A 144,179-nucleotide genomic window follows, 5' to 3' on the forward strand; every position below is an offset into this window, starting at 1 on the left:
TTTTAAGTCTCTGGGATTTTTTTTGTATTCTGAATATAAATACCTTTCTAAATATGTATTGTGACTATCTTTCCAGACTGAAGATCATTTAGTTTCTTAATGACGTATATAGATGAGTTTTATAGGACATTTTTACAAGGCTCCTTCTTTCTTAGTTTGTTTTGATTTCTCTTGACTTTCCTGAGAAAGTTTTTCCAAGTGCATAGGTACAAGTAACAAAGCCTATATATGAAGGACACACCCTTCTGCACCCAAGAGCTCATTGTAGTTTAAAAGCTCTCTACTGCCTGGACACATAACAGTGGCACTGCTGATGGTTTTTTCTCAAGTATGTCTTAGCACACTATTTCCTGTTTTTTTATTCCAGGTCTTTATCAAGGGCTCATTTGACTGTATGAAAGACACTTTTCATAATTAGAAATATTTTTATTTTTTTTAGGACATGGTTTCTTTGAAAAGAATTGTTGTGTACATGGAAAGTAAGAGCAATGATATATCTGAAGTTCCATCATAACATGGTGAAATATTAAAAAAAATAAGGTTGCATTTGGATATCACATTCCAAGATCTAGGAAGTCTGAAAGGTAAGAACTTGACAAATCTAAGCAACCATACTTGTTATCACCCTACTGTCAGTGGGACATATTTCAGCTTCTATTGCCTTTGCTGGGTCCTAAGGCCTCCCTCAGGGGAGGGACTGAGAAGGCATGGAGTGTAACATTAGGTTGGGTGCCATTCTGTAACATGAGGGCCTGCTTGTTGGGGTTTCTGTCCTGCCCAGTACTCCACAGCTGGCAAGCCCCAGAGAAAAATCATACAGAGATCTCCATAAGTTATAAAACTGATTGTCCCATTAGCTCAGGCTTCTTATTAGCTCTTGTACCTTCTATTAACCCATTATTCTGATCTATGTTAGCCATGTGGCTCAGTACCTTTCACAGCAGAGCAGATCACATTTTGCTTCTTCGGAGTCTGGGCAGGAGAGGGGAGGGAGCTTCCTGCTTTCCAGAATACTCCTGTTCTCATCGCCCTACCTCTACTTCCTGTCTGGTTGACCCAACTATACTTCCTGCCTGGCAATCAGCATTTATTTAAAACTTGATTGAGAGAATACAGACAATTCTTCCGCACCAATGGAGTCAAAGGCATAGACTCCAGGAATCAAGCAGACTCCTGTGTTCTGATCTGTTGACATTGCATGGTCACGTTTCCTTATTGGCTAGGCATGATCAGGACCTCTAACAGTGTCTGTTGCTAGTCCCACAGACAGACTCTAGGTTGGTTCATCTCTCGGTTTTGTAGGTCTTGTCTTTTTACATGTTGGAAGTCATTGAGGAAGCCTGATGCATGCTACTTCTCTAGGTATTCAAACTCATTCTAACCCTGTACTCCCCTTTTTATCTTGAATTCAAATCCACCTTCCTCTCTCCATATAAAAAGATGATCATCTTACTTGACAAATGGTTATTGAATGTTTGCTAAATGTCAGCTATTGTCAAAACCATGGTTCATGTCCAACAAGGAACTAACACTGCAGAATTCTTATATGCAGTGTTTAATATGTGTCCACAGTTCTCTAATCTGTCCTTGAGCTTAAGAAAGTGTGTGTTTCATTTTGTGTCAAGCTGGTTTCTCAACTTTCTTGTGTGTCTACCCTACAAATCTTTGGGTGACTTTTTCTCATTAGTTATCCCCTCTTTCCTACCACATTTGTTGAGACTGAGATGCCTGTTACTCTTAATTCTGAGTCTTTTAAGAAATTTCATTAAGTGTAATTGTTTATGATATTTATCAAAGAAGTAAAGTTTCTAGAAAAAGTATATTATTCTCAGGCAAATTTTAATTTCAGATAAACAGTATATTTTGGAGTTACCAACCATATATAATACTGGGGATACACTTATGTAGTTAAAAGGCATCCTACACGGTGAGCCTTTTTTGTTTCTCTTCTTTATATAATGTGAAGCTGTTATACTCTTCACCCTATTTTTAATGTTGTCAAGACTGGAGATGATGTCATGGGTCAGCAGCTCCAGGCATCTCATTTCTTTGGAAAGTCTGAGGAAGGAATAAAGTTGAGATGCATTCATTCACAGTTTTCTTTTATGAGCATATGCTAAAGCTAACTAAAAAAATTTCTTCAATTTTGTGTCTTCTAGTATGTCTGTGCCTCAGCTTAACTTGATTTCTAACCTCTGAAGAAGGGTGTGCACCCAGTCCATGTCCTTTCACAGCACATTACCAAAGAGACTACTGTAAAGTTCCATTGTTCCTGCTGTTTCCCTGGGAGCTCTTTCTGGAAGTTTCTCTGACAAGACTATTGGTTACAAGTAGTACAAGCAGTTTCTGATCCAAAACAAGGGTTGTTCTGGAAAAAAAATTAGAGAAAGACTAAAAATTCAGACACAAAGATAGCAAAATAGCATTACAGGTAATTATTATATAGATTGAAAGTCAAATGTTAGGCACTTGCCATAGAATCATATGGTATGAACTAGTTACTGTGACTGTGGTCATCTCAGTATGGGGTTCCATCCTGAGGAAGCTAAGAGTAAGAGGGAAGGATAAGAAGGTTCACTTCCTGTGGTACTTGGTTCCCTGTGAAAGGAGGATAACTCCTTTCTAAAAACCACAAAGAGACTGTGTTGCACACCTTTGTTGGACACTTCAGGTTTTGTCATCCCATGCATTAATGCAGCTGTGAAAGAGGCTATGAGTATTGTACAGGCCATAAGCATCTTTGCTCATCACATCTTGACAACACCTCTCCTCATGCTTTGGTTTGAACTCAGACACTTGTCATGCACACATGGCAATGCCCTGTAGCACTTTGGACCAATGGGATTCAAGGCAATAGATGAACGAGTCTTTTGTTTTCTTCTTCTGTGTAGATAGTCCTTGTTGTAAGGTTTCCCTGAAGGTTGGAGGCATTGTCAACTCAATAGCAAGCAACACAAATGATTTACTTCTTCTTGCTCATTGTGATCACTTCACAAATAAGATACATGCGTATGTGTTTTCTTTGGTTCCACTTTCAGACTCCAGATTAAGATCTTGGGACAGAAGATACAAATAATTGGTTACAAGGGGAAAGGGTGTTAGGTTTATGGGAATGCTTCCACACACAAGAAAAGACTCAAAATACTCATTTACTTTCTAATAGGGAAAATAATAGAGCTACACAGTCAGGATGAGTAATATAAAGACTTTTCTTTGCTGAAGCTAATTCTTAGACATCAAGAAAAGTTAAAACTTCCATCATTTTCTTATGGATCTTAAGAGAGATTGAGACAAAATCAGGAGGTAGAGGATCAGCCATAACAGTGGCATAAACTTTCTGAATTATCAAGGACATTGGAGGACAGGGGAACACTTTTGGTTATATGGTTAATTGTATAAAACTATTTTTATGAGAATATTGAATGGGATTAGGACCATATTTTTATAGTCAAATTATCTTGCTTTTATATCTTATAGAATTATTTAATTTCAATTAAGGAAAGGCGTATTTCATGATGAGAATATGGAGAAAATTGTGGCCATAAACAACTTTCTTCTACCATAAATATAGATGAATCTGTATTTATAGCTTCAGACAGGTATTGTTACCACCTTCAGGAAGCTGGACTGTGTATTGCAGGCATAATATTTATGATTCTAGCTACCACTCCCCCTAAGCATCCATCATCAGTTTCCATCCCTATCTCTGATCTATAGTTTTTATCCTCCACTTCTGGATTGTGTCTCAGTGATGCATCACAGCATCACTGGTGGCTTTGCTGTCAGAAGGTCTGTGTGGCTGGTTGGGAGTAGTCATTGTAATGGAATCCACAGGAAAACTCCTACTTGAGCATATTCTTGTCTTTTTATAAGGTAGCGTTTACTTGCTAGTATACTTGTAAAATACACGATCCCTGAGAAAAAGCTCAAAGGACCTTGAAATAAATGGGCCTCCAGTCAGGAAGCATCTATCACCACCAGAGTCTTTCTGATTAAATGACTTTACGTTGTGTATAATGACACTGGCAACCTCTGGAACCCTGTGGATCCTGTTAATGGGATGTGGTCATGGTATTTTCTTCAGAATGATACCTAGTTTTCCTTCAGTGGAGCTAGACTTATACAACAGAATGAGAGCACTTAATGTGCTCCAGAAAGCACAGATCATCTGTAAGCCTTTCAAAGTCACTGCATGGCCTGCAGAAGGACTTCCTTCTTGGGGTTGTACTTCCTGCCCAGCAGGTGAGGAGCTGAATCATAACACAGTGGAAAGGGAGGAGCAAAAAGTGAAGGCTTAAATTTCCTTTAAGGACACATTCCAGTCCAACCTGCCAAACTGTTCCCATCACCATCGGGAAGCAACAAAGGTAAAGAGAAATATTTCTGTACTTTATGGGTAGAATTGTTATCAGAGGGCAAAAAATAAGAGTAAACTGTGACACTTGGCAGGTTTGTAATGAGTAAGATGAAGATATAGCTTATTATTTAACTGAATTTAACTGGCCTTTGAATAAGGCTATTAGCATATCTGAATATCACTGAAAACGAACATCATAAAATCAGCTTACTAATCTCATAAACCTAAATGATTTTGTACAGAAATTATGCTTATGTCTTCTTAATATTAACCCTAAGCCTTTAAATAAGTATTACACTTTTCTCTGCGATACATGTGGTATATGCGGACGGAAAAGTGTGTGCGTGCACATGCGTGTGTGTGTGAGAGAGAGCTTCCCTGTATGTGTCTTTGTCTGTGAGTCTTTGTGGATGTATCTGTGAGTTTTTCAGTGTCTGTACTTTTCACAGACAGTGCCTTCTGTTGTAAGAAGCTGAGGTCTTTGCCACGTATGTGTTCTGAAAGAGCTGACTCTGTCTCCCCCCACAGGCCTACTTCTGCTACACGCCCCCTCTTGACATTTCCTGAATCCATCTTTTTAAACTGAGAAAAGACAAGAGGCTCAGGAATCTTTATTTGCTTCCTTCTTTCTCATAGCTCACTTGACATGACACATTCCACTTTCCTGGCAAATGTTTCTTGTCCTAAAATGTAGGCAGACATGTGCAGAGATGTTCAAGAAAGCTTTCTATAATTCTCTTCTTCTTTTCAAATTACACATGATTGCCTTCCATGGGACTCCCAGCTTTCCCACCCGAGCTTTCTTGAACATCTTTGTGAGGTCAGGCAAGTAGTATTGTTTATTAACTCTTTTCTGTTGAACCTAGCTGCCGATGTTCTTGATGTTATTTCAATTCTAACCATGTGTGATTTTTCAAGCTCCAAATGCATCCACTGCAGAATTGTAGAAGTGTAACACATCCTTCAAAACTAAAGGTTCTGAACCCTGCACATACAGTACTTTGTGTGTGCAAGGATCTTGTGATCTAATAGTTTACTTCTCAAGAGTGTCCTAGTGCAGGTGTATAAACAGGGCATATGGAAATGTTCCTCATAGCACTGCCTGCGGTGGTGTGATGCAGAAGGCCATTCATGTGTCAGTCTCTGAGGAGGAAATAGGCTGACATTTCATGAGAATACAAAATTCGCCAGGTAGGAGTGATGTATCTGGAGCAACATGGATGCATCTTAAGCATATAGTACTAAATGAAGAACAAATGACTTAACCAAAACTCATTTATGAAAGCCAAAAAGTATATGACACAACAAAATCATTATTTTACTAGAACAGAAGCAAAAAGGGATAATCTCTGAAGAGATTAAATTGTGTTCTGAGAGTGGAGGGGAAAGAGAAGGAATTAAGCTTCAGGTGGGGAGTGAGGAAGAGGGTGGCCTGTGCAGACAAGAACAACTCGCTCCAAGAAGCTGGAGGTATAACTCTTTGAGCTTTTCTACTTACGATTATAAAGAAAGAAACAGAATTTTCAAAAGTACAGAACCTAGTAAGTGACTCTGCTGTGTATTCTAAAGTCTTTCAAAGGAGCCTCGGTAATTGTAGGTTTCAATGCCGGCTTTATAATAAAAACATGACCTACATTTAAAAAATTACATTTACTTGTAAATCTGAAATTATATCCCAGCAACTGTCTTAGCTCACTAACTCCACCCTCTTCAACACAGAATATAGTGTGAAGAAAGGTCAGCTTGGATTTACCTCATTACTGGGTGGACTTTTATTATTAAGATTACCAAATAATTGTTTTCTATGGACACTAATTATTACAGATGCTATAGAGCACTGTACAAAGTTTTAGTTGAAGGACAGCATCCTAGTGAAGACATATGTTTGCAGGTTTAGTGGAATGAGATGAAAAAAGCCCGTGTGAATTTTTTTTTAATAAAAAGCTAAGACTTGTCCAGCTCAGGTTTGATTCTAGTGATTGTTCTGGATGGTCTAAGAGCTAACATGCATAGCACCCAGGCACATGAATAAGTTTAGAGCCATCAGTTTTAATTGCAGGAAGGTGTGATCATCACTGGCACTGGTAAATGCCTTGGCTCATTGTTTTGAAAGTCCCAACTGACACATTTCCTTTTGCTTCTTTGTTGACTGACAATGGTTGAGCCACATGCTCTCCTCCCTCTTTCAGGTCTGAGGACCATTGCTCTTAGTCTTTATGATAGTCGAAACACAAAGTATGAAGTTTTGAAGGGGAGCATGACATACATTCCTAAATCAGTGACACACAGGTCACACCCCAGAGAATCCACCTCCAGTGAGCTCAGGTTGAATGGGCATGGCTGAAAACATACATTAGTAACTACAGTAAATTCACAGAAATAGGGAGGAATATAGCTGATTTAGTATTGTCTTGGGGACCACGTGCTTAGACTAGGATCCTAAAAACATGTGAAACCATCCATACTCAGAAGATTTGTGGTAAAAAGAATGAAGTATTTTCAGATCTGTGAGAGTCTAACTAAAATGTGTAGCTGCTTTAGAAAAGTATGAGGGGACCTCTGCATCTGCGTCCATCAGTTGTTGGATGCAGGTTCTATGACGACAATTAACATAGTCATCAATATGATTACAGAGGAAGGCCAGTTTGGGCTTCCTCTCCACTATTGCTTAGGTTCTTAGCTGGCGTCATCCTTGTAGATTCCTGGGAATTTCCCTAGTGCCAGGTTTCTTGCTATCTCCATAACGGCTCTCTCAATCAAGATATCTCTTTCTTTGTTCTTCCTCTCTGTCCTTCTCCCATTTTGACTATCCCATTCCATCTTGTTCTCCTCCTCTCTCCCCTTCTTCCCCCTTTCTCCCTTCCTTCTTTTCCCACCTCCCTACTCCCAATTTTTCCGGGTAATCTTGTCTATTTCCCCTTCCCAGGGAGATCCATATATGTCTCTCTTAGGGTTCTCCTTGTTAGTTAGTTTCTCTGCTTTACATCTAATAATCAACGGACTGAGCTCCCAATGCCCAGTTGAAGAGAGGGAGGAGCGATAAGATGAATAAAGGATCAAGATCGTGATAGGGAAACTCCCTGAAAAAGCTTAACTGAGCTAACTGGAGCCCACTGGCTCTGACTGACAGCAGGGCAACCAGCACAGGACAAAACTAGATCCTCTGAATGTGGGTGACATTCTCTATGACTGGGGCAGTCTGTGGGGCCACGGACAGTGGGACCAGGAAACACTGGTCCCTACTGCTTGAACTGGCTTTTTTGGATCCCATTCTCTTTAGAGGGATACCTTGTTCAGCCTAGATATAGTGGGGAGGGCCTTGATCCTGCCACAAAGCCATATGTTAGATTTTGTTGACTCCTCTTTGGAAGCCTTATCTGATCTGAGGAGTGGATGGGGATGCGGTGGGGGGAAGATGAAGGAGTGGGAGGAGAGGAGGGAGTGGGAACTGGGATTGGTATGTAAAATGAGAAAAGACTTTGAAAAATAAATCAAAAAAATGAATAGAAAAAAAGGAACATGTGAGTGTTAGCATGTGTCCTTGTTGGTGTTAGGGGACAAGGGGTAATAAAAGTTTCTAAAGTAAGTGGTGATGCTTTTAGCTGCAAGAAACAGAAACTTCAACTGAAACTTTTCCTTGAAATAGCAATAAAAAAACTTTCATATGACGTGGCAAGAAATCCCAAAGCAGGGTAGATCCAAGGCTGCAGCGGTGAGTCATCGAGGACTTAGGTTTCCCCATCTTTCTCCTCTTACGTCCTGGGCTTCCTCTCTGAGTATTTACCTTGTGACCATGAATACCTACTTCATTGGCAACCACATGTAGAGCGCACAATTCTGAAAGGAAGTAGGTTCTTCTATGGGTGTCTTCTTTACCTTCTTCAATGAAAAGTTTTCCTTAGCAAGGATTCCAGAAGTTTCTGAGTCTTAAGCCACTCACTGTTGTGGAATGTAGAATTGTCTTAATTGGTTTGGCAATTAGGAATTGTTTCTGGGAACCAGGAAGCAGAAAGCCTCCACTTAAGCACACATGGAGTCTGCTTGCAGCCAGTCCTCTTGCTGATGTTAGGTAATCAACATCTACAAACATGCTCTCTGGGGAGCAGGAGGGAAAACATTCAGAAGACGTTAGAAAGATGCATAAGAAGGTCACAGAGATGGTAAACACTAAGTGGATGACCCGGCAGCTCCACTCCATGGTGAGCCATCTCAGCAGGCCATGTATGCTCCAAAGACACACCCTTGTTGTCTCCATCCCTACTCCCATGGCTTTTGTCTTTCTATTTCATTTCCTTGATATATAAACTTCTCTTTCAAGCAAGTTAGTGTCTTTTCATTCTGTTGCTTTTCTTAGGAATATTCTTTTTACTTGCACTGTCCTGGAAGACTTTCCTTCTATTTTTCAAGAAACAGGAGGGGGCTGTTCCTCTCTGGGTAGATTCTGTGCATACCTGCATATTGTTATACTTACCAGATTAAAATCCCCCCTTCACTTCTTTCACAGATATTTATTAAGGGACTTCTATATGTCCATTAGTGAAAACAAAAGAAAATCCATGATCTAATGAGCCAGTATGCTAAGGAGTAGGTCAGATTAAAATTTTTCATATATAGTGAGTCAGGTGGTATGTTCTAGAAAGAAAAGCAAATTGGAGAGATCTGATGTGGGTGTGTGGACTGAGTTTTCAAAGAGGATCACCAGGAAAAGACTTAATAATAGGGTGCCTTCCTGAAGAGAGAGGGAAATGAGCTGCCATAGTGAGCCATCTGAGCACTGGCAGAAAGGCTACCTCAGAGGAGAGATCAACAATGTAGAGACCCGTGGAGAACATACTTGGTGTATTCGATGGATGGAAATGGTAGAGTCAGTGCAGTGTAGTGATGGTGAGGTCTGAGAAGGCCAGGGTCAGGCCAGAGAGCCTTGCTTGTTTTGGCAAGATTTGGCTTCTTTGTGAGGATGGGAAGGTTCTGATAATTTTGAGTACAGAGCACCACGAGCATCTCACATTGAAGTGACATCACTCTTACTTCTCAAGAAAACACCACAGAGGACAGAAAGAAAGAGAAGGCAGTCAGGAGAGGAAAACATTTCACTATTGCAGGGGAGGGACAATGCAAGCTTTGACCAAAGTGGTAAAACCAGAGAAGGTGACTTTGAGCATTTTTGAAAGTGTAGGAAAGAAAATATTTCAGATTGAAGGCAAATAAGGAGAAAGTAGTAAAGAAGATCCTATAAGTAATTAGCATGAAAAATAGGAAAGTGGAATCAAGGGTTACAGAAATGAAGAAAGCTGTGAGGGAGAAGGTGAGGTAGAAGAGTGAGGGACCAATGGTTTGCTTTATGTCCTACATGTTTGAAGGACCATTGGGCATCTAAGTGGACATGTTGCGTGTGTAGTCAGATATATGAGTCTAGAATTGAGGGGCAGCCTAAATTCGAGAGTCAGCTTTGTTTTTTGTTGTAACCATGTCTGGGGAAGCAAACATACAGAAAGAGTTTCATTTGCCTCAGAGTTTCAGAAAACTTAGTCTAACATGATGAAAGAAAGGTAGAATAGGTCAAAGTATAGAAGGAAGAAGGGAGGGAAGGAAGGAAGAGGTTCAGAGAGATGGGGAGGGAGAGGAAGAGGGAAAGAAAATGAATAGCTCCAAGTCCATACATTTAGTGACCTAGTTCCTCAAGATAGGTCCTAACCTAACATTTCCAGAATCTCCCATGGGAATTCTACCAGCTTGAGACTGTTTGTTCAGTTCATGAGTCCGTGGGGGCACATTTTATATTCAATCTCTAACAAAGACCTTACAGTGTATTGGCAATGTCTGAGCATGGCCTGGCATGAGGTCACCCAGAGTGTGAGTGTAAAGGCAAGGAAGATTCAGATCTGAATCCTGGAGACGTATGATGAACTGAGGCTAGCAATGCTGAAAGATCCTGAGTGGGAGACAGAGGGGTTCCCCAGGTGGCAGGCAGTGGATTAAAAGAGAGTGACCACAAGGAAGACAAAGCAAAAGAGTGTTTGTGGGCAATGAGCCCTATGAAGAATACAGTCTCCCAGTGGCTGCGAGCTACTCTTGCTGATTGCTCTTTCTGCAGTTCAGTACTCTTGGTGCTCTAGTGATATTTCTAGGACTGAACTTTCTGTCCCAACACGCCTTTTCCCTAAAGTATCCCATTCTCCAGCATAATCTTTTCTTCTCTCAGATGTTTCTTTTTGGTTCCTTCATTTTTGCTGATGCCATGGCTCTGACTAGGTGGGGAGCTTTGGTCACCTTCCTAGATTTACTTCACATTCTTGGAAGATTGTGCCAAACTGGGGATAAACCTGTGGCAAGTGTCAGGTTGCCTGTACAGAACTGAGTGGAAAGGTGACACTCTGTCTTGTGGGCAGTCTGGTGGGAAAACAATTGTTCGAGTTTGTGGAGCATAAGCATTTGGTACACAGACTACAGGAAACGGATGTCTGAAAGCATAGATGCAAGCACAGAAGGACTGAATCACTTCTCTATTCTTAGGCATCGCTTGGCAAAACATGAATCCTATCACCACAGCAAATGCTGAATTTTGTCTTGATGTATTCAAAGAGCTAAGCCGTAATAATGCGGGAGAAAATATCTTCTTTTCTCCACTCACTGTGTTCTATGCTCTGAGCATGCTCCTGCTGGGTGCCAGAGGCAAGAGTGCTGAACAAATGGAAAAGGTAAGGGTTGGAGGAGAACATCCCCAGTACCCAGATATTTTCATGTTCCCACCTCTTGTTTACCAAGTTTTATTTATAAAAATACCATCTTGTGAAATGAAAAGGCATACTTAGATAAGTCATATTTCTGAGAAAGACAAAAAGTTTTAAGTAATAGGGTTTATTTAATGCAAGTCAGTACAACACATAACTTCCTTTATATCTAAGGCATTCTGTAGTAACTTTTATTTTGGTGCTTTTAATATAATAGAGAATACATGTTTGGTGCTATTCTTTCCTTCTAAAAATTTTAAACTCTAAATCCTCACATTTTAAATAAAATTTAAAAAAGAATTTATTACTAAGATTCTTCAGGACTATCCTGTTAGCAGACAGAGATTGTCAACTCCATTTTACAACCAGGAGAACAAAGGAAAGGCGATCTGTCACATGACACCAGCCACTAGGGTCTTTCAAATCTATGCATTTTTATTACTAAAAATGTCCAGAAAAATCTCTCTTGAAAACTCTTAGGGTAGCTGCATATTTTAACTTTACTAGGAAGCTATTTGTCCAAGGCTCCCTATAGGCAATGCTCTACATGGAGGCTTGAAGGGTAGAAAAAGGGCAGAGTGGCTGCAGCAATGGAGTTCAGCTCCTAGAACCTGCCCAACCACAGTACGGGGCAAGGGTGCTTGTCCCTTTTGATCTCAGTCTCCCTAACATAAAATAGAGATAAAATTAATTATCAATGAAGTTATTGGGAGGGTTAAATGAGATGCCCAAAGAATTAACTCAGGACTCGAAACAAACATTATTGCATGTTATCTATCACTAGTGATCTTGATCGGAAATGGAAGAGCGATCACAGCTCTCAGGCGTTACAGCTTGCACATTACTTTTGTGACCAGTTGACTTCTTTTCTTTTCTTAGGTGCTCCACTATGACAACTTTTCAGAATTCTTAAAACCAAAGATGAAAGACTTTTATGAGGTATGAGGATATCATTACTGAGATACCACGTACTCTAAGAAATCAAGAAATCATAGTTCATGGCTTTTGGGAATCTATTCTCCATGCCGGGATGCCTCACCCAGCCTTCATACAGCGGGAGGAGCTTGATCCTGACTCAACTTGATAGACAGTGTTTTGTTGACTCCCATGGAAGGCTTGCCTTTTTTAAATGGAGGAGGAGTGGGTGTGGGGGTAGATGGAAGGTGGAAGGAACAGGAGGAGAGGAGGAAGGGGAAACTTTGGTTGGAATGTCAAATAAATGAAAAAAATTAATAAAAAAAGAAATCATAGTTCAGGGGTAGAGCAGTGGAACCCTCTCTTGGGTCTGTGAGAAAGACAGCTCTGTCTGTAGTCTGCAATCATCTTCCCAATAACCACTGCAGGGTACTGAGCTTAGCACCCAGTAGTAATGACAGCAGCAATGCCTTCCCATCCAAATTGTTAAACTAATCATTGTCATCTTCATGCAAACGTTTCTGTTCTGTGCTTTTGCCTGCTGTTGAGTCTGTCAGACTCACCCATGGATGTAGCTTTGTTAGTCTACTAAGAGCTCCTGACAAAGGGCTGCCTGATGTAGCACCATTCATCTTCTTTGAGACAATGGTTCCTACTATTCTCAAAGAAGCAATTCACTCATTTACTTAGATGTTCACCTTCCTAGACCTGGATGGAGGGGGGAGGACCTTGGACTTTCCACAGGGCAGGGAACCCTGACTGCTCTTAGGAATGGAGAGGGAGGAGAAGAGGAGTGGGGGGACTGGGAGAGGGGCAGGAGGAGGGGGAGGGAAATGGGAGGCGGGGAGGAAGCGGAAATTTTTTTTTTCAATAAGAAAAAACAGATAAAAATTTTTCTAGAAAACGCACAAAACAAAATTAGGAAATATATTACATAATCACCAGATCATATCTTTGTTCTGTTTACTTGTACATAAACAAAATGCTATGCATCTGTACATAAACAAATGGAATACATTCCATTATTTCAAAAAAAAAATTCTCACATGGTAGCATTTGTAATAGTCCTTGGGTATATGGATAAATGTTCTCTCTCTCTCTCTCTCTCTCTCTCTCTCTTTCTCTCTCTTTCTCTCTTTCACACACACACACACACATTCACACACATACCAAGATCTTTCTTTTAGGCCTACCAACCAGTCCCCAAATTGGGACACGGGGACTTAATTAACATTAGTTATGAATGTTCAGCCTAGATTGGGCTCATTTCTTGCTAGCTCTTATAACTTAACCTGTTTCTCTTTTTCTACCTTTTGTCTCAGGGCTTTTTAACCTTTCTTTCTGCATGTTCTACTCTGTGTCTGCTGACTAGCAGCTGTCTAGCTGACCCCAGACGCCTCCCATTCTTTCTTCCTCCTTCTCTCCCCTTCTATTGCTCTTCTTGAGCCTAGAGTTCTCATCCTACTTATTCTCTCTGTTTGCCAGTCCCACCTATGTCTCTCCTGACCTAGCTATTGGCAATTCATTGTTTCTATTAGATGTGCTTATTAAATGGTCATTTATTAGACCATTCAGGTGCTTTAGGCAGGCAAGGTGAAACAAGTGCAACACATCTTTACATATAAACAAATAAAGCATAAATGAATGTATACATCCTTACATCATTAGACAAATACAATATACCTTTGCACAATTAAAGTAATATTCCATAGCATAAACAAATGTACCATATCTTTACATAGTTAAATATTCTACAATACACATACAATCGAAACCTTCTCAGAAACCCTATTTATTAGAAACCATTGATTAGGAAATGTAGTCATCACCTCTTTGGTTGGCATCAATGAATTCTTAATCATAAGTCATATGTATCACATTTGTAAACTTTGCAGCATTGCTACTGTATAAAACAAGTGAATATATTAGAACTTATTAGTGAAGGTTGAAGAGTTTGTTTAAATAGTCATTTAGAAAACTGAGACATTGGTTGGGTATGTTGGTTCATATTTATAATCTCAGCACTTAGGAGGCAGAGGCAGGAGGAGATTTGGCAAGTTCAATGCCAGACTGGTACACATAATGAATTCAAGTCAAGGCTACTTAGTAAGACCATGCCCACTAATTGGGAAGAAGGGGTCAATAAGAATCTAAACAAATACAGCATGAAAGAATGTAACACATATTTACATCAGTAAGCAAATGCAACATACCTTTACACAGTTAAAGAAATATTCCACAGCCTAAACACATGTAACACATTTTTCATGTCATTCAAGAGATGACAGTGGAATATGATCACACAATGCATAAAATATAAGTAACAAACAGTTAAATATATATGTATTTCATATATTTATATATATGAAAGAATAAAAAGACCGAGCATTGAACGTAGAAATATAAATACAGAGGCAGCCACAGAATTTGCATTAGAATCTCTTTGTTCATGAAAGCTTAAGTTTCTGATTTAAACTCTTAGGAGCAGCAAGTAATACTGTTGAGTCTGTACACAATCTGCTGAGATCATTTTGCTAAAAGAAATCAAGTAAAATGCTTGAGCAGTTTATCTCTTTGTGTTCACTGCTTTTTATTGAAAGGCAAAAATCTTGATCTGCAGATATTTTCCTTTCATTATTTATAATTCTTCAGTGGCAAGGAACCAATCACTTTTCTTTGTTCACCGCTGCCAGTGCAGCCAAGGTGGAAGGATGTATTCTGAATTTGGAACTCTGCTATCCCAAATCAACCAACTGAATTCCCTCAGCATTGCCAACAGACTCTATGGGACAAGGACGATCACATTCCACAAGGTAAGCATGCCTGGGGCCTCTGAATTTCATAGTGTAAAGACAAGGGAGACTGAGAAGAACTTATGGTGGGTGCTTTTTACAATGTTGACTTTGAGCTTAGGGTTTCTGCGAAATGGCTTTATCAAAATTTAGAGTTCTGCAGTATCACACGAAAACCCCTTCTCTGCAAAATCCATAAAGCTGTGCAAAAACTAGGGTCAGAGATTTAACACAAAATGAAGTCATTTGTAAGAATTGCCCTTTATAGATGGGAGGAAAAGTGAGAGCCATTTCTCATCTTTACAAAGGCACTTGATGGTAGACTATCAAGAGGTAGTTACAAGTGTATTCAACTAGGAGCCAAGAGATGTGAGTTTTCTTTCCATTTATACATATGACTTCTGTCTTTAAAATAAGAGAATTGGGTTTTTTTTTCTAGTTCCACAACTGGAGGTGGGTTTCAGCCCTTACCCATGAACATTTTAAAGCGTGTAGCTTCATTGAGTGTTTACTTAATAATCCCCAGGGAAAGTCACTCTTGAACTCATCACAGGTTTTGTTTCATACAATCATTTCTTCGTGCTATGACAAAGATACGAATCTTCCAATAATTCTAGAGACTACAAAGCAGATTCTGAAAATTTCAGTTGGCAAATGTTAGAGATAATAAGATTTAGATTTGATCCTTATCTAAACTCAAGCCTTCTTCCTGCTATGACCAACATGAAATACTGGTGTCCTTGTTTCATCTCCATCTGACCAAGATTACTGAAGCACTGAGAGGAAGCTTCAAATATTTGTTTGTCTTTCCAGTTTGGTTTCTTAAGCTGTCTTAGGTGTCACACAGCTCTAATAGAATCTTTGCATCTGAGCGATTTGACATGATGGAGTCTTCCTTCTACTGTCACAGAAGCTCACAAAAATGTGTTATGTTGAGTCTCTGAGACAATGGAAGTCAAGGGCTATCGCCTTTGAGCTGGTAACTTTCTTCCTCTTTGCCTCTCCCAAACAGTGACAGAGACACAATATAGATAAATGTTAGTATCTCATTATGGTTTTCAGTTGTTCTGGGGTTAAGAAGTCATTTAGTCGCTATATAATTCACCTTCTAACCTTGAGCAGGAAAGCATAGGGACAGGCAAAAGAGCTATTTATATGTAATTCATCATTTTGACTTGAATGCATTTGCATAAAAAAGTCCATGACATAATGAGAAAACATTCAAATGTTTCTGGTATTTTTCTTTTTTTTTGGAAATCTTTGGATTTAAAGACAAGTGCTCATGGGCATATGGACATCCTTCCTTTTTTTTTTTAGCAGATGCTTTTTTAATATTTATTTATTTATTATGTATACAATATTCTGTCTATGTGCATACCTGCAGACCAGAAGAGGGCACCAGACCCTATTACAGATGGTTGTGAGCCACCATGTGGTTGCTGGGAATTGAACTTAGGACCTTTGGAAGAGCAGGCAATGCCCTTAACCTCTGAGTCATCTCTCCAGCCCCGGACATCCTTCCTTTTAAGTGTATTAGATCAGCAGATTTTTGTCTCTGTGTTAGGACTTTAGAACATTCTGAGCGACAAAGTTCTTTCTTATGTGTGTGTACTCATGTGTATGTATTGCTGTATGTAACTGTAGGGGTGAGTACCTGAACCGGGTGAGTACCTGAGCCACTTGTGTATGTGGAAGTCAGAGGACGGCTTTGGGTATCTGTTCTCTCTTGTCATCTTTTCTAAAAGAGGGTCTCTTCCTGTTCAGCACCACTTACGTTGAATATCCCAGTCACTAGCTCCTGGGGATTTCCCTTTTCTCTGCTCTTTTTCTCATTGTAGGAGAACTGGAGTCATGTGCATGGCACCTGGCTCTTGCACAGGTCTGGGGATGCCAACTCTGCTCCTCACACTTGCACAGCAAGTGCTTCACTGATGTGAGATGTCCCTCTATATACATGTTGCTTTTGTTGGCTAGTTAATGAAGCTGTTTCAGCCAATAGTTTAGTAGAATAAAGCCAGGCAGGAAATTCGAGTCGAGATACAGAGAAAAGTAAGGCAGAGTGAAGCAGATGCCAGCCAGCTGCCAAGGAAACATGACATGTAGAAGATGAGGTAAAGCCATGGCTACGTGGCAATACATAAAATAATAGAAATTGGTTAATTTCAGATGCCAGAGCTAGCTAGGAATATGCCTGAGCCATTGGTCAAACAATGATGTAATTGGTATAGTTTCTGTGTGATTATTCGGGGTGGACAGTCTGGAAATGCAAGTGTAGTCTCCGTCTACATTTCACTCAATGGCCTTCTTTCCAGACCTCTCTGCACTATTTCTGTGCTGTCATTCAATTGCCCTTTCTTTTACAGCAATATTTAAGATGTTCTGAGAGACTGTTCCAAGCCAAGTTGCAAACTGTTGATTTTGAACTGTCTACAGAAGAGACAAGGAGAAGTATTAATACTTGGGTTGAGAATAAAACTAATGGTAAGGACGATTGTGTGTGAACATTTATACATATCTGTATGTGCACAAAACTTTAATGTCTATCTTATGTGTACAAACTTTATCTGTGCTCCTTTGATAAAAGTCTTACCTTTCTATGCAAACAAGGAAGCAGAAATTAACTAGTGTGAATTCTAAAGGCAGGTAGATAGATAACAATGAAAAAACTAGAAACATACTTTGGAATACATTTTGTGACCATTCCTCCTAAGCAATATATGGCAGAAGACTCTGAGAAAGTGAACATCATTTCTGCTTTAAGGGGATGTCATAAATTCAGCAGATTTTATTAAAATTAATTCACTCTTCATTCAGAAACATATTTTAAGCATCTGTGCATGTTCATTGTTTTCACATGCTAGTTATGGGGTAGACTCAGGATTATAATGAAAATTAAAACCTTCTTTAGGATTAGAGTTGGGTGCTGTGCCTACCTGTGCTTCATGTCAGATGGCAGGGTACATTCCAAAAAGAGTTTCTAGGTTTCATCACACTGAAAGGCACCAAAGCAGACAACTTCTGGAACCTTCCAAACAAATTCCTGATTTCAAATATGCCTTTGCTTTAAGTGGTCTTTATATTTGTAATGCACTACTTCTCATACACTGCAAGGGTAAGAGGCCCAGAATGGAGGTGCACACCTATAACCCTGGCATATTGCTGAAAAGGCAGGGCAACCAACAATGCAAGTCTGTGATAGCCTTGTCTGCAAAGCAAGTCCAACACAGCCTGATAGATGGCGAATTACAGACCAGCCTGGACTACACAGAGTTCTAGAACAGCCTGCTCCATACACTGAGTTCTAGGACAGCCTGGTCTGAACAGTAAGCTCCACCACAGCCTGGGCTACAGAGACTATTATGCAAACAACCCTGTTTAAATTCAGTGGTTCACTTACACAAAGTCTAAAAATATAGAGACTTACGGGGCACAAAAGTTGTTTCAGTGAGAGAGGGAAAAGCTGAAGAAGGATAATAAGGTGAGAAAGACAAAAATTCATTGTATATATTCATGAAACTGTCAAATAAAAATCCCCCATGATCATAAACACAACAAAATGAGCAAACAAGTAAATAGTAAGAAGGGCTGGGAGATAACCTATCAATAAAGAACTGCTTAGCATGAGGACCTGAGTCTGATGCCTAGAAACCTGTGTAGAAAAAGCTGTGTATGGTGCTGCCTACTGTGACCTTTTTGCTGGCGAGCTGAGACAGGCAGAATAACTGAGAGCTCCAGGCTAATAGGAGACCAACTAAGGAGTGACAGTCAGTGATCTCTGATATCTATGTGTATACACACAGGCATACTCACACATGTACACACACTTTCCCACACCCATGGATAATTTAATTTAATTAAAAAGTCTGTGTGTGTGGGGTGTGCATGCATGATGAATGTGCCAAGGTTCTCTTGTGGAGATCAGAGAATGACTGGGAGTCAACTTTTTCACGTCTACCACGAGTTCTCTTGATGGAGTGGGAGACTTGAGTAGTAAGTGCTTCCACCTGCTAAGGCAGTTCTCACCTTCCTAATGCTGAGATCCTTTAACACAGTTCCTCATATGTGTGATCCCCAACTATACAATTATTTTGTTACTACTTTATAACTTCAATTTTGCTAATGTTATGAATTGAAATGTAAATATCTGACATCCAGGATATCTGATTTGCAAGTCTCAAAGGGATCGTGACCCCTAGGTTGAGACCTACTGTGCTAAGCCATCTTGTTCACCTGGGGTGGGGTGTGATCTTTTAAATACAAACTATGAAAGTTACTGTCTGAGAAAACAACTTTTGCAAATACCTATTATCAGCAAGTTACTCCAAATAAAATCACCTCTTCTTTTGTTTGTTTTATTACAAGGAAAAGTCACAAACTTATTTGGAAAGGGTACAATTGATCCCTCCTCTGTCATGGTCCTAGTGAGTGCCATATATTTCAAGGGACAATGGAAAAATAAATTCGAGAAAAGAGATACAGTGAAAGCTCCCTTTCACATAAGTGTGGTAAGTATTTCATTTTTCAAACTGATGACAAGTCTTGGAAAATTGCAATAATTTAAGCACAATTCAGAAAAATTTCATGGAAACATTGCTGTAGTTAGCTGAAGGCTTTTACTTTTCAAAATGTGAGTAACTTTTTTCACTAGACATGAGGCTGGAAAGACTTCCTGAAAACTGGAAACCTTGTCTCTTCCTAGTGTTCTACCCCTGAAGCCTTGAGGTTCACATAATAGTTGCTTCCTGTGACAGCTGATACAACTAAGCTGTTGTCCCAGGCAGTATCCACATGGCTTAGAAGAGATAATGAGCTTCCCATTTAATTCCCAACATAAGTCATTTTAGCTAGACTCTCAGTTTTTAATTAATGATCCCAATCATCCCTATATTATTATGCTTCTATAGTCTCTAATTTTGACTTATTTTAAGATTACAAAATTGATAACCTGTGCAAAGGAAAGTAATGAAAGAGTGCAGTTAACAGTAACACTTGAGTGCTAACACAAAAATTCCTATTGTAAAAATAAAGTAGACATACATATCCACTGCTTAAACACAATCTTTTTAAAAATAGGGTAAAAGCGCAGTTGTGGACATGATGTACCAGACTGGAACGTTTAAGCTGGCCTTCATAAAGGAGCCACAGATGCAAGTCCTTGAGCTGCCCTATGCCAACAACAATCTAAGAATGATCATCTTGCTTCCAGTCGGCACGGCGAATGTAAACCAGGTAGAGGCCCAGCAGTGCCACCTGCACCTAGCATATGTGTGAGTGAATGCATGTGGCTGTTTGTGTGTGCATGTATGTGTGTACACACACTGTCACACACATACTCTGTGTGTACTGTGATATCTGTATGATCAGTAATGGGTTCATGACTAGGCTTAGTAGACTTTCCCCAGGAGTTGTAGATTAAGGATGATTCCTGCCCTTTAGGACTAATTTCAGGCAAGACAAGCACTTCATTTATTGAAAAAGTCGCATAAGTTCACCATGTTATACAATATAAATGTATGTACATATCCCTCATGAGACACTTAGTGGACCTCTTTCTGCAATAATGATATGCCATGCTGATGAGACTCCTGGGCCCCAGAGAGTTATTAAAGCCTTGCTAAGGGGAAGTTTTCTGATCTAACCAAAGGATACACTCACAGGCTAACCGTTTTTGTTGTTGTTGTTGTTGTTTTTTTGTTTTTTTGTTTTCCAACCTGTTTTGGTAAGGAAATAACACCACAGCCAGGAAGGAAAGATAGCAGTGGCAGAAATTTGGATTCAGTCTCCTTTCCCTGGTTGTAGTCAAAGGTTCTTAGCACAGAGAGACCTAGAAGTGATGATGGCATCTTACCCCAACCTAGCCACGACCTACCCAGTACTGCAGAACAGTGCATAAAATGAGGTTTCTTAGGAGAACAGCTACGGCTCTGGGACTGGGGAAGCTGATTCATACAGTAGGGTGGCCACAGTCATTTCCTAAGTCAGCCAGTGACTAACAGTTGGCACGGTTGTTTCCTGAAAGAGCCTGCTTGGGCTATATGCATTTGGATTGGGGAGTGAGATGGATGCCAGTTCAGAGGGAGCTGGAATGAGAGAAGCATAGCTGTACTGTAGGAATATATATGCTTACAAGTGTGGCCAGTTCAGAGGGGATTAAGAACCAGGGAACTTGCAGTTAGCTGGGGTAGAGGACGCTAAAGTCAGCAATTTGGAAGCAGTTTAGACTTCTCTTAAAGTCATGAGCAAACTATGGAAGCTATGAATGAGAATGAGGAAGCTGGGGGTGGTGTTCCTAGAGAACTCTCTCCATGTGAGTTTCATTAGATGTATAGAAGATGGGCAGATAAAGTGAGAAGACCCTGATCCAGGAAGAATATGAGCACACGTCAGTGTGTTAATTGTGAGGCAGTTGAGTTCTGCTTGCTTTTTATTATAACTCGAATTAGACCGCAAATGAAAATAATGAAAAGATATTTTGACAGAAAATCTACCTTTATCTTATTTTGTATTATGAGAATGGGAAGGTAATAAAATGTATTGAACTTTGAAACAAGATAACAATAAAAATGATACAGTATATAATGCTATAGAGGATTTTTCTGTAGGGGATTAAATACCCAATGTTATTATTTAAATGACAGACAAAAATGATGAAGCTTGATTTTATTATGAGAAGTCAGTTGCTGGGACCATATGTGGGTGTTGAAATGCCAGTCGGAAAGAATTACAAAGTCATTAAGGCGAGCATGTACCATGTTGAACTTGGAGAAACATAACAGAAAGAGGAAAGTGCACCAGGGGCATTGAAACTATTAGAAGTGGGACAAAGTGATCTGGCATCTTAGAAGCCAAATGAGAACAAAGTTCATAAAGAAGTGACTCCAAATTTCAGATGTGAGGGCCAAGAAGATGTGGTGGATTGATTCAGGAAGCAGGCACAGAAGGATGCCAGAGCAATAAGCAGGGAGACTTAGGTAAAGGTTAAATGTTGAGGGAAATCAAAAATGTACATTGAGAAAGTCAGTGAGGGAACATAGAGGAGACATAGGCAACAGGAAGGCAAGGTCTGACTAACGCATAGATAGGTAGCGCGTGAGCGTTATAGGCTGAAAAGCCAGCAAAAAGCTGGACCATTCTCAACGTGAATTACAGAAACATCTACTTAGAAGCTATATTTTGGCTCATGTGTGAACATCTGTATTTTGATTCTTAGATAGAAAAACACCTGAACGTGAAGATGCTTCAAGAGTGGACCAACTCTTCAAACATGGTGGAGAGAGAAGTGGATGTTCACATTCCCAAATTCAATCTTGCTGTAAAATATGACCTAAACTCCCTATTGAAATCCCTAGGGATGCGGGACATCTTCAGTGTGGCCACAGCTGATCTCTCTGGAATGTCACCTGACAAAGGCCTATATTTATCCAAGGTTGTTCACAAGTCCTATGTGGATGTCAATGAGGAAGGCACTGAGGCAGCGGCGGCCACTGGAGAGAGTATCGCTGTGAAGCGACTCCCGGTCACAGTTCAGTTCACAGCGAATTCTCCCTTCCTGTTCACTATTCAGGATAAGTCTGGCAATATTTTATTTACTGGCAAGTTGGTCTCTCCGTAGACAGACGGCCTTGTGGCGGCCTCAGAGATAGGTAAAATGGACAGGATCCAAGGGGCCGACAGTTTGCATCTTAGCGTTTGTATGTCTGCAAAGCAGGTCTATCAGATGGTAGATCTTCAGTCCGACTCTGTGAGCTAGTGAACCTCAGACTAAAGCAGTCACTGGAGGAGATAGATTTACACCAGCACTTTTCTGGATTTCTTATTTTTGAGACCTCATTTGAGTACTGAGTAACATGATTGAATTAGAGAAGGGCTGGATATTTTGAGTTTTCTGTATTAGTGAGGTTGTGAATGAGTGACTACTGCAAATAGATAAAGGGTTTCTACGTTAGATTGACATTTAAATATAAATTTCCTGCATGCATAAATATAGTAGTGTGAATTTTTGCTCAAACTTCTACATTGATTGTAATAAATGGACACAGTGCTTTAAACTCTGAGGACAGAATATGCTGTGTCAGTTAGTTAACTGAGGGGCTGAGCTTTCTCATTCAGCAAATATTTTTCCCTTTTCCTAAAAAGATTCCTTGACAATTTACATGTACATAATGAATTTTGGTCATTTTAACCCCCCCCCCCATTTTTGTCTCTCTTATCCCTCTCTTTTCCTTGGAAACCTTTCTTCTTTCCCATAATTCCTCCTCCTCCACTGATCTCTCCTTTGTGAGCCACTGAGTTTAAATGAGGGTTACTGGCATAAGAAGTGTGGGTGAGAGACTGTTTCCTGGAGCACAGGGAGGGAGAAGAAGGTGGCCCCCAGTGCCCTGCTTACTGCTTCTGCTACAGTTCCTTGGGAAGGCAGTCTTCTCAGCTTCTTCTCCACTTGTGATGAAATGATTATATGTTGATGGACCCCACTTTGTGCAGTAGCCATGATTGCAGCGACTTCCTGAGGGCGTGAATCCAGGAGACATGCTTCACAGCACCCCTGCTCGGGCTCCTGCTTTAACCCTTTCTGTCCCTCTTCTGCAGTGCTTCCTGACCCTTGCAAGGCTATGGTGCAGATGTCGTGTTTGGGCTGAACACTCACAGTCAGCTATTCTAAACACTACCTCTTCGGGCCAAACCCTACTGGTTAAACTACATGATGCATTTATTATGCGTTAAAAGACAGCAATTCCGTAAATATAATTCTCAGAAGAACAAAAGATATCAGTTGGATGTTTTTATCTTAGAAAGAGCTTTTGTATTTTCTACCAAAGACACCACAGAACAATAACCAGATGATAGGCATCACAATGCAATAGTATGTTACATGAAGGTCTAAACTATTGAGATGGATGTGTGTTATGTGGTTTTTCCTCAGGAGACTGGGACAAATATCTATCTATTCACACCACAAAAGGCACTGATGACAAAGCGAGGGAATAGTTCTACCCATGCCTAGCTTATCTGGTAGGGGCTTACCAGAAGAATGCCAGGTCAGTGACAGCGTGACCTCAAAGACGTGGTTCTCTCCAATAGTTTAAAAACATCAAAGTAGGATTTCTTGAAGGTGTGGGAAAAAAGTTAAAAGTCATCATCATGAATCAAAGCTGAAGATAATTATTGTGGGTAAGTTTCAAAAATATTGATGTAGACACCAGGCAATGATGTGGGACTTAGAAGAACTGTGATTAAGCCTATCCTGGAAATTGAGGTGAGAGGGATATGGAATGGAGAGTGGCATATCAGACACTGGACTCCTTTTGTAGACTTTCCTTGTAGTATGGGATCAGAGCTTGTGTATTAAATGGTTAGTCCGGATGACCTAGACTAATACACAAAACCACTAGGGTGTGCTCTACAGAATCCTTAACTAATGGTAACAAACTCTTCTGTCTCCCTAAAATAATACCTTACATAACATATATATCTACATACGTATAATAAATGATATACTGAGAGAGAGAGAGAGCAAGAGGAAGTGGTTCATGCCATCTTTAGTTTTAGAATGGGGGGAGAATTTCCTGTGTTAGAGGATTTCAGTCTATTTTCTCTTAAGACCTTCTATTGATTCCATGATGTCACCCATTCTATGGAAGATAATCTGCTTTACTCAAAGTATACTAATTCAAATGCTAATCTTAGGTTAACAATACCACCACAGAAGCATCTTGGCTGATATTTGCCCAAATAAATCACTGCATCCTGAGGCCCAGGCAAGTGGACTCAAAAAATTAAAAATCATTGGGATTGGAGAGATGGTTTAGAAGTTAAGATCACTTGCTGTTCTTCCAAATGTCATAAGTTCAGTTCCAAGCATCCAGGCTGAGTAGTCCACAGAATGGGAGAGAATCTTTGCCAGCTATACATCTGAGAGATGATTAATACCTGCAGAAAGAAATACAAAACCATAGAGTTAATAAAACAAAGACACAATTAAAAATGAGCTATGGATCTGAAAAGAGAATTCCAACTGGAGGAAATAAAAAGACTGAGAAATATCTCAAAGTGCTTATCGTCCTTATCAACCAGGGAAATGAAATTTAAAACAACTCTGAGTTTTCACCTCACCCCAAGCAGAATGGTTAAAAATCAACAAAATAAGTGACAACAAATCTTGTGAGAATGTGGGGAAAGAGGAACCCTGTAACACGGAGGGCCTGGCTTGTTGGGGTTTCTGTCCTGCCCAGTTCCCCACAGCTGTTTAGTCCCAAAGAAAATCACACAGAGATCTCCATAAGTTATAAAACTGATTGGCCCATTAGCTCAGGCTACTTATTAGCTCTTGTAGCTTATATTAACCCATTATTCTGAACTATTTTTGCCATATGGTTAGGTACCTTTTTCAGCTGGCAGGTCACATCCTACTTCCTCGACAGTCTGCTCAGGACTGACAGGAATCAACTTCCTCTTTCCCAGAATTCTCCTGTTCTCATTGCATCATTTCTACTTCCTGTCTGCTTTTCCCGCCTATATTTCCTGCCTGGCCAATCAGCGTTTATTTAAAACATGATTGACAGATTATAGACAATTCTCCTGCACCAGAACCCTCATTTATTGTTGGTGGGATTACAGACTGGTTCAGTCACTCAGGAGACTGGTTCAGTGTGGAGATCTGTGGCGCCTGCACCATCTGGAACATTGGTCCTGTAAGGGACTGGGGATTAAAGAACACAGAGAGACGTGTGTCACTCTTGAAGCAAGAATGCCAATTTTATTATGTTTCCAGACAGCTCATATAGTACTCTCCTTGACTGATGGCCAAGCCCTAGTTCTAGGATTTTCCACTGCAAGCCCACCAGAAAGCACTTCCTTGTTATTAGAAACTCATGAGGGTTCCATGCTCAGAGTAGCTGCAAGCTTAGGAAAGTAAGTTGTTTACTCCAGCAGGCAAGAGGCCATAGAAAGCTCAGGATCTGAGGGTCTGTATCTCCCAACAGAAATCTCTCAGAAAACTAACTATGAATTTATCATATGACCCAGATATACAACTCCTTGGCATTTGCCCAAAGAAATGATGTCCTTCTCCACATATATGTGCATAGTTATGTTCATAGTCATGGCATTCAAAATAACTAGAAAGTGGACAAACCCTAAATGCTCTCCCTCTGACAAATGAGCAATGAGAACATAGTTCAGATAGACCCTATAAAGAAAAAGGAAATCATGAAGTTTGTCAGTTAGTGGATGGAATTGGAAAATATATAAAGTGAGGTAATACATACCTAGAAAGACAAACTCTACACCTTCTCTCTCATTTGTGAACTTAAAGTCTCTTTAGCAGAAGGGACATCATGTCTGGTCATGTAAACGTGCCACTACCTGTGGCTAGTGAGGTCACAGATCTCGATAGAAGTCTTAATTACAAAATACTTATCCTATACCATCAGATAAGTGTTTTGCTCTCACCTCTCATTAAAATACCTTTTTTAGCAGTAGAGACCATGGCAGAAAGCTACAAATTATCAACATGCACTGAAAGACAGACTGGGGTGCCCTGAAACAGTTGCTAAATTTACAGTACAACTCTTATATCTAAGGAATATGAAAAGAAAGGGAAAAATGATCTCAAAAGGAAAGTGACCAGGAAAGTCTGCTACAAAGATCATATCTTCTAGCTATGATAGGAAAGGTGCACTCATACAATCTCAACAATATGACTGCTAAAACAAGACCTTATTAAGGATAACAGCAATCCCTGGACAATGACAACACCAGTTGACATGCCGGCATAGTATCCAATCTCTAAAAAGTTATAGATGATTAGAGACCTTAAAGAGAGGGAGAATCAGTCTTCCTTGGGTATGAGTCCCTTAATTGTTATCTGATTCCAAATGATCAGCCCTAAAAATATACAAACAAACATTAAGTGGACTCAGAACATATATGAAGACTAAGTGACAATGGATTTGACAGGAAGTGGAGTGGAGGGAGAGGTTATGTGGGAAGGGTTAAAGGAATTAAAGATATGATTATATTTTGATTGAATAATCATTAAAAACACATAAAATTTAGCCTAAATATAGCTGTATTCTTATACAATATATGGAGTTTTAACTATTGGTCAACAAAATGAGATTTGAGTATCAACTTTAAAAATTTTTATTAATACTACTTTTGAAACATTGTTGAAAAAAGCCATCATAATTACAAGTACTGAGAAAATTGAATGCTAATTAGTTTTACTTTTCCTAAGAGATGACATAAATTGTACTTTTAACAATGTTAAACAATATAATAAATTATATGGGTCATGGGATTTAGTCACAAAAGCACCCTTATTTTTATCCCTTATTATACAAGTAAAATTTCTTAGTGGGCCCAGTGGAACCTGGGCCAACATAGAATGGTGGTAAAGCTTTAACTGTAGCAAGTCTGTGATTGCTTCAAATTCTTAAATAGTCTGTTCAGTAATTAAGTGTATTTGGAGACAGACATTAATTCACAATGATAGTTATAAAAGTGGTGTAGATCCAACACTATTAATTTTGATTAAGAGGTTATTAGGAATATAGTCTCTGGGTCAACTCTCCTTGCCTCAGTGTTGATGGGTGGGTAGGTGGGGGAGGGGTTAGGCCATCTCTTGCCCACACATTTTCCACATGACAGCTGAGTAATGGGGATAGCTCTCCCATGATGCCCCCTTCAGCCCCCACCATCAATGCCTGAGGCAGGTGAGAGAGCTGGCCCTGAGGCCATAAGAACAGGAGTATAGCCCCTGCGCCCCTCCCCTGCTACAACACTTGGGAAAGCAGGCCCTGCACCTCAACTGAGCAGCACAATAGAGCCAATCATGCTAGTGGAGGCGTGGCTGAGCCAGCCCTGAAGTTGTGATGATGGGAGGTCTGTCCCCATTGCTCATCTTTCATGTGGTGACATGGATCAGGGAGAGATGCCATACCCCTGCTGTCCCACCCTTCAGTGCCTGGGATAGATGGAAGAACTGACCCTGAGGCTCTAAGAGCAGGAGAGCAGCCCTCCGTTCCTCCTTAGGGGGATTACTCAGGGCAGTGGCCCCTACACCACATCTGGGCAACACAGTAGAGCAGGCCCTGAGGTGTAGATATGGAGATCCCACCCTGAGGACATGAAAACAGAGGAACTTGCCCTGCCCCTGACTCATAACTGCAAGGGTTGAACTCTCCAGGGCAATGTGAACTCACCCTGATGATGAAGACAAGGGAGAGCTGGCAGGCCGAACAACTCTGCAACAACCAAGGCTTTTTTCCTCTTAAATTTTATTTTAATTTTGGAGTAGGGAGGTTGCAAGGACAGAGGGTGGATATGCAGGGATGGAAAATGAATGGGATGGAGATGCATTTTATGAAAGACACAGGGAATAAATTAAAAATTTGTCTCTTAGACCTTGGAGTACTCTTCCCTAAATGGGTGTCTCCATCAAATCTCTTCCTCCAGAGCTCAGGAAACTGAAGGAAGAGAATGTACAGAGAGTGTAAGAGCCAGATGGAGTGGAGAACACACACAAAGACTGAACTTGAGCAAAGCTCATAGGAACTCACAGAAGCTGAAGCAGCATGCCCAGGCCTGCACAGGTCTGCACCAGGTCCACTGTGTACATATTATATGACTTCCAGTTTAGTGCTTTTATGGGATACCTGAGTGTGCAAATGATTGGGTCTCTGGTCTTGTGCTTTCATTGGTTTGTCTTGTCCAACTTCAATGCAGTGCTTTTTTTTTTTTTAATCTTGTTATATTTTAGCTCTTAGAAGCCTGTTCTTTCCTAATGAAAGACAGAAGGGAAGTGGATCTGGAAGGGAGGGAAGATGGTGAGAAGTGGGAGGATTAGAGAGAGGGGAACCATCATCAGTGCATATTATATAAGGAGAGAATCTATTTTCAATAATGGAAAGGGGGAAATAAAATCTCCCGACCCACCCTAGACCCGGATCTTAACAAGATTCTTCCATGGACAGTGTGTGCCCCTCAGCCTGAGAAGCTCTGAGCATGATTACAGAGAATTGCCCTCTCCCCCAGCTGGGAAAAATCCAAACAGCCACAATTTCGAGAAACAAAGTCGAGGAAGAACTCATTTCAAGACACTGTAAATCTGATCATGTGACACTGTCAAACTGATAGCTGGATCAGCAGAACAGTCTGGGGAGATCAAAACAGAATCACAAATAAAGCTAACTGGTCTGTGAGAAGGAGCAGGGACATTCTGATGGAGCTCCATGCTCTTCATTTACTTTCTCCTAGAAGTCTAAAGTTGCTCCAAAATAAAGACAAAAATAAAGAAGTGAAGAGACAGATTTCCTTGACCTAGATTTCAGGTAAGTCTGTTTTCCTTAGTTGTTCTTGAACAATATTTTATTTTGATCCTATTGTTTTTATTTCTTACATTTTGAGTCTTTTCCTCTTTGTGTGAGCACTGGATCCTCAGTGTGTGTTAATCTCTTTGGTAACCATAACGTCACAGTAATTCGGAAAAATGGCTGTTTCCCTAAAACATTCACACCCATACCTTTAATGGCCAGGAAAGCATTTCCTCATGGTACATAAACAGGATCAAACCAGAATCTGAGTCATGGTGCTTTGGTGGGGCATAGACAAGGGCATTATGCTTACAAGGGCCATTCTCATATGAAGCCTGTGCTCAGGGCGCCTCCCTCAGGATAGCTTGCTGTAAACTTAAAGGGATGAAAATCTAACCCATAATTTGGGCAAGTAGTTCAGTCAAAGACTTGTCTATGTACTTACTGAGTAGCCCAGGTTTTTCCTGCTGCTTCTAAATCTGGTACTTTTTTTTCTCAGCCACTTTGAGGAGCAGGAGGGAACAGAAGAAGGGAAGAAATTCAATATTTGAGGCTGCTTTTGGGACATCCTGCCTCAAAACTCCTGTGTTTGAGAAATCTAGTTCTTTCCCCATGTTTGTCCTTGAAACATTTGGGCTAATAGTGACTCCATGCCTAATTTAATTGTCTTGGTCGTAGGTAATGATTGCTGCCCTGGTTTCATGATTGATAGCAGGCCGTTTTGCTTTAAAACATGTCATGATTTTGACAATAGTTATATGGTGACCTTAATACTGCCATGTCTTGTTCTGAGGTCACCATATCAATTTGTAACTGAAGGAAGCAGGCTTTGTGCAAACTCCAGTTTTCCCGACTTCACTAAGCCCAAGTCTGCTCCTGTAGTAAGGAGGTTGCTTGTTGTTTCCCAGCTTCCCTGCTAGCTTAGACATGAAATAATCACATGGAAACCTTATTAATTAAAACACTGCTTGGTTCATTAGCTCTAGCTTCTTATTGGCTAACTCTTACATATTAATTTAACCCATCTCCATTAATCTGTGTATCGCCATGCAGCTATGGCTTACCAGCTAAAGTTCCTGCATCTATCTCCAGCAGGGCTCCATGTCTTCTTTCTGACTTAGCCCTTTTTTCTTCCAGCATAAAGCCTAGCTTTCCATGCCTGGTTCTGTTCTTCCCTGTCATAGGCTCAAAGCAGTTCTTTATTCATTAACCAAATGAAAGTAACACATAGACAGACGGACCTGCCACACACGCCCCACAACCCCTATTCCTCTATTGCTGTTACTAAGAGTACTACCTCACTTCTTGTCTTAGGACTGTGCTCTCCTACTCTTTCCACAGACGACACATATTCCCTCTATGACGAGACAGAGCAGAGATCAGTGAAATGTACAGCTCGCTCTAAACAAGGCTCAAAGGAAGCAAACATGTCTGAGAACAGATTTACAGGCCTATAGTGAATGACTCCTAAAGATTCTTGAAAATTTATCATTCATTTACACTATGATTCATTTCTTCAGCAAACATTTCTTGATTATTTTGCCACATTGGCTTGTGGAGACAGAGTAAATAACACAAAGTCACAGTCCTTTTTTCCACAAAAGATACTGTCTTTTGTGATTTATTGTGGTTATACATATATATAAATTGTACATATTTTTATTTACTATGTTTGTATGCATTTATTATACATACATATAAATTATACATATATATACATAGTTATGCACACACATATAAATTCATTGTTCATGGATTTGGTTGTCAAAATGACACATGGTATTTAAAGCTTAATTTAGGGATAGAGTTGTCTAGTAATGTCATGAATCAGTTGCCCACAATATTCGTGAGTGACCATGCAAAGACTTTCACCATCCTCAAGCATCTTTGACCATCAATGTCTAAACAAAGTCCCTTTGTTAAGGAGTAATAAATACTCTGTGCTGACCTTTATTAGAATAGGATTTGATAAGATTTGTAGGTTCCAGATTTCAGTGACTGATTTATCTGTAAATATTGCTTTGATTAGATGTTTCCATGGCTATATATGGCATCATTTTACAGGCCATGCAAAACCAGTTGATTTCTGGATAGGATCTCATAGATTCTTGGTGGTCCTTTAGAATCCCATTCACACCTCCCTTCACACTCTCAAACTCTCTGGGATTTACCCTTCTCTTCCATATGCTGGCTCTGTCTTAAGTCTGCTCTGATGCCTTGGTGCCCACAGAGCAGTGGACAAGGTTGTGGATTTGTCAGCAGGTCCATGAGGTTACTGCCATCTGTTGGTGCCACATATAAAATTGTTGTAGGTTAAGCTTCCTGGCCCGAAGTTGCTGCTCCTGCCCACAGGACTAAAGACCTGGTATAGAGAGACATTGCTCTGCTCATGATGAAAGCAAGAGATGTAGGTGAAGACTGACCATCTGTTGGTGCTACTATATTCTATCATTTCAACCAAGATTGGTTTGCTCACGAAAATGATACAGAATGAAATGGTGCCATACGAACGTCCACTAAATTTTATCTCACTAAGACTTAGACATTCCAGCAGACACCCAGTTGCCAGTTTTCTTAGGGGCAAGCCCTCAGTCTTCTCTGAATGCTTTGGCTTCTCTTGAATCCAGTTCTTACCCAGTGAATGAGAAAGCAGTCGTGCATGTGGCTAACCATGCATGTGAGGTAACCAAGGGAACTGCAGTTATGTAAGGATGTCTCCTGATGGTTAACACAACCCTTCATGGCTAATCACTGGAAACTACGGTTAGGTTGTTTTCCCTGTATAAGAAACTATGGTGTCAGGGGACTTTTCTAATTATTATACATGCATATTAGTGAAGGGATAACATCCACAAATGACCCAGACTTCGCTAAACTATGGTTGACACAGTAGATTTAACCCCACCTGTGTACTTCTGAAGAGGATCACAAAAGAAATACTGTTAAACAAGATCTGGCCTGTCACAGTTTGAGAGGGAGAAAGGGTTACATCCTTCCATGACTATGTCATATGTGTTCATAAAAGCTTATGAAAGTGCCAACCCCCAAGTCTACCCTGCTGGCCACCCCCAAGTCTCCCTTACTGGCCACTTCTCCTGCTGTGCATTGTTACAGTGGACTTTTTCATCCTACAACAAATCTGACATTTTGCGGTCTCCCCATCTGCTGTTGAATTTTTGCTTAGTTTACCAAGAATCCTGGGACCCTGTGGTCCAATGGCAGTAAGGGAGGGAGAAGTCACACATTCTTCTGGAGCCAAATGTTCAACATCCTCTTCAACTCCTTGGATGTGGGCTTTGAATTCAGGTTTACCAAGCAGGACCTTCAACTTATCCTGAGTGGACAGACAAATTGCACTCTTTACAGTCTATACTAACAGTAGATACTTGTTATCTGCTAGTATCTGTATTGAACTTTTAGACAAGTTCTGTGATGGAAGAAATACCATTAAACGTCGTTGTATATGTGTCTTAGCCTGGGACGGAATTGCAATGGAGTGGATCTGAAAGGGCTTGGTCTGAAAGTGGTGTAGGACTCATAGGAAGCTTAAATGATCTCCGAGAAAGTTGGTAGTTTGTAAGGCACCACAAAAGCTGGTTAGCAATATCAAGCCTGTTGGAGGATCCCGATAAGCTTTATCTCCTCACTATTTGGGTAGTTGTAGAAAAAAAAAAAAAAACTCATGGAAGAGGACAGACTACAGAATCACAGTGTCATGGCTAAAAGACAAGAGAACAGTAGTACTCTTAACTCAAGAGCCAGTAATCCTTAAAGAATGACAACTGTCCTGTTTGTCTATCCTGCTTATAGATGCCTTCAGAGATAGGCACCTTGGAAACAAGACCCCAAGCAGTAGGGCAGAAATGTGAGTGAGAAAGTCATAGCATTAGGCAAGCACACCTAGCAACTTACTTGTTATTAACATAAGTAATTCAGAAACTAAAGACACCAAGAAAAATGTGGGTCCTTAAATATAAATAAATAACCAATAAGACATTAAAATGTCCTAAGGGCAGTTGCCCTCGGACACAGAAGAAGGTATCATAGCTTAGCTCAGTTTCTGTTTCAGCTATTACTGCTTCATGCCAGAGTGTCTTCTAATCCAATGGTTTGATGTCTTTCTAGTTTGCAAGTGTGGTCAGTTCTGGAGAGTGAGAAAATCAAGACTGTCTGTGGGTGTAGACTTGGGGCCTCTCCATCTGGGAATCCCCCATAGTCTGTTCTGGGATTCCTCCCACCATATTGGTATCAGACCACAGGACTTCTACCTAGAAACATGGGGTTCACCTGACAAAATAGAAAAATCAATGCTGTTAATGACACTGTCTTGGAAGTCACACAGCACTGATCCTTCCACATTACCTTGTTTTCTGGTCTCAAGCCTGGTCATATTCAACTAAGCATCCAGTCCTAGAGGGCATTACACTCTAGCTTTAAGTGAAGGTGACAGAACTCTAGAGGACCATGTGGGATGGAAATCTTTGGCTTGATCATCTTTGGTAGATAGAATTGACTATAAGCCCTTTGAATCAAAAGCCTGAGTATCGTAGGCTATTTTACTATCAGATTCCCCTGCCTCCCTGAAGTGAAATCAGGGTGTCGTTTAGACAGTGTTTTATTGTTTGATATCTTAATGTTATTATTAATTTTATGGTGCTAGACATTAATCTTAGACTCTTATATACGTTAGATAAGTGCACTATCACTCTGATTTTCTTAGTTCTTAAATGAAACAATAAACTTGATAACTTATAACCAAGTCAACAATTCTCAGCACTTAAAATATTTTTGCAATATTCACGAGTAAAGAAAAGTCCTTTTAAAATTTATATCTTCTACTGTTGGATTTATATACTACTTCCAAAGGCATGTATAAGAATTCAAGACTGTAAGTTGCTCAAGGAAGCCAAGAGTCAGCATGGTGTCATTAAAACAAGGAGGAGAGTAGTAGGAATGTCTACCCAGGGAAGAAGGAGGCTAGAGTCATAGTTTTAGCGCACGTTATCTTATACAGTCATGGTCCTTCAGATTATTAAGTTTAAATGTTCCTCCTTAAGCCAGTCAGAATACTTGCCCAAGGTCCACAGAAGAAGTCAGCTGACATTCCATGGAAATTTCCTTGCATTTGGTGGTCAGAGGCCACATTGTGTACTGGTGTAAATTCTTTATTTAGAAATTGTGACTTTATTTGAAAGGAATAGAAAATATCTGATATTTAAAATAAAAACATTGGACATGCTAATTTGGATATGGTAGGCCCCGTAGGCTTCAACAACACACAAAGAACTACAGGCAACTAAGGAAAGCTGAGAGTGTGAAAAGTAATCTTTCTCAGGTAAGAGAACAGAAATGGGTTATCCAATATCAATCAGTGGTGAAAACAACATACAAGTAACATTATACAGACTATCAGGCTTTGTGTGTGTGTGTGTGTGTGTGTGTATGCATGTAACAACAATGTATAAAAAAAGCAGCAATGAATTTGAAAGAGAACAAGGAGTAGTTGAAGAGAGAAAGAGGGGAAATGATTTAATTATTTTCAATAATAAAGGAAATAATTAAAAATATTGTATTAAAGAGGTAGATCTGGAAATGTTTTGTACAGACACCACTGAGCAACAGTTCTCGGTTCTGTCAGTAGATGGCAGTCGTGGTCACAGGAAGGAGAGGAAGGTGTGGCTGATGGATGGTATTTGTCAATCTTGTCTTGAATCCCTGTGATAAAATACTTTATGTGCAGCTTCAACTCATTTATAGATCTCTATTAGAATTATACTCAAAAATATTAATACTAATTAGATAGCTTCAGTTTGTCTCTTGATTTTTCAGTGCAGCCAAAATTTGTTAGAGGATTTTTGGCTAGCTATTAGGGAAGCTGACTGCCCTCTCATGTCTCCTTCTAGAACGCTATCTCGAGTAGAGTGGGACTCCATCTCTAAAATCATGTTTTCGCTTGAAGAATTTTAAACTTACCTAAGTCTTTTGAAAGTCTCAGTATTTATGGAGTACAATGTGATGCATGGGTACATATAAACACTGTGTGATGATCAAATAAAGTAGTTAGCATGTCTGCAGCTTTGAAGACTTATCGTTTTTTTGAGGTAAAAGCATTCAAAATGTTCTAGTTTTGCTATTTCGAAATATACAATACTTTGTTACTAGGTGTAGACACAGACCATCAGGATTCATTCACTCCTCGTAAGTAACTGAAATACTGGATTTATATGATATGATCAAAACAATAGAACTCTTTAAGTGGTATAGCATGGAAGTGATTTAGGATAATAGCATAACATTATGTATAAGAAGCAGGGAAACTGAGTAAATTATATGATCAAAACATTATCAAGAAATAAAGAAATCAGGGACTGAGGAGATGCTTCAACGTGCAATAGCACTTGCTGCTTATCATTGTTAGGGTTTCTATTGTTCTGAAGAGAAACCATGACCACAGAAATCATGTAATTGATGTGGTATCTTATAGTTTCAGAGGTTTGATCCATTATCATCATTGCAACGAGCATGGAAGTGTACAGGTAGACTTGATGCTGACTCTCTATATCTTGATCAGAAGGCGACCAGCAGAGAGTGAACACTGGGTGTTATCTTGAACATATATGAAACCTCAAAGTCCACCTCCACAGCAACACACATCTTCCAACAAGGCCACACCTAGTCCAACAAAGCTATATTTCCTAATAGTGTCACTCCCTTTGGGGATCATTTTTTTTTTTTTCAAACCAGCACATTCCACCCACTAGTTCCCAAAGGCTTATATCGGTATCATAATGCAAAAATTTATTCAGTCTAACTTCAAAAGTCTCCGTTCTCTATCACAATCTCAGCAATGTGCTAAGTCCAAAGTTCAAGGTCTCTTCTGAAATTCATGGAATATTTTAACTGTAATTCCCTGTAAAATCAATATTAAAAAACCATATCACTTACTTTCAACATATTATGACACAGAATATACATTACTATTCCAACATTCAGAAAAGAGAGCATAATGAGAAAATCCTGGACCAAAGCAAGATTGAAAACCAGCTGGGCAAACTCAAAACTCTGAATCTCCATGTCTGATGTGAAAATGTTCTTCAGATCTCCAACTCCATTCAGTTTTGTTGACTACAAAGCACTTCCTTTTTTGGGTTGGTTTCACCCATTGTTAGCAACTCTCCTGGTCAGGTATCCCATAGCCCTGGCATCTCCCAAATTTTAGGGTCTCCAAGGCAATTCAGGCTTCAACTTCACAACTTCATGCAATGGCCTCTCTAAACCTCCATGCAAGGACACCCCTGACACGTGCCTGGACTCGGCAGCTTTCCTTAGGCACTGAGGTAAATTTCACAACCCCTTTATTATATCCTTAACTCTAAAGCCAGAACCGCATAGACGAATCTCCCAAGTTCTGCTTTCTGGGGCTGAAACATGAATATCTCATTCAAATACATCTTTGCCAGCATTCTGTCCTTCACTCTCTAAGCTTGGCCATTCTGGAACTTGCTCTGTAGTCCAGGCTAACCTCAAACTCAGAGATCTGTCAGCCTCAATTTTCAGATTGCTGGGATTAAAGTCATGCACGGCCTCACCTGACTCTCAGCTTTTCTTCCATTCCTTTTTACAAGATGGAAATTTAGCTCTGTGGGATCTTGCCCTGAGGTCACCACTCCCTTTATTCCATTTCTTAATCTGTTTATCTCCTTGAACATAGAACTTAGCTCTGTTCCACTTTCTGGTGCTCATTTTCTCCTCAAATATTTTTCCTTGCTCAACTTGCTCTTTCTCACTTTAAATTTACATAAAGTCAGGCAGTGGTGGTGCACACCTTTAATTGTAGCACTCAATCAGGCAGAGGCAGGTGGTTCTCTGTGAGTTCAAGACCAGCCTTGTCTACAAGTAAGTTCTAGAACAGTTGGAGATTACTCAGTCAAACCCTATCTTGAAAAAAAAACAAAACAAAACAAAAAATTAACTCTGTATAAGAGAGAACAGTAATAACCATACAACAGAATCAATACTAGGCTGTTTGACTCTGCCAGTGGAATTACTCAAAATCTTTTCACTTTTGTCTCAGGCAGACTTTTCAGACAGTGGCAAAAAGTAATCACAGTTTTTCACCAAAATATTACAGTAACTATCTGTAGGCCACATATTAATATTCTTCTCCTCTGGAACCTCTTGATCCAGGCACCCACTGTTCATCAAATCATACTCAACATCATTGTCTTCCATGCTCCTACTAGGATGGCACATAAAGCAGCACTGAAAGTGTTCAACTGCTTTTCAAACCCACAGTTCAAGGTCCATATTCCATCAAACAGAAGCAGGGTCAGGATATTACAGCAATACCCCAGTCGTTGGTACCAACTTCTGTCTTAGGTTTTTTATTGCTGTGAAGAGGCACCACAACCACAGCAACTCCTATAAAGGCAAACATTTCATTGAGGTGGTGGCTTACAGTTTAGTCCATTATCATCATAGCAGGGAGCATGAAGGTATGCAGGCAGATGTGGTGGTGACTACATCTTGATCAGAAGGCAACAGGAAGTGAACTGAGACACTGGGTGATATCTTGAGCAAATGTGAGACCTCAAAGTCCACTTACACAGTTACACACTTCCTCCAACAAGGCCACACTTACTCCAACAAAGCCATTACCTCTTAGTAGTGCCACTTTTTTGGGGGGGAGGGGCTCATTTTTATTCAAATTACCATGCTGCTCTTGCAGATAACCTAATTTAAGCAGTTCACAACTTCCTGTAACTCAAGATCCAATGGATCTGACATTCTCTTCTGGCTTCTATGGGTACCAGCACACACATGTACCTACAGACAAATAACACACACAGACACATATACACACAACAGATACCTTTAAAATCAAATATTTAAGTAAATAAACAAATCAGTGCAATCTTATGGTAATACGGAATATAATGGAAGTTGTAATACTTGAAATAACCACACAGCAGTATTTTATACATAAAGGGATATTATAGGTGGAGCACATACATATCGTGGAGTTTCCAAGACTGTCTCAACCTATTATTACACTAACAGCTACATTCATTAAGTACTTAGTCTATGTGAATTATTTTACATATTAATTATAATCACCTCAGCCACAAAGTTACTAAAATTCCCCACATTTTCAAACATGCAAAGCAAGATATAAAACCATAAAATAACTCGCCCAAAGGCACATGGATCCAAGGTGAGGGGCTGGAATTTGAACACAGATATGGTTCCAAAGGTTTTGGTACCACACCACAGCTCATGTTTTGTGACCAAAAGCATTCCCAGGAAATATTCACTGATTTTTAACTAAGAACATACGGTCTCTGCTGAGTGTAAGACATTGATATTTCTTCTGAACTGCACATTTGTTACTATTAGTGACAGAAGGCATGCAGGTGTTGCAAGCTTATCCTGATATCAGAGACTTGAGCCACTTAATATTTTAGGAATACTCTGTGAACTTGAGCTAATGACTACCCTGGAAATGGATAAAACCCAGGCACCCAGTCTTAATCCTGGGTAGAGGACCAGATTGTCTCAAATTGTCTCCTCCTGGATTCTGTTTTTCTGGCTTTCATTGCTGGTTTAACTTGTAGCCTTTCCCATGCCCGAGTGCATGTGTCCTGGGTGTGTATTAAGGACAGCCTTTAGAAACTTTTGCTTCTCTGGTTTGATGGGTTTACTTCCCAGGATCAGTTGAAGGAGAAGTTATGTGACATTATACCCTGAGGTAAACTTCCTGTGTGGCAGGACAGAGAAGCACATAAGAAGCCTTTCCTTAGGACCCCTTCCATGAACTTGAAAGTTCTGAATGCAGTCTTGAAAGGAGGAGGGACTTCATTCATTGCTGCCACTGCTGTTAGGTCCTTATTGCCAGCCTTTCCACTGGGAGCTGAGCCAATGGGAAGTCTGGAGAAACTTTCCCGTGCCTTGGCAGAAGTGTGCAGGGAGGAGCAGAGAGTCTTAGGAGGAAGGAGGCAGGAGGAGCTGGAGCCAAACCGTGAAGGTCGCAGAGCTGCAGTGGGAGGTGAGTGAAACTCTTATGCATCATGATTTGTTTCAGGCTTCTAAGTATGAGTGGCTGGTGCCTAAGCATCTGTATGTTATGAGCATCCATCCACTCCCGAAGGGACAGCTGACTGTCTAAGACCTGGTAGTCACACACTGCATTATTTGACGACAAATGTCCCCTTTACTTTTCTGAGGCTGTCTTTAGGCCCCCTAGACTAATCTCTAGACCTACAGGGAACTGTGGTAGAGTCATATTCAGAATTAGAGTGACAGTGGATGACAATATCTACCACACTGATCATCACACCCTACATATGTAAAACACCTTTATTCTTCACTTTGTAAGGAAGAAGCCTACCACTGCTACCCACTCCTGAAGTTTATAACAGACAACCTGCACAAGAATGCAGTGAATACCCAAACACCAATGTCTAGTCTTTGGAACTACTGAATAAGTATCTGTGAATTAACAAATGAATGAAAGGTTATTTATAAGATACTCATTTCTACCTCTTTTATTTTAAAACAATGGGTTAAAAAATCCTATCATTCAAGTTACATGCCAATCCCAGGTCTAGAGGCCATAATACAATAATGATAGTTACCTTAAAATTCTGCAAGGAATTAGATAGTCCTTGTTGAAATTATTTTGCTTTTTATAAATATTCAGCAACTTTTGGTGGTAATGTTTGGAACTTCTATTTAAAAATATAAAAAATGCTTTTTAGTTCTTAATTTCTCCAACAGATTCAAAACTGGTGCAGCTGAGCTTTGGAATATTTCTGAACTACAAATGCCTTCCACAATTTATAGCCTCAATATGTCTGCTAGTAATTTTGGCCACAATAAAAAAAACAAACTCAAAATGTGTTGTTAATATGAAAAAAGTGTTCTTTTTATTTGTGAGCCCTAATATCTGTGGTGATTAAGACACTATTTTCTACACAAAACCTTTTATTTATGCATAGTCATATCTGAAAGATTTATATTTCATATCTGTGATGGGATTTTCAGTGTTAATACGTTACTGGAGATGTTCATACTTAAGTCACATTAAATCCTCTATAGAAATCTTGTAAAACTATTCAATTATTCTGAAAAAAAAAAACAAAAAAAAAACAAGTGTCAATTCTCTAGTTTGTCTGGAGTGCTTTAGAGACCAGCAGATTGCAGACACAGGAAGAAATCAACTCCATACAAAGAGATGACACAGTGCTATTCTTGTTTGATGAGTAAAGCTAGGTTAAGTTCTGTTTGTTTATAAGGAATCATTAGATTTTCTAATTTGTTCTCTGAGAAGAAAATGGAGTGTGTTTTTCCGTCTGAAGTTGGCTGTGATGCCCCTGAATATGCTTTAAGTGGACATCAGCCAGAAGAGCCTCACTTCCTAAGAACCACTTAGGAGAGTCAACTCTGGAGCCCCATCATTTTTCCTGGGTGAATAAGGGATGGCCACTGATGATACTATCACCAGGGCAGTCCAGAGAGAGGCTGGAGCGATGAGGGCACCAGGCAGGCAGGTCCCTCCAGTCCTGCCAGCACCTCTGCCTTCCCTTCTTTTGTCATGATTTCTGTTCAGAAGCCTTCTGCCATCCCTCTTGTTTTCCAAGCATGTTCCAGAAACTGCAAACGCTCAATTTCTAAACTGAATTATAAAGCACACACAGCTGGGTATGGGGAAGATGTGCTTTTATTGGTTTCTTGGTCCTGGTAGTGCTCTTAAACACTGGAGTATTAGAAGCTCTAAAAATTCTTAATTTTCAAGAGAATTTAATCCAGGTTACAGAAGCTTTCAAATTTATTTTTCGATTCTTATGAAATAGTAAAACACTGTGCTGCTTTCTCCTGTCTTCTCTGGGTTTCAACTGCTCTCTGAAAGAAGCTGAGATAAACCTGCATACTGTAGTAGGCATTAAAGGGACAGATTAAAGTGATCCTATTTTCTTCCTGCTAGTTACAAGAGTAGACAGTGGAGATCAGGGATGAGCTGAATGAAACTCACTAGCAAAAGCATTGTGTCAGATACGTTAAGGGGAAACTGTCCAGTAGCAAGACTGCAACTTGAGGACTGCTTGGAACACCCATTGAACAATCTTCTACAATCGTATTATTCTATAAAGAAAAGTATAAATTCACTTTGATAAAACCGTCATGTTGCCATCTATAACAAAAGGTGAAAACAGCAACAATTTTGTTCATATATCAAGCGGGCCACCTGTATCCAGGGGTTCCACTCAACCAACATCAGGTCCAAAATATTCATGGAGAGAAATAAGACTGCACTGAAACAAACATACACTACTTTTCTTGACATTGTTCCATAAAAGGTACAAAACAGCTATTAGTTTTGCATTGTTTGCATTGTATTATAAGTATTCTAAATATAAGTTAACTTTCAGAGAAGGAGATGGATAGATTATATACAAATTCTAAAGTCCTTTATGGAGGGGAATTTGAATGGCTAAAAGCTTTTCTAGAACTCACACCCTGTGGATTTTGTAGGACATTTATACACTTGAGGTTTTCACACAAATGAACTTTTGCAGTCTAAAAGTAGGATGCTTTTGTTTCCATAAGTTATGTAACATGAACACACCTTAGAGGACACAAAGAGAAAAATCAGAAATATATTTTGCAGTGTGCTGTTTCTTGTTTCAGTGTGAAATTCTGAATTCTACTGTATGAGGTCGCCTACACGCAGCACTCTGAACAGTTGTGTGAGACATTTGGGAACGTTGATTTGGAATGGACTTTCCTGTGTGCCACATAGTGACTTGTCACCAGTTGTGGTAGGCAGTTGTTAGGCTCCCATGCAGGATTCAGTATAGGATCCATGAAACACTTCCCTGAAACTGTGAGTCCAGCTAGGTCACCTTTGAAAGTCCCTCTAAAGCCTGGCAAAAGTCTCTTCCAAGTGACATAGTGGCCCATGTCTCCCCTTTATTCTGAACAACATTAGGGTAGAGATGCAGAACTCTCACGTTCTTAGTAAAGAAGATGGATGCCTTGAGATTTGAACTTGCAAATTATTATCCAGGGCTGACAGTTTGGTCACTGACTTTTTCCCAAAGGTTTATTTTATATTTATTTGACCAATGGGCTTCAGAATCCTAGTCAGCTTCAAAGAAAAAAAATGGAATTTTATTATTTTTGTAAAGTCAAAGACTGTGTAGCAGTTGTTTCATGATTATCACATGGGGAAAAGATAGAAGAACTTGAAAATGTCTACTCTGCTGACAAAGGAGAATCACAGCCATAAAGCAGCAGGGATGCTAACGCTTGTGAGGGTCAAGCGTTTATTTACTACACCAAATCATGGATAAATTTTAAGTTGTAAATTTAGCTCCAGATCTATCAAGAAATGACGCATGGCTTATTAAACATTTTAGACCATATTTGATTCCTAGGATGTATTTAAGGCATTTAAGGATGTATCTAGGGTAATATCTGACAAACTCTGACTCTTGGTCCAAATCTCCCTTGACACCTAATCTTTAACAAAGTTTTGATGGATTAGAGCTATGTTCTATTTGCTTATCTTCTATGTTTGTTTCAATGTCACAACTCAAAAGCTTAGTGGCCACAGATGACTGGCTGGATCCCATGTCTTTATAGATTATAGGGTCAATTTGCTAATGAAGAATGAAGCAAAATGCTGTAAGGTCCTTTCTTAAAGATGCTTTCGGCTTCATTGTAACACATTGGTCTAACCTGGTCCTGAAACTCAATCAAGATAACAGTGATGTCTGCCTTTAGCCTTTCTCTGATCTGTGTCTGGACCCTGGGGAGGCAACAGCTGATGGGAGGAAGATGTTACAGCGTCAGTGGTATGGAAAGAGTTCTGAGTGCCTGCTCAGTGACCAACTCCTCACATTACCCTGGTACTCTGAGGAAAATAACACAAAGAGCAAATTCATAGCAATCCTAGTGACTATGTGTAATGGGCCCACACTCTTCTAGCACCTCAGCTAGCACCAGAGAACAAAAATGATGAGAGTTCCAGACTCTATCTAGTAGAAAACCCACATCTCTCTCCATCAGGGTCTTCACAGAAAGCAGGCATATAGAGGAGGAAGAGTAGGAGTGTAGGGCTGGAGTCCACGTCTTAAAGTAGCACAGATGTCTAATTTTTTGAGAAAAATGTAAAGGGCTGTCAAAACTTTAGTAAATCCTCATTGAATGTAAAACCAGTCTTGGATAGTGGCTATTAAGTAACTCAATTCATGGTTTTCAATAACATTGTAATTGCATGTGTGCATATTCTTTTCTGTTCCTACTGCTAACAGGCTCTAAGGTTTACTGTACTCTGTTTTCCCATTTGGACCTATCCCATCCCATCCCATCCCATCCCGTCCCGTCCCGTCCCGTCCGTCCCGTCCCGTCCCGTCCCGTCCCGTCCGTCCCGTCCCGTCCCGTCCCGTCCCGTCCCATCCCATCCCATCCACTCCACTCTACCCCATCTTGTCTTATCAATTAACTGTATTTCCTTGTTTTTAAATGCTGGCATTTATCACTAAATGCATTTTATTATTCCTAGTTAACCACAATCTACAGTTTGTAAAACTATGTTCTAGATAATACTAGCATTACTCATTCTTGCCTAACTAAAAGTGATGTTAAGGAAATAATGTCCAGTTTTCTTCCCACAGAATCATGACCCAGGGGTGGAAGAGAACTCAGGCTTCTTGCATGCATATTTTTATTTCACAATATTTCTTTTTACATTTATTAAGTGTCTGTTTTATTTTGTTATGTGACTTAGTTGGTTTTTCATTTCTTTTTTCTTTCACTCTGTCTTTGGTCAGCCCCTGGAGTCACTGTGCAGTCTGCTTCTATTTGCTCTTCAGGCTCAAGGTTTTGTAGCAACTACTTTCTCTCAATTTTTACTGAAAATAATTTCTTTTCACCTAATATATCCTGATTATAGTTTTCCCTCCCTCTATTCCTCCCAGATCCTTCTCACCTCCTCCCACTTCTTGATTGTATTACTGCCGAATATCTCCATTTCCAGCTGACATGTCTTTGTGGACTTCTTATCCTGCCTTGTCAATGTTTGTCACTTGTTTGTTTGTAGATTTGGGCTCAGAATGTGTCATTATCCTCTGAGTATTTATAATATGTGTAAAGCCCAACCTCTCCTATGATAATGCTAAAAATATATCCAAATAGTAAATAGGGTGGAGAAAGGCTAGTAGACAAAGATTTTGAATGACCAGATTTATTAAGTTAATTCTAGCATAGTTCATGCCCTTCTGGTTGTAGTGGAGATTGAGCTTAGGGCCTTGAACAGTCTAGGCAAGTGCTCTTTCTCTTGTGATTCCCTTAACCACATCTTTTTAGTTTCATATTCAATGCCAAACTGTCCACAGCATTTCCTAAATAAGAAATGACATAGTGATATAAGATTGTGCATTTTTCCCCTCATCTCTTAAATTTTGGTGTTTATGTGATAATTCAGAATTTACTTGCCAAGATATTCAAGTTTAATCAAGTCTGATTAGTAAACTGTTGTGGAGGCTAAAAATCGGAAGATGCTGAAACCTCCTAGGAATGCATACGACCCAATAGAAAGTGGTAAAAGATTATGTATATTAAAAATCCAGCTCTGTACATACATGTGTGTGCAAACACACACACACACACACACACACCTATATCACATAGCAACAACAAGACCAGTCAAACAACCCCGCCCCCAAACATGTGTTGTCTTAGCATTAGATCAATGAATGAGAAATGAAAGTATCAGGAAGTGTAACACACCTGAAGACCCTAGTGACAATTCTGGTTGGGTTTGCTTTCTCTTATAGCTTCTGCTCTGTCCTCTGCATCTATGTCTGAGCTCTCTCTGTCCCTATCTCTGTCAGCATCTCTCTTTCCCCCCAGGAAATTAGCATTGGATTTAGTCTTCACTTGAGTATTTCACGGTGATCTTATTTCCATATTTTTAGTTAAATCTGCAAAAGCCCTGTTTGTAATAATGCCATTCATACTTCACACCAAACAGCTATCAGAACACAAGTGACCTTTCCTGCAATGAGGAGAGCTGGGAGAGGAAGAATGAATTTGGGAAATTTTCAAATTTATGTTTTAGGATAAGACGTTTAAGATGCCTGTGAGACATTAAAAGACCTGAGTTTCTCTTGTTACTGGTTATTTGAAAAATTGCATCATAAAATCATTTCATATTTAAGTCAGTCTAAAGAGTTTAATATTTTAAAATTAGGAAAATAATTTACTATGTGTGTGAGAAAATATAAGAATAAATTTGTTTTAAGATAATCCTGATAAGTCACAATCAGATACTATGTGATAGGATTGAAGTTTGTAAGATACTTGGCCTAAAGGAGGCTCACTGGTCCAAATTTAAAGAGTTGATGTTAAGGTCATATGACAATATAAGGTATCCCTGTAAAGTACTTTAAATATTAGAAACTCAGATGAGAAAGGTGAAGGGTACAGAGACATAAATTTAATGGGCTGCAACCTGCAGTGTGGACTTTACGTTTAGCAAAGCAGTTACTGGCCACTAGGCAGAGTGCTGTTTCTTCTGCTTCCGTCCCATTACTCTGTGTTTGAAATTTCAGAGAATTTCCCTACAGGTCAATCTTGTGTATGTACTTGTTGTTTCCCTAAGTCAAATGGTTAGTTTAGGGCATTTTGAATTCTGACATTTCCCATGTCATGTTCTGAGAATTCCGTAAGTTAGGAACATATTCCAAGTTGTAGAACACACAAAAGAACAAGTTTGACCTGTGCTGCTAACTAGGTCACTGTACAGAGTTGCAGTGCAATTGATTGCTGTTGAGTGACTGTCCCAAGTTATGAAAGCAGAAACTTGCCATGCCATTGTGGGGTTCGAGCTAAGGGAAGACTGGCTATAGAAAGAAACATCCAATTTTTAGGGGAGAAGAAATGACTTCTCCCAGGATGTTGACTCCGAGGAATTCTGGTTGACCTGCTAAGTTTTCTATCAGTCACTTACCGCCTTGTTCCTAACTATGTCAGGTAGAATAACACACAGGTGCATGAAATAATGGGGTTTGGCTAGCTGGCCTAGAAGATTCTCTCCAGTGCTGCCAAACTATTACTCTGTTAGAGGAGGGTTTTAAAGACTCTGACGAAAGGGAAACTGACTGATCAGTGTTCTTTTCTGTCCTTTCTAAGCTACAGAGTATTATATTCGTATTTTAATTATGTATAGATTTTTAGATTTATTATTTTTTCTTATTTACTGTCATTGTGTGTGCATAACATATGTGTGTAAGATTACATGTATACACATGACACGGCTTGTGTGGAATTTCCAGGAGTCAGCTATTTTTTGTCCTTGGTCATTCGGCTTTCATGGCTAAGTGATCAAGTCAGCCCTTTGTATTTTTAAATTAGCACAAAAGTATTAAGTGTTGTTGTGGTATTTTCATACGTGCTTTTACTGTTAAAATTCTCTATTTCCTTCATCCCCGCTGTAGTGCCCACTCCCCATGTCTAATCCATTTCCTGCCACCATTAACCCTCACTCCACTTTCCTGTCACACACATCCTTTCTCCTTTCCCACTCTATATCACCGTGAGTGCCAGTGTTCATGTGGTGGAGGAGAGAGAACAAATATTGGAAGTTGTTTTTCTCCTTTACCGTGGGTTCCAAGAATTAAATTCAGGTCCTTACGTCTGCTCAGGCAAGCACTTTCATCTGGTGAGCCATCATCTAGGCAGCCCTGTCTCAGCATTTGCAGGATGAATCATATCCTTCAACATTTTATTATGCTGTTGTGTTGGTTATGTGAGAACTCCACAATGCTCCAGGGAACTTTGGATCTCCAAATTCGCCATGGTAGCAAAGTCTTTTGAACAGTAACTCAACAATATGTTTTTACATCTTCAACTTTCGTTCAGTCTTCAACTTTCCCCATCGCATCCAAAGTTCCTTGGTATGTTCCTCACTCACCTATGGTGCCAAGGGCCATGGTTGTTTCTAAGTTTCTGTGTTCCCAGAACTGCCACTCCACCTTCCACAGTCTGTACACCACCACTAATTGCTCCATTTAGTTCCCAAAGTTCTTTTCTCCTAAACTCAGTGGAACTACCGACCCTGCCCTTTTCTATTCTTTGGTTTTGTCCTATGAGTTTCCTAGGGGAGTACTTTACTTGCTCCCAGCACTCCTAACCATGGTTCAACTCTTACAAGAGCAGCTGACAAGACGTGCAGACTCAGTCCCCCAGATCTCAATCCAGTTCACATCTTAGCCTTGTGAACACTTGTTTATCTGTTTACCATAATCCATATGATATCGTCCTGCATTTTCTTCCCTTCTCCTCCCAAAGTAAATCCATCCAGTTACTCTGAAGGTAATATTTAGCAGGCTATATTTAAGAATACACACACACACACACACACACACACACATATGCACGTAACAACAATGAAAAAGAGGTCATGAATTTGAAAGAGAGCTAGGGAGGATTTTGGGGAGGAATACTGTTAAGGAAAAATAACATAGCTAAATTATAATTTCAAAAGCTAAAGACATAATGTTTAAAGGATTCTCCTTCTGAAGTTTGGTCTCACTTTTCCGCATGTTCCCGCTGCTCCATGCTCCTTACCTCTGTCACTCTTGGCTGGACTGTAGAAATAACCCTTTTTGTTTGGTTTCTCCTCTTGTCAATGTGTAATCTAATCTACACAGTAGTTACATTATTTTTTCATTGACTTCTCTGACCATTTTGGATAAAGCCCAACTTCCTTGAATAAACTCATAGTTGGAGCCTCATTAGACATACCAATACCAATACCTTTTTTTCTTCTTTCTAGAAAGCCCCATTCCCCTACTGATCACCACTTACAATCATTAGAGATTTACCTTACAATTTAGACTTTGAAAACTTTCACACAACTGAGAAATAACCTTTTATCTTTTGTGTAGAGGTTCAGGCAGGTTCAGTGAACAAGTGACTATTGGCCTTTCATCGGGTGGCTTAAAGTTATCAGGACAGATGTGTAACATGAGGTGGTGGCTTGCTTGTTGGGGTTTCTGTCTCGCCCGGTACTCCACAGTCGGCAAACCCCAAAGAAAATCACACAGAGGTCTCCATAAGTTATAAAACTGATTAGCCCATTAGGTCAGGCTACTTATTAGCTCTTGTAGCTTATATTAACCCATTATTCTGATCTATGTTAGCAATGTGGCTCAGTACCTCTTTCAGTGGGGCAGATCACATCCTGCTGCTTTGGTGGTCTGGGCAGGAGTGTGTGTGGGGGGTCAACTTCCTCCTTTCCAGAATTCTCCTGTTCTCATTGCATCATTTCTACTTCCTGTCTGGTTTTCCTACCTATACTTCCTGCTTGGCCAATCAGCATTTATTTAAAACATGATTGACAGAATACAGATAATTCTCCCTCACCACTTCCTCCTCTCTCTCTCTTTTTTTTTTTTAAAAAAAGAAAAAACAAAGGAAAATATCCATAGTCCATTTTTGGGAATGTGGGCATAGTATTCCAGGCTACTTCCAGCTGGTTGGGGGCACTGATAATCTTATGGGGACCTAAAGAAAATTTAGAGTTATGATCAAGTCCTGACTGAAGTATCTTGTGAGTCTTGATCATCTCAGGCAGCAGTCTTGAACCTGTTCTGGATGAAGAACTCAGACATCTGGGCCATCTATTCCTGCTGGAGATTTCTCAGGTGGTCTTCCTTGATCAAACTTATTTTTTCTTAACTCTGAATAAATCTACAGCCTCTCATTTTCTGTGGAAACAAAAGCAAAATCTCTTCTCCATAGAGAACAATGGGTTAATATAAGCTACAAGAGCTAATAAGTAGCCTTATAGAGATCTTTCTGTGATTTTCTTTGGGGCTTGCTGGCTGTGGGGTACCGGGCAGGACAGAAACCCCAACATGCAGGTGCCCCCCGTTCATGTTACAAATGTCTCTGATTATTTTGTTCTTTCTGTTGGAATTGTCCCCAAAAGACAAGGAGGTTTCTCTATACCCACCATATGCATGCACGCCATCACCATCTCTAAAATTAACAAGTAAAATGTAAAATGGACATACAATAAAGGTGTCACCAGATTATTTTTCAAAAGTTTCTTGTCAGCCTGGTCCAGGAGCCTCTGTTTGAACAACTTTTGGCCAGTCACTTGATATGTGTCTCTTTATCTCTGCACAGGAGGTGGGAAATAGATTTTAATTGAAGAATGATGGTTCCTCTACAAATTAATTTGATTTTGAATAAAAATAGACAATGACTATTGAGCAGATTATCAGAAAACTTGGCATGTTTGATGCCTGTTTTCTTTGACATGGCCTAAGTTTCCCAAGAAAGAACTATGCGTTATCCCTCTAGAAATGAAAATATTCAATAAATTGTGGCATCAGTGAACCTTTCTGGAAATCATAGGATAACATTTTCTCAGCACTCCAGCTGGGCATGCTCCATCAAGGTGTCCAGGTTCCCCAGAAGTCTAAACTTCCCACGCTGCAATGACTTCTATCATTTTTATATCACATTTGTAGGTTCTTTGAAATCATCACCTCTCTCCTGCACTTTTATTTTTCATATTAACCTTCCTTCTCTCTGAAATTGTCTGTCTATGTCCTCAGCTCTCCTTCTCTGTGACAGCCACTCTGCAGAACTTTGGTCCTCAGAGCTCAGAGGCACTGATTCTGCTAGAGCAAATGATAGCCTTATTCTGTTTTACTTTCTTTTCTTGTTGTTGTGATAAAACTTACTTCTGAAAGCAGTTTAAAGGTGACATGGTTCACTGTGGCTCACAGGTCTTGCTTTAGTTCATCATGGTGAGGAAGTCAAGGTGCAGGAGCTTGAAAGAGCTGCTTGTCACATCTGTAGTCAGGAAGCAGAGAAGACTGAGTGCATAAGCAATTGTTTGTTCAGTCCTGAATGGCCATCAGCCCCGAAAACAGACACACAAGTAACATTATACAGACTGAGCAGGTTATATCTAGGACTAAGTATGTATATACATATACGTGCAATTACAATAAGTGAAAGAAAGAGCCATGCATTTGAAGAAAGCAGGGAGGGGTATATGGGAAGTTTTAGAGTGAGAAATTTAAACAGAAAGAGTAAGAGAAAGAGAAATCATCTCCCACAAACATGCCTAGAAGTCTGTCTTCCTGGTGATTTTGAATTCTCTTGATAACACTAAACACCACAACACTAGGTTGTTGCTTTCATGGGTATTATATTTTCATAAAATCCTTGTACATATACTAGCGATGCACATTCTATCTATCTATCTATCTATCTATCTATCTATCTATCTATCTATCTATCTATCTATTTGGTTTTTCAAGACAGGGTTTCTCTGTAGCTTTGGAGCCTGTTCTGGAACTAGCTTTTGTAGACTAGACTGGCCTCAAAGTCATAGAGATCTGCCTTCCTATGCTTCCCGAGTGCTGGGATTAATGGTGTGCACCACCACTGCCTGGCTGCCATGCACAATCTTACATCTGACTTTAATATTTGGATTTATAGTAAGAATCATTTTAATAATGTCATTTCATTTTAGTATAAAACTATTTCTGATTTAAGTGAAGCAAATGCCACAGTTAGTGTCAGTTTCTCTCTAACCTTATTGGACAATGGTAAGAAACCCAGTGCTCGTGTGTTTATGGGAGGATATAGACACAGTTACGCATGCATATACTTGATATGGTGCACTATATATGAAGAATGACTTAGTGCCAGTGTTTCTCGCTTTAGGATGCTCCTTTGAACAACTGAGTAGAAGGACGCATTGTATTTTCTTATAATCCCTTTTTACTTATCTGAAAGGCAGTGCGTAAGAGACAATTACTGTCTTATTTTCACTATATGTTCTGAAAATACCTCACTTTTAGTTCAAAATTTCTTACTTCGTTTTTTTTTCATTTTTTCTTTTTTTTTCTTTATATAAACAGTTTATTTACTCTAAACAGTAACACAGACAAAATGCCATATAAACACAAAGGAAGTGATGCAGAATGGAGACGCTGGCCAACTTTGGATCTGAGGCTCATAAGCAACAGCCCAGGTTTCAGAGGAGGTCGAGGGTGGGGAGGGAGGGACAGTGTGGTTCTGTCATACAGCCAGCTGGAGGCCAGAGCTCTGAACAGTGGGAAGCATGCCTGCATCCGAGCGCGAAGAAACTAGCTCCTAGGGGCTTACCAAGTACAAAAGTTTATCATTTTACAGCAGTTGAAATACTGACATCAATATTAAAATAAAAGCAAGTTTTACATAACAATCAAAAATACAAAAGACTGAAGGAAGAGACCCTGTATGAAAAACTGGGGCAATTCAGCGAATTGAGACTGTATATGCCAGTGGCGGAAATGGAAAATGGCGCCCACTCAACCCTCCCAGGCGACTAGTAACTGTACGCAGCGACTTAGATCTGCAAAAGGTCTTACTTCGTTTTTTAAAACCTCATACACTGCAATTAATTATGTGGACATATCACAATTTATTTGACTGTTTCCTGTATACTGAGGTTATTTATGGTACTTAGGATTTTTAAAATATTTAATTTTATTTTATGTGTATGGATGTTTTGTCTGCATGTATGTCAATGTGCCATGTGTGTGCTCAGACATAATACACACAAAGGCCAGAAGAGGGCATTGGATTCCCTGGGATTGGAGGTACAGACAGTTATGAGCTTCCATGTGTATTCTGGGAATCAAACTCAGGTCCTCTGGAAGAGCAGAAAGTCCTCTCCTAACTACTGAATCACCTCTCTTAGCATTGTTTATTTGTGACACATAAACAATACTAAGGGGAATAATTTCATATATCAACATTTTTATATTGTCAGAATTATATCTTGACAGTCCTAGAGTTTTAATTGGTGGGTCCAGATAATTATATTTGCAGTTATTTAAAAGATATTGCCAAAGTATGCGGTTTTCATTCTCTTATCAATGTCTTTAACAGAAGGAATCTTTTAAATTTTAATGAAGTTTAATGGATCAATTTATCTGTTTCTGTTTCTGTTTATGTGTTTGGTGCATGCTTTAAAATCTTCTACTGGTCTAAAATCATGAAAAATTTCTGTTGTGTAGTATTCCAAACTTTTTATGACTTATGTTTTATGTTTCAGGTATAGATTTATGGTCTCTACCCAATTTGTGCAAACTATAAGGGAGGTCATATTTAATTGTTTCATGACTATTTGTTGAACAAACAAACTTTCTACACAAAGTTGCCTTTGCACGTATTTCAGAACAGATCAGACATGAATTTTCTTCTAGTCTTGCATGATTTTCATTGATTTATGTGTCTTTCTCAATCAGTAACCCTTGAAATTGAACACTAATTCTCTAGATCTATTATTAAAATCATTTTAGTCACTTTGGTTGCCTTCCTATTTCATTTAAATTTTAGAATTATTTTATTCTATAAAAATCTGCTTAGGTTTTTCACAGTACTTATGAAAATTCAGAGAAATGTAGAAGGACTTTGCTTATTTTTAATGTATGAGAGATTTGCTTGTATGGATGCATGTGCACCATGTGTGTGCCTGACTGCAGAGGCCAGAACATTAGAATCCTTGCAATCAGAGTAAGACAGCTGTGACCTGCCATGTTGAGTGCTGGTAACAGAACTCAGGATCTCTGTAATAGCTATAACTTTTCTCTCCAGCCGTTTAAAACATATTAATTCTTTGAGAATTTTATATATTCGTAAAATGTAATTTGATCATATCTTAGTCTTCTGTTGATGCAATGAGAAGCTATGATCAAAGCAACACATTAAAGGAAGCATTCAATTCAGAGCTTCCTTATAGTTTCGGGGGGAGAAAGAGAGGTGGGGAAAGAAGGAAGGGAAGGAGAGAGGGAGAGAGAGGAAGGGAGGGAGGGAGAGAGGGAGAGGGGGAGAGAGAGGGAGAGATCACAAAGCACACCCTCTATGACACACCTTCTCTAGATAGCCCATACTTTCTAATCCTTCCCAAGTAGTTCAACTAACTGGAGACCATGTATTCAAATGTATGAGTTTGTAGGGAATATTCTCATTCAAATCACCAGAGATCATATCTCCCCATACCCCCTAAACACTCCCAGATCTACTTCTTACTCCCAAATTACTTCCTGCCTCCTACCTTTTCCCAACTTTGTTTTCTGCTTTTGTTTGTTTAATAACCCCCTTATTCAGATTTGTGCTCCTGTGTACTCATAGCTGTGGGGCATTCAATGGAGCATGGTAGACCTACCAGAGGTTGTATCCTTAAAATATATCGACTTTCCCTTCTCTAGAAGCCATGTGTGGCTAATGGATACTCAGATTCCCTTCAGTCTCTGTGCTGAAATGCTGACGAGCTTGAACTTGTGCAGGCAACCACAGTTGCTGTGAGTTCATGAGTATGGCAGCTCTGTAATGCACGTAAGACACCCGTTTCCTCTGGTCCTCCATGATCTAAGGCTCCTGCCAGCTTCCTGCCCTTCTTCTATTTCTTCTATGGCTCCTGAGTCTCAGTGGAGGAAGTGTGCCTCATACAGTTGAGCATTCCACAGAGACTTGTTCTGTATTTTCACCCTGGAGTTCCTGCATTAACCACCATCCCCCAGCCCACTTAATTTTTATCTATTTTTCTTTTCTTCTCTCTTGTATTTTGCTAACTTCCATATTTCCTTCAACAGTTTTGAAACACAGGGATTTTATAGACATTGAATTGTACTGAGTGGTTCTATTTCAACTTGACACAAACTAGAATCATTTGAGAAGAAAGAACTTTAGTCGAGAAAATATCTATGCCAGGTTGCCTACCGGCAAGCATGTGAGAAATTTTCTTGATTGATAATTCATGTGGGAGGGTCCAGGTCATGGTGGGTGGTGCCACCCTTGGAATGGTGGTCTTGGGTGCTTTAAGAAAGAAGGCTGAGCAAGCTGTGAGGAATAATCCAGTAAAGTAAAATTATTCCAAGACCTCTGCTTCAGTTTCTACTGAAAGATTCCTGCCATGCTTGAGTTCCTGCCCTGACTTTCCTCAGGGATAGACAATAATCTGTGATGTGAAATAAACTCTTTCATTCCCAAGTTTCTTTTGGTTGATTCTTTATCACAGCAATAGAAAATTTACATGAGAGAGAACTGGGGATCTGGAATAGGTTTTTGCTCCAAAAGACTGGACCATGTATTTTTGGGGAGGATTGTGGTGGCATTTGATCTTTGGGCTGGAAAATCCACTCAGTACCCACTGTTCTCTGGACAGTTCTGTGGGATTTTTGAAGATATGATGGTTGAGAGCAATGTAGATGATAGAAGGCTGGCCTGTAAAGTTCCAGATGAATATTTGAGAGGTACTTAAAGATGTTATCAGGGAATTTGATATTTTGAATTATAATCTGTAGTTCTGGTCATCAGGGACTAAAGAATCAGCTGTGATTAAGACTGGCATCACTGAAGAGAAGTTGTCCAGGGAGTGTTTCCTCGGAGTCAGCACACAGAGGCTGTACCCCAACTTGGAAGCTGAATTTGTTAATGTGTAAGAATTTACAAGATGGTACTGGTTTTGAAGGCAAGTAGTAGAAGCCCCAAGATTAAAGTGTTCATGGGGAGAAGTTGAGGGTTGGCATCATTTGACAATGTTAGATATTGAGAGTCTAGGGGAAGCTGATGGTGAAGGTGTAGCTCAGTTTCAGTGAAGACTCCAGTATGAGACAACTACCAAGGACAGCAACAGCCATAGAGTTGAACAGGCCTGAGCCTAGGAGACAAGCTATGTGGCACAAAGGGCAGAGTCAGAGACCCTTTGAGCCCAGAGTGGTCCCAGATGTCGAACACAAAATGAGTTCTACTGTTGAACTTTGATTTGAATTCATTTGATTGTAGCTGTGCCCTCATTCTTCCTTCTTACAGTAGGAAAGTATTTTATTTATTTTACATGATCCCACAGTTAATAGACTTCAGAATTTTAGAAATTCTTTGGATATTTTAGAGAAATTTTGAACTTTAAAAGAGGCTGTATATTTTAAAGAGGCTAAACTTTTTAAGCATTTGAAATTTTAAAGACTGTGGGACTTTAGAAGTTTGGATGATTTATATTGTGATATTAATATTGATTGCCATCTTAGGGACAAAAAAAGGTAAAGTTCTAGTTGAACAGTGATTTGTTTAAGTGTCAAGTTGATAAATGGTCAATTGTGTTGGCCAGTTTTCTGTCAAATTAACACAAGTTGGAACCATTTGAAAAGAGACAACCTCAATTGAGAAAATGCTGGCAGCAGACTAGCTTATGGGGAAGACTGCGTGTCAATCCTTGATTGAAGGTTGGAATGGGAGGGTCCAGCTCACTGTCGGTGGTGTCACTCTTGGGCCGGTAGTCATGGGTACTATAAGAAAGTAGACAGAGCAAGCTTGGAGGACAAAGCCAGGAAGCAGTACTCCTCTATGGCCTCTACTTCAGTTCCTGCCTCCAGGTTCCTATTGTGATTTCCCTCATTAATAGATGGTGATCTGTGAGGTGAAATAAACCCTTTGTCCAATAAATTGTTTTTGGTCATGGTGTTTATTTATCATAGCAATAGAAATCATAACTCAGACAGGACTTCTGGCGTTTTTCATTTTCCCTCATTGTCCAGTGATACCAACATTGGGTCTCTCCTTGTTGTCTCACAAGTCCTTGAAACACTGATCATTTGAAAAAAATAAAGGGGATTTTTTTTCTCATTTGCTTAATTCACAAAATATCTGTTGATTGTTGATTTTTCTTTAAGTTTACTAACTTTTATTTTAGTTCTTTCTATTATACTATTCTTCAGTGACATTTTATTTATTTTGTTTGTGGTATTTGTGTGTATGTGGGGTGGGGAATGGCCTCTTATTGCTCCTCATTTTTTGAGACAGAGTCTCTCATTTAACCAGAGACCACTGATCCAGATCGACTGGAAGGCTGCAGATCTTCAGGATAGTCTCCTGTACCTACTTCCCTGTATTTAGGCCTTTCACATGGACGTTAGGTCTCTGCCTGTTTAAGCCATCTCTCACAAGTCCTCAATTTGGCTTTAAGTTTTGTTGTTTTTGATTGTAAATATTTGATTTGGTTGTTTTCACTTATTGTAGAAATATTTTAAATTGCTTTTAAAATATTGTTTTAAAATTATTATTGGTTCTTTCAATTAATAGAATTTTGTTGTACTTTCTTAATAATTTGTGTACATTTAGTCAAATTATTTCACTAATCATTAATTCTCTTAGACAAACTTCAGGGTAAGGGGAGCGGTACTATCTAAATGATTTTTGCAGCAATTAACTTTTTGTGATAATAAATATAATTATATATGTTAATGTAAAGCGTCCCCTTCCTCATCTCTGATGTATTTGTCATCTTTTTCAAACTTTTTACTCAGACAAGAAAGATTTTAAAGTCACACTTCAGATGGCAGACTCTGAATAGAAACTATGGTTATCACTGAAACTTGGAATGAAACTCTTACTAAATATGAAAAATAGAAGTAAATATATAAACTAAACTAAATATATTGTTTGTATTTAACTTAGTCACTTGGATTGATTCCTCAAGATAGATAATAATCTTGATACATTCATAAAATAATACATTGATTTGGGAAGTTGGAATTCTAAACTGGAATGTAAACCTTTCCTTTTTAAGAAACTAGAGTTGAGCCGGGCGGTGGTGGCGCACGCCTTTAATCCCAGCACTTGGGAGGCAGAGGCAGGTGGATCTCTGTGAGTTCGAGACCAGCCTGGTCTACAAGAGCTAGTTCCAGGACAGGCTCCAAAACCACAGAGAAACCCTGTCTCGAAAAACCAAAAAAAAAAAAAAAAAAAAAAAGAAACTAGAGTTGAATTTTATTTATGAAGCTCTCATCATCAATGTGTTCATAAATGTCAGCAGAACTAAATCCAAAAAGAAAGGATGGTTAATTAAAGGCAATAATAATGACTCAGTTGTTTTGGTATTTGCATTTGCTGTTCATTACTATTCATTATGATTGTCACTATGGCAACATGATGAAATAACATGATACAAATAAATGAAGACCAATATAGCCTTCAGTATTTGGGTTTCTGAGAGAAGGAGATTAGCAGTCTTGACAATTGCATTCATTTAAATGTCTGAGAAGGATACTTTGTCATGTGACTTATTGCTGAGTGAAAGCTGAAGACTATTTGTTTCATAAGTAGAAGATAATCAGAAGAGTGGGGAAGAAGTAGAGCAAGAAGACAAGGTAAATATTTACACAAAACAAGATAAGTAGATTAGTCAAATTCATTTGTGCCCAGCCCTCCAAACACTCACAAAATGTACTAAGGAATAAAAGCAGACAAAGCATGCAATCACTTAAAATGAATGCATCCCCGTACAATGTGTAATTAAGTCCTAGAACTTGCTCCTTCAAGATTTTATTCAAATAAATAGCTCAGATCAATCGAAAGGATATAGTAAACACCACATACACACACACACACACACACACACACACACACACACACACACACACACACACACAGCTTCAGCTTTCAGGCAATGTGTTGGCTGCTTTTATGATGTGCAGAGTATTTCCCTTAGTTTGAAAGAATTATTTTAATCAAGCAATTTCCTTTTCATTATTGTGCTTTGTGTATTGCTCTCCCTTTGCCAGAGAAATTTTACACTCTCAGTCTAGCTACAGTTCTTTTTCTTTTGAAACACATGGAACTGAACTCAGGGCCTCATTTGTGCAAGCAAGCATTCTGCTCCCAACACCCTGTTCCTCGGCATAACTATATAGCTACAACTGTGTTTTATATCTAAGAGTTTTCTCAAATGTGCTAGTAACTCTCATGTAATCTGTGTTTCCATTGATAGTATTTAATTTGCAGCTTCCATTACAGTCATTTCCAAAATCTTATAGTCTGTCAAGTATTTTTTTTTTTTTTTTTTGATTTTCGAGACAGGGTTTCTCTGTAGTTTTTGGTGCCTGTCCTGGAACTAGCTCTTGTAGACCAGGCTGGCCTCGAACTCACAGAGATCCTCCTGCCTCTGCCTCCCGAGTGCTGGGATTAAAGGCATGCGCCACCACCGCCCGGCTCTGTCAAATATTTTTAGCTTCTCTTTTGTTAGCCTACAGAATTTGTCAATTTATTTATTTATTTATTTATTTATTTATTTATTTATTTATTTATTTATTTACCTGAGACAGGGTTTCTCTGTAGCTTTGGAGCCTCTCCTGGAACTCACTTTGTAGACCAGGCTGGCCTCAAATTTACAGAGATACATCTGTCTCTCTTTTCTGAGTGCTGGGATTTAAGGTGTACACAACTTAAGCAGTTGCAGGAATTTGCAGGAGGGAAGCAAATGGACTGATGTCTATGATCCTGAAGCAAATTCTAATTTGGGAAACAGTGAAGAGACTTGTTTCTTCTCTTTATTGTGCTGTTTTTAATCAGAATTTTATGGTTCACCATTTTAAATGCATGCTTGTTAACACTAAATCATAATACGTAACTCCATACTCATAGTGTCTAACCTAACGTTTTTTGGATTCAACTGTTGCTACGGGGGAAAAAGCATGCAACCCTACAATTTATCTCCTAGGAATAATTATTTTCCAACTATAATTCGTTAATCCTTAGTTAATCCTCATTAATACCATCTTTGAAACATGAGATGTTTCAAGGTCTCTTGACAGCATGGTCAACATGCTTTTCTCCTTTTTCTAAAGTTGTTTTTTTATTGAGCTCTACATTTTCTCTGCTCCCCTCTTTGCTTCTCCCCTTCCCTCTTCAACCCCAAGGTCCTTATGTTCCCAATTTACTCAGGAGATCTTGCCTTTTTCCACTTCTCATGTAGATTAGGTCTATGTAAGTCTCTCTTAGTGCCCTCATTGTTGTCTAAGTTCTCTGGGATACAGAAAGACAATTATCACATGTACTCACTCATAGGTGACTTTTAAACATAAAGCAAAGAAAACCAGCTTTTTTCTTTTTGATTCTGTGTCCTTTCTATGGTTTAACTGCTCCATATAAATGTCAAGGATTTCAAAATTAGTATCTCTTTCCCATCAAGCATTTCTTTTACTTATAGACTTAAATTTTCAAGTACATACACTATATGTTCTTAGTTGTTTAAAAAGTTGTTCCCTAACACTGGAGAAGAGAATTACTGTGGGTTTAGATAGGCCATGCTATTTTATTTCTGTGTCTCTTTGTTTAAAAAGGTGAGAACTTGACACATTTATATAAGGTATTTAAAAAGAACACATATGTAGTGGTTCCTTTGTAGAAAGCAAGAGAAGGAGTATCAGACAGAAGGTGCAGGTACAGGCCCACTCAGTGGGCATCTGAGGAGTTGCCTGAAAATAGCATTCTTCATAGAGATAACGGTGCTTTCCAGGACGAAGTGCCGATGAAGGACCAAGCAGTGTGATGAAAAACATGGGAGCCCCCTCAAGGTGGTTTCAGCTGGAAGGGAAGTTTCCTTGAGGGGAGGGGTCATCCACCCATAGTGAGCCTCTGGTAAGTCAGTGGAAGCAGCCCACTGTAAAGCTTAAGTCACTGTCACTTGTGTGACCTCAGATGTACTTAGAGTGGCAAGGTCCAGGGAAATTTGGGTCATAATTGTCTGGCAAGAGAGCATAATTGACATGACACTTCAGTTCTGTCCCGTGACGGGATTCCTTTCTTGGACTTCTGTCGTTTGGGGATTGGTTGGTAGTAAACAAACTGTTTCAGGCACCGAAGTGGGAGTGACTTCTGAGTAGAGTGGAGAAGAAAACACTGACAAGCAGGCCTTTAATTAAGGCTGACCTGGTAATTCCGGAAGGATTTTCCAGTTGCTGTCATTTCAGTCCCTTGCCTTTATTTAACCATCTAGTCATGTGTAACTTTATCTCTACAGTGGAGATAGAGGATATAGACTTCAGTGCGTTTTGAATCACTGTAGTAAGTTATCACCATAATTAGAAGAAAAAACTGGAAATCCATTCAAAAGCTTTAATTTTTTTCATCTTAACAGAAACCTCCATCAGAAAGTTTACTGCAATAGCTAATTTGAATATTAGTTTTAGTGATTATTCATTATTTTAGTTTTTTCCACAGTTACAATGGTTATAAGGCATCATGGGGACAATCAATAGCTAATTGATTTTTTAGCAAACAAGCTCTCTTTCTTAATTGGAAAGAGGCAGAAGTGAAGAAAATGAGCAAACATCTCTATGGTGATGGTAATGTTTAATTCTGGCAGCCCTTTACAATAGAGGGTGCAATCACCTTGCTGACATTAGCTGTCCTTTGGAAGGGACTCAGCTGCATGAATTTGGATTCCATTCCTTCTGTGTGTGGTAGGCTGTGGTGATTGTAACACCAAGCTCAGTGTTGTAGTGGGAGATCCTGGAATAGGACACATCTTTTTCTTTTCTTTTTTTTTTTTAGAAGACATCGAGTTTATTGTTCAGTCTGTGATCATGAATTGACTAAATAAAGATACTTTTATTTATACTTGAACAGAATTTTTAGAAGGCGGGCTAATATCCTTAGAGAGAATGAATAAATTTTGAATAACAATCAATTTCACAATGCTTTTCTTTTTTTACAGTCTTTCATTTATTTATTTATTTTTAAAATTTGTTTATTAAAAATTTACACCTCCTCCCATTTCCCTCCTACTCCCCCCACTCTTCCTCCCCCTCCCTCTCCAGTCCTAAGAGAAGTCAGGGTACCCTGCCCTGTGGGAAGTTCAAGGCCCTCTCCGCTACATCCAGGTCTAGGAAGGTGAGCATCCAAACAGACTAGGATCCCACAAAAACAATACATGCAGTAGAATCAAAACCCAGTGCCATTATCATTGGCTCCTCAGTCAGCCCTCATTGTCAGCCACATTCAGAGAGTCCGGTCTGATCACATGCTTGCTCGTTCAGTCCCAGTCCAGCTGGCCTTGGTGAGCTCCCATTAAATCAGTTGCACTGTCTCTGTGGGTGGACGCACCCCTCGCGGTCCTGACTTCCTTGCTCATGTTCTCCCTCCTTCTGCTCCTCATTTGGACCTTGGGAGCTCAGTGCAGTGATCCAATGTGGGTCTCTGTCTCTATCTCCATTCATCGCGGGATGAAGGTTCTATGGTGATATGCAAGATACTCATCAGTGTGTCTATGGGATAAGGCCAGTTCAGGCACCCTTTCCTCTGCTGCACAAGGACCTAGCTGGGGACATCTCCTTGGACACCTGGGAACTCCTCTAGAGCCAAGTCTCTTGCCAATCCTAAAATGGTTCCCTTAATTAAGATATCTTCTTCCCTGCTCCCATATCCACCCTTCCTCCATCTCAACCATCCCATTCCCCGAGCTCTCTTCAGTCCTTCCCTTCTCCCTTCTCTCTCCCCGTCTCCATTTCCCCCCACCCCACCCAACCCTCTTTTTTTTTTTTTTTTTTTTTTTTTTTTTTTTGGTTTTTTCGAGACAGGGTTTCTCTGTAGCTTTGGTGCCCGTCCTGGAACTAGCGCTTGTAGACCAGGCTGGCCTTGAACTCCCAGAGATCCGCCTGCCTCTGCCTCCCGAGTGCTGGGATTAAAGGCGTGTGCCACAACCGCCCGGCACCACCCTACCCTCTTGCTCCCAACTTTTGCCCGGTGATCTTGTCCACGTCCAGTATCAAGGAGGATAAATATGTTTTCTTTGGGTTCATCTTCTTATTTAGCTTCTCTAGGATCATGAACTATAGGCTCAATGTCCTTTGCTTATGGCTAGAATCCACTAATGAGAGAGTACATACTATATTCATCTTTTTGGGTCTGGGTTATCTTCCTCAGTAAAGTGTTTTCTATTTCCAACCATTTGCATGAAGATTCAATATGTCATTTTTTTTTTCCCCACTGAGTAGAACTCTAATGTGTACATGTGCCACACCTTCTTTATCCATTCTAGGACTACATCTTCTTTGTGTGGCATGTTCTGCAGGCCGAAGTGTGAGCAATTGATTGGATATCTTTGGTACATCTGGTCACTTTCAGGGTACAAGTTCCCCTCGTTGAACTCCAGCCTTTGGGGTGACAGGGCAAATCTGGGCGGTGTGGTGTGACTTTCCACTGCCAGTCAGTAGGGTGGAGGACAGGCTGGCAGAATGACAAGAATGAGCTAACTCGCCCAGTTTCAGGCTACCTGACACTTTCTCAGTTCAGGGAAGAGTCTGGAGAGGTTGAGTGTAGTGATTAACTCCACAGATACCTCTCTGGAAAATTACTAGCCCCTCAGAAGAAGAAGGAGTGAGCATGGACAACAAATGGTACAAAAGGAAGCCAAAGTTAGGGCCACAGAAGAGCATTTGAGTATAATGAATAATAAAAGTGGTGTCTTAAATTCTGCTTTAGATGATTACTTCAGGCCAATTTTACCAAGGGAGGAAAAATTGGGCCATAAGAGATCAATGCCAAATTATAATAAAATTGAATATTAAACTTTGAATCAGCTGTTTTTAGTTTTGAGATAGTCTTGTAGACTGGAATGTTATGAGATGGGCTCATGAACACTGTTTTCTTGATTTATTTGCAAGATTATCTTTAAACTATTTTACTATAAAGAGTAGAGATGGGAAATTGCCTTCTTAAATCTCTCTCACATCTAAACTGAACAAACCACATAATGATCATCTTAGTCAGATACTATTTTGAAACCTTATGGAAACCCAAATGCTTGTAAACTTCTGTGGGACAGTGCTGTGCTCTGAGTCATAAAGGATCCACCCCAGAAGTGACATGTAAGCATCAGTAAGCAACTGCATGGGAGACAGCACCTAGGGACAGTCTTAAGACCCAATTCTAATGGTATTTAACAAGTTTGATTCGAAATGACTACTTTGGTTTCTTAAATAGTGGCGAATGAGGTTCTCATTTTAGCCTCCTGCTTCTTTGCTCAGTGGATGGTGTAGACATTTAGTGCTGAAAAGTCCAGAGCAGGGTGGAGAAGTTTTGCTTGTAATTGTGGTTATCATCACTGCTTCCATGCGTACGAATGCTGTTGTAAATACCTTGCTGTTTTTCATATTCAAATATGCCTCTCTTATCCACTATTGTGGGTGATTTCTGAGTTCACTACTGAATCTCAAGCCAGTTGTACACGACAGATTCGATGTGCACAGTTCTAAAGTATCTCTAGGTTGTTTGCTTGAAAGAATTTCCTTCTGCTTGTGCAGTTTGTATGACTGGCAGTTCTTCTGCTTAGATTTGGGATTGCAGAAGGAGTTCAGTGAGCCTCTGCCATAGGCTGTAGCTGTTAGCCCTCTCAGCTGCACTGTGCACACTTCTCAGGACCTGGTCATCCTTAACTCAGGATTCCAGTCTACTCCCTGTCAAAACTTTATAGCAGAATTAGAATTTTGATCAGCTATATACTTTGAGCCATGGGCCTGACTTTTATTTAGTTCCTTCTTTGCTTGGAGAGATTTAAAAAAACTTTGAATCATAACCCAGAAACACAAAGTTGCTTTTGATGTATTCACATAACTTCACAGAAAGAAGATTTCCAGAATTCCCAATACCTCTATCCAAATTCTGTATTCAAGGAAACCTCTCTCCTTCTCATGGGGACTAAGGCAACTATTTACTCTGAATGGTGGGTTCACCCACAGGAACATTCTCATACACATACCCTTTTTAAATTGGTCTTTGGTAGGTTATCACACTGCATGCATATTTTTGTGGTGGTTATTTAGTTTCTAAACCCAAGTTCTACGTCCTGATGAAGAGATTTTAGACATTAAATGATAGCATAATTGAGGGAACTAGAACATCTTCTGGTGAGAATTGGATCTGTTCTGTGTGAAGCATAGTTTGAAGATGCCCTAGAGATAAGCAGAGGCCTTGTGAGGAGACTTGTACCTGAAGGAAGTGGATGCCTTTTTATAAATGTCCATCTAGGACCAAGGGAATTCAGGATGCTGATACTAGGAATCTAAGGAACACTGAGCTAGATTGGTGAGTCTTATTCTTTTCAATAGCATCTTCTGTATACCTCAGCTACCTCTTCTCCCTGCCGTCCTCCTGTGATTAAAATTCTATGTAGAAACTGTTGTATTATTTTCCCAAGAGGTGCAAAACTACCTAGCAGAGGGATATTAGTTGCAAAACTCTAAGGTTTGTGCAGTAAATTGCTATATAAAAATGGGTGAAGTGACCAAGACTTTCACTGTAATAATATATAACATAAAAAACGACAAAGTTGTTGACAGAATGAAAGTAAAGGGGGTGGATTTGAAATTATCAGGGCCTTATTCTATAAGTAAGATTATATATGTATATATATATATCACCAAATTAATTTGAATTATTATTTGGTAGATTAAAAATTGAGCCACCAAAAACAATGAAATAACTTGTTCAAGGTCACAGCCAGTGGAGTTGTCTGGCTGGAACAATGGCGCTAGAGCTAGCACTTATTCTCTGTTTGTTCCAGGTGACATACGGTCTCAATAATGAGGAGTCCAGATGCAAGACCGCCAAGCTTGTCTTGTGAAACAGCCATTCATACTTGCCCCCACTTCCCCCACTTTTCCTCACAACTACTGCAAGTAACAGCACTCAGCTGCGTTGAATTGTGTCTTGTTCATCAGATGTCTAATCAGCATGCTAACATCACTCAGTTTTGCCTTTTGCTAATGACTGTCTCTGGACATCACTTCATGTGAAAGCGTAGTATATGTTTTTAGTATACTACTCTTCACAACACTCTCTAAAATCTCACTGCCTTCCCTCCAGAAAAATATACCAAACTTTCTATTTGTATTCAGTATTTATCACAAGCGAGAGAAGCTTATCCAGAGGAGCTCTGGATGTTGTCTTATGATCTGTGCTTCAGAGCAGAGTCCTTGCCGTGTGATAGCAATGGTGACCACATTATCAATCTTTCCTGTGTGTTTGATTTCTGTTTTCCCTTTGTTGCTTTATTTCTCTTCTGAGGAATACAGCTGTCTCTCTCCATATGTCCAGTGGTCTGAGAGGACATTCGTTTTAGAAAATCTCAAATTATCAAGTTTATTCCATGTTAGTAATAAGCCATACAATTAAAATGAAGAATTTTACTGGAATTGCAGGACTAACGTATGAGGTCAACTCAGAATCACTAACTAAAATATAAGCTTGCTTCTTGAGAAAGAGTCAGCTTATTGTCTTTCTCAAATGCAGTATTTCCTAGTTCCCAAGTTGCTAGAAAATGAGTCTTTGGGGAGGGACTCTACTGCATTTCTTGTCGTCTGCTAAAACTGAAAGAGTAGGAAGGCAGAGAAGACAGCAATATCACAGCATCAGCCACTGAATTTTATAAGTAAAATGCTATATACACATGTTTGAAAAAAATACTGTTATAATAATTTCAGATTCATTCAGTTTCATTAAAAATATCTATTCTGACAACTTTGAATTGAAGTCATAGTTAATTACAGATTTTCTTCACTTTGCTTTATAAAAGACTTGAGCACAATTTCACTCAGTGGAATTATTTTTAAAGTATTGTGGTCATAGGAAAAAGGGAGTGTCTGAGTCAGAGGCTTTATATTTCAGAGTAATGCAGGGAACTCTCCAGACTCACCCAACCAGCTGCAACTTCCTCTATGAAGACAGTCAGGTAAATGCTCCCAGTGTCCACAGTGTAAAGGAGAGAGAGAGAGAGAGAGAGAGAGAGAGAGAGAGAGAGAGAGAGAGAGAGAGAGAGAGAATATGAGTGAATCTTGCTACTTCTCTTTATTCGAGACATTACATGCATCAAGGTTTCAAAATGCTCTCCACTTCTCTCTGGTTTATGACTTCTCCAGACTGATTTTGACTTGCTACTGTCATGGAAAATGGTGCTTGCCACAGTGTGAAAAATCAGTTATCAGTCAAAGTTTTGTGTTCAGTCTTTAAATAGATAAATTGGGGATTACATACACATCTAATTTTGATTTCCAGTGTTCTTATTTACATCACTATATGTTGGAATTTGCCAATTCTTTAAAATAGAATAGAATTAATAATCACAGGCTTAGAAGTTAATCAAAGTTTAAACTTTTAAAAGCATGGAAATATTTGAGAATATTTGTAGTGAGCAGCAATTTTTTTGCAATACAATATTTAGAGTACTGGTAAGAAATAAAAATAAAATTTGTTTAGTAGTTATTCTTTCCTCATATATAATTTAATTTCAATAATAATAAGCAATTAATTTTTCTTTCATAATTTAAAATTACTCTAAGATTACATATGATTTTACCGTGCAGTTAAACCATGTATCTTATCAATTAGATACAATTTTAGGATCATGAGACAGAATCATTCTAATTCCATGCTTTATTGAGGTTATTTTATGTCTAGGTTTGTTTATGCTTCATTTTAAAACTATTTTCTTAATAGTTTAATTAGATTATTAAAACAAAGCTTTAGTGATATTTATATTTGGGGTATTTTGGCTTCGGTTTTCTCACAACATATAGTTGTCAGAGCAGAGAAAACACACTGCCAGCATGAAACTTTTTTTGGTTGCCTTCAGGGGGCTGTAATTTTTGTCTGAAATTTGGAATTTAAGACATTATGTAAGAAGTTTCTATTTTGCACTGACTTTAAATTATGAACTTTTAAATTATTTTGTAATTTTATACTAAGCAGACGTGTCTGTGCAAGAAACATAAGAATGTGGTGTTTGGGGATTAAATGAAAAATTCCTCTCTCTAGTCAAATTCTTTTATGATTGAAAAGATGTTTTTTTTTTTGTCATTATACCATCTCAATAACAGTGTACTGACTGCAGGGACACCTTCTGTAGCCTGAATCCAAGTTAATTTCCGTGACAGTTGCTTAGTTCTATACCTAAGTGCCAAACATTTGCTACTCACTGGTATTTTTTTTTAAACAGTAATTTTTTTGTTGGCATTTTACATATTTATTTTTAAGTTGGTGAAAAATTATTATAGGAGAAAGAAAAGCTCTTCTGATGCTAGTTTTTACGCATTCTCAGCTTTTGGAACTTTGGGGCATAAAGTCACGGAGTCAGTCTTAAGATGTCTGTTTGTCAATGGAATGCAGTCTTCACCTTCAATGAGGAGGAGTTTTGCTTTCATTTCATGAACATGGAGTCCACTTTACATAGAGAAAGTTAAAAAAATCAGTTATGCAAAGTAGAATTTTTCTGAATTTATCTTCAACATGTGTGAGCCTGTTTGTATAAGAGCGATTGAAGGTATTTAGTGCTACCCATCATTTTAAAAGTTAGGGTTTCAGGATTTAATATTGTCTAGGAATGTCTTGACTCATCTTTTTCTGTAATAACATTTTATCAGTATGATTTCTATGCCATGAAGTTTACTTTATCTGATGAAATTAGTTACATAACTTTTTTTTTCAATGAGCAGATTCCTGCGTTTCTCTTCTTTCCTTTTTGATAAAATGACAATTTTGTGAGATGTTACCATGTTGACTAAATATTTTATTGTTTGGATTGTAAAGAAGAGTAATGTTGAAAAGTCAGAAATGATTCTTTTACCCAAAACTGTAAATCAGTAAGAGATAATTTGTAAAGAATGGGAGGAATTGGTATTTTACTTGTGACATAATTTTACCTGATAGCCTCCATGGGCCTAAAAATCCTTTTAGTTTCTTTTTAATCATTCTAGCCTGCACCATGTCCAGAGTTTTTGAACAAACCCATGGACACAATCTCCCTTGTAATCGGAAGGATTGTTGTGCTTTTGCTGTCTCGGTGCTTTCTCAGAGCACCGCCTTACATTTGCACCGAGGCTCTGCCGCCAACACAGATCTTTCCGAAAAGAGAGGTTCTAAAGACACCATCCTTGGGGAAGTAATGATATTCTTATGCGTCTAACTTAATGAAAGACATCGCTGCATGTCTCATTTTTATACTTCATGCTTTTATTTATTTGGTTCATAATTTTTCAAGCTATAGTTGTGATGTTCTTTCCCAAGACCAAAATACAATTAAGTCCCTAAAAGGTTCTGAGACCATAGACAATGTCAATGTCACTCCGTGGTTTGTCACTACTAAACCCAAACAGAGCCCTAGTTTGTATTTGTCTTCTTTTCTTTTGCTAGAATCTTTTATTTGTGGTACTAATGACAGTCTCTTTTTCCTGTATTAGCTGGATAAAATATGAAATAAATTTAGTAATTTTCTGGGTAATTTTTATCTGGTTTTGATTTTAACATTGCTAGATAACCTAGGGCTTTGTGTGTTCTAGGTCACTGAACTTCACTCTTAGTCCTCAATTACACTTTCCTTCTCCTTCGCTAAATTACACTTTGTTATATCTTTTTTGCTGATTTTTTTATTTGTTTGTTTTGAGACACGTGCTCACTGTGTATCCCTGGCTGGTCTGGAGTTCACTGTATAGACTAGGTTGACCTTGAATTCAAACAGATCTGCCTGTCTCTACCTCTGGAATACTGGGGTTAAAGGCATGAGCCACTACATCCAACCTCATAAATAATTATATTAAAAAATAGATTTTTTCTTGGAATAAAATATGTGTGTAATGTGATTGATTTTTTTTTTCTTATTCTATGTTCCTGGACTGTAACTTATAACATTGGCATTTTAGAATATTACTTTGTGCTACCTATGTCTTCTTCCTGGAGATGGTCTTTATCTCCCATACTTTTGCTATGTCTTCTTCGTGGAGACAGTCTCTATCTGCCATACTTTGCTTCTCCCACTTGGTGACCGATTCTTCCCCAGTTCTTCCCCAGTTCTTCCCCAGTTCTAGAGTAACAGGTGGCAACATGCATGCTTTTCTGCTGCACATTATTGCTACAGTTCTATGATCATTTCATGGAATAAACTAGAAGTTAGTGTAGAAGAGTGAAAAATTTGCTCCAGTTCATGCAACTGTTTCAGTAAGCTTGACACAGTGCTGGGCTCCTGAGTGGCTGCCATTGTACCAGGTGAGTGGTATGGAACATCCATCAAGTTCATTTTAGTCTAAGCCAGGTCCCCTGTGACATTGGGATTAGTAAGCTGTGGAGAAAGTCTTCAAAGATGCACTGAATATGTCCCTGGGGAACTTTAGGGTGGCGGCACTGTTCTGTATCCAAGAACAATGCTATTGGAATTATAAGATAGTTTTACTCCATGATCCTATATCTGCTATTGTAGCCTACCTGAATTTTCTAGCAAAATCTAGACCTCTGGGTTGGAAAGTCTTGATACTTGTAACAATAACTATAACTATTTTTATTATTTATTTTTATATCAATAATCACTTTTTCTATTAAAAATCAGACAGGCTCAGCCTAGGTATAGTAGGGAGGGCCATAGACTTTCCCCAAAGCAATGTGCCTTGCCCTCTCAGAGAAATGGATGGTGGTGGTGGGGGTATGTGGAGGGAATGGGAGAAGGGGAGGAAGTGGGAACTTGGATTGGTATGTATAATGAAAAAAGATAGTTTTGTTTTCTTTAAAATATTTAAATAAATAAAAAAAATAAAAAATCAGAAAATTATCTTTCAAAAGGCAAATATATTTACAAGACCAAAGGTGAACTGTGTTTAAAATTAAAATGGTTCAAAAAAATCATGGTGAACAATGACCCTACGGACATGTATAGAGGCCATGAGGGGGCCAGTGTGAGGAAATGATATGATAAAAGTAAGGGTGGCTAGGAAACAAAGGCTGTGTTGAGCAGACTGTGAGGATAGAGGATTTCTTGCAGTCAGTCATATGTATGAATGTGCATCTTGAAAACAGGTCAGCAAGAACCACTGAGAATAGAGCACCCATCAAGGAAAGATCAGGATTATACTCAAAATGCAAATAGGAGAGCTTGGTTTTTCTGCTGTGTCGGGGTCAGGAAAAGGAACATATTCTGTATTGTTGCCAAGCAAGTTTTAGAGTATTAGAACCAAGGATGCAGGACCAAAGGAATCATCTCTTCCTGTCTCCAGCTATTTGGTAATTGCTTACAAGGGTGAAGAAATGAAGCTTTGAATTAATAATAATAAGCAAACATACAAACAAATGCGCTCTGAGATAATTTAACTCTCCATTGACCTCTAGGCAACACTGGGTTTCACAATGGCCTCCCTTGCTGCAGCAAATGCAGAATTTGGCTTCGACTTATTCAGAGAAATGGATAACTGTCAAGGAAATGGAAATGTATTCTTCTCTTCCCTGAGCCTCTTCACTGCCCTGACCCTAATCCGTCTGGGTGCTCGAGGTGACTGTGCACATCAGATTGACAAGGTCAGTGTTGCATTTCCCAGTCATTCATAGGGGTGAACTGTTTTCTTCAAGAGAATATATCATGCTAAGCCATAGGCTTGACTTCCAAGTCTTGGTTTTTAGTTGTGAAGAAGCAGAAATAAATCTCAGATGCTTTTACTGAGCACATTGCTTCTAAAAGTTTCTTCCTTTGATAGTAGCAGCTGCATCAACGAGACAGCTCATGAAGTAAATTATTAGGTGTGGTCCAGCTCTCTGGGTTTTAGGAAGTTCTCTAAGTACACACTAATGCTTGGACACCACTGGATGAGTAGGTTTAGGTATGATAGAACTTGGCAGAGCATCCCAGTTTAGTTTTGTTTTGTTTGTGGTGTTGGGTATGGAACCTTTATACTTGCTAGACAAGTGTTCAACCACAGTCTGATGTCCTAGTTTAGACACTGATCACCTGGACACAAATGACAGTCATATACACCAGACAAAAGGAGGCTACCTAAACAGTATTTGCAATCACCACCTTCTTTACCACCTCCAGCAAGTGCTTATTAACATACCCTTGTAAGGCTCTGAACTGTGATGGTTAATGTTTCCTTCCCATCTCCCAGGAAATCATCATAGAAATTCTGCCGTTCTACAGCAGCTGCCTTGCAGGTCCAGCTGTTTTCACAGGTTTAGAAGCCACCCATTTCTGATGCCATTTGCACTTATTGTTTTAGTTCAGTGTTGTTGAGGGTGTTTTGTGTATGTCATTTACACTGCAACGATTCTTCTCTTTCTCTACCTAACTCAATGAGTCTGATGCTAGTGGGCAGCTGAGTGGGGAACTGGCCGAGTCCAGAGATACACTGCCCATTTTCTTTAAATTTCTATATACAACTCCCATATTCAGCTTCAGAATAGCTCCACAGTCTGAGAAAATAGGACGTTAGTTGTTGTTTCTTATGGGAAACACAATCAAGAGTCCAGGAGTCATGAGCTGAGCTGTAGGACTGATCCACACCGGCTAGCAGTTATCTAACTTTTCATATTAGCTGTTGGAGAAACAAGTAAGTTGTTCCAGCAGCCTCTGTGCTGTCCCTCCACAGTACCATAACCAGTCACCATATGATCAGGACATTTTCCCACTTCTGAGGGGAGGGAATGTTTTGCATTTCAGATGTCTAGATCAAAATCTATGAAGACTTGGGCACAGAAACAGTTGTTGGAAAGGGCTGTGAGAGTGCCACACTGGAAAAGAATAGAAATCTAATCCTGATTAAGTTCACACAGTCGTAAGATCATAAACTATTACTCAAATTATGATTGACTTTCATCTAATATTTCTTAGATATCATTGACTGTCTTTCACTTTTACATAAAAATGCCTAGATAATTAATGCTATATCTGCTTCCTAGCTGATTAAATACATTTTAAAATATTTTTTTATTTTCAGTATTTATGTAAATTGAATAATTCATTATTAAGCTGTTTCTCTAGAATATATAAAATAGATCAAAAGTTCTTTCATTTTATATTCATTGAATTTACTCTAGTTTCTAGCTCATGGTACTTATCCCAATGCACAGTCTGTAATTTACCCAAACAAACACTACATACAACTCTAACTGTTCTGTGAGCTACCACACACACACAAATAACCAAGTCTCACTTTCATATTTTATCTCATCAGGATTGCTCTTTGTAAAATAATAATAATAATCATAGTAATAATAATAATAATTCAACTTTAAAATAAAAATTTAACTAAGAAACAATAGTTATATTTGCAAGTATATCCATGAAGTATAATGTGATGTATTGATCTTTGCATGTATTATAGAATGATTAAATAAGACTAACACATTCATTACTTCAATGACATGTGTTGTTGTTGTTTACTAAATCCTTTCCTCTTAGCATGTGTGGACAAGCATTCTCTGATAGATTTCTATGGTATGAACCCTTGAGTGTCAAGCCCGCACCATAACAGTTTATCAAGCTTACAGATTTAAGACAAGAAAACCCTAAGAACTAACTACTGAATCAGAATTTTCCTAGGATCTGTAGCTCACAGGTACCACAGATTTTTAGTAAACATTGAGAATCTTTTACAACTGAGCATGTCATATATGATTACTCATTGTTGAAACAAATTTCTCTTTGTGAGGAATTAAAGACTATCAAAAGTGCATTTTAATTCTATAATGAGTTTTAAAACGACATCATAAGGAAGTTTTGAATTGGGCATAAGATATTAATTTTTCATTTTTATTCAATTATAAATATAACACATTTCTATTTTAACTATATCCTTTAATATTAAAATTTCCAAACTTGAGGCATGCAAGAATTTCTTTCTTTCTTTTTTTTTTTTTTTTTTTTGGTTTTTCGAGACAGGGTTTCTCTGTAGCTTTGGTGCCTGTCCCGGAACTAGCTCTTGTAGATCAGGCTGGCCTCGAACTCCCAGAGATCCGCCTGCCTCTGCCTCCCGAGTGCTGGGATTAAAGGCGTGCGCCACCACCGCCCAGCGTAAGAATTTCTTAAACTTTGTAGACACAATCCCGAATTACACAGAGAAAGTCTGAGAACTCCCTACCAGAAGGTACCAAAATTATCCCTAGTCAAGATTTCATAATAATGCAGAAGGCAAGTTGTGGGGAGAATGGGAACAGGTTGGAAGATGGACTTTGATAGAAGCTTCGGAGATGAAGCAGCCGTAACCACACGTATACTACCACAAGATTATCCTCTATCAGTCAAAACTGCCCCTTTTCAAATTAAAATCACATTTGTTTCAAGAATACATTATTTAACTTGTCAACACAAATGAATACCCGAAATAAACCTTTTTAGTACATGCATGGTACAAGAGAACATGTAGCTATGAAGAAGACAGAATGTTAGCCAAAGCCTGGGTTTCTGCACTGAGAAGGCATTTATTAGGTTAAACAAGGCATGCATTCAAAATTAAAGTTATTAATTACTTGAGTATTGGAGAAAGTTTATATGTGAAGAATCTCAGAAGACTGGGAGCAGACAATGATGAGGGAAGGAATAGTTCAATGTTCAATTGGTGATGATACTTTGTCTGGGGACATGACAAATTAAAACAGTATTACTTTGTAAGGTGAAATTTGAAGACATATAGAAATTATAGTTGATAGAAAATGTTAATGAATTTCATGTTCTAGAATGCATTTAAATAATGAGAATGAAGGCAGAAACTGGTAGGCAAGACTTAAAGAAAACATTAAACAAACCCATGAATTAGTTACATAATGAGTACTGACCCAAATGCTCCAATGAACCACCAGGTTATTCCAAAGTAAGGCTTGGGTGTTCCACGGCTCCCAAAATACTATTTCAGTATCCTGCAATTCTTGTAGTGATCACTGTGCTAGTGTTTCAGTAGAACATGGTGAAAACTATTGAGTTTAAGCAGTACAAACTTCCCGCTGCTGTGTCAAAATACCAGAGAAAATAAAATTTAAGGTACTAAGGCTCACAGTTTCAGAGGTTTCCACCCACAGTTGCTTGGCTGACCCTAATCTCACTGTGATATTTACTAAATTAATAGAAATCCCACAATTATGTCTAATCTGAGAGAAGTTAGTATGTGAAACAGGAAGAGAAAGAAATAAAGATGGAGACCAGAAGTGATTTCTGTCTGAGCCATTGGCATTCGTTTGGAGGCATGAGAAGAGTGAGCTCTCAGACGCTGGTGATACTGAAGTGACACTTCATGAGCATTGTTAGAAATAAGTTTCTTATTCTCAAAACCTCTTGCTAACTGATCTTTGCATGCATCCTGATTCTGATAATATTTTGTATCATGTTTGCAGGCACTTTACTTTAACGCCCCATCAAGGCAAGGAGACTGCTCTAACAACCAGGTAAAGATGACATGTTCCTCAAAGAAAAAGTAAATTAGAAATTCAGTTTAAGAAAAATTCTATCTTTTGAACATGTTTTAGGGTTTTCTATCCCATTAAAACAACGAGATCCATTTCAAACCCCCAAATTTCAATTTTATGAAATTTATTTATATAAATAAACATAAATAATATAAATAAATTTTAATTATATAAAAACAAACATAATTTTGATAATTTAATTGCTAATTTACCAATTTTTTGCTTGCCAGGTTCTAGTAAAATATTGATAATCAGCCTTTCTCTTCTGTCCTTTACAGTTAAGTGAAATTATTAAATTAATTAATTTAGTTAAAAATTTAATAAATTCAATCACTAATTAATGAACTAATATGGATCTTGAGCTAATTGATAGCTTCCTATTGATAACTTTATTTCACTAAGTTGTTCAGTTTGATTGCAAACAATAAGATGAGGAAGGGTAAAGACACTGATCACATATATGATGCTTTGCTTGCTGCTTTTGTATCAATATTTTCCAGTGCTTATATAGAATAATAAACATGATTTATTTCATGTGTAAGTGATATTATTCATCTTTTCAGTATGAGATTGAATTTGTGTCCCTCTGTTTGATAGTCAGGACTGCAGCATCAATTGAAAAGAGTTCTCACTGACATAAACTCATCCCATAAGGATTATGAACTCAGCATTGTCAATGGACTTTTTGCAGAAAAAGTGTTTGACTTTCATAAGGTGGGTAAAATTGTTTATCTCAGAAGGTTTCATCCACTCTAGACATAAATCTTGTTCCATCTACTACATAAATAATGTCTTCTACCTTCTTATAAGCCATGGAAAAAATTATTTTATTATTCTTGCTTCCACTGTGGTATTCAAAATATTACCTTGTGATCTAGTGAACCCACATATTCAGTGTGGTCCAACTGATGCACTTCAGACATAGAGGCCAGTGGCATAGGAGTGATGTCAGATATAACTGAAAATTCTAAGGAGGGATATGCAGGGGAGTCCATGGCTCAGAGATGAACCACTGCTTCCTTTGAGCTTCAGGCCTACATGACAATGCATCATTCCCAGTGAGTTGTCTGCCCTTGCCACTATTTTCTTTCTCAGCAATGCTACTCATTTTTCTTTTTAGTTTGTTCTCAGTGAGATTGATTGTACATGAGTTCTTTCCAAGGAGGTGTAGATAAGGCCAGCCTTTGCAGATATGGGCAGAGGAGAAGCTCAGACTCACTAAGCATTAGAAATAGGTCAATTGACTAATATTTCTGAATGGCATTGGTACTCAATGCGTCATCACTACACCCTGCCTACTTGAAGGCCACAAGGTCCAGATTATACTCTCTAAGCTACCGCACTCGTCCTGCTCTGGAACCTTCGGTGCAGTGACTACCAGAAGCTACTCACTTGGTTAGGAATATTAAGCAACCATGTGCCTGTATTTCTCTGGGACTTACACTTCTCCACTCTTCACACAACCATCCATAAAAGTCTGTCTCAGTGACATCACCAGGCTAATGACCTGCATCTTTGCCAACTCCCTGTGTCCCACCCAACCATTATTCCTTCACCTGTCGCCCACTCAAATTCTTTGCCCCTCCTCAGAACCGCTCCCAAATCCTTTGGCCTCCTGCCAATTAGAAAGTATTAGGCCACTTTTTGTTTTTCCATCATCCCAAAAGTTTTTATGACATTTTAAGAGAACCATTCTGTGTGTCTATCATATTTGATTTTCCTATTCTTACACAGATTGCTAACACATTTCTAAGGGAATGCTAAATCATTAAAACTGGGAGTTGATTTGTTGATTGCATACAGCAATCCTGTTCTTCTCTTTCCTGACAGTCATAGAATGAAAACACACCACACTAAGAAGCACAGTGAAGGCAAGATTTGGTCAAGAATATGGAAAATGGAGAGATCCTTTGTAGAAACAACCAGGCTAGCTAAGGATAAAACAACTACATTGTATTAATTATAAGGGAAAACCTCACAAAACAGGAAATGAGAAATCCAAGCACAGCAATGTCCTATGGAAAAAAGCACAGAGAGGGCACACATGGAGGTGCACACCTTTTACCCTGGGTCCCAGCGAAGCCACGCCTTAACTAAGACCCACCTCTTAGAGATGGTTGGCTAACAAGGTTTTTCATCAATCATTGTTTTTAATCAAAATAGAATTATGTCACTTTCCTCCCTCAATTTATTTCCTTTGGTCCCTCCTAAGTCCCCTCCCTCCAACTGTTCTTTTACCTTCCCCATTCCCAAATTGATAGCATTTGATTATTATAGTTATGTACATGCAAATATACATGTATGTTGCTTGTGTGTATATTGCTTCAAGACTGACCTCTTTGCATTGAACAACCAATAAACAGGATAATTCATGGGAGAGGCTCATTTTCCTTCTCTCAGAAGTCATTAATTACCTATAGTTCTTTGTCAAGGGGTGAGCTCCTACAAAGTTTCCCCCTTTCAGGTTAACACTTCCATTAATATTTCCTTTGTTCCAATCTTTTTATGCAGTCATTTCTAAAAGAGACTATTTCGCAACAGACTTGTTGGTATTCTGACTCTTCCAGTCTTTCTATCCACTCTTTGTAGATGTTCCCTAAGTCATAGATACAGGAGATGTTATATAGATGTTTCTGTTGGGTCCGGGCTTCCCATGATCTGTTTGTTGATCTCTGTATTGTACCCAGTTGTTTTCTGTAATGGTCTTCATTTGCTGTAAAGGAAAGCTTCTTTTGATGAGGGGTTGGTGTTTACACTTTTCTATGAGTATAAGGATGAGATTTATAATGTAGTCTTGAATTATGCTGGTCTAGTAAAGTGGTGGTAATAGATTCTGTTCTAATGTCTCTGAACTCACTAGCCCTGGGAAACTGGATAGGTTTTAACTACTGGACATGATTTCTCTCCTGTTGAGTGGTTCTTAAGTTTAATTGGAAAGCTCTTGTTTACCATCAACATGTGAGTTCCACTTATTGCACCTTTATGTATGTATTGCCTAGCTGGCCATTAGCTTGGCTCATGGTCGTTGCAGACTGTTTAATTTTTTTCCTCCCCTTGGCGACTTGCATAGTATTTTCTAGATTGATGAAAGTTAGACTGTAGAAAAGAGGCTTTCCACTCAGATCTAGCTCAAATCATCTGAGTCCTAAGTGTGTGTGTCTTCAGGACTAGCAACCCACCCTCAACCCCTGAGAGACAAGCAAGGACTACACCAATAGTTTATCTTATTTTAGAAATCAGTTGGATTGCCGTGACACAGTGTGACTGTGATTCAAAAGATGATTGTTGTGCCTGGAACTGGGATTTTTGTTAGTCCAGTTTTTGTAGAAAGTACTGTCAGCTCAAGGGACTCAACTACCCTTAATATATAAGTATATATGTATATATTATACATATTATGTGTAATTCTAGGTAAATATAAAATAATATGATTCCTTGAGGCTTTATCAAGCATCTTTGGTATTATTTGTCCTCTCAAACATGCAAAGTTGAGTTAGTTATTCTTACTTTTCCTTTTCTTTTTAATAATGTCTATATATATGAGTTTTCCTGGGGATATACACACATGAGTACAATTGCCCAAAGAGGTCAGAAGAGATCATGGAATCCACTAGAGCTGTAGTTACAGGCTTATGGTACATTCAACATGGATGTTAGGAACTGAACTTGGGTTCTCTGGAAGAGCACCTGGAAGTACTCTTAAATTCTGAGCCATTGATTCAGTCCCCCAGTTGGTGAATCTGAAAATATATTTTTGAACTTAGAAATGATAATATTAATCATCAGCTCAAAGCTAGATTATTTATAACTTTATGTTTTATTAATATTCTTTTTATTATTTTGATATAGATAAAATATTTATCTGATAGTAAATAATACATTATACATGTAAAGAATATGACATTTGAAAAAATAAAATTATTACTAAAATTCTTTGCTTTTCTAATTTTTTCTATGCCTTGGGTCAGATTTCTGTAAATGACATTCCACATCCCCCAAATTCTGCTGTGATTTAGATATTGTCAGTATTACTGTGGACTGGGACTTTCTACCCTAGTGTATGCTCTTCCCATAATTTTCTGTATGGTTTCTCAGCCTTCTCCCCATGCTATGTTAGTAATTTAATCTCCAAACATACTTGAAACTCAAGAACATGAAAGGCTATTTGCCTTCTGAAATTTCAATAGCAGGTTGCTGTTTTCTGACTACAGAATCCTGTGTTTCTTATTCTTTTAACAGCTCCATCAATTCTTCAACTCCTGATTCATTCAATCATTTTACTTTTCCCCTTTCTCAAATGTATTTATTGTCATAACTCACTCCTCTAGGATTCATTCCTTAACCATTTTTAAGCAATGTCATTCTTCTCCAAGCAGCCATGCAAACCAGATCACTGCGGCATATTTCCTCAGTGATTGTGCCCAGGCTACTAAATGATAGCTACAGATAACTTTAAAATGTACAGTTGTTAACACACCAATGGCCACTGCATCACACAGTCTTCTGTCTCAGCTAGGCCTTAACTTGTGACCTATTCTGAATAGTTAATATACTTCCTAGAACTTTCTCCTTCCATGCTTTTATAGAAATAGTTGCTTTCTCCTAATTTTTCATCTTTTCTGGTTGCTTTATATTTATCTTCTTGTATATTATTGTTTTCAGTTATCCTTGAAATTGAAGTTGTTAGAGGATTCTAATTGTACTGCATTTATTTTCAATCTGCTATCTTTATATAGAAAGAAGTGATGTACTCATGTAGCTTATATGTCCCCAACGTAGTCCCTCTTATCTTTGTGATTGATGTGAGATAGGTCATTCTTCCCCTCAGTGCCAAGCTCAGCATTATACAGTGTAAGCCCTCAAATGAGCACCATGCTTCATGCTTCTAGATGTTTTCTTCTTTGCTCTCTTATAATGAACAATACCAATAGGCATTAGGTCATTTTTTGATGCTGCTTTTTCCCAACATTCATATTTCATCACTAAATGTGATCTATTTAGTCTTATTCCTACTTGTAATTGTAAATTTAAAAAAATTAGGACAAAACAATGAAACTAAGACGGAACAGGTTGGGAAGAATATAGGGCTCAGAGGGAGATAAAGGCAGACCAGAGAGGGTAATATGAGTGAAACAGTATCACAATACATTGTATATATGTGTGAAATTGTAAAAAGAAAATTCAAATTCAAAATAGTTCTAGATAGTAGACTAAGAGTAAAGAAAAAAATTAAAATGAAAAATTGAAAATATATTGAAAAAATAATACACCAAAGCTTAAGGGCTACAAAAAAGAAAATTTAAGAAATAGATTCCTAGCAGTTAACACATACTTAAAAAAAACAAAAACAAATGGGAACCAGATATTACATCAAAATAAATTAGAAAAACATGTGCATACTAAGCATTTATAGAAGGAAGTAAGCAAGAATAAAATAGGCTATAGAAATTAAAGAGATAAAAAAAGAACAATTGCAAACAACCATGAACTGAAGATTAGAGATTTTTTTTGTACAAGAACACTGTCATGTTACACAAGAGTACTGCCACGTTACACAAGAGCTCTGCTATGCTACACAAGAACACTGCCACGTTACACAAGAACACTGCCATGTTACACAAGAACACTGCCATGTTACACAAGAACACTGCTACATTACACAAAAGCACTGACATGCTATTCAAGAACACTGCCATACTACATAAGAACCCTGATAAAAAAGAAAATTAAGCCCAAGATCCCTTTGGAATATGAACTTTAGATGTCTTTCATAAAATATTAGCAAATAAAATTTAACAGCATATTAAAAGAAACATTCACCATGGCTAAGCAGAATTTATATCTGGGATACAAAGATAGTTCAGTACATAAAAATCAATAAGTAGAATATGCCACATGGGAGAAATGAAGGATTAAAACCATATAACGACCTCACTAGGTACAGAAAAAAGTATTAAAAGCTAAATGTGTATAGTAAAAATTCTCAGTAAATTATGTAGAGATAGAATGTATATTACTGTCAAAAATATATACTCAAAGAAAACTGAAAGGGCTTTGTCTGAAATCAGTAATAAGACAATAATGACCACTCTCATCACTTAAATTTGACATATTAAATACAGTAATAAAAGAAATAAAAGATATTCAAATCAAGAAGGAAGCTCAACTGTCCAAAAGGATAATGATCTATCATCTAACATATGTCTATATGTCAATCACCTATCTACCTATTATCTATCTATCTCTATCTATCTATCTATCTATCTATCTATCTATCTATCTATCTATCTATCTATCTATCCATCCATCCATCCATCCATCCATCCATCCATCCATCCATCCATCCATCCATCTATCTATCTATCTATCTATCTATCTATCTATCTATCTATCTATCTACTTACTTACCTACCTATCATTTATATCATCTATCATCAATCTATGTATAATCTATGTACTGTCTATCAATTGCCTATCTACTATATGTATATATATATATAATATCTTGTCATCTAACTGTCTATCTCTAAAGGTCTGATAAAAAAATCTCCACAACTCCTAAACACATTTAATAAGATTATAGTTTAGAAAGTTAACTTATCACAAAAGTAATTTAGTTGGGTGATTGATTACAGTTTCAGAGTTTCAATCCATTGCCATCAAGGCATGGAGCAGGTGGTATGCAGGAAGACTTGATGCTGTAGAAAAAAGTGAGATTTCTATATCTAGATCCAAAGGAATCTGGAAGGGATAAAGCCACTCTGCCTACGGTGGAATTCTGAAACCTCAAAGCCCACCCTAGTAATCACACTTCCTTAACAAGGCCATACCTTCTAACCCTCCCAAGTAATGTCACTCCCTAATGACTAAGCATTCAAATAAGTGATCCTCTGGGTGTCATTCTTATTCAAACTACTACAGTCTATATATGAAAAACGTTAAAACATTAATCCCAGTAATAGATTGAAAATAAAAGAACGTTTGTTTATGACGAGATTTTTAAAAACATTTTTGGATGTTAGAAAATGTGGAATCCTGTTGTCTCTGGAAAGAATGTGACAGAGGAGTTGGGAAAGACAAGGAGAAAATAGGTGGATGTCTTTCTAATGAGTTCTTCAGTCAGGGTTCTATTGAGGACAGAAATAACAGGCTACAGAGAAATTTGTGGTAAGGACTTAACTCACTTGACTGTGGAAAAAGAGAAGTCCTAAAATCTACAATTGGCAAGGCAGATGGCCTAGATGTCCTAGGTAAGAAGTTATGACTGTCTAGAACAAAGAAAAAGCCATGTGTCAGTTGTAGTCCAAAGGTCAAATGGTCATCATTCCAGCTCCAGCAGGCAAGCTGCAGGACGCCCTCATATGTTGAGGTAGAAATCTGTTATCAGTCTGATGCTTCAACTTCATACACCTTCCCAGACATACTCTAAGTAAAATTTGTCATGTTGCTCTATAAAATCAGCTTTCACAGAAAGGGTTAATGATAGGAAGTTTCTCCTGGGAAAGGGGAAGGGATGCTTCTGTTTCCAGGACAAAGGAACTAATCTGGAGTGCTTTGTCACAGATGACTATAACACCATTAGCTCACGGGAACAGCTGTAGAGGAGTTTGGGACTTGGATAAAAAAAAAAAAAAGATAAATTTGTTTGGATCACTAATATTTCCTTTTAGAAATGCGATACTCTTGAAAAGAGATTGGTGTAACATGTTAATTGAACTTAAAGAAAAATCCATAAATGCCTAACAGCCTGTAAATCTTACAGGACTGCCTGGAAGTGGTAGACTACATTAGTGTCTGTGTAGCTATCCAACTCCTGCCTTTCTTGGTCTTTTTTCTTGCTGATAGATTATGCTTACTATATTAAAGTCTCTGGATGTGGATGGAGTTTTAAAACTAATCTTTGTAATTGGTATCTGTGAGTGAGTAGGTAGATGGATAGATGAATGGACGGATGAGCAGAAGAAAATAAGCAGTAATTAAAGATTACAAATAATCTCATCCTGTAGACAGACAAGAGATTGCTCATCAATCCTTACCATTAGTACAAAATTTTTTTAGCATTTACTAAGATAATTACTAGCAAATATATATCAATATAAGTTATAATGAATATTTTTATTACAAATACAAAAACTTTGTTCCAAAAAATGTCCGTGTTTGTTATATTTTTAGAATACTGGTAAATTTGGTAACTATTTTCTCTTTATTAAAAATAAGTACTTTTGAAGAAACATTAGGTAGAAGTCAGCATGTTTTGCACTAGGAATGGTAGCAAACAAAGCATGCATGTTCTCAACTTCACAGAACTTAGTGTATTTTGGAGGAATTGGAATATCTCAAATGCTAGAATTGTGACATCTGTGATTATGTTTGAAGAGATGGTGGTACTTATAGCCATGATTTGGTAATTATATATTAAATATATTTATCAAAGTATTCTAATGTCCTCTCTACAGGTGTTCAGATACTAATTTTTTTTTTAAAAAGAAAAATGAAAGTGAAGACATTGTTATAAGCCACAGGAGGGACCTAGGAAAGCTGTCTCTATGGAGAGACAGTAAGTAATGCTTAGAAAACAAGCAGGACAATTGATGGCACTAAGGAACATTAGAGTGGAAGAAGCACTGTCCAAAGGTTTGAAATGAGGCAGGCTATGCGGATGATACTCTAAAGGAATTATAAAGACTTTGGGGTGACAAGAGCACACACTGTGAAGAGGAAAAAGACTAGAAATTGGGGAAATGAGCTGCAAAACCTTGTCGACTATATTCCAAGTTTGGGGCTTTATCTTATGTGTAGTAAGTAGCCTTTAGAGACTTTTAGCTGGAATGGAGATAACGAGGACACTAGAGTACTTATGATGAGAAGGTAATGCTAAAGCCAAGGCAGGGAACATTATCATCTCCCAACCCAATCTAGACGAAGTTCATTACTAGCCTATTTCTGTAACTCTGGTCATACTTCCTCATTTTGGAGGCAGTAAAAATGAAGAATTAATTAAAAAATCCTTTTCTTTTATACTTGGTGGTGGTATTTACAAATACAAAATCTATATTCTTATTTGCAGAATTACATTGCTTGTGCTGAAAAGTTATACAATGCCAAAGTGGAAAGAGTTGACTTTACAAATGATATAGAAGAAACCAGATATAAAATTAATAAATGGATTGAAAATGAGACACATGGCAAGTAAAATACTTTGTTTTCTTTACTATTTGTATGCAGATATTAAGATCAGTCTACTTGAAAGAAGAGAAATTTTATGCATGTAAGATATAGTCTCTCCTAATCCAAAGTAATGATTGTTGTTATTTAAGACTATTTGCTTGGTTGATTTTGATATTTTTTTTAAAAAAAATCTTTATTAAGATAACATATTTGGCAAAGGTTGTACCTTCAGAGAACGCCAACTCTTTATGGTACTTTTCACAATGAAAATCTGAATTCTAGACAAAGTTCTCCATTAACACAAAACAAATGGAAATCTGTTAGTCTTTTGTGTTGCTAATCAACTGATTTGAAAGCTGGTATTACTCATTTACTTAGTGGTGGGTTCCATTTTGTACTGTGAATATTATTCATGTATTGAGTTTTGCTTTGCCTCAGAACAATGAGCCACATGGTGCATACTCTATTTAGCAGCATATGGGTACTCCTTGGAGGAAGAACATGATCTCTCCATTTCCTTTGTTCACTCACCGTTATATTATTACTGTGTCTTTGTTCACTACCCATTAAAAGTCTCAAATATAATATTATAGCAGTTATGAATGAAAAGAAATGGCACAGCATGGTTTGGGGATGGATGAGTAGTCAAGGCATTTGATTACCCCTTCCCATCTGCAACACTTACATATTTCTCATCCTTCTTCTTATAAGCAAATATATGCATCCAGCGCATAAACTCTACCCACGATCTAAAAAGAGCACCCTCAGTACTTCAAATTGTCTCCATTATTCTAGGTATTATTTTCTCCTTCCTTTGCACAATGCAATAGTCACACTTTATAATGACAAGTTGGATGATTTATCACTGTGTGCTTCCTTGTGCATTAAACCCAACTAAAGATTTTTCTATCATATTCAGGATAATCCAAAAGTCTTCAGAGGATCACACTTTCTCATAGCCCGGTTTTACCTCACACCTTTCCTATCTCAATCTAGTTAACGTTCTCTAATAGGGCACATTTCTTTTCATGTATTTTTTCTTTTCCACATTTTTATATTTTTTTATTAATTTTTTTTAATTAAAAATTTTTGCCTCCTCCCTGCCTCACTTTCCCCCCCCTCCCCCCACTCCTCATGCACCACTCCCGTCCCCCTCCCTCTCCAGTCCAAAGAGCAGTCAGGATTCCCTGCCCTATGTGCAGTCCAAGGTCCTCCCCCCTTCATCCAGGTCTAGGAAGGTGAGCATCCTAACCGGCTAGGCTCCCACCAAGCCAGTACATGCAGTAGGGTCAAAACTCAGTGCCGTTTTCCTTGGCTTTTCAGCAGCCCTCATTGTCCACCATATTCAGTGAGTCCGGTTTTATCCCATCCATTTTCAGTCCCAGTCAAGCTGGCCTTGGTGATCTCCTAATAGATCAGCCCCCCCCCCATCTCAGTGGGTGGGTGCCTCTCTTGCGGTCTTGACTTCCTTGCTCATGTTCTCCCTCCTTCTGTTTTTCATTTGGACCTTGAGAGCTCAGTCCATTGATCCAATGTGGGTCTCTGTCTCTATCTCCATCCATCGCCAGATGAAGGTTCTATGGTGATATGCAAGATATTCGTTAGTTTGGCTATAGGATCAGGCCATTTCAGGCTCTCTCTTCTCAGCTGCCCAAGGACCTAGTTGGGTACATCTCTCTGAACCCCAATTTAGGGTTGGCAAGAACATTTCTATATTTTTGAACAGTCTCTGCTGTGTGAGCCATCTTTCTGCCACTTAAATTCTCTCAGCTCAAGCAGACAGCCTTATTCAGTGGCAGTTTTTCCTAATTTGTGTTCTTTTAGCACACCATACTTATACATTGCTGCAGCACTGTGTACAAGAGTGGCTTTCTTGGTTGTTTACTCTATTGTGCTATAGTTGTGGAGGATCATTTAATATTACCTCCATGTAAGTTGGCTAGCCAGCTAAGTGGTTTAATGTCTGTTGAAATAATAATTATTGTGGTTGATGTAAAGTAGGCTTGGGTATCTACATCTAAAGCCATAATGAATATATGATAATTTCAGGCAACAAATCCTAGAAAGTCAACAGATATTATAGTTAGTATTACGACTTTATAGACAAAGAGTCATTTTTATGGGGTATGTCCAAGATGACATGCACTACAACTTTCATTGCTGCAATTTAAGCATCATGAACAAAAGATATAACTAACAACAGTTTCATTAATGTGAATTGGGAGGAATCAACCTTTTTAATGGAATGGAATTAAATTCTACTTGGAGTGACACAATTTCAAAGGAGTCTGGTCAGTGCCATGAAGGGACTTTGGGAACTGTCTTCCCAGGTAGGAGTCATGTTGCCATTGTTTTTTGTTTCTTCAGTAATATTTACATTTATTTTTATTTTAGTAATATATTTGTCTATCTCTCACACAAGGCTGGGTCTAATTTTGTGTTTAAAACTAAGTCTAAATAGATAAATTGGTTTATTGGTCTAAGTAAAGTAACCAAGTACCTTAATCTTAAGCTCTCCACAAATGTTGACCTTATCACTCTCACTAAACAACAGCTGATTGATTAATAATAATAATTGATTATTTCTGGGAAACACTGAGCTATTTCCACTCATCACGTGGTGGCAACATCTGGAGTTGTCAGGTTTGAACTGATGAATCCCCACTTGCAGTACAAGCCCCCCCTCAGGACTTCGCTGTTGCAGGCCAGTGAGTCCCACTTCGGCTGCCAGGGCTTCATTCTGCTGAGAATTATATTTCTGAAGTCTCGTTGTTATATTTAGGGTCACTTGAAAGTTTGTCTGTAGCAGTGCTCAGAACATGAGATCTCCTCAGGCTTCACTTGTCCTGTGAGGTCTTTACCACCTCACAAATCAGATTTGTGTGAGTTTACTATACGTTACAGGAAACTTCTCAAACAGTTTCATCTCATCTGATGTTTGTGAGGCCATACTCTTTCAGTACAGTTATCTGTCGCCCTTTCAGGACACGAGTTTCTGTTTTGTTCTGGAAATGTGATTCCCCGGGCTTTGTTAGTGTCTACTGTAAGGCTTGGTTTCTTCATTGCAGGATTTGCCATTTTAGATGTATGAGGCTGACTGAGTCCATGGCTCTGCAGACTCCTCAGCCACATCAATGGTTGCAGCTAACTTCTTGTTGAGTGACTATATTGATCATCTAATGTCCTTGTGCTTCATTTCCCTCAGCAGGAAAGGAAAAGAACAGCAGCACAGACTTCATAAAGACTTTATGAGGGTTAAATCAAATACTGTCCTTAAAGGGTTTAGAAAATACCAGGCAGTCCTCATTTGTCCACTGTATTCAGCGAATCCAGTTTTATCCCATGCTTTTTCAGACCCAGGCCAGCTGGCCTTGGTGAGTTCCCGATAGAACATCCCCATTGCCTCAGTGTGTGGGTGCACCCCTCGCGGTCCTGAGTTCCTTGTTCGTGCTTTCTCTCCTTCTGCTCCTGATTTGTATCGTGAGATTTCAGTCCAGTGCTCCAATGTGGGTCTCTGTCTCTGTCTCCTTTCTTTGCCTGATGAAGGTTAATATTCAGGAGGATAACTATATGTTTTTCTTTGGGTTCACCTTCTTATTTAGCTTCTCTAGGATCACGAATTATAGGCTCAATGTCCTTTATTTATGGTTAGAAACCACATATGAGTGAGTACATCCCATGTTCCTCTTTTTGGGTCTGGGATACCTCACTCAGGATAGTGTTTTCTATTTTCGTCCATTTGCATGCAAAATTCAAGAAGTCATTGTTTTTTACTGCTGAGTAGTACTCTAATATGTATATATTCCATACTTTCTTCATCCATTCTTCCATTGAAGGGCATCTAGGTTGTTTGCAGGTTCTGGCTATTACAAACAATGCTGCTATGAACATAGTTGAGAATATACTTTTGTTGTATGATAGGGCATCTTTTGGGTATATTCCCAAGAGTGGTATTGCTGGGTCCAGGGGTAGGTTGATCCCGACTTTCCTGAGAAACCACCACACTGCTTTCCAAAGTGGTTGCACAAGTTTGCATTCCCACCAGCAATGGATGAGTGTACCCCTTTCTCCACAACCTCTCCAGCAAAGACAATGAGGACTGCTGAGAAGTCAAGAACAATGGCACTCGGTTTTGATCCTACTGCACGTACTGGCTTTGTGGGAGCCTAGGCAGTTTGGATGCTCACCTTACTAGACCTGGATTGCGGTGGGTGGTCCTTGGACTTCCCACAGGGCAGGGAACCCTGATTGCTCTTAGGGCTGAAGAGGGAGGGGGACTTGAATGGGGGAAGGGGAGGGAAATGGGAGGCGGTGGCGGGGAGGAGGCAGAAATCTTTAATAAATAAATAAAAAAGAAAGAAAATACCAGGCATATTTATTACTAGAGTGTTATATAGTAATGATCTAAGAAGAAAGTCATACCCGTTAATAGTCTGTGAGCACATTTCAAAACTGTTTCAATATAGATGAGCATTGTTTCCTTCAACTTATTTTCAAAAGGAAAAATCAAGAAGGTGTTAGGTGGCAGCAGCCTCAGTTCCTCGGCTGTCATGGTGCTGGTGAATGCTGTTTACTTCAAAGGCAAATGGAAGTCCGCCTTTACCAAGAGCGAGACCCTCAAGTGCCGTTTCAGGTCTCCCACAGTAAGTACTTATCATCAAGGATTCCCCCCAGTTATTCCTTTGTGAAAATTGTGGTATTTGCACCAATTTCTTCTGCATTGCCCAATGTGGTAAGATCCCTTTCTTGTGTTCTAGAAGTGGCATTATTGTCTTGGGCAAGACTAAATGCTGTTGGACTCCCCACAGCTTGAAGTGATTAAGTTAGATGATATATAAAATTTATTTTAATCACTCAGTATTTTATGTGAAATGCACAGAAATAGTGGCAAGTAGATTTAAATTTAAATGTTAGTTTTATTTGTTACATATAGCAAAAAAGGGATTGAAATCATGCTTATACTTATATACTTATATCTTGTTAGCACTCCAGTGCTGAGAGGGTCAGGATTTGGAAGTGAATTTTTGTTCCATGCTTCTTTCATCTGCTTTTCACCTCATAGATTATACAGGTCAGCTCCCTTTTAACAATATAGACACAGCAAACAGTATCCAGTCTACTGATTGTTTTTGGATTCTATTGGAGCTTTAAGAAATATATTACCATACAATGGCCTCTTCTTTAAAACTCTTCCTGCTGGTCCACATCCCTTTGTGTGACAGCTTAGTAATAGGGTAGGCCATGCAGTCTTGGTTGCTAAGGTCACAGTTGGTGCTGACAGTTTAAAAGTTGGTGACAGAAGAGGAACATGGATAATAAAAGTAAAGCACCAACAAAAAGTCAGCAAAATAACCTGTAAGAATGCGACTTTTTCTGTGTCGGTGTAGACATGCATTCTGTGGTTGAGCCATCCTAGTCCCTACTTGGAACAAGACCACTCCAACTTTTCTCCATGGGTGTATGTGTTGTTTGTTGCTCCCTGTGTGCTCTCTCTCTGAAGCACAAAAACCCAGTTTTATTAGCAGGAGAGGCCTTTGGTTTGAGGACACAGAATTAACTATCTTCCCCTGAAGAAATTTTGCCCTAAAAAGAGACATACAGAGAGGTTGACAATTTTGTCTGTTTTAATATCAACAGGAAAAAAAATCTTGTTACACCTATGTGGTATTTCTAAATCTATGAGTGATAGCTTCAAGATAAGAATTCGAATGTTCCTTTTGGTAATCAAAGTGGTACTACCACTTTGCAGCAATTTTTAATTTTTCTAAGATATCATTCTTAAATTATGTGATTTTGATAACTCCAGTCTGTATTAAAAAGCTACACAATTCACTCATTTATTGACCTTTCATCATTACCCATTACTTAATAGAGACATTTCAGCTGAGACACCAAGTGTAAGGCAATCTTCCACCTATTAACTCACAGAGTACCCACTACCCAGTACAGCAGGGATTGCTGCCATTCCTATCATATAGATGAGGATCTGGAGGCAGAAATATGAGGCACCTTACGCAAAGTTACCTACAGAAATGTTTCAAATAAAGGACTACCTCAAAGTCTGAACCTCTACAATTAAGATGAATGCATCTTACAGCCAACTCTTAAAACATATCAGAAAATCTCCAGGGTCTACTGACCAAATTCATATTTTCCTATGTACTTGATGAATGAGTGCAATGATATGGGATTGTAAACACCTCTTTGTGATCTGATATCTAGTGTCCTGAAAAGGCAGTTGCTATGATGCATCAAGAACGGAGGTTCAATATGTCTACAATTCAGGACCCACACATGCAGGTTCTCGAGCTCCCATATCATGGTGACATAAGCATGTACATCATGCTGCCAAGGAATGACCTATCCCAAGTAAGTGACCATTGTCCTTTTCCTACAGGGTAATATTTGTGTAGAGTACCCTTGGTTATTTTATTTTCTATTTTGTGTGTGTGTATGTGTGTTACATGCATGAGAGGAAGTTGGCACTGTAGAAGGCTAGAATCAAGTAGAAAAAAATAAATTCAGAATAATAATTCATTATAGACTATTTAAAAACTAGATTATTTAAACATGGAAATTTCCAATGAACTAAATTGGACTGTCTAAATTCAGGTTCTTTATAAAAGCCTAAGTTTGATGCATTTGAAAAGTATTTTAGAATTCTCGGGCATCTGAATTTAAGAGGTATCTGTATATATTATTTCTACTATTTATTTTAACTAAACCTTCCCATTATGAACCAGGCAAGATTTACTTGTGAATTGCTTGAAGCAACCATGTTGTTGGAGAGAAGTGTTTACTCTAGGTATGGAGCCAAGATTGCTTCCTGCTTTGTACCCTAGGTGTAGCTCCCTTCACCCTCTGAGCTTCTGTTTCTCATGTGTTGGGAAAGAGCTGTGAGTTCTGGCTTCCTAATGAGGAAAGGAGAGATCTATTGTTCTGTTCCCCAGAGCTGGAATCCTGGGTCTTTTGCTTCAGACCACCTAAGTTTATTTACTATTTTATTTTTGAACTTTATTTTATGTTCATGAATATTTTGCCTGCATGCATGTCTATGCACCAAACACATGCCTGGTGTCCTTGGAGTAAGAAGGCATCAGATTCTTTGAACTGGAGTTATAGATGGTTGTAACATGTGGATGCTGAGAATTAAACTGTTGAGCCAACTCTCCATTGGTTTAATTTTTAAGCTATTCAAACCTTATGTGTCTTTCATGATGGGAAAATGATTAGAAAACACTGATCTGAATCACCACTAAGTTCTGTTTTTCTTTGATAAACCATTCCTTTTTATATCGACTCTTATTTTATTATATTAACTTTAAAATACTTCACAGAAATAGTAACTTCAATTATATTTTTAAATTTTTTTTCTTCTTTGTCGGGCAGTGATAGTGCATGACTTTAATTGCAGCACTCGAGGTAGAGACAGGCAGATCTCTGTGAGTTCCAGGCCAGCCTGGTAGATAAGAGTTAATTACAGGACAGCCAGTACTGTTACACAGAGAAACCCTGTCTCAGAAAAAAATCCCAAAAGTCTTTTTATAAATTTTAATTATTTCTTTTAATTTTTGTGTGTAATATAATGACATCATTTCCCTCTTCCTCTCCCTCCAAACCATCCCCATACTCCTCCTTGTTCTGTTTTGCCTACTTATTATTCCACATTGTCTCTGTTTTTTCCAATGTGGGAAGATATCAGGCATGTCATCACATATAATTTATAAATCAGACATCACACATAAATTATGGCTTGTCATAGTATAGTGAGTTAAACATGCAACTTATTTATGGACACTTGAGCTAATCTTTTCAATCATTTTCTCTTTGAGATTCCTGCCACGTCTGATTCATGCACTTAAATACAAAATCCCAGAAGGGTATAATTACCAAAAACCATGCATTTCTCTAGTCCCCATTTCATCCTTTTCCTAACAATGTGTTTCTAAATTTTTTATACTCTCTACAGGTTGAAAGCAAACTGAGCTTTCGGAATCTAATGGAGTGGACCAATAGGAGGAAAATGAAATCTCAGTATGTGGAGGTGTTTCTTCCTCAGTTCAAGATAGAGAAGAATTATGAGATGAGAGGCCACTTGAAGCCCCTAGGGTTGCAGGACATCTTTGATGAGTCCAGAGCAGACCTCTCTGGAATTGCTTCTGGAGGCCGTCTCTATATCTCAAAGCTAATGCACAAGTCATTCATAGAGGTCACAGAGGAGGGCAGCGAGGCCACTGCTGCCACAGAAAATGACATTGTTGAAAAGCAGCTCCCTGAGTCCACAGTGTTCAGAGCTGATCACCCCTTTCTGTTTGTCATCAGGAAAAATGGTATCATTTTATTTACTGGTAAAGTCGCCTGTCCTTGAAAATCCAATTGGTTTCCCAAACAGTAATAGGCATAAAGAAGTGTCCTAAGTGAATAGAATTTTAATTGGAAGTTCATGGGTTTGTCTTATTTTGTTTCACTTTTACTGATGCTCAGCAAATGTTATTGGTGATTTGACCCTTTTAAAATACCTGGCTGATAGTCTCAACCTCTGCCTTCATCATTTCTACTCATATTTACTTCCCCCTGTTTACTTTTATTGGCTTTCTACCCACAATCTCCACTGCCATTATTTCCAAAGGCCCATCTAGAAACATAGGTCCTCCTCCATTAGCACGGAGAATGCCGAAGCTGCCTGGAAAGTCTTCTGTTTAAACTCTTCAATTGTCAGGAGTATCCCTGCTTCATGATAAAATGATCTGAGAAGTAAGCTCAGTATAGGATAACTCATCCTTCTTGATGAAGAAGACACTAGAATTTGTTTTAGCATACTCAACTTCTCATCACTGTATAATCCAGAGGTTCAAAAATGCAGAGTTGAGATTGATAAGCAACTAAAATGTTTCATTGATAACCATAAATTCATAGTCTTTGGCTTTCCTTGACATGACTTAATATGTACATAGTTTTCAAATATTAAATAATTTTTATGTTGGCAGTTGTTATGTACAGCGTATTATTTCATATGCTTTCAAGTTGATTAGTTTTTTCCATATTTATCATAATAAAGAAGTATAACACCTGTGCAGTGTGACTGTTCTACTCCAGCAAATTTTGAGTCTGTCAGCTCATTATTTTGTAGACCATGGAAGGAAGTAGTGAGGGAGAAGAATGCCTTTGTGACACATACTTTTGTAACGCAAGACTAAGTTGACTCAATATTGCTTATTTATGACACAAAATATTACATTTACACATATACTAATGAGACAATTGTGAGTACTGGGATTTAAAGGTATAAGTAAGAGACACAGGTAGAGTCAAGTAGGTTACCTATGTTTTCACTCCTCTCTTCCTCCATCACATTCTAGTCACCCTGAACAGTTGGCTTCTTTCTCTTGAGACTTGCCTGTCCCAATCATCCCTGTTGCCAAGAATTTGTGGCCACATCAAGTGGATCCTAGTAGGCTACCTGTATTGTCCTTCCTTTCCTCCTTCATCTTTGTTGCCCTATTACCACAGCTTCTTGCCAGGGATAGGCCCCTGCCCTGAGACTCTCTCTCTTCCTTAGGATATTGCTTTATTCCAATCCTACATACTACCAGGGACTCTGTAGCCACCACACACGGAACAGACTCAAATAGACTACTTTCACTTTGCTCCCCTTATTCTCCATTTCAATTGTCTGAGCCAAATCAAACCTCCAGCCCTTGCCCAGGTCTCACAGCCCATGCCCATGTCCAGTCTGGTAAGTTTACTGAGACCTAGACCACTTGAAACCCCTCCAATCCCTATATCTAACCTGAATTGAACACTCTGTGTACAATCCCAGTATGAACGAACTTACTCAAATCATTCACAACACTCAGGGTTTCCCTCATCAAATACTCTGTAGGCCAGCCTCATCAGATGAGTCCATCAGACCCAAGCCTACCTGTAAGATATCCAGCCTCCAGGCATAGCCCAGGTTATACACCTGTGCACAGACTCAGCCTGGTGACTCCCTGGAAACTCAACATCCTGCACCATGTCCCACTCTCAAGCCTTGTCTTAGCTGTACAGACTCTATGACTTTCAAGTAAGATACATAAAAATCGACAAGAAAACTTATAAATGTGATCGACAAATCAGCAAATTGGAAGAGCACTAAATTAACTTACAAAAATCAGTAGACTTTCTATATATCAAAAATAAACATGTTGAGAAAGAGATCATGGGAACACTCATATTCACAATAATATGTATGCATGCATGCACACATGTATGTACATACACACACACCCATTCACAAAATTATCCCTAACCAAAGAGGTAAAAGACATCTGCAATAAAAACATTAAATCTTTGAAGAAAAGGTAAAGAAAGACATTGAAGAATGGACAAAATCCTCATGCTCTTCATGTATTAGTAGAATCAATTGTGCCAAATTGAAAAATCTTACCAAAAGTTATGGACAGATTAAATGTAATTCAAATTTTAAAATCAAATATCCACAATATTCTTCATATAAGTAGAAAAAAATCATAAAATTCATATGAAGCCACAAAAGACCAAGTACAGCCAAAGCCAGATGTAAGCTAAAAGAACAATTTTGAAGGGACTACCATTCCAGATTTCAAGATATATTACAGAGCTATAGCAATAAAAGCAACATTATGTTTGCATAAAAACAGACATGTAGACCAGCAGAACATAACAGAAGACTCAAACATCAGTGCACATGGCCTCAGTCATTTAACATTTGACAAAGCCACTAAATACATACATTGGAAAAACAGCATCTTCATTATGGTGCTAGGAAAATTGAATGTCACACACAGAAGAATGTAATTAGGCCAATATCTCTTACCCTGTACAAAAATTAATTCCAAATGGATCGAAGGCCTCAATGTGAAACGTAAAACACTGAAACTGCTGGGAGAAAACATAGGCCATACCCTGAAAGATGACGTAGGTGTGGGGAAAGACCTCAGGAGCTAAGTCCACTTGAAAAGTGGTACCTCATAAACTAAAAGGCTTCTGAACAGAGAGGGGAACAACCAACTGAGTGAAGAGGAAGCCCTTTTCTGAGTGGGAAAGAATCTTTTTCAACTATACATCTCACAGAGGTCTGGCATCTAGAGTATCTAAAGAGATCAAGAAAAAAAAACATTCAAGAAAACAAATGACCCAAATAAAAGTGGGTTATGAATCTGAAGAGTTATGAAAAAAAATAAGAGTAGCTAATAAATATCTCAAAAGAGTTCAAGAAACTATGGCCTTTGTGAGATCATCAGTGTTTGTTGCTGAATGCTATGAACAAATCTTGGGCTCAGTGGTAATGGAGATGCTGAGTTCTGCTCTTTCTGTTGGTTTTCATGATTGGAGGAGCAGTATCAAATTCTGGATCACTGCTATATCCCTCATCTCTAGAATGACATGCACTGGGAGCATCTGAGTTTGCCTCAATGATGTGGCACCAGAAAATATTTACATTATAATGTATTTGATTACATTACAGTGCATAGAAAACATTTGCATTACAATACATTACAACAAAAGTAGTTAATCAGTCTAGAGGATGTGATTTGGGAAAGAAGTGTGGCCCTAGCACCATTTTAGTACCAAATAAAGTAGCTGCTCCTGTAATGGAGTTCCCTGTATACAAACGTGGAGTTTTAACTTTTAAGTTCCTATTTATCCAGTATGCTTTTTATATATAATATCTCCAGAGATTATTCAAAATTCTGTCTCTATATATGATAGCATATAGTGAGTGAGGTGGCCTTAATAAATGTGGATGGTACCTATCTACTCAGCATCTTCACCTGGGTTCACAGCTGTCTCCCTGATGAGTCCATCTGCATATCCTAGAATGAAAAGTATACCATTTTAGTGTGGAACACATAAGCATCCTTCCTTGTTTGTGCTACACTTTCTTGTGTACCTGATTTAGTTAAGATAGATATAATCTAAAAGCCTGATAATAAATAGCCGTGTACCTTCTTCACACTGGGATTGTTTCTTGGCAATTATCACTAAAATGCCTCTTGAATGTCTCAGCTCTCCTTTCTTCTCATCATCTCTGAACCAGTTTGCCTCCTATAGCCTATATCTTCTCTGCTTTAAACTTAGTCATTAATACATTGCAAGATTCCATGCTTACCTGTCAATACAATTGTCTTTCTGAAGTAAGTAGGGCCAAGTCTTTAAACAGAGGCAGAACTCTTTGCCATGACACTAAACATTATATACAACTTACTCTACCTCTCTTCCTACTTGCCTTACACTTGCAAAGAGTGTAGTGTATGTGTGCTCTAATCAATAGATCACTATTCTCATGTTGCTGTGTCCCATCGGACTGACACACTCTCCCCATCTTATTGATAGAGAAACTGCTTATGTTCAAGCTTGCCATGTTGATTTCTTCTCAGGTAGATTAAAATAACCAAACCAAAACAACAGAATGCCCCCTCTCCAGAGTATTGTGCATCTATATACTAAATTGCTTAAGAAAACAACCCTTTCCAGTTTATATACTGCATGAGACTGTGTGCCCAGTGCTTAGACTCTTCTTTAAATACAGGAGAAAGAGTCATTGGGTGGGACCTTTGTATGTTCTAAAAATAATTTAGTTACATAGAAACCCTGTCTCAAAAATATTAATTTAGTTACTTTCCATGTAGTTATTTTGTATTTATTTAGTACACATTTGTATATATGTGCCTGGGGAAGGGGCACACATGCAAAGGTGTGCATGTGGAGGTTAGAGGACAACTTAGGATGTAGTCAGTTTTCATTTTCTGTACATGACTCTAGGAAATAGAATTCAAGTCGTCAAGATTGGGGCAGATACATTTAGGTGCTGATTATTTTGCCAGCCCAGTATTTATTTTTAAAATTAAAAAAAAAAATAGAAAAAGAAAAGGTGAAGCAAGCTCCATGGGAGTGGGAGCTGAGAGCCAATCCAATCCCGGGACACTGGCAGATCAGGACTGAGCCAGTGACCTGGTCCAGAGCAGACCTGAGACAGCGAACTCTACTGAAACAGGTACAGGGGAGTAACTGCTGAGCCAGTGAGCCAGAGCCAGAGACCACTGAGGGTCCAGATGTGAATCTGGGACCTTCAAGGGAATAGACCTAGGCCAGGACCCCTGTGGGTCTGGGCTTGAGTCTAGGACCTTCAAGGAACTAGGCCTGAGCCAGGACCTCTGTCTGGGCATGAATCTGGGACCTCTGAAAGAGTAGGCAGGAACCAGAGATCTCTGCAGGTCCAGGCATGAATCTGGGATCTCAGAGGGAGTAGGCCTGAGCCAGGTCCTCTGCAGGTTTGGGTACACCCACGCCTGGGAATTCTGAGGGAATTGATTGGAGCCAGAGACCTTTGCAAGACCAACTCCAAGTCAGGGAAATCTGCAGGAGGGAATTTAGACCAGGATTTACAGAAATGGGTCAAGGCCAGTAACCTAAGTCAAAGTAGACCTCAGACAGCAAAATCCAAGGGAGCAGTGCAAAGCCCAGGAGCACTGAGTGATCTCCAGGAAAAAGAAATAACCAATGGGGTAACTAGAATGTGGTACTGACTGTACCATGTGGAACTACCATCTGAGCTTTGGATTCACTGGCACCTAGAAGATTAATCAACAGAATCTCAGACAGCCCCAACCACACCTATTAAGGGAAAGGATGAGTAAAAATGGTAAGAACACATGCAACACCATAAAGAGCAACACACCAGTAAAACCTAAAGACCCTAAAACAACAAGATTTGAACAACCAAATATAGATGAAGCAGAAGAAAATACCTAAATAATAACTTCAGGAGAATGTTTGAAACTCTAAAAGAGGAAATGAGGAATTTCCTCAAAGAAATGGAGGTAAAGACAAACAAAAATTTGGAAGACATCAGCAAATCCCTTAGAGAAAACCAAGAAAAAGCAATCAAATATGAAAGAAACTATTCAAGACCTGAAAACTGAAATAGAGACAACAAAGAAAACACAAGCTGTGGGAATTATAAAAACAGAAATCATGAGAAAACGATCAGGAACCACAAACACAAACATGAACAGCAGAATACAAGACATGGAAGAGAGAATCTCAAGTGCTGAAGATACAAGAGAGGAAATAGACTAATCAGTTAAAGAAAACATTAAAACTAACAAAAGCTTAACCCAAAATATCCAGTAGATATGAGACACTATGAAAAAACCAAACCTAAGAATAATAGTTACAGAAGAAAGAGTTCAACTCGAAAGCACAGAAAATATATTTAACACAATCATAGAAGAAAACTTTCCCAACCTAAAGAAAGATATGCCTGTAAAGATACAAGAAGCATACAGAACACCAAATAGACTGGATTTGAAAAAAAGTCCCTATGCCAAATAATAATCAAAACACTAAACATACAGAGTAAAGAAACAATACTGAGAGCTGCAAAGGAAAAAGTCCAAGTAACATATAAAGGTAGACTTATCAGAATTACACCTGACTTCTCATTGGATACAATGAAAGCCAGAAGGTCCTGGTCAAGTGTTATGCAGATATTAAGAGACCACAGATGCCAGCCCAGACTACTATACCCAGCAAAACTTTCAATCACTATAGAAGGACAAAACAAGATATTCCATGACAAAACTAGATTTAACCAATACCTAGCCACTAACCCAGCCCTACACAAAATAGTAGAAGAAAAACTCCAACCCAAGGAAGTTGGCTACACTAACAAAAACACAGACAATGGATGATCTCATAGTAGCAAGTACCAAAGAAGGGAAAACACACACAATAAACTAAATTAACAGGAGATAGCAATCACTGGTCATTAATATACCTTAATATACATGTACTAAACTTACTTATAAAAAGGCACAGCCTAACAGATTGGATATAAAAACAGAATCCATCCTTCTTCCACATGCAAGAAACACATCTCAACCTCAAAGACAGACATCATCTCAGAGTAAAGGGTTGGGAAAAATATTCCTATCAAATGGACCTAAGAAACAGGTGGGTGTAGCTATTCTAATATCTAACAAAATAGACTTCAAGAGAAAATCAATCAAAAGAGACAAAGAAGGTCATTTCATATTAATCACAGGAAAAATCCATCAGGAGGAAATCTCAATATTGACCATCTATGCCCCAAATACAAGGATACCCTCATATGTAAAAGAAACACTTCTAAAGCTTAAACCACACATTAAACCCCACACATTAATAGTAGGAGACTTCAACACTCCCCTCTCACCACTGGACAGGTCAGTCAAATAAAAAATGAACAGAAAAATAAGGGAACTAACAGATATTATGACTCAAATGGACTTAACAGACGTCTATAGAATATTCCATCCAAACATAAAAGAATATATTTTCTTCTCAGCACCGCATGGAAGCTACTCAAAAATTGATCACATACATGGTAATAAAACGACTTCTAGTTTTAAACATTGGGTTATTTCAATTTTTTTGGTGAGATTTGTTTTACAACAATACTAATTTTAGAAATCCCAGAAACATATGGAAATTAAACAATGCTCACCTGAATCATTAATGGGTCAAGGAAGAAATAAGGGAGAAATTAGAGCCTTTCTAAGATTCAATAAAAATGACCAAACAATATGCTAAAATTTATGGGACACATTGAAAGCAGTATTAAGAAGAACGTTCAGCCGGGCGATGGTGGCGCACGCCTTTAATCCCAGCACTCGGGAGGCAGAGGCAGGCGGATCTCTGTGAGTTCGAGACCAGCCTGGTCTACAGAGCTAGTTCCAGGACAGGCTCCAAAGCCACAGAGAAACCCTGTCTCGAAAAACCAAAAAAAAAAAAAAAAAAAAAGAAGAACGTTCATAGCACTAAATACCTACATAAAGAAGCTGGAAAAATCTCACACTAGTGAATTAAGAGAACATTTGAAAACTTTAGAACAAAAAGAAGCAAACTCACCTGAGAGAACTAGATGGCAGGAAATAATGAAATTGAAAACTGAAATCAATAAAATAGAAACAAATAAACCAGTACAAAAAAATCAATGAGACAAAGAGTTGGTTCTTTGAGAAAATCAGCAAAATATCAAATGGAGAAAAGATATTTAACAAATGGTGCTGGCATAACTGGATATCAATATGTAGAAGAATGAAAATAAACCCATATCTATTACCATGCACAAAACTCAAGCCCAAATGGATCAAACACCTCAACGTAAAGTCAGTCACACTGAACCTCATAGAAGAGAAAGTGGGAAGTACACTTGAATGCATTGGCACAGAAGACCACTTTCTAAATATAACTTGTATGGGAGTCCTTTTGTCTATGTGTTGCTTTCATTGGTTAATGAATAAAGAAACTTCCTTGGCCTGTTGATAGGGCAGAACTTAGTTAGAAAGGGAAGATGGAACTGAATGCTGAGAGGCAGAAGGGCAGAGTCAGAGAGAGACACCGTGGAGTCACCAGAGACAGATGGAGAACCTTGCCAGTTAGCCACAACCATGTGGCAATACACAGATTAGTAGAAATGGGTTAAATTAACATATAAGAGTTAGCCAATAAGAAGGTAGAGATAATGGACCAGGCAGTAATTTAGTTAATACAGTTTCTGTGTGATTATTTTGGTTCTGGGCAACTGGGATGAACAATTGGGCCTTCCTCCTACATATAACTCCAACAGCACAGACACTGAGAGAAACAACTAATAAAGGGGACCTTCTGAAACTGAAAAGCTTCTGTAAAGCAAAGGACCAATATGCAATAAAGAGAAATTTAGATGAAAAAGACCTCTAAAAGGGTCACAATGTTGGATAAATGTACTTAGGCTTAGGAGAGAGAAGAACAAGGATATAGACAGCTATAAAAAGAAGTAAATCGCTTTAAAAATTAAAATAAAGTTTTAAAAGAGACAGCACAGACAGTCATAGATTAAAGAAATAACAAGAAAAATAAGCTATGTAAAGATAGAACATACGCAGAGAGTCTGGATTATGTATATTATGTTTTCTTTGAACTTTTTGACTGTGAAGGAGCTAAGTACAGAGAGACATTTCATTGTTTTAACTGCTAAGCTAAACCTACATATGTGTTTTAAGGTATCTTGACTTTATTTGGGTCTAAGGATATGTTTCTTTAGAAAAGAGGTTCTACTTTTGTTTCCACAGAAGATGAGAACTTCTAGATTAATGTGGCTCGATGGACCAAGAGCCCTACTAAAGGTCACCATAAACACCCTGAAAAGTTACTTCACTCAACAAAAAGCAGGAAGCAGTTTGGAAAGAACTACATCCAAATTCCTAAATAGTGTTTATAAATGTTAGTTTACATTTAAAGGGGGGTATGCTATAGAGATTTACATTGATAAGCATCTTGGTCTATTGATACAAATTTAATATCAATTTTATTATATATAAAATATATGTGCATAAAACACGAGCATATATATATGTATTGTGTTTGTGCAGTTCATTTAAAAATGTAATGTATAATTAAAAATATAGGTTAATAATTATCTGTAATATTCAAGCTTGTAGCCATATTAGTTAGGTTTTCTAGATATGTAGAGATATATTTCAGTTAGAGAGGTATTCTTCAAATCTTTCAGAGACTGTCAGAATATGGCATTTAAAATGTTTTAAGAACTTAGGACTTTTCATGACAATGAGACAAATCTGCTTCCAGAAGCACCAATTACTTAAAGAAGAAGGTGGGCATTGGAGAGGCTCCTTATAGAGTTTGTTAGTCATTTGGGCAAGAAACTGCTCTTGCCTGGACTGCTTGATGTTATGTATGAACTGGACACATAAGACCCACAGAAAAATGACTGCTGAACTTACATAAAGGTGAGACGGTTTTTCAGGGTTCCTGCTTTATGAAAAAGTCTGTCAGACATTCTGCAGGACACAGAAGAAAGCGACTGACAAACTGCCAATATAGATGAAACTGTCTTTAAAATTTCTTGCTTTGTGAAAAAGTCTGCTTGATACTATGGGCTGTAGGCTGACGATGGATGTCATAACATTACATAAGAACTTTGGGTGACTTTCCAGGCAGCAAGATGTCTCTGTCAATTCTTGAGTTTTGGAAGTTGCTTACAATGTACTTCCTGTTAACTTAGGTAATATTATATCCTTCTGGGGTCTTTGATGGAATTGAAAAATAGATAGTTATATATATATATATATATATATATATATATAATTTTTCTTCCTTATGATAAAAGATAAAGTAGATATAAAAATTGTAAGTATCATTTTTGCTTGATATCCATTTTGATTGTATGCTCACACATGACTTAATTGGCAAGGCTACCAATCCTTATTATTTTTAAATATTTTGACAGCAGCAGGCACCAACTAAGGCAACTCTTCAGGTGTTAATGGCTCTTAGGCACCCCTCTCACAGTTCAACTATGTATGCTTGGTTATCTGAAATTTAAAAAGCTACTTCCTAATCCCCCACCCTGGAAACTCTCCAGGAACGAATGCTGTTTGGAGTTGGAAAGTTTGTTCATCAGGCAAGTCTAAGACAGGCACAGTTCAGTTGATGAGCCCTCCTGGAGTGGAGTCAACAAGGCCTGAGCAAAGAACTCTGGCCCTCACTGAGCACTCATGTAATAAATGAAACAAGGTGGATAAGTAGGAAGATAAGACCTACAAGACCAAGAGATGATCCAACCTGGATTCTGCCTCAGGGCCTAGCAACAGGCACTGTCAGAGGTCCTGAGTGTGCCTAGCCAGTGTTGGATAACTATGCATTGTCAATGGAAGAGAACACAGCCTGTGTATTGGGAGGAGGGTATATAAGGCTTTCCTTATTGCTGAGTAAATGAGTCTGCTGTTTGTCTTTTATCCGACTCTCAGTGTCTATGCCATTCACACCACACCTTCTCATCCCCTCTCCCAAGGGAGCCATTAGGACCCAGCAACAGTTACTGATGGATGGGATTAGGTGTGCTGTAAAGAGACAATTAAGTAGGAACAAGGAGGGAATATTAAGACGGACAGCTAAATTCAACAACAATTTCAGGCATAGTATGGAAACCTAATGCAGTAGAAACTTCCTAAATTATGTACATATGTGATGGTGATTTAAATGAAATTGTCAAATAACAAGGATCACAGAGCCACAGCTGGACATCGTATGTCACCATATGAACGTTCAGTACCAGGATAGGGTTATACCTTATTGAGTAATTGGTCAAAGTACACATTGAAACCCCCAAATAACTCAGGCTGTTGCTAAAACTATAGGTTGCTGTCTACAAACTGACAGCAAGTCCCCATTGCTGAGGAAAACATGTACACAATTCATTGAGCAAAGAGAAATTGAACTGATGCCTACATCGAGTCTTTACCCCTACTGCCTAGTGTCTTGGGTACAGAAAGGTACCCTGCAGGGCTCCAAAGGAGAAGTATAAACAGCAAGCCAGCCATAAACCCTTTGACCTACGATGGTGTCCTGCCTGAAATACATGCTAGTGTAGTGGTGGCAAAAGGCTTGTGGGAATAACCAGCCAATATCTAGCTTGACTTAAGGCTGACTTCACAGATGGAACTCAATCCCAAAACTGCTTGTGTGACCAAGAACTTGAGACTAGGTAGCTCAAAAACCTAGGGTAAAACCCAATACTACTATTCTAAGAAAATTTACAAACAAACAAAACATAACAATAAAATGACTGCTAATGATGTTTTGCTATAGCCATATATCAGTGCCTTGTTTAGCCATCATCAGAGAAGCTTCCTCCTGCAGTAGATGGGAACGAATACAGAGACCATTTAGTCTGACATTATCCAGAGGGTAAGAGACTTTGAAACATTCATCCCTGAACATGATGTCTCTATCAAATCCCTCCCTTAGGTCTCAGGGACTCTTGGAAATTAAAGTGGAAAGATTATTAAAGCCCAAGGGGATAGAGGACACCGAGAAAACAAGGCTCTCTCAATCAACAGGATCAACGTACATATGAATGCACAGAAACTGAAGCAGCGTGTAAAAAAATCTGCATTTGTCTGCACCAAATGGGGGCCTAGAGTTGATAGGAGAAGTGTGCACATGCTCCATCCCTACCCAGAGGCCATCTCTAATCAACAACTACTTCCAACAAAAACTCAGTTTTCACCAGGCTCACTGGGAAAAGAAGCTCCTCTTCTGAGCAGGGTACATGCCAACAGTAGATGGCCAACAAAAAACAACTCAAGTGCATCTTTGGAGGTTACTGTATAATGCACTGTAAGGCTTTAAAATTTTTTATTATATATATCCTTTTAATTTACAGCTCCTTTATACATATATTATGACTTCCAATTTAGTGATTTTATGGGGTTCCTGCATATGTGAAGGAGTGAATTTCTGTGTCTATATCTGTTTCCAGTGAAACTCATGTCCAAATGGATCAAAGACCTCAACATAAATCCAGCCACACTGAACCTTATAGAAGAGAAAGTGGGAAGCATACTTGAATGCATTGGCACAGGAGACCACTTCCTAAATATAACCCCAGCAGCACAGACACTGAGAGAAACAATTAATAAATGGAACCTCCTAAAACTTAAAGGCTTCTGTAAAGCAAAAAGACATGGTCAACAAGACAAAACAACAGCCTACAGAATGGGAAAAGATCTTCACCAGCCCTACATCAGACACAGGTCTGATCTACAAAATAGTCAAAGAACTCAAAAAATTGGTCATCAAAAGAACAACTAATCCAATAAAAAAAATGGAATAAAGACCTAAGCAGAGAACTCTTAACAGAGGAATGAATCTAAAGTGGCTGAAAGACATTTAAGGAAATGTTCAACATCCTTAGTTATCAGGGAAATGCAAATCAAAATAACTCTGAGATTCCATCTTACACCTGTAGGAATGGCCAAGATCAAAAACACTGACTTATGCTGGAGAGGTTGTGAGATAAAGGAAGCACTCCTGCATTGTTGGTAGCATTACAAGCTGGCACAGCCCCTTTGGATGTTAGTGTAGTGATTTCTCAGAAAATTAGGAAACAGTTTTTCTCAAGACCCAGTAATATCACTTTTGTGTATATATCCAAAGGATGATCAATAGTGCCACAAGGACACGTGCTCAACTATGTTCATAGTAGCATTGTTTGTCATAGCCAGAACCTGGAAACAATCTAAATGCCTTTGAACTGAAGAATGGATAAGAAAAATATGGTACATTACACAATGTAGTACTACACAGCAGAAAAAAATAATGACATCTTGTATTTTGAGGGAAAAATGGATAGAACTAAAAAACATCATTTTGAGTGAGGTAACCCAGACACAGAAAGACAATTACCACATGTACTCACTCATAAGTGGATTTTAAACATAAAGCAAAGAAAACCACCCTACAAATCACAATCCCAGAGAACTTAGACAACAACGAGGACACTAAGAGTGACTTATGTAGATCTAATCTATATGGGAAGTAGAAAAAGACAAGATGTCCTGAGTAAATTTGGAGCATGGGGACCTTGGGGGAAGGTTGAAGAAAAGGAGAGAGGATGGGAGGGGAGCAGATAAAAATGTGGAGCTCAATAAATAAATAAATAAATAAATAAAAATACTGCATTCAGAAAAAAAATGCTTCATAAGTTCAGCTGCAGGAAAGCTTGTGGACATTTTCTTAATAAATGACTTATGGGCCATTTTGCGTGGTGCATCCCTGGGCTGGTGGCGCTAGGTTCTAAAAGAAAACAGACTATGAGCAAGCTGGTAAGTAGCACTCCTCCTTGATCTCAGCTCCTGCCCACAGGCTTCTTCTGTGTTTAAGTTCCTGCCTTGACTTCCCCCTGTGATGGATTGTCAGCTGGAAATGTAAGCTGAAATAATTTTTTCCTCCTTAGTGGTCCAGCAAAGCAACAGAAGCCCCCACTAAGACCCTGCTCTAGATCTTTTATCTTTGTAACCAGTTTACACTCTTGAGAATTACACAAAGGTATAAAGAAACAGTGATATATTATTTTTATTGAAAACAGATTCTTCTCTCATATAATATATCCTGACTACACCACAGTCCTGAGCTTTTAAGTTGAAGACAGTTCCATTGTTTTAATGTAGCTATTCACTGGCATTCTAGTAAGTAATAGAGTGAATACTTGTGAGCTATTATTTATGGACAGCTTACATTTGTATAAATTTTTGTATATTAATACAATTTCAAATTATATTTGTTATATTAAACATACTATTTCTTTTTACAATATTTGTACACCTATGAAATGTTATTTTATCAGATTATATGCATCCATGTTTCTATCTCTGTTTAAGACATTTTGTATTGATAGAATATATTTATCATATCACATTATACATTTCTACCTCTGATCAAGATACTTATACCCTGTTTACATTTTGAGGTCATTTTTCTCCTTTTCTTCACAGTTGTTTAAAGATAGTTTAATATTCTGATATGAAATCTTAATCTTTAAATTATATAGCTATTAAGTATATAGGTGAATAGTCTTCATGTTTGTTATATTTTTAATCAGACTAACTAGGTTCATTAGATACAAAGATATTGTATTCTGCATAGATAGGTAATCTTCAACCACTTCAAAGATCTGCTGAACATGGCATTTAAATAACTTGGGATTCTGTTGATGTGAGACACAATTGTTCCTGACAGCACCAATCTATTCCTGAGAGAGTGTTGAGCACCAAAGACACTCCACTTGGAGCTTTTTTCTTCTTGGCACAACTGGCCTTTGGGCAAGGAACTGCCCATGCCTTGACCACTGACAAAGTGCACGATGTCTGGACTGGACAAGCAGGATACAAGAAAAAAGACTGCCAAACTTTGCCAAGACAGTGTAAGATAGTTCTGAAAAATTTCCTTTCTCTGAAAATGGCCTTAGCCAAAGTTGGTTGCTTTAAGATTGCAAATGAAACTTTGGGTGATTGCTCAGGCAGCCAGTTGTCTCTGTCATCTACTGCACATTTTGGAAGCTGCTTGATTGTACTTCAAGCCTACTCAATTAATATTATCTCCCTTCTCAGGCCTTCTATGGGGTTTAAGATTAGATAGTCATAGTTACCTTCCTATTATTATCTAGCCAAGCCATTTTCAATACAGGACTTAGACTACTTAATATAGAATGCTTATTAAAACATTTATTATGTGTTCCTTGCTTAATATTACTTATGCTGGTTGTAATTCTAATCTTATACTTGATATCTGTTCCTAGTATATACAGTTTTGTATTAGGTTTGGAACTCTCTTATTTAAACAAAAGGGGGAGGTGCTGTGGGAGTGCCTTCAGCCAATAGCCTTTAAGATCCCAGTCCACTTGGACATTGTCTCTTATACTTAAATGCAGCTGTCAAGCATGCACTTGCTCTCTCGCTTCTGGCTCTTGCTTCTGGCAGCTGGATTTCATTTCTGTTTCCTGTTCTTGCAAAGGAATGTGATCTGGGACTGTGATCTGTGAGTCTACCCCTAAATAAATAACCCTTTAGATTATATGCAATTCTGAACTAGTGTGGAATTATTTTGTAACTTCTGTCATCAGCAGTCATCTAGGGAGATTGTCTAGTGAGCAGCACCTGTGACTATGGGCCTATGATGGGGATCTTCACTGCCAATATAGCTGAATTTAGACTCAGACTGTCCCTACCATGGTTGTCTTTACTCTGCTTTTTGTATTTCTCTCTACTTCTGCATTGTGTGTACTTGTTTGTCTTCTGCTATGGTCTCTTCTTCCTCATTCCTTTTCTTCATCTTTCCAAGGATCCTGTTGTCCCAAAAGCTGACTAAGGAGGCAGAATGGTCCTTTTAAAAGAGAAAGAAACTGCAGATTAGGGTACTAGATGATTAACATTTTCCCAGCAAATACATACTGATGACACCTATGGTCCTGCACTCTGGTTACTCCACCTGCTTCAGGCTTTATGTTCAAATATCTGCTCATTATTCACCAAGATCATGGCTGAAAATTCAAAACATCCACTCATGTATATAATAAAGTATGCTGATTTTTCAGCATATAGCAAATATAGAAATAGTATGATTGCTTTCTACTTAAAAAAAAAACCAAAAGATAACAATGGTTAAGAATAGTATTAGGAAACATCTGTTTTTACACAGGACAGTCAGGAAAGTGTCCTTTAAGGTTTCATTTTGAACTGTTAAATTACTTTTAATTTTTTAGACCATTATAAAGTAAATTTGTGTATTATTGTTTGTCAGCAACTATTAATGTTCATTTATTATTTCTTTTATAGAATTCCTTCCACATCCTGAGTTTAGAATCACTGATTGTTATGAGAAAGAATTGGAATTTGGCTACCTGCCACAGGCTCAGGGCATGCAATTCAACATCTCTAAATATCAGTGTACAGTCAAGAGATAAAGGTCCAAGGACTCTAGAATTTCTTTTGTCTTTTACATTTAAGAATATTAGAAAAAGTATATGAAATGAGTGAGAAAATATAACACATAGGGAAAAAGGGGGGATAAATGATTTAAAAAGCTATGGGAACATAGTACATGTTTATTTTAAGATGTACACATAATATACATATACATGTGAGCTCTCACGAACAGTTTGAATTAAATTAAATGTCCCCACACACATCTAACAAAAGCTCCAGTGCCAGGCATTGAAAATTTTCCCAAGTTGTTGGTCAGGGGCATTCCAATAATATCACCTATTGCTGTTGCTTTTGATTGTCTCATAAAATGAAGGTAAGACTATATTGGTAAAAATAGTACACACTGATAGCATAGGGACTTGGATAAATTGACCCAGAACTGACTTGGAAACCTATTTTATGAGCAATGGCTCTGTTACTATTCAAGATGCTAAGGAAGAAAAGAAAATAATAATCCTATTCAGCTGTGAAGCCTATGAACCACAACAAATGACCAGCAGAATATGCATATACATGTGTGCATGTATGTATTTGTGTGCATGTGCATGTATAACAATTATTAATGAATTTGAAAGGTTGTTCAAGGACATGGGGGGAGTTAGAAGGAAAGAGGTTGAAAATGATGTAAATATAGCATTCATGTACAGAATTATCAAAAAATTAATTAGAAACATGTAACTGGAGACTGCACTTTAGTATCTGGGCTGCTCAGACCCAAATAATCATCTGAAAATTATATTAATTACAACATTAGCTGATGGCTCAGGCATATTTCTAGCTAGCACTTACATCTTAAATTAACCCATTTCTATGAATCTGTGTTTCATAGTTAGGTTTACTGGTAAGGTTCTGGCATCTTTCTCCTTCAGCAGCTACATGGCATCTCCTGACTCCTTGCATTCTTTTTCTGTGCATTCAGTTTAGTTTTTCCACCTACCTGTATTCTGCCCTTCCATAGGCCAAAGCTTCTTTATTAATCAATGGCAATAAAACATATTCATAGCATAAAAAGGGGAATCCTACATTGTCTCCCCTTTCCTGATTAAATAAGAAGGAAGGATTTACATTTAGCATAGTAAAATTACATATACAAAACAGTTATCAAGCAAGAATTATAGTTACAACATTTAGTCCATTTACATTTGGCAAATTAAAAAAATACTCTATCATCTCTCCTATCTTTATATCTATTTTATCTTTTATTATAACAAAGAAAACTATAAATATCCATCAAAGACTCCATAAGGATATAATATTACCTAAGTAAACAGAAGGTGCATTGTAAGCAACTTCCCAAACTCTAGAATTGACAGAAACATCTTGCTGCCAGAAAAGTCACCCAAAGTTTTTATATAACATTGGGGCACCCATATTCAGCCTATAGGCCCATAGTATCTGGAAGACATTTCAGTGAAATAGGAAATTTGAAACTGTTTCACCTATATTGGCAGTTTGTCAGTCACTTTGTTTTGAGTCCCACAGAGTGTCTGTCAGTTTCTTCGTTGAAGCAGGAACCCTGAAGGACCCTTTCTTTTTTGGAAAGTTCAGCAATCACTTTTCTGTGGGTCCTGAATGTCCAGCTCATACAGCATACCATCAACAAGTGCAGGCAAAAGCAGTTTCTTTCCCAAATGGCTAGCCTTGTTACATTGAAGATAAATTCCATAATGAATTTCTTCAATGGCCATCAACCTCTCTGAAGTAACTAGTGCTGCCAGAAGCAGACGTGTCTTACTGTTGAGAAAAGTTTAAGTCCTTAAAACATTTTAGATGGAAGCACAAATGGCTGACTGTAAACAGTCAGCTGTAAGAAGTCACTACCTTCGGAAAAAGAGAGCATCTTCAACAAATGGTGCTGGCAGAACTGGTTGTCAACCTGTAGAAGAATGAAAATAGATCCATATCTATCGCCATGCACAAAACTCAAGTCCAAATGGATTAAAGACCTCAATATCAGTCCGATCACACTGAACCTGATAGAGGAGAAAGTGGGAAGTACTCTACAACACATGGGCACAGGAGACCGCTTCCTACGTATATCCCCAGCAGCACAGACATTAAGGACAACATTGAATAAATGGGACCTCCTGAAACTGAGAAGCTTCTGTAAAGCAAAGGACACTGTCACTAAGACAAAAAGGCAACCCACTGACTGGGAGAAGATCTTCACCAACCCTGCAACAGACAAAGGTCTGATCTCCAAAATATATAAAGAACTCAAGAAACTAGACGTTAAAATGCTAATTAACCCAATTAAAAAATGGGGTACTGAACTGAACAGAGAATTCTCAACAGAATAAATTCAAATGGCCAAAAGACACTTAAGGTCATGCTCATCCTCCTTAGCGATAAGGGAAATGCAAATTAAAACAACTTTGAGATACCATCTTACACCTGTCAGAATGGCTAAAATCAAAAACACCAATGATAACCTTTGCTGGAGAGGTTGTGGAGTAAGGGGCACACTCATCCATTGCTGGTGGGAATGCAAACTTGTGCAACCACTTTGGAAATCAGTGTGGTGATTTCTCAGGAAATTTGGGATCAATCTACCCCAAGATCCAGTAATACCACTCTTGGGAATATACCCAAGAGATGCCCTATCATATGACAAAAGTATCTGTTCAACTATGTTCATAGCAGCATTGTTTGTAATAGCCAGAACCTGGAAACAACCTAGATGCCCTTCAATGGAGGAATGGATGAAGAAAGTGTGGAATATATACATATTAGAGTACTACTCAGCAGGAAAAACAATGACTTCTCGAATTTTGCATGCAAATGGATGAAAATAGAAAACACTATCCTGAGTGAGGTATCCCAGACCCAAAAAGAGGAACATGGGATGTACTCACTCATAATTGGTTTCTAGCCATAAATAAAGGACATTGAGCATATAATTTGTGATCCTAGAGAAGCTAAATAAGAAAGTGAACCCAAAGAAAATTGTATAGTCATCCGCCTGGATAGGGGAAGTAGACAAGATTGCCGGGCAAAAACTGGGAACTTGCAGAACCTTCATCTGGCGATGGATCGAGACAGAGACAGAGACCCAATTTGGAGCAACCGTCTGAGCTCTTAAGGAGGAGCAGAAGGAGGGAGAACATGAGCAAGGAAGTCAGGACCACGAGGGGTGCACCCACCCACTGTGACAGTGGAACTGGTCTATTGGGAGCCCACCAAGGCCAGCTGGACTGGGACTGAATAAGCATGGGTTGAAACTGGACTCTCTGAACATGGCGGACAATGAAGGCTGATGAGAAGCCAAGGACAATGGCACTAGGTTTCGATCCTAATACATGAACTGGCTTTGTGGGAGCTTAACCTGTTTGGATGCTCACCTTCCTGGACCTAGATAGAAATGGGAGGACCTTGGTCTTCCTGCAGGGCAGGAAATTTGGACTGTTCTTCAGTATCGAGAGGGAGGGGGAATGGAGTGGGGGGAGGAGAAGAGGAGTGGGGATATGGGAAGGGGGTGGGGGAAGGGGGCAATATGTGGGAGGAGGGAGAGGGAAATGGGAAATGGAGAGCAGGTGGAAATTTTAATTAAAAAAGAACAAAAATAAAGAAAAAAAAAGAAAAAAACATTTTAAATGCCATATTCTGTAGGTCTTTGAAGTGTTGAAGATTATCTAACTGAAATATATCTTTGTATATCTAGAAAACCTAACTGACATGACTACAAGTTTGACTATTGTGATTATATATTAATCTATAATTTGTAATTATACATTATATTTTTAAATGAATTATATAAATATAATACTTCAAACAAGAGTTTACACACATATCATTATAGTATAACAAAATTGACCATAAATTTGTACCAATAGACCAAAATCCATACCAAAGTATAGTATTAATTTCTCTATTATATTAACCATTTATAATCAACCCCTTTTAAATGAAAAGCAACATTTATAAACAACCGAATTATGGTGAGTCAGAATATTTGTACAAAAATAGTACTTTCTCCCCTTGATATTACATTGGCTATTGTACAAACTTCGCATGTTTCTATAGATTCTGTAGTTTAACGGAGGTGCTGTGAATTTCAACCTGCACACTGTAAGGACAAGCAGAATGAAGAGGAGCCAAAAAGGGTGAGGTAAACAGTGGCTGAGAAAGAGGGCACTGAATTAGAGTTCGTTTGTCTGGAATGAAATATTTGGCTATCATTTGGAAGGATGGCTTGGCTAATTTTGTATGATTTCTGGAGGAAAAAACAGGCTAGTAGGTGGAAATTAAGAATGAGCAGATTTTATTAAAGTAGCTTTAAATATGACGGTTACAAGCCTGCAGTTAGACTGTTTTATAAAGAAATGAGCTATGAATGGAGATTTCCTGGACAGTGGCTGCCTTGGAGTGACTGCCTTAGCAGTCAATGGACTGCTAAGCTGGCCTGAAGCTAAGAACTGGTCAAAGTATGCCCAAACCCCCAGATTTCTCATCTTGCAAGCTGCCTTTCCAGCCTACCCCAGCACTTAGACTTTCCCAATAAGAAAAGCACCCTGGTGCACTAGCAACTGATAACCTTGTAAATCTTTAAGACTACAGAGACTGATTGCTGCTTATTTGACGTTAAGACATCCATACTGGGCTTGTTTTCTTTTCTATAGAACCTTATAAGGTTCCTTCCCCTGGCCCTCCCTGCTCCCGAGTATGCAGTATGTTCTTGCCCCAACCAATGACATACCACCTCATGGATCCAACCAGCCAGTCTTCCTGGGATATAATAGCTCCCTGCCCTCTCTGAATAAAGGAATTGCCCACCGGCATAGTCTCTGGCTCTTATTTACCGTCATACTTGCCACAGCTCAGGATCCTTTTCCACCCCAACTATACTTGGTTGGGCTCCAATCCTCCACTCCCCCATCCACTCACACTCCTCATCTCCCCCACTCCCCTTATTCCAGGTCAACCATACAGAGACAAAGCAGTACTCAAGTCCAGCACTTGAGCCAGCACTTGACAACCACTGTGGCTGGACCATTAGAGAACTGATTTGTATGACATCACCATGGCAGGACTTGTGACCCCATGATCATCCTCAAGTCTGGGCTGGAAGTTGAGAACTCTGACCACTCAGAGTACTTGAGCGTCAACCAAGTAAGAGGAGTATAAAATCCTAATATTTCCAAGGTAGCCCGTCCCTTACCCTTCTTTATCTTATCCAAGAACATCAAGGGCATCCTTTTGTATGACAGTTTCATCCTTTTGAGTTCATATTGAAATCTCTGTATATTCCTTAATTCATCTGGATTTTGTGAACTTGTAGAATTTGTTCATTGTATGTACTATAAAGAATAGTGTGTCAAGCCTCTTAACTCTTTTTCTTTCATTTGTCTCCTATGGGATATTCATCTCATTCCTGGTGAGCTCGGTTGAGATGGTTAAAGCTGTAATATGCTATTAACTGTACTTGGTTAAAAAATTAAGAGCAATAACAACTGTTTTTCTTAGACAATGTCCAAGCTACTCAGAATTTTATTAGTAAGTTTTTATGGGTAAGGTTGCATTTTTCCTAAGAAGCAGCCCTATTGAGGATTACTAGTAAATGAGTTATTTCAAAGACCTTGTCTGTCTCATCCAAGAGACTCCAGCATAGGAAGCGAGCCTTCTTGGGAGAATTGTATGTATAAGGTATGCTGATAACTTAACTATCATAGAAATCCCAAAGAGCTCCCAAGGTCCAAATGAGGAACTGAAGGAGGGAGAACATGAGCATGGAAGTCAAGACTGCGAGGGGGGCACTCACCCACTGAGACGGGGGGGGGGTGATTATTGGGAGATCACCAAGGCCAGCTGCACTGGGACTGAAAAAGCATGGGATAAAACCGGACTCTCTGAATATGGAGGACAATGAGGGTTGCTGAGAAGCCAAGGACAATGGCACTGGGTTTTGATACTACTGCATGAACTGGTTTTGTGAGAGCCTAGCCTGTTTGGATGCTCACCTCCCTAGACCTGGATGGAGCAGGGAGGACCTTGGACTGCCCACAGGGTAGGGAATCCTGACTTCTCTTTGGACTGGAGAGGGAGGGAGAAGGGAGTGGGGCGTGGGGAGTGGGGGGAGGAGGAGGGAAAAGGGAGGCGGGGAGGAGGCGGAAATTTTTATAAAAAAAAAAAAGAAATCCCAAAGAGAGCTAATTATTATCTTCTTCATTTCATTATCAAGTTTCTCTTTCTTCTGGCCTCTGGGTGTGCTTCATCTGTAGTCTGATTTTGGAGGATCCCATGAAAATTATAAAAGAAGCACTGAACTGGGTACTGGCAGACAGGTAGAAATTCTGACTCAATGACCATAGAAGCTGAGAATTTGGGGCAAGACAATACCCAAGTGCTCAGTTTCCTTCACTGCAAAATGGCTTCTTCACAAACCTCAAAAGAGAATCAATAGTTAACTTTGAAGCAAGTAGTAGATAAATGGTTAACTTTATACTTCATGTGGCAGGGTTGTATGCACGTCTAATCAAGGAGCAATAGACCAGGAGCCACAAGTATGCTGTGGATCCTGTGGCCTTTTGTTGGCCTCTAGTTTTTAGACTTTGCTTTCTGCCTTGAAGAAAGACAGACATTTATGCCTGATTTAACTTGTCTGTGGAGCTAATTACCTAAATTTCTTTATGTGATACAATTTTTTTTATTTATTAAAGATTTCTGCCTCCTCCCCGCCACCGCTTCCCATTTCCCTCCCCCTCCCCCAATCAACTCCCTCTCCCTCAGCAGCCAGAAGAGCAGTCAGGGTTCCCTGCCTTGTGGGAAGTCCAAGGATCTCCCACCTCCTTCCAGGTCTAGTAAGGTGAGCATCCAAATAGCCTAGGCTCCCACAAAGCCAGTATGTGCAGTAGGATCAAAACCCAGTGCCATTGTTCTTGAGTTCTCAGTAGTCCTCATTGTCTGCTATGTTCAGCGAGTTTTTATCCCATGATTTTTTTAGACCCAGTCCAGCTGGCCTTGGTGAGTTCCCGATAGAACATTCCCATTGTCTCAGTGTGTGGGTGCACCCCTTGCAGTCCTGAGTTCCTTGCTCGTGCTCTCTCTCCTTCTGCTCCTCATTTGGGCCTTGGGATTTCAGTCCGGTGCTCCAATGTGGGTCTCTGTCTCTGTCTCCTTTCTTTGCCTGATGAAGGTTAATATCCAGGAGGATAACTATATGTTTTTCTTTGGGTTCACCTTCTTATTTAGTTTCTCTAGGATCACGAATTATAGGCTCAATGTCCTTTATTTATGGCTAGGAACCCATTATGAGTGAGTACATCCCATGTTCCTCTTTTTGGGTCTGGCTTACCTCACTCAGGATAGGGTTTTCTATTTTCGTCCATTTGCATGCAAAATTCAAGAAGTCATTGTTTTTTACTGCTGAGTAGTACTCTAATATGTATATATTCCATACTTTCTTCATCCATTCTTTCATTGAAGGGCATCTAGGTTGTTTGCAGGTTCTGGCTATTACAAACAATGCTGCTATGAACATAGTTGAGCATATACTTTTGTTGTATGATAGGGCATCTCTTGGTTATATTCCCAAGAGTGGTATTGCTGGGTCCTGGGGTAGGTTGATCCCAAATTTCCTGAGAAACCACCACACTGCTTTCCAAGATCTTCACCAACCCCGTAACAGACAAAGGTCTGATCTCCAAAATATATAAAGAACTCAAGAAACTAGACGTTAAAATGCTAAGTAATCCAATTAAAAAATGGGGCACTGAACTGAACAGAGCATTCTCAACAGAAGAAGTTCAAATGGCCAAAAGACACTTAAGGTCATGCTCAACCTCCTTAGCAATCAGGGAAATGCAAATCAAAATACCTTTGAGATACCATCTTACACCTGTCAGAATGGCTAAAATCAAAAACACCAATGATAGCCTTTGCTGGAGAGGATGTGGAGTAAGGGATACCCTCATCCATTGCTGGTGGGAATGCAAACCTATATTATACAATTTTACAACCTCTTTACACTTCCAATTTGATTTGGGAAAAATGACCTAGAAAAATAGTTTTAATGTATGCTTTATAGTTTTTAATATTTCAATTATATCTTTAATTTAAGTTAGGGACACAATACAACTCTCAACTAAGTTCATCTGCTCATGCCAGAATTTGATTAACATTTGTTCCTACACAACATTAAATATTCTAACAATATATTGAATATTATTCATCATCTGTGTGTTTCATAACTTAGTCAAGCAGGCCATTCCAAAGACACCTGTTCTCCATTATTAGATTAATTCTCAATCTCTATAACCTCATAATTTAGATTTATTCTCAACCCCGCAACTGACAAAGGTCTGATCTCCAAAATATATAAAGAACTCAAGAAAGTAGACCGTAAAGGGCTAATCAACCCAATAAAAAAAATGGGGCACTGAGCTGAACAGAGAATTCTCAACAGAAGAAGTTCAAATGGCCAAAAGACACTTAAGGTCATGCTCAACCTCCTTAGCGATCAGGGAAATGCAAATTAAAACACTTTTGAGATACCATCTTACACCTGTCAGAATGGCTAAAATCAAAAACACCAATGATAGGCTTTGCTGGAGAGGTTGTGGAGAAAGGGGTACACTCATCCATTGCTGGTGGGAATGCAAACTTGTGCAACCACTTTGGAAAACAGTGTGGCGGTTTCTCAGGAATTTCGGGATCCACCTACCCCTGGACCCAGCAATACCACTCTTGGGAATATACCCAAGAAATGCCCTATCATACAACAAAAGTATATGCTCAACTATGTTCATAGCAGCATTGTTTGTAATAGCCAGAACCTGCAAACAACCTAGATGCCCTTCAATGGAAGAATGGATGAAGAAAGTATGGAATATATACATATTAGAGTACTACTCAGCAGTAAAAAAAATGACTTCCTGAATTTTGCAGACAAATGGATGGAAATAGAAAACACTATCCTGAGTAAGGTGAGCCAGACCCAAAAAGAGGAACATGGGATGTACTCACTCATATTTGGTTTCTAGCCATAAATAAAGGACATTGAGCCTATTATACGTGATCCTAGAGAAGCTAAATAAGAAGGTGAACCCAAAGAAAAACATATAGGCATCCTCCTGAATATTAGTCTTCATCAGGCGATGAAAGGAGACAGAGACAGAGACCCACATTGGAGCACTGGACTGAAATCTCAAGGTCCAAATCAAGAACAGAAGGAGAGAAAGCACGAGCAAGGAACTCAGGACCGCGAGGGGTGCATCCACACACTGAGACAATGGGGATGTTCTATCGGGAACTCACCAAGGCCAGCTGGCCTGGGTCTGAAAAAGCATGGGATAAAACCGGACTCGCTGAACATAACGGACAATGAGGACTACTGAGAACTCAAGAACAATGGCAATGGGTTTTTGATCCTACTGCACGTACTGGCTTTGTGGGAGCCTAGGCAGTTTGGATGCTCACCTTACTAGACCTGGATGGAGGTGGGTGGTCCTTGGACTTCCCACAGGGCAGGGAACCCAGATTACTTTTAGGGATGACGAGGGAGGGGGACTTGATGGGGGAGGGGGAGGGGGAGGGAAATGGGAGGCGGTGGCGGGGAGAAGGCAGAAATCTTTAATAAATAAATAAATAAATAAATTAATTAATTAAAAAAAAAGAAACCCTGTCTCGAAAAAAAGTAATTTTAGGTAGGATTCAGTAATCACTTTTTGATAGAAGTGGAAAATAATCAGTGATGTATGCCGAAAGACACAGTATGCAATGAAACCATTCCTAGTTATTTGGAGATTTTCCATTGGTAATTATGCAGGTTCAGTACTGTACCAGGCATACCCTAGTAATACATTCCCAGAATTTGTTATAAATTCCTTCCACTGCCTTAGCTCACATCTGACTCATTAATTTCCAATTGAAGTAGTGCTGAGAACGTTATAGAAGTACAAAAAGGCAATACTAGCTCAGCACGGGGGTAAAAATGAATGGATGAATGAATGAATCAGTGGAAGGCATTGAGGACCAAAGATGATGTATAATGTATTGTATTATTCCATGGTGTTAGAAGACTTAAGATGATGTATAATGTACTGTGTTATTCCATGGTGTTGGAAGACTTAAGATGATATATAATGTATTGTATTATTCCAAAGATGATGTATAATGTATTGTATTATTCCATGGTGTTGGAAGACTTAAGCTTCATTACTTTTTCTTTTCAACACTTAGGGTATTTTTCCTCTTCTTCCTGTTTAAAAATCTTTCCACCTGTGCTCTGTGGTCAGAGGAAGGATTGGGAAGAGTCTAGGGAAGAGAGACATAAAGTTACAAACTACTTTTCATAAAAGTAATATTTCAAGGTTCTGACGCTATTTTTGGATGGGATACAGAGAAGCCATGCACCAAACCATCCTGTTCCAAGTCAAATGGATCATGCAAAAAGAGCAGTCCTGAGAGCTGAGTTTTACTAACAAGTCCCCCTCCCTAAGTGCGCCAGGTACGTAGATACCTGTGGAGAGCGTATGTTGACACGGTCTGCTGATCCTGCTGATGGCAAGGCTGTTGGTCATGAGACACCGGCCTGGCATTTACCAGCAAGTAAAATCATGAACTCTAATTAGCTGAGACTTTTTATGGGGTGCCTTTGGAATTCCAAAGCACACATGTATTGCTAAAATAAAATCTGTTAGAATGATTTTGAAGCCCTTTCATAAATGGATTTGTCTCTGAGTGATCACAGGGATCATGGTCTTTCAGGATTTGACAATTTCCTTCTCTGACCAAGATTTTCTTTTCTAAAATTCAAGAGATTCCGGCTTTGACTTTGTACTTGGAGTTCAGTGTTGTTTGGACAATGTAGAGTTTTAATTTTGTCTTAACACTGGCTATTTTATTCCTCTATTTTTCTGTCTTGTTACTTCAAACTAGAGGCCTCCTTACCCTTTGTGATCACACACAAGTCCCTCCTCTTATTGGGTGCCTCTGTCATACACTACTTTCCAGTTCCACTCTCTTTGCTGGTGTTCTTTTTGCTTCTCCTTGAGAGGAAAGCATCTGTTCTTAATTCATTGGAAATTCACTGTTTACCTTCCACATCTATTGAAAAGTATACTCGGCTTTAGTAAGTACTCTAAGTCTTATTCAAGAATAAGAAAATGCCTTTTTCTGACAAGCACCTACTCAGGCCCAGGGTATCCAGTGCCTTCTGGCCCCCGTGAACACTGCATTCACGCCCACAACCCACATGCCCCCATACACACATACAATGTACATGGATTAATTAAAATAAATGAGAATCTTTGGAAAAAAAAAGAAAATGCCTTTTTGCTGAAATGTGGCAGAGCTCAATTTTGATTATAAAATGTTTGTTGAATATGTAAGCACACTGATGTCTACAAAATGTTGAATGTGTAAGCACATTTAAGTCTTTGGTTATTAAATTTTAGTTTCAACAGCACAGGTTTAATAGAAGATACAAATGAGGGTTGCATATACATGCCCAGAGCACCGTGTCCTAACCACCATCCATCATAAGACAACATTTCCTAACATCTAAAGACTGACCTTGTAAATAGAGTTCAAAATTGTCTAATAAAGACAAGGAAAATAACAAGAGAGGAAAAGGGATAGGTTGAGGCTAGGAGACAGGGAGGGGAGAAAGAGGAGAAAGAGGAAGGGAGGGAGGATGAAAGGAAGAGAGAGATATCTGTAAAATTCAAAATAATTCACCCCCAAAACATTTAGAAAAGCAATAAAGAAAATTATAATTCTCAATAATATTGTAAGTATCCCTAACAAATTGGATTTTTAAAAAAACTAACAAACAATATATTCTAGGAGTTAGCACAAAGAAAAACTACATTTCAAATAAAATGTATATATTTAAAAATTCTGAAATGTATGTAGAATGCATAGATAGGCATGCAAAGTTACCATAAAATTTAATAACAGCATATTGTCTTCATTTTGACACCTTTGGTTTTAAAATTCATTTATTTTGTACTTAATAAAATATTACTATTTATCAACATTTTCATTTTTAATGCTTAGCCTTATATATCACTTGCTTTAGTAAAAAGATTTATTTTTATGTTTATTATGTATATGTGTGTGGTATGTCTGTGTGCAGTACCTGTGGAGGCCAAAAGGGGCTGCCAGATCCTCTGGATCTGAATTATAGATAGTAGTGAACCATCTGATGGTACTAGGAACCTAACTCATGCCCTTTAGAAGAGTGAGAAGCCATCTTAACTGAGCCACTGCCACACTGTTGTTCCTTTTAATATATCATGTACTTGGATCATTAAAAGAGTAATGAAAGAAATGATGGTGCGCATCTGTAATCCCAGCTGTGGGGAGGCCAAGGGTAGGAAGACTGAGGATTCTAGGACTGCCTTGAGTATATACTGAGGGATGACATCAAATCCAATGCAACCAAACTGGTAAATTCCAAAATGAAACAACATAAAAACAAAGAAAAAGGAGCAGAAGATGACCATATTGATGAAGTCAGAAGGCTAATATCCACTACCTATTCTGTGGGAAACATGGTGCAGTCCATAGATTCTGGGCCTGCAGCACAGCAGAAAAGCAGTCTATTGCTGAAGGCAGCTTGCCTTCCTCATGCAGCTTTCCTCTGGGAACAGGGAGGCTGCCCCAGGCAGGCTCTGAGCACAGTCCCATCCTAGCAGATGTATGCTGAAACTCTGTTAAGAAAATGTTGGCAAAAGATGAAAGATTAATTTTGACATGTGATGTTATGAATTAATCTTTTTTTATCTCAATGTTTAAAAACTGACAAGGAATGAGGGGAGAAAATATGCCAAAGATAATGAATAAAACATTAAATTGAACCCATAAAGTTCCCACCTTTGCTGCTTTGTCAGAGCAAAGGATCTGGAGCAAACCTTTCTAGTGCATTTCCAGGGTAGCTACACACCCACAGCAGAGACAGCTGCATCAGTACGTGAGGTGCATCCTGTCAGGATGCAGCAGTACAAGTTCCCCTAGGACCATGTCTCCTACTTGAGATTGTTTCTGAAACAGAGAACCACTAAGGCTTAGACTGTGATCTGTGTAAGCTAACATTTCCCACACTTAAGTGAAGAACTTTCCGAAAAAGAGACATCCCGCTGCACTGTGCGAGTTGTTCCACGCCAAGAATTGTACCAATCCAAGCTGCTCTCCGCAATTCACTCCAGAGAGGTTCTCAGATGGCAGGTATAATTATTACAGTAGTAATATGGTGATGATAAACAATGTAAAATGATATGAATAGCATATGTTTCTAATATGAATTTATGTTTTTCTTGGGCCTTGATTTTCTCATACTTGAATCTGATAGCAGTATCTCTAAGGCAGTTTAGGGCTTTTGAGCTACGTGAAAAGGAGACAGCAGTGCCCAGTGCCAAATTCATACAACTCTCCATAACCGAGCTGAAAAGCATTTCTTGAGCTAGTCGGCTCACTCTCTCCGAATCTCTCAGTCTCTCCATTCTTTCTCTCCCTCCCTTCTCCCCTCCCTTCTTTCCAGTCCAAACAAACAAACAAACAAACAAACAAACAAACAATGCCAACAAACACAGTTACAAGTTTGACTTCCAAACTGCCCAAGGTCATTATTTAAGTTGTAAAGTTCTCTTTCATTTTAACTCCAATTAAGTTGCTTACAACTCAAGGAGAGATGTATAGAAGAATTAATATTTCCCTTAGAATATTTGTGTCAGAGAATATACTGGGTTAGGTAGTTTTTGTGTGAAGTGTTTTGGCTGAAACAGGCTCTAGTAAATCTGTAAAAAGGAATCCATTGCAGAGTCTTGTGATATTATAACCTGAACTATTGCTCAGAGTTCACATTATGCACACTATACTATTGTATCAGCATTTGTTAGAATAGTCACAAACTCAGGTGGACTCACTCAGGTGTATAAACAAGAAAAAAGAACGGGGAACCCAGAGGCTTTCTCTTATTCAGAGCATTGGCTCCCAAGAATATACATAACTTTTCTTTTTCCTTTTATTCCAGGTGACCACTTCCCACTTCTTCTTCTTCTTCTTTTTTTTTTTTTTTTTTTTTTTTTGCGCCATGATCACATTCTATTTTCAGGACAAAAATATCATTTAAATTACAAATTACATGCTACTTTTAGAAAACACAGGGATTGAGATTTTGGGAAAAAATTTCAAATACCTCGTTCAGACATTAGATATTATCAATGTATATTTCACCTCTCAGACATGTAGTGTCACGAAGCTGCCTATCAGCCTACTCTATAATCAGCAAGATTCAGGAAGCAAATCATAGCAGGCCTGAATAAAGAACAAGCTTCTCCTTAGTGACATCTTCTTGTGGAGTCTAGGTCACAGCAAGAGGGACTGTGTATGTGTGAGGTATCTTCCGGCTTTCTCACACCTTGCACTTCTTACATCACATGCAGAAGCGAAGCCTGTGAAGACCCAGGCTGTGAAGCCAGACTGTAGATGCACTGGGTTTGAAAACAGGAGGATTAATGTTAACCCACTTCCCTCAACTTGAACACAGCAGTCCTATTGAAACAAAACCACAGGTTTTCTCTACTTCATTGTTGGAAAATGCTAGATACAGAAATAAAGCTGTTATGCCCAAATCCATGGGTCCCAACAAAAGCCAACGAAGGAGACCAAGGTCCATATGTAAAAGCAAAAAGCCTTTATTTTAGTCAAGTTCTAAACTCAGTCTCTCTGCATGTCCAACATATTGGAATATCCGGAGAACCCCCAGCTCAATTAGAACTGGGTTTTTATTGTAGTAAAGGTGGGGGTGAGGGGTCTCTGAGGTTCAGGACCCCTGATTGGTGACATTTGTCTAGGGGTGTCCTGGTGAAGTGCTGGCAGGTGTTTCTATCTACAGTGCTTGAAATGCTGGCCATTTCCTTTTGAATGGTCTGCTCTTGGGTGGGGGTCAGGTAATCTCAGCCTGCCAGGCATTGTCTCAGGGTAAACTATTGAGACTCCAGATCCATTTAAATTTATCGATGGCCAGAGTCCCAGGTGATGATGGTTGGAAGTAAAGAACTTCCTTTGCATGACCTGCCCAGACTTAGCTTTCATGGCTGGACCCCACATTTCCCCCTTCACAAGTAGCAATGACAGGACCCAGTCTTGGGTCCTGCTTGCCTCTGGTTTTAAGGAAGTATGGAACCATTTATATCTTGCCCCCCCTCCCATGTCAGGGAGTTTTTCTTTGTCTTAGCCTTTTAACCCACTTTGCGTAAGGGGGAATTGGATGACATGTTTCTTTCTGCAACTGCTTCAAGCTGACATCAGGGCGTTGTTATCCAGGCCCAAGTAGGTTAAAAGGGCTAACCGAAGGTGGTGTGGGGGGCATTTAGGCAATGGGGTACTCATCAGACTTCTTTGCAGGAACAGGGAGTGTTCATATCAGCAGGACTGGTCCACATCAGCTTTCAGGAAGTCCAGGGCTTCTGACTATTCAGAGCAGGTTGTAGTCAGCAACTGTTGTTTAGATGCATCTGCCAGTCAAGCGGAAGCCTATTGAGATAAGTTTAAACTAGGAACAAAAGTTAAAATTTATTTACTTAAAGAAAAACCCATATTGTAGAGAAAGAACAGATAATGGGCAACTGTAACCAGAAAGAATAGACTCACACCTTTGGGTCCTAGCAAAAAACTAAACACCTTTAAGTTTACATTTAAATGGCAACCAGAATATATCTAAAATCTTGAGCTTCTGACCCACACACTAAGTAGTCATTGCTCTATTAGCTTACTAGAACTCTACCATGGGTGGGGGGAGAAGAAATCAGAAACATTTATTTATATCTTAAGTTATTTTTTAGACCCTCAAGCTTATGCACTTTTATATCCTCAGACTTTAAAACATTTTTTAATGAACTAACAAGCTAGCTGTAGCTTTGTGGGAGGATCTGGATACCTTTTGATATTAAACTGACATTATAACTGTCCTAGCCATTAATACTATCAGAGATCTCAGAAGGATAAATAAAGTATTTCTGAGTGCAGACCAAATAGTTTTTAAATCTACTAAAAATGACAGGGACCAGAGTCCATACACAGTTAGTCATACCCAGGTCTCCACAGCATTGGAGGCAGAAGTACCCAGAACAGCAGTCTTACTGTCCAAGCCAGGCTCATAAGGTAAACTTCTCTTTTCCGTGAAAGAGGGACATGGAAAAGACTGGCCTTATTTTTGTTATGGAGAAGTGGTGCAATCAATTTTGCAAGGTCCGGTTGTTTCTCCATAGTCTGACTGGGTCCTGGCAGCCAGTGTTGCACTGGGGGTCATTTCACCCAGCAGTCAGTATTGTTGTAATCCAGATGGAGACCTCATGGTGTCTCATAATCTTCCTTGGAGACCTTGGGTAACTGTTAGGATCTCGGAGTCTCTGTCTAATATAATAAGCTTTTTAATCATTATTTTAAATGCCATATTCTGCAGGTCTCTGAAGTATGAGGGCTGCCTAGACATGTCTGATTAGACAAACCCTGCTTTTTTTACCTGCTTTAAGTGTGACCTTGAAAACATACACAGGGAACTAAATAAGGCCCATTCCTGTAACCTACCATAACAGCACTTTAAAGATGACTGACTAACTTGCAATTTTCATCAGTTTACAGTAAGTTAGTAGCTTTTACAAGACTAGAACTTCATACTCTGTAAAGAAACCGAATTAGTCATTTCAAGGGTAAACATAGAACAAGTTTATATTGAGCTGTTAATGCTGTCTCCTGCAAAGGCAAGAATCAGGCCCCAAAGTGAAATAGGAAGAGGAGGGATTCCATGAGCTAACATTGCCCTAGGGTAAATTGAGACTAAGGTCTATTTTTTTCCTGCTCTGTAGAGCCCATCTCGGCAGGTGTGCTGACCTGGGAAAGCTGCTGTAGGCCTTACATTTTCCCCTTCACAAGTACCAATGGCAGGACTCGATCATGGGTCCTGTCTGTTCAGGGACTCAAGGGAGTGATACTGGAACCTTAATACCATCAGTTGAACAGTATTGACCCATTTTCAAACAAAAGCCATCAAGTCTGTTGATAAGAAGCAAGATCGATAGATCTAGAAGCAAAGTTTTAACCAAGAAGACCAGTTGAACAAGTTTTTATTCAGCTTCCTTGTGAGGCCATTGAATTTTTAATTACTCTCAGAGTGATTGACACAGAAACAACATTTTATTTCCAGAAGAGAGGGTCTAAACCTCTTAGTATTAATACAAAAAATTATGACTCCGCTTATCTAAATAACTTAAACCCAACAAAGTTAGCAAAGGGGAGGAGGCTACAACTGCAGTTGTGCTTATGTTGTGAATTTTAATTTAAACATCTGACATGTAGGGGGTCCTAGATTGCCCCTATAAAACAACCTCCAAAAGACTGAGATTTATAGGCTTGGACACTGTTCCAAGTCCTCTATCAAACTGCTTAGGCCCTGATGTCATCTTGAAGCAGTTGCAGAAAGAAACACGTCATCCAATCCCCCCTTACCCAAAGTGGGTTAAAAGGCTAAAACAAAGAAAAACCCCTTGGCTTGGGGGGCAAGATAGCTACCTATAATGTCTGTTAATATACTAGGTCCAGAGTTGTCAATTAATAGATTTATTAATATAAATGGTTCCATACCTCCTTAAAACCAGGGTCAAGCAGGACCCAAGACTGGGTCCTGTCATTGCTATTTGTGAAGGGAGAAATGTGGGGTCCAGCCATGAAAGCTAAGTCTGGGCAGGTCATGCAAAGGAAGTTCTTTACTTCCAACCATTATCACCTGGGACTCTGGCCATCAATAAATTTAAATGGATCCTGAGTCTCAATAGTTTACCCTGAGACAATGCCTGGCAGGCTGAGATTACCTGACCCCCACCCAAGAGCAGACCATTCAAAAGAAATTCCTGGCATTACAAGCACTGTAGATAGAAACACCTGCCAGCACTTCACCAGGACACACCTAGACAAATGTCAGCTAATCAGGGGTCCTGAACCTCAGAGACCCCTCACCCCCACCTTTACTACAATAAAAACCCAATTCTAATTGAGCTGGGGGCTCTCCGGATACTCCAATACACTGGGCATGCAGAGAGACTGAGTTTGCAAACTTGATTCAGATAAAGACTCTTTGCTTTTACATATGGGCCTCGGACTCCTTTGTTGGTTTTTGTTGGGACCCACGGATTTGGGTATAACAAAGCCAGTTTTGTTTGTTTTAATTTTCTTTCTTGTGTTTAAACAATGAGACTTGGCAGTGTTAGTGACCTGAAACAATTCCTCAGTTAGTTTGATTCCAAGGATTCTTCAAAGTTACCAAATCACCAAGAAGAACAAAATAGGGATATGTATACACTTTCTCCTTCTCAGGTCTTATTCTCCAGCTAGTGATCTGAGCACAGTGCTGAAAAGAATGGGAAGAGTGGTCATCCTCTCTTCTTCCTGATGTCAGTGGAATTGCATCAAGTCTTTCTCTTGAAAGACCCTCATTTTCAAGGGTGGTGGGAGAAATCCCCCAGTCTCAATAATTCAGGCCAACAGATGCAATCAACAAGAGGTGTCTTTAATGATTACACAGGCGCCTGAGGGTGCAACAGTAGCTTACGCCAACTGCCCACCCTGGGCAAATTCAAACAGCCATATTTATAGGGAAAAATGATTACATAAGAGGGTAGTATAGCACAAGCATTTCATTGGCTCTCAAATTGGTGGGTTTAGCTCATCCTGGGAATGGCCCCATGTCTATTCTCGGATTTCCCCGAAAACCATAAAGACAGATAAAACACCCTGTAGCAAGTTGACAATTTAGACAGGATGTCTTGGGGGGTGGAGTATCCCCGAAAAACCACAAAGCTAGATAGAGCACTCTGCAGCAAGTTTGACAGTTTAGATAGACTGCCTTGGGGGGCGGAGGATTCCCTCTTCTTAGCCTAGTCAGTGAGTCTGCAACCCATAGATATCCAGTTTTAGCATCAGCTGAGCTGAGGGGCCCAGCTGAATTTCAGCAAAGTTTAACATAGTACATGGGCATGGGGGTCTTTCACTCTATTTAGGATGATGCTGGTTGTGTGTTTCTTGAATACAGCTTTTATTGTGTTGAGGTATGTTCCCTCTAGCCCTAACTTCTCTATGACTTTTATAATGAAGACAAGTTGGACTTTGTCAAGGGCCTTTTCTGCGTCTAGAGAGATCATATGATTTTTGTCTTTAAGTTCATTTATGTGGTTTATTACATTCATTTATTTACATATGTTGAACATCTCTTTACTTCAGGGATAAAGCAAATTTAGTCATGGTTGATTATCTTTTTGATTCATATCTGTGTTCTGTTTGCAAGTGTTTTACTGAGCAGTTTTTATTCTACTGGTATTGGGGATCTTCTTTCTTTCTCATGTCTTTACGTGGTTTTGGTGTTAAGATGATAACTGCTTTGTAAAAGGAGTTTGAGTATGCTTTTTCTCTCTCTCTTCCTCCCTCCCTTCTTCCTGTCCTCCCTCTCCCTCCTTCTTTCTTTCTCTTTCTTTCTTTCTTTCTTTCTTTCTTTCTTTCTTTCTTTCTTTCTTTCTTCTCTCTCTCTCTCTCTCTCTCTCTCTCTCTCTCTCTCTTTCTCCTTCCTTCCTTCCTTCCTTCCTTCCTTCCTTCCTTCCTTCCTTCCTTCCTTCCTTCCTTCCTTCCTTCTGAAAGACCCCTGGTGTGGGGAGACTCTCACTCACAACCCTCCCTACTAACTCACAAGAGACCATCCTTGCTGCAACAACACGAGGTTTAATCGATGAGATGGAAGCCAGTGCACTGGGGCCAAGACTCATAACCCACGCAGGGGAAGAGTTTGACCCCGAGTAACAGGGAAAAGGGGTTTTTAAGGGAAGAAACCACAGCCCAAGTGATTCGAAAGGGGCAGGAAGGGTGTCACAGAAAATTCAGAAAAAACCAGTGATGATCACAAGGGGGCAACTCCCTGCCTCTCAAGATCACTGTCAAGATCATAATCAGCTAGTTCCTGAAACACAGTATTCCAAAAATACCAATGATAATCAAAAGGGGGAAACTCCCTGTTTCTCAAGATTATTCTCAAGATTAACTTTATCTTCAGCTAGTTTCTGAAACACGGTCACTGAAATGGCTAATTCTAGATTTCTGATTCTTCTATTCCTGCTTAGATTTTTGGCTATTTTTTCCTGCTGGGCGCGGGGGGGGGGGGGGGGGAGGTCTGGATTTATCCAGATCTTTTCCTTCCTTCCTTCCTTGCTTCCTTCCTTGCTTCCTTCCTTCCTTTCTTTCTTGAATAGTTTTAGGAGGATTGGCTATAGATCTTTGAAAGTCTGTTACAATTAGGCTGTGAATTCCTCTGGCCCTGAACTCCTTTAAGCTGGAAGGCTTTTTATTACTGCTACAATCTCCATATTTGTTGTAGGTCTGTTCAGGTTGTTAAATTCTTAGTTTAATTTTGATGACTAAATCTATAAAGTCAACCATTTCTTTTGGGTTTTCAGCTTAATAGAGTACAGGCTTTTAAAAGTATTTCCTTATAATATTCCAAATTTCTTTGGATTTTGCTGTATTGTTCCCCCGTTCATTTCTGATTCTGTTAATTTGGGTCTTTTCTTTCTTTCTTTTGATGAGTTGGGCCAAGGATCTATCAATCTTATATACATTTATTTTCTCAAAGGACCACCTCTTCAGTATATTGATTCTTTGTATTGTTTGTTTGTCATCAATTTCTGCTCTGATTTTTATTATATCTTACAGTTGACTGGCTTAGATTTGGTTTGTTTTTGTCTTTCCAACTTTTTAAGATGAGTTATTAAGCCATTTGTTTGTGCTCTTTCTGATTTTTTAAATGTGTACACGTAGAGGTATAAACAATACAGCAACTAATTTATTAAACTAGCGTCATCCCTAGCAACAACATCCCTAGCAACAACAGTCTATACACATTTTTTCTTACACTAACAGATAAGTGTAGTGATCACCTGTATCAGGGAAACTCTCTTTGTGATAGAGACCATTACAGAAAACCACAACAAAATGCAGCATTATGGAACCCAGTCCCAGTGCCTAAGTCTGCAAAACACTTCCACATCAAGGCTTAGGGATCACTGCAGGAGATGGGATAGAAAGATTGTAAGAACCAGGAAGATCAGAGAGTTTGCTGTGAGATTGTGTCTCCTAGTGACATCAGAAGCTACATCCATAAAGTCTCACTAACATGACTGACCAATTGCAAGCTGATCAAGCGAGACACCAATGGACTTGCCAAAGTGAACAAGGAGAAGCCCACAAGGCTTCAACCCTACACAAAGAACTATGGTTAGCTGCATAAAACAGGGAGGATCACACCAATTGCTGGCCATTGCTAAATGGTCAGCTTTCAATCCATATGTACAAGGAACATTATACGAGCAGAACAGATTATATATAGGAATATGTGTGCATGTAATAGCAGTTAGTGAGAGGCCATGAATTTAAAAAAAAGGAAGGCGGCTATGTGGGAAGGGTTTAAGGGAGGAAAGGGAAGGAGGAAGTAGTAATTAAGTTATAATCTCAAAAATAAAATAAAAACAAAAGATGTTTGTTTTATGGAAAATGAATTGAAGCAGGAATTCTTTTGTAAAGATAGCAAAAGACAGAATTGTCTTAATTTTAGTAAACACCAACAGCCAACAGTTTTTGATAGTGAAATACTCATCCTTAAAATGAGAGATGCACACACAGCACAAAGAACAGTGGCTGTGATTGAAGAAATAGCCTCTGCCTAGAGTACTTTCTCCATAGCTATTGTTAGAGTCTCTTGAAGGCTGTCCACCCTTCTCCATAAAAGACAAACTCACACACACACACACACACACACACACACACACAATGTACAAATGTGCACCCAGGCACACACACACACACACACACACACACACACACACACACACACCTTTTCAGATTCTGACCTTCCAGTTCTTTTCAAACTGACCATAGATCCCAGAAGTCGTGGCCCTTGAACCCATCCTGGTGTCAGTATGCCTGAACACGAGGATCTTCTCTGTGAAACATCTCCTGTGTTTACACACTCCAAGAAAACTGTATACCCATGAATGGCCGTGTGTGCCCATACCTGATACATCATATACACATAGATGACTATATTACATACTGCTATATGATATGGCTATACTATATGAATATAGCATATATGGCTATGTATTATGATGGTGTGTTTTGACCATATATGTGTTTTCCTTTACTAAACAGAAATACACTTAAATACAATTAACCACTTTAAATTCTTCTTTTAACAACTCTCAGATTCTTGTTTAGATCTTTAATAAAATGTTTAAAGTATGTGTTGCCACATGAAAAAGATTAAAATGATAGAGTTTTATTTGAAATTTAGAGTGTTTGCTGGTTTGTTTTTTGAATTTTTCTTAAAAGGGACTTCCAGTGTTTTGCCCGGCACACTGGTCCAGTTTTCAGTGAGGTGATCTATGAGAACATGGCTGAGGGAAGTGTCACTAACATGAAGCGCCCTCAGAGGGAGGAACAGACTTGAATTTTGAATAAGGGACTTGCAAAGGTGACTTAATTGGTAAAGTACTGCTCAGAACATAAGGACCTACATTCAGATTACCATGTTGGGAGTGAAATCATTGGAGTTACAAGTGGCCTATTCTGCATTCCCATTTGGAGGGGTGGAAGCAGATGAATTAAGATATTTTGGCAGTGATCACATAAGTGATATGTCTTCTTCAACAAGTCACATCAGAGACAAGAGATGTTGTTCGGTCCTAAGGCCTGTGCATGCTCGTCAAGTTCTCCTTCACTGAGAGACAGCCTCAGCTGTGGTTTCTTGAGACAGGATCTTGCGATGCTGCCCTGAAACTTGCTATGCTGTCTCTACTCATAAGCCCTTGGATCCCAGACCTGCCTGCATAGCACCCCACTTCAAGCTTCTTTCCCCCATGCAGAGGAATGTGAGCACCTCCTGCAGCACTGACTGTTGCATCTCTGTGTTCTGAGGCAGTACGTATCCACTTTCCCAATGATCTTTCATGCAGTGGTCTTGCTATATGGTGATGACTTTTGCTGAAAGCAATATCCCTATTTGGGGTTAAATTCATAAATCTATATGGCAAATTCTATGTTTACTCAGCTGACTTGTTTTAGTAAAGAATAGCTTTTCTGTCACTAATCTATACATTTTATTAGTTCAAGATATTAGATAAAAATATTAACTTTATTGTCATGTATCAATTGCCTTAAATTTGGTCATCTAGATTTGTCAAAGCAGGTGGCCCCATATGTGTTGAATGGACCTCCACGTGCTCTTGTCAGCATTCCTATTCTTCGGGACAGCACTCTGTCTCATACCTGAAATTTGAGAAGCCCTGGTTTATTTGTTTTTTAATAGAGAAGGAAATTATGTAGAATCTGAAAACATAGATATAATTTTGTTAGGTTATTTCTAGGCGTCTATGGGAAAAGACGGAAAGTTAACATACAATGGTATGGTGTATGAAGTGTTATATAAAACAGCATAAAATATATCTATGTTTTTAGACCTGCAAATCAATACCAACCTTACAGAGTTTTCCTTGCATTACTTCCTTCTTTATTTCTATCTTCCTTCTACAATAGTCAAAACAAGATTCCTACTATCAGTGTATTTACCTTGAACTGCAAGAGGTACAGAGGTCTGAGAATCAAGGAAGTGTTTCACAGGTGTAAAAGGACCAGGGGAGTATATTTCATGATATCCTGCTGACCTCTAGTGAGTTCTTTGTTGCTTTTGCAGCTTCCCAAAGGTTGTTTATAGCAAGACTGTTTCTCAGCTTTGTCCTGCGCCAGCATTATCAGCCTTTGTGTCAGATGATGCCTGCTTGTCATTGGATACCCAGTGAACTGAATGATGCCTGGCAGCATACTCAGAATGTATCCAGAGCTCTCCCCCTGGAGAGAGTATCCATGATTGGGTACCTATGTTCAACCTAGACAGAGATCAGACAAAAGTCTTTTCTGGAACATTTACAATATGAATATATAGCTGTTCAACAAAGAAGGGGACTCATTAGAATTTCTCATTTTGATTCATATCTAGTTTCTTTTATTTCCTTAGGTTCCCAGGATTGTAGGATTTGTTACTGTTGAGTTTGATCAGTTGCCCTGATCAGGTTTCAGATAAAAATATTGAAACTGAAAAAAAGCTGCTTATGAATATTCTCTGAAAATATTTTATCATCAGGATAAACAGGAAAGATAGGAAGGGCTGGTTTTTGCTGCAAGGAAAATTAGGTTGATTGCTGGTTATAGTCCTCTGTATGAGTCATTTTGGCTGTCTTTAGAGGACATGTCAAGACTTTGATGTGCTGATGCTGGCGACTGAACCCAGAGCTCCACACATTCTAGACAGGCACGTTACCATTGAGTTACACACCAATTAACATTTCTGCTTTAAAAATATGTTTGAGACAAAAATTTCATTAAGCTTCTCAGGCTGGCATTAAACTTGGAATCACCCTTGCCAGCCTTTTTAGGGGCTGATAGTATAGGCCACTACACCTGTTTCTGTTACCTGCACTTTGTGTGACTATTCTGATATTCTGAGCATCTAAATATGTCTTGGTATGAAGGAGAAGTTCAGAAGGACTCACATACCCTCAACTATGCAACTGCATAATATCTCTTAGAAAGGTGTGGGATACAGCCTCAAATGAAGGAGGACCTCTCCATGACAGGAAGAATAAGATGAAATTATACTCAAAGTTAGTTTCAAAAAACATTAAGAAATTCCTGGGTAAAAAGCAGTGTGTCATGGTGAAAGGCGTGGTTGCTAATTTTGTTTCTGAAGATGGAAAACACTTTTGGAGAGACTGGTTTTGCAATGTGCTGTCAAAAGGTATAACAGGGACATGAGTGAAGGAGAGATTGCATCTAAGTTAAGGACATAGGATGATGATGACTTCCTGGAGAAATAGAGTCTCATCATCAAAACAATGTGATTCAGCTGAACCTTGATGGACAAACAGAATTTGCAGAAGCAGATGACAAATTAAAAGCAAGTAAGAAATTCTCCTACTTCCAATGCACATGCATGCCCATGTAGACTCTCACTCTGCCCCCTCCAATATGCACAAATACACATGAACACACAGAGCCACACACACATGCAGACACACAGACACACACAGAGACACACATAGACACGTGCATACAAAAACACACACACAAAGACAGACACACACACAGAGACAGACAGACACACACAGTCACAGACACATGCACATGCAGACACACAGAGACACATACACATACACAGAGACACAGACACACACACATAGACACACACACATAGACACACATACACATAGACACACACACAGACACACACACATAGACACACACACAGACACACACACACAGACACACACACACAGACACAGACACACACACACACACACACACACACACACACACACACACACACTTAGACTTCCTCATAGTATCAGAGCAGTAAGGAAGTAGGCTGCTTCAGGTGAGTTTGTGGCTAGCTTCTTGCACTCTTTTAATGGAGAAGCCTGACACCTACTGGACAGAACTTGTATGGCACCCGGCTGAAAAGATTATGGTGTACAGGGACTTTAGAGGGTCAAATACATAGATGGACATGGTGTGTGGGCAGAACATAAACTCTGCATAACTGTCCAGAGAAGAATTAACTATATTCCTAATCTCAAATTAATATTCTGAATTCTATTAAGAAATAAATTGAGTATAGTAAGCTGTCCATACTTGTAGTGAGAATTTGATTTGTTGGACAACTGAAAATGAAGATAGAAAGGGAAAGCTTCCCATGCTCTCCAGTGTTGCTTTCTAGATGAGTTTGCATCCACTTTCTGGGTTTTTATACATAATTTTACAAGACATGCTTTTATGTTCCTGGCTTTTTTATAAGTGTGAATGTATGTGTATGCACACACATATATGGAGTTCAGAGGTCAATGTCAAATGTCTTCCTCACTGTCTACATTAGTTTTTGAGAGAAGTTTTGCTGAACCTGGAATTCAGAAGTTTGCCTTGTCTGGATCGACAAGATTCCCCAGAGCCCTTCTGTCTCCACTGCTCCCGAACTGGATTACAGGAAAGATTGCAGTACCCAGCTCTGGGGATCAAACTTGGGTCTTCATGTTTGTGTAGCAAGTACTTTACCAACTAAGCCACCCCCAAATCCCAGACCTCACTTCTTTAAGTTAGCCTAATAATTTTGAAATTAGTCCAATCTGTGGGCACTGGTGATTTGCTCCTTTGAAATGCTGAGTATATTTATCCTCCAGGTACAGCCCATTGATCCGCTGGTTTACTTAAAGGGGACCATAGCCCTAAATATAAGCCATTTCAATTTCTAAAGGGAAGCTTGCAAGTTTGGGGTCATTAAGTTCCTTAGAAGAGCGAGATCAGAGATGATAAATGAGAAGCAGACCAACAGATTTGAGAGTTCCACATAGTGTGTTTGACCATGTTTGCCCTCTCTAGTTTTCCTAGGTCCATCACGTTCCTCACTCTCAACCTTGTGTTCTTTGTTGTTAGACCCTTCAAGACTAATGTGTACTGATCAGGTGGTCTTGGATGGTTGGTCTTCTATTAGAGCATGGCCAACTTACACTCTTAAAGAAAATGTTCTTTCCCTATCCCAGTTGTGAGCAATTGTGAACCGCTCCAAGAACAGAGCTGGAATTGTATGTACAAACGCCAGCTACATTCTGAGATTCAATCCGCTTGGGATCATACATGTTTGTGAATGCTGTCACAACTACTGTTAGTTCATACACGATGCTGTCCTGCTGTGTCCTGAAGACAGTGTTTCTTTGCACACCCACTGCCTCTGGCTCTTACACTCTTCTCTCTTCATTTCTGAAATGATCCAAGAGTCACGGGAAGTGCAATATCTATTTTCCCCTTTGGGCTGAGTATTTTTCAGCCTCTTATTCTCTTGACAAGTTGTGGGTCTCTGTGTTAATCACCATCAAGGAGTAAAGATGTATTTACCTATGGGAATAACAATTAGTCATTATGGCTCAGTTTAATTCTATATCCATTAAACAGCATAATAGTAGAAAATTATCTCCTAGGGTCTGACTTCTTTATCTATAGATTCTCATCCCAATAATGGTACCAGGTATGGATTTCAACTTGTGGAGACAGGCTTTAAATCCAATTAGTAAGTGGTTGTTTACTCAACTCTCAAGGTATTTTTGTCACTATTGTATAAACGAGCATGCATTATCAGGCCAGTCACTAAAGTAGTTTTTGTAAATCACAGTTGAGCATAGTGTTGTAGAATATTATTTTAAGATGAGTTACATTTCTTTATGATGTAGAACATTTGTTTAATGATGGAAAGATGTAGTGCCTTTTTTATACTGTGCTTGTTTAACTCTGTGAAGCTGTGTTTCTTTGCCTGTCTGAAACCTATTTTGACTAATAAAGTGATGAATGGCCAATAGCAAGGCAGGAGAAAGGTGGGGCTGACAGGCATAGAGTATAATTACAAGGAAAAATCTGAGGAGAGGAAGATCTAGGAGCAATAGGAGGAAAACTTCAGGGCACAGCCACACAACTGCACAGCAAGCCATGGAGTAAGAAAGAAAGAAAAATATGGAAAAATAGAGAAAGGTAAGAGCCCAGAGGCAAAAGACAGAGAGGATAATTTAATTTAAAGAAAAGCTAGCTAGAAATAAGCCAAGCTAAAGCCAGGCATTCATAACAAAAATTAAGACTCTATGTGATCTATTTCGGAGCCAGATGACAGGCCTCCAAAAGATCCAAGGAATAATAGAAATCAACAGTATTTTGGTACTCAACATGGGGTCCAAATATTCCCAGGGCCTGAGAATGCGGCTCCTTTAAGAAACTCTTACACCAGAGCATTTAAACAGACATTTTTTATGCTAAATAGAAACAAACAAACAAACAAAAACAAAGTGAAAAATGGCAGCAACAATGCAGGGCATGAGACAGGGACACTGAATATAGTTCTTGGTGAAACAAACCTTTGAATAGTCCCTGGTTGAAAGATTTAGGCTTGACTCTCAGGAATGGAGAAGTGTGCAGTCAGCAGATAGAGTCAGGCAGAGGACACAGCATAGCTTAGCAGTTTAAAGTTTACTCTCACAATCAAAAAGGGCCAAAAGATATGCAGTAAAAAAGGTCCAGATTGAAAAACAACAACAGAAAACAAACAAACAAACAAACAAACAAACACTCTAAGCAGGTTCTAGCGTGTTTTTTCTTTTCCTTTTTTTTTCTCAATTTTTAAAGTTGATTATATTGAGCTCTACATTTTTCTCTGCTCCCCCTGCCTCTACCCTCTCCTTCAACCCTCTCCCATGATCCTCATGCTCTCAATTTACTCAGGAAATCTTGTCTTTTTCTACTTCCCATGTAGATTAGATCCATGTATGTCTTAAAGTCCTCATTGTTCTCTAGGTTTTCTGGGATTGTGAATTGTACGCTGGTTTTCTTTGCTTTATTTTAAAAACCACTTATAAGTGAGTACATATAATATTTGTCTTTCTGGGTCTGAGTTATCTCACTCAAAATGATGTTTTCTAGCTCCATCCATTATTCTGCAAATTTCAAGATGTTTTGCTGTGTAGTACTCTATTGTGTAAATATACCACATGTTTATTATTCATTCTTCAGTCAAGGGACATTTAGGTTGTTTCCAGGTTCTGGCTATGACAAACAATGCTGCTATGAACATAGTTGAGCACATGTCTTTGTGGCACAATTGAGCATCCTTTGGATATATACCCAAAAGTGGTATTACTGGGTCTTGAAGAAGGTTGTTTCTTAATTTTCTAAGAAATCACCATACTGATATCCAAAGGGGCTGTACCATCTTATAATTCCAACTGCAGTGCAGGAGTGTTCCCTTTACCTTACAACCTTTCCATCATAAGTTGTCATCAGTGTTTTTGATCTTGGCCATTCTTACAGGTGTAAGATGGAATCTCAGAGTTGTTTTGATTTGCATTTCTCTGATGACTAAGAATGTTGAGCATTTCCTTATGTGTCTTTCATCCATTTTTGATTCCTCTGTTGAGAGTTTTCTGTTTAGGTCTGTCCAGTTTTTTTTTGATTATTTGTTTTTTGATGACCAATTTCTTAAGTTCCTTGTATATTTGGAGATCAGACCTCTGTATGATGTGGGGTTGGTGAAGAACTTTTCCCATTCTATAAGCTGATGTTTTGTCTTGTTTACTGTGTCCTTTGCTTTACAAAAGCTTTTTGGTTTTAGTAGGTCCCATTTATTAATTGTTTCTCTCAGTGTCTGTGCTACTGGGGTTATATTTAGGAAGTAGTCTTTTGTGCCAATGCGTTCAAGTGTACTTCCCACTTTCTCTTCTATGAGGTTCAGTGTGGCTGGCTTTGTGTTGAGGTCATTGATTCATTTAGACTTGGGTTTTGTGCATGGTGGTAGACTTGGATTTATATTTGTTCTTCTACGTGTTGATATCCAGTTATGCCAGCACCATTTGTTAAATATGCTTTCTTTTCTCTATTTGATATTTTTTGCTTCTTTGTCAAAAATCAGGTGTTTGAAAGTTTGTTGATTGATATCTGGGTTTCAATTTGGTTTCATTGGTCCTCTTGTATGTTCTTATGCCAATACCAGGCTGTTTTCAGTACGGTAGCTCTGTAGTAGAGTTAGAAAGTCGGGGATTGTGATGCCTCCAGAAGTTCTTTTATTGTACAGAATTGTTTGGGCTATGCTGGGTTTTTTGCTTTTCCTTATGAAGTTGGGTACTGTTCTTTTGAGGTCTGTGAAGAATTTTGATGGACTTTTGATGTGCATTGCATTGAATTGTAGATTGCTTTTGGTAAACTGCCATTTTTACTACGTTAATTCTACCTACCCATGAGCATGGAAGATCATTCAACTTTCTGGTGTCTTCTTCAATTTCTTTCCTTAAAGATTTAAAGTTCTTGTCACACAAGTCTTCCACTTGTTTGGTTAGAGTTACTCCAAGATATTTTATGGTATTTATGACTATTGTGAAGGGTGATGTTCCTCTCATTTTTTTCTCAGCCCATTTATCATTTGTGTAAAGGAGGGCTACTGATTTTAAGTTAATCTTGCATCCTGCTATATTACTGAACGTGTTTCTGAGTTGTAGAATTTCCTTGGTAGAATTTTTGGAGGTGCTTATGTAAACTATCAGCAAACAGTGAGAGTTTGAGTTTTTCTTTTCCAATTTGTAGCCCCTTGATCTCTTTTTGTTGTCTTATTGCTCTAGTTAGAACCTCAAGAACTATATTGAACAGATATGAGAGAGTGGAAAACCTTGTCTTGTTTCTGATTTCAGTGGAATCACCAGGAGTTTCTCTCTATTTAGTTTGATATTGGCTGTTTGCTTGCTGTGTATTGCCTTTATTATGTTTAGATATGTTCCTTGTATCCCTGCTTTCTCCAAGACTTTTATCATGAAGGGATGTTGTATTTTTCGAAGCTTTTTCAGCATCTAATGAGATGATCTAAAATTTTTCAGTTTGTTTTTATGGTGGATTACGTTGACATATTTTCATATGTTGAACCATTCCTGGATCTCTGGGATGAAGCTGACTTGATCATGGTGGATGATGGTTTCATTTTGCTAGTATTTTATTGAGTATTTTATTGAGTATTTTTGTATCAGTGTTCATGAGTGAGATTAGTCTGTAATTTTCTTTCTTAGTATTTTCTTCATGTGGTTTGGGTATCAGGGTAATTCTAGCCTCATAAAAAGAGTTTGACAATGTTCCTTCTGTTTCTATTGTGTGGAACAATTTTAGGAGTATTGGTATTAGCTCTTTTTTGAAAATTTTGTAGAATTCTGCGCTGAAACCATCTGGTCCTGGGCTTTTTATGGCTGGCTAACTTTTCATGACTGTTTTCATTTCTTTAACAATTATAGGTCTGTTTAATTTGTTTATCTGGTCTTGATTTGAGTTTTGTAAGTGATATTTATGCAGAAAGTTGTCCATTTCATTCAAGTTTTCCAACTTTGTGGAATGCAGCTTTCTGAAATACGACCTGATGATTCTCTGTATTTCCTTTAAGTCTGTTGTTATGTTCCCCTTTTCATTTCTGATTTTTCTAATTTGGATATTCTCTTTCTGTCTTTTGGTTAGTTTGGATAAAAGTTTGTCTGTTTTGTTGATTTTCTCGAAGAACTAACTCTTTGTCTCACTGATCCTTTTTTTTTTTTTTTTTTTTTTTTACTTTTGGTCACTTTAATTTTTTTTAATTTTTTTATTCTTTTTTTATTCTTTTTTAATTAAAATTTCCACCTGCTCCCCGTTTCCCATTTCCCTCCCCTCCTCCCAAATATTGCCCCCTCCCCCCACTCCCCTCCCCCTATCCCCACTCCTCTTCTCCTCCCCCCACACCATTCCCCCTCCCTCTGGATACTGAAGAGCAGTCCAAATTCTCTGCCCTGCGGGAAGACGAACGTCTTCTATCTAGGTCCAGGAAGGTGAGCGTCTAAACAGGCTAAGCTCCCACAAAGCCAGTTCATGTATTAGGCTCGAAACCTAGTGCCATTGTCCTTGGCTTCTCATCAGCCTTTATTGTCCGCCATGCTCAGAGAGTCCAGTTTCAACCCATGCTTATTCAGTCCCAGACCAGCTGGCCTTGGTGGGCTCCCAATAAATCAGTTCCACTGTCACAGTGGGTGGGTGCATCCCTCATGGTCCTGATTTCCTTGCTCATGTTCTCCCTCCTTCTGCTCCTCATTTGGGCCTTAAGAGCTCAGACCGTTGCTCCAAATTGAGTCTCTGTCACTACCACGATCCTTCGCCAGTTCTAAGGTGATATGTAAGATATTCATCAGTATAGGATAGGATCATTTCAGGTTCCCTCTCCTCAGTTGCCCAAGGTACCAGCTGGGGACATCTCCCTGGACACCTGCGAACCCCTGTAGAGTCAAGTCTCTTGCCAACCCTAAGATGGCTCCCTTAGTTAGGATATATACTTCGCTGCTCCCGTATCCACCCTTCCTATATCCCAACCATCCCAATACCCCGAGCTCCTCCAATCCTCCCCTTCTCATGTTTCTCATCCCATTTCCCCTTTGCCCCATGCCACCTCACCCGCAAGTTCCCAGTTTTTGCCCTGCAATCTTGTCTACTTCCCCTCTCCAGGCGGATGACTATACGATTTTCTTTGGGTTCACTTTCTTATTTAGCTTCTCTAGGATCACAAATTATAAGCTCAATGTCCTTTATTTATGGCTAGAAACCGATTATGAGTGAGTACATCCCATGTTCCTCTTTTTGGGTCTGGGATACCTCACTCAGGATAGTGTTTTCTATTTCCATCCATTTGCACGCAAAATGCGAGAAGTCATTGTTTTTTTACCACTGAGTAGTACTCTAATGTGTATATATTCCACACTTTCTTCATCCATTCCTCCATTGAAGGGCATCTAGGTTGTTTCCAGGTTTTGGCTATTACAAACAATGCTGCTATGAACATAGTTGAACAGATACTTTTGTCATTTGATGGGGCATCTCTTGGGTATATTCCCAAGAGTGGTATTACTGGATCTTGGGGTAGGTTGATCCCAAATTTCCTGAGAAACCGCCACACTGCTTTCCAAAGTGGTTGCACAAGTTTGCATTCCCACCAGCAATGGATGAGTGTGCCCCTTTCTCCACAACCTCTCCAGCAAAGGCTATCATTGGTGTTTTTGATTTTAGCCATTCTGACAGGTGTAAGATGGTATCTCAAAGTTGTTTTAATTTGCATTTCCCTTATCGATAAGGAGGTTGAGCATGACCTTAAGTGTCTTTTTTTTTTCCTTAAGTGTCTTTTGGCCATTTGAATTTCTTCTGTTGAGAATTCTCTGTTCAGTTCAGTGCCCCATTTTTTTATTGGGTTAATTAGCATTTTAAAGTCTAGTTTCTTGAGTTCTTTATATATTTTGGAGATCAGACCTTTGTCTGATGCAGGGTTGGTGAAGATCTTCTCCCAGTCAGTGGGTTGCCTTTTTGTCTTAGTGACAGTGTGCTTTGCTTTACAGAAGCTACTCAGTTTCAGGAGGTCCTATTTATTCAATGTTGTCCTTAATGTCTGTGCTGCTGGGGATAAACGTAGGAAGTGATCTCCTGTACCCATATGTTGTAGAGTACTTCCCACTTTTTTTTTCTATCAGGTTCAGTGTGTTCAGACTAATATTGAGGTCTTTAATCCATTTGGACTTGAGTTTTGTGCATGGTGATAGATATGGATCTATTTTCGTTCTTCTACACATCCAGCCTTACAGAAAGTAATAGAAGGAAAATCACAAACCAAGGAGTCCAACAATGCCCACAATAACTCAGACATCTAATGACCCTTCACCAGCACAACTTGAAGAAGGGAAACACACAAACTCTACTACCAAAAGAAAAAAAGAAAGAAAGGAAAAATGACCGGAGTTAACAACCACTGGTCATTAATATCACTTAATATCAATGGACTCAACTAACCTATAAAGAGGCACAGGCTAAGAGATTGGATACAAAAACAGGATCCAACATTCTGCTGCTTACAAGAAACACACCTCAACCACAAAGACAGACATCTACTCAGAGTAAAGGGCTGGGAAAAGGTTTATCAAGCAAACGGACCTAAGAAACAAGCAGGTGTGGCCATACTAATTTCTAAGAAAGTTGACTTCAAACTAAAATCAATCAAAAGAGATGGAGAGGGACATTTTTTACTCATAACAGGAACAATTCACCAGGATGAAGTCTCAATCCTGAATATATATGCCCCTAATATAAAAGCACCCACTTATGTAAAAGAAACATTACTAAAACTCAAGACAGCCATCAAACCACACACACTAATAGATTTCATCACTCCTCTCTCACCAATGGACAGGTCAATCAGACAGAAACCTAACAGAGAAATAAGAGGATTAAGGGAGGTAATGAATCAAATGGACTTAACAGACATCTATAGAACATTCCACTCAAATAAGAAAGAATATACCTTCTTCTCTGCAGCTCATGGAACCTTCTCAAAAATAGACCACATACTCGGTAACAAAGGAAACTTACACAGTTACAAAAAAATATCGGTAACCACCTGTGTTTTATCAGATCACCATGGATTAAAGTTAGAATTCAACAACAATGCTATCCCCAGAAAGCCTATGAACTCATGGAAACTGGACAGTCAACTACTGAACCACACCTGGATCAAGGAAGAAATAAAGAAAGAAATTAAAGTCTTTCTTGAATTCAATGAAAACGAAGACTCAACATACTCAAACCTATGGGATACTATGAAAGCAGTGCTAAGAGGAAAGTTCATAGCATTAAGTGTCCACTTAAAGAAAACGGAGAAAGCACACATTGGAGACTTAATAGCCCACCTGAAAGCTTTAGAAAAAAAAGAAGCAGACTCACCTAGGAGAAGTAGAAGACTGGAAATAATCAAATTGAGGGCTGAAATCAACAAAATAGAAACACAGAATACAATCCAAAGAATCAATGAAACAAAAAGCTGGTTCTTGGAGAAAATCAATAAGATTGATAAACCCCTATCCAAACTAATCAAACGGCGGAGAGAGAATACGCAAATTAACAAAACTCACTGATTCTTTGTATTGTTTTCTTTGTTTCCATTTTGTTGATTTCAGCTCTCAATATGATTCTTTTGTGCCATCTAGTTCTCTTAGGTGAGTATGCTTCTTTTTGTTCTAAAGTTTTCAAATGTTCTGTTAATTCACTAGTGTGAGATTTTTTCCAGCTTCTTTATGTAGGCATTTAGTTCTATGAACTTTCCTGTTAACACTGCTTTCATTGTGTCCCATAAATTTGGGTATGTTGTGAGATCATTTTTATTCAATTTTAGGAAGTCTCTAATTTCTCATTTTATTTCTTCCTTGACCCACTGATAATTCAGGTGAGCATTGTTTAATTTCCATGTGTTTGTGGGTTTTCTTGAATTAGTATTGCTGTTGAATTCTAGTTTTAAGCTATGGTGATCTGATAAGATACATTGGGTTATTCCATTTTTTTCTTATCTGTTGAGGTTTGTTTTGTCACGAAGTTTATAGTTAATTTTTGAGAAGGTTCCATGAGGTGCTGAAAAGGTATAATCTTTTATGTTTGGATGGAATATTCTATAGATGTCTGTTAAGTCCATTTGAGTCATAACATCTGTTAGTTCCCTTATTTCTCTTTTAATTTTTTGTCTGACTGATCTGTCTGGTGGTGAGAGTGAAATGTTGAAGTCTCCCACTATTAGTGTGTGGGGTTAAATGTATGATTTAAGCTTTAGAAGTATTTCTTTTACATATGATAGTGCCCTTGTATTTGGGGCATAGATGTTTAGTGTTGAGATTTCCCCTTGATGGATTTTCCTGTGACTAATATGAAATATTCTTCTTTGTCTCTTTTGATTGATTAGTTTGAAGGTTATTTTTTAAATATTAGTATAGCTATACCAGCTTGCTTTTTAGGTCTATTTGATTAGATTTTTTTTCCCCAGCCCTTCACTTTGTGACAGTATCTGTCTTTGAGGTTGAGGTATTTCTCTTTTATGTAGCAGAAGGATAGATTCTGTTTTCATATCAATCTGTTAGCCTGTGTCTTTTTTATAGGTGAGTTGAATCCATTTATATTAAGGGACATTAATGACCAATGATTACAATCTCCTCTTAATTTAGTTTTCATTATTGGTGATGTTAATTTGCTTGTTTTTCCCTTCTTTGGAATATGCTGCTGTGAGATCATCACTTGTCTGTGTTTTTGATGGTGTGGCCAACTTCCTTGGGTTGGAGTTTTCCTTCTAGTACTTTATGTAGGGCTTGGTTTGTGGCTAGGTATTTGTTAAATCTGGTTTTGTTATTGAATATCTTGTTTTGTCCTTCTATGGTGATTGAAAGTTTTGCTGGGTATAGTAGTCTGGGATGGCATCCTTAGTCTCTTAATGTCTGCATAATGCTTGACAAGGACATTCTTGCTTTTATTGTCTGCATTGAGAAGTCATGTATAATTCTCATACAGAATTCAGATGCCTTTATATGTTACTTGACCTTTTTTGTTTTCAGCTCTTAATATTCTTTCTTTATTCTGCATGTTTATTGCCTTAATTATTATGTGGTGAGGCAATTTTTTTAAATCCAGTCTATTTGGTGTTGCAGCAAGGAGCCGCTTGTTTGTCCCTGCCACCCAGAACTAAAATAACCATACAGAAATTGTATTAATTAAATCACTGCTTGCCTTATTGGTTCTAGCTTCTTATTGGCTAACTCTTACATCTTAATTTAACCCATTTCTATTAATCTGTATATCACCAAGAGGTCGTGGCCTACCAGCAAAATTTCAGCACATCTACCTTTGGCCATGAATCCATGGCATCTACCTGACTCACCCTTCTTTATCCCATCATTCAGTTTAGTCTTTTCAACCTCTAAGTTCTACCCTATCAGACCAAGGTGCTTTTCTTTATTCATTAACCAATAAAAGCAACATATAGACAGAAGGACCTCCTATGCCAACTTGGTGTTCCGTAAGCTTCTTGTATCTTCATAGGCATATCT

General features: G+C 38.8%; 2 protein-coding genes across 5 annotated transcripts; both read left to right on the forward strand.

The window, feature by feature from the left end:
• Nucleotides 1-10,887: 10,887 nt before the first annotated feature.
• Nucleotides 10,888-22,407, forward strand: Serpinb11 (serpin family B member 11). Of its 2 annotated transcripts, XM_057770854.1 has the most exons (7): nt 10,888-11,055; nt 11,968-12,027; nt 14,697-14,816; nt 17,159-17,276; nt 19,158-19,300; nt 19,869-20,024; nt 22,006-22,407. In XM_057770854.1, exons 1-7 carry the CDS (start codon nt 10,888-10,890, stop codon nt 22,405-22,407), a joined length of 1,167 nt encoding a protein of 388 aa, XP_057626837.1. The 2 variants fall into 2 exon arrangements, with proteins under 2 accessions (XP_057626837.1, XP_057626838.1); XM_057770855.1 differs by lacking the exons at nt 17,159-17,276; nt 19,158-19,300.
• Nucleotides 22,408-28,970: 6,563 nt separating this feature from the next.
• On the forward strand, nt 28,971-92,339 carry Serpinb7 (serpin family B member 7). 3 transcript variants are annotated; one of them, XM_057770259.1, is made up of 8 exons: nt 28,971-29,125; nt 70,109-70,294; nt 74,096-74,146; nt 74,765-74,881; nt 83,235-83,352; nt 87,836-87,978; nt 89,558-89,704; nt 91,305-92,339. In XM_057770259.1, the coding sequence occupies exons 2-8, from the start codon at nt 70,127-70,129 to the stop codon at nt 91,701-91,703; spliced, it is 1,143 nt and encodes a 380-aa protein (XP_057626242.1). In that variant the 5' UTR covers nt 28,971-29,125; nt 70,109-70,126; the 3' UTR covers nt 91,704-92,339. The 3 variants fall into 3 exon arrangements, with proteins under 3 accessions (XP_057626242.1, XP_057626244.1, XP_057626243.1); XM_057770260.1 differs by lacking the exon at nt 28,971-29,125 and adding an exon at nt 39,118-39,152; XM_057770261.1 differs by lacking the exon at nt 74,765-74,881.
• The last annotated feature ends 51,840 nt before the right edge of the window (nt 92,340-144,179 follow it).

The sequence above is a fragment of the Chionomys nivalis genome, chromosome 5 (assembly GCF_950005125.1).
Source record: "Chionomys nivalis chromosome 5, mChiNiv1.1, whole genome shotgun sequence".
Taxonomy (NCBI): Eukaryota; Metazoa; Chordata; class Mammalia; order Rodentia; family Cricetidae; genus Chionomys; species Chionomys nivalis.

Excerpts from the sequence above, each read along its gene's own strand:
- Serpinb11 (XM_057770854.1), top strand. The coding sequence starts at position 10,888 with ATGAATCCTATCACCACAGCAAATGCTGAATTTTGTCTTGATGTATTC. Across the intron at positions 17,277-19,157 it reads GGTTGAGAATAAAACTAATG|GAAAAGTCACAAACTTATTT; the intron begins GTAAGGACGATT and ends TTTTATTACAAG. Across the intron at positions 20,025-22,005 it reads GCACGGCGAATGTAAACCAG|ATAGAAAAACACCTGAACGT; the intron begins GTAGAGGCCCAG and ends TTTGATTCTTAG.
- Serpinb7 (XM_057770259.1), top strand. The coding sequence starts at position 70,127 with ATGGCCTCCCTTGCTGCAGCAAATGCAGAATTTGGCTTCGACTTATTC. Across the intron at positions 83,353-87,835 it reads GATTGAAAATGAGACACATG|GAAAAATCAAGAAGGTGTTA; the intron begins GCAAGTAAAATA and ends TATTTTCAAAAG. Across the intron at positions 89,705-91,304 it reads CAAGGAATGACCTATCCCAA|GTTGAAAGCAAACTGAGCTT; the intron begins GTAAGTGACCAT and ends TACTCTCTACAG.